At 47.5% G+C, this 142,929-nt stretch overlaps 4 protein-coding genes across 8 annotated transcripts in view; all 4 read right to left on the bottom strand.

Annotated features, from left to right (window-relative positions):
- The window catches only part of TXN2 (thioredoxin 2), a 14,451-nt gene extending 6,865 nt beyond the window's left edge, over nucleotides 1-7,586 (bottom strand). Inside the window, exons 1-3 of one of the 2 annotated variants that reach the window (XM_050927173.1) lie at nucleotides 7,260-7,586; nucleotides 6,230-6,498; nucleotides 881-1,004 (exon numbers count right to left, since the gene is read on the bottom strand). In XM_050927173.1, coding sequence (XP_050783130.1) covers nucleotides 881-1,004; nucleotides 6,230-6,498; nucleotides 7,260-7,571 — 705 coding nt within the window. In that variant the 5' untranslated portion in view covers nucleotides 7,572-7,586. Of the gene's footprint in view, nucleotides 1-880; nucleotides 1,005-6,229; nucleotides 6,499-7,207 lie in introns of both variants that reach the window. The other variant, XM_050927183.1, reaches the window with a different exon arrangement.
- A 10,929-nt stretch (nucleotides 7,587-18,515) lies between these two features.
- FOXRED2 (FAD dependent oxidoreductase domain containing 2) lies at nucleotides 18,516-29,690 on the bottom strand. The gene is made up of 8 exons (XM_050926467.1): nucleotides 28,602-29,690; nucleotides 27,304-27,555; nucleotides 24,785-25,054; nucleotides 23,976-24,142; nucleotides 23,092-23,257; nucleotides 22,313-22,554; nucleotides 20,005-20,175; nucleotides 18,516-19,239 (listed from the first exon to the last, which is right to left on the bottom strand). Exons 1-8 carry the CDS (start codon nucleotides 29,138-29,140, stop codon nucleotides 18,977-18,979), a joined length of 2,070 nt encoding a protein of 689 aa, XP_050782424.1. The 5' UTR covers nucleotides 29,141-29,690; the 3' UTR covers nucleotides 18,516-18,976.
- Nucleotides 29,691-36,246: 6,556 nt separating this feature from the next.
- EIF3D (eukaryotic translation initiation factor 3 subunit D) lies at nucleotides 36,247-46,952 on the bottom strand. 3 transcript variants are annotated; one of them, XM_050926717.1, is made up of 15 exons: nucleotides 46,835-46,952; nucleotides 45,720-45,853; nucleotides 44,703-44,748; nucleotides 44,143-44,279; nucleotides 43,966-44,051; nucleotides 43,399-43,471; nucleotides 43,087-43,202; nucleotides 42,731-42,863; nucleotides 41,844-41,991; nucleotides 41,468-41,598; nucleotides 40,442-40,527; nucleotides 39,998-40,127; nucleotides 39,408-39,550; nucleotides 37,534-37,814; nucleotides 36,247-36,399 (listed from the first exon to the last, which is right to left on the bottom strand). In XM_050926717.1, the coding sequence occupies exons 2-15, from the start codon at nucleotides 45,840-45,842 to the stop codon at nucleotides 36,386-36,388; spliced, it is 1,647 nt and encodes a 548-aa protein (XP_050782674.1). In that variant the 5' UTR covers nucleotides 45,843-45,853; nucleotides 46,835-46,952; the 3' UTR covers nucleotides 36,247-36,385. The 3 variants fall into 3 exon arrangements, with proteins under 3 accessions (XP_050782674.1, XP_050782683.1, XP_050782692.1); XM_050926726.1 differs by having other exon boundaries at nucleotides 43,087-43,199; XM_050926735.1 differs by lacking the exons at nucleotides 44,703-44,748; nucleotides 45,720-45,853; nucleotides 46,835-46,952 and adding an exon at nucleotides 44,380-44,653.
- Nucleotides 46,953-72,089: 25,137 nt separating this feature from the next.
- On the bottom strand, nucleotides 72,090-138,643 carry CACNG2 (calcium voltage-gated channel auxiliary subunit gamma 2). 2 transcript variants are annotated; one of them, XM_050927122.1, is made up of 5 exons: nucleotides 137,909-138,643; nucleotides 137,246-137,391; nucleotides 82,024-82,107; nucleotides 74,039-74,179; nucleotides 72,090-73,120 (listed from the first exon to the last, which is right to left on the bottom strand). In XM_050927122.1, exons 2-5 carry the CDS (start codon nucleotides 137,385-137,387, stop codon nucleotides 72,585-72,587), a joined length of 903 nt encoding a protein of 300 aa, XP_050783079.1. In that variant the 5' UTR covers nucleotides 137,388-137,391; nucleotides 137,909-138,643; the 3' UTR covers nucleotides 72,090-72,584. The 2 variants fall into 2 exon arrangements, with proteins under 2 accessions (XP_050783079.1, XP_050783073.1); XM_050927116.1 differs by having other exon boundaries at nucleotides 137,246-138,643.
- Nucleotides 138,644-142,929: the final 4,286 nt, after the last annotated feature.

Here is a 142,929-nt window from a genome sequence, read left to right as displayed (position 1 = left end):
CGTCCCTCTCAGATTTGGAAGGCACTTCAGACTCTTAAACCTTGGGTCGAGTGCTGTAACTATCTTTAGAAATCTTGCATTGGTACCATCTTTGTGTTTTGTCAAATCTGCGGTGAAAGTGTTCTTAAAATGAACAACATGTACTGGGTCACCATTCGAGACTGCTAGAATATGTAATATATGGCAGAATGCCAGTAAAACATAGCAAGGGACATACAATTCTCCCCCAAGGAGTTCAGTCACAAATTTAATACATTATTTTTTTAAATGAGCAGCATCAACATGGAAGCATGTCCTCTGGAATGATGGCCGAAGCATGAAGGGGAATATGAATGTTTCGCACATCTGGCACGTAAATACCTTGCAATGCTGGCTACAAACGTTTGTCTCAGTGACTGGCTGAACAGGAAGTAGAACTGAGTGGACTTGTAGGCTGTGAAGTTTTACATTTTTTCTTTTTTAGTGCAGTTATATAACAAAAAAAAAATCTACATTTGTAAAGTTGCACTTTCACAACAAAGAGATTGCACTACAATAACTGTATGAGGTGAATTGAAAAATACTCATATTTTTACAGTGCAAATATTGGTAATAAAAAATAATATACACTATGATTTCAATTACAACACAGACTACAATAGATATGAAAATGTAGAAAAACATCCAAAACATTTAATAAATTTCAATTGGTATTCTATTAACAGTGCGATTATACCTGTGATTAATGTTTTTAATTACGATTAATTCTTTTGAGTTAATTGCGTGAGGTAACTGCGATTAAGAGAGAGCCCTACTGACAAGCCTTTCATTAATATAAAGATATCCTCATGCCCCCTCCTAGCCACTGCTGAAATTAAGTCGTCCTGCTCTTGGCCCATACCTCATATTCAATGGCCAGGTCTGTGTGATCATCAATGTCCACTTTTGCCATCAGTACCTTCCCATGCTGCTTGGCCACCATCTTCTCTAACCTGGGGCCCAAGATCTTGCAGGGGCCGCACCACCTCACAGGGAAGAAAAAGAGCAGGCATTACACAAGGAACTGCCGGGCAGCCAGTTTGGTATTCATGGTATTTCACAGGCAACCTGATCACCACTTAACCCCTCCTCCCTACCTTGACCTTTACACTATGGGAAATTACCACAATTTAAACACCAAGGGTGAACATTAACCAACCACTTTTGCAATTGTTAGACTCAGATTCACACTCAAAAAGTAACAGAGTTTGAGACTGTCTACACTATGGAGCCTATGCTGGCATAGGCCCATACTGTAGAAGCAGCCTACACTGAGGGTATGTCTATACTACAGCGGCACAGGTACAGTGTTGCTGCTGCAACATAGATGCTTCCAATATGGACAGAAGGGAGTTTTCTGTCAACGCAGATAATCCATCTTTCAGAGGCAGTAGCTAGGTCGATGGATGAATTCTTCCATCAAACTAGCTATGTCTTACAGTGGGGGTTAGGGTTAACTATGCTGCACAGGGGTGACAGTTTTCACAGCCCTGAATGATGTAGCTGGGTCAACCTAAGTTTCAGGTGTAAACCAGGCCTCAGACAAGGAGTTTTTCTCCCGGTGCAGGAACATCACATCCCTGAATGACATCAGCTATGCCAACAAAATGCGTGCTTCTGCTGACATAGCTGCATCTACACTGGGGATTTTGTCAGCAAAGCAGTGCCAGTCAGGGGTGTGGGTTTTTGATACCCCTGACCAACTCAGCTATGCCAACATAACTTTTATGCATAGACCAAGTCTGGACTGCAACACAGTTTAGAGAGGCTTCCATAAGAAAGGCATTATTATATCAGGGGAGGGTGGGAAGAGGTACTATTCAGTGTTAGCCCATTACTTGTGAAACACCTCAGTCTCTAAAGTGATTGCTGTGTTTACCTAAGGGCTCTGTTCCACAGCAAAATCACTGTCACTGAGAAGCTGTATCTATTTAAAAAAAAGAAACCAACAACAGACACTACCTGTACCAAACTCTGGTATCAGCAAGAGTCTGAATGGAAGGCATTGGTGCTAGTCAAAGTGCTGAGTTCTTCCTCTAACTGCACTTGGAGGAATATTGCTCCACTTACATTGATCTCAATCCCACCTACCCCTACAAAGAAAATAATAATTCCCAAACCCTTACGTGATGTTTTATATTGAAACCACAGCTGGTTTTGCTCCCTGTGCTCCACTTAGTGCCACCAAACACAAATGAGACAGAAGATTACGATTACTATAAATTAGCAGATAAAATCTTGGAATATTTTCATTGTTATATATAATAGGTATATCTCCAATTATATACATCTCCTAGAACTGGAAGGGACCTTGAAAGGTCATCAAGTCCAGCCCCCTGCCTTCACTAGCATGACCAAGTACTGATTTTTGCCCAGATCCCTAAGTGACCCCCTCAAGAATTGAACTCACAACCCTGGGTTTAGCAGGCCAATGCTCAAACCACTGAGCTAGTCAATGGCAAAATCTTTATCAATGCCAACTGCTGATAGTATTGGCAAAGGCTTTTGCTAACAACTCATTGCTACTGGTGAAAATCTTTCCCCAGTGTAATCAGCATTCAGAAAAAAATGGGATAGACATTATCTAATTTGATTATAGATGATACTATGAACTTCTCAACAACTACTTCTGGTCACCCGGGAACTAGTAGCTGCTAAAGAAAACATGAAGGTAACAAGAGGAGTATTTAGGAATAATTTAAAAATTGCATGGAGATTAATTTGGAGGACACCGATCACTTGTAATACACAGCTTTCATGCAGCAATTTGTTCTAGTTGTCTGTTTGGACCTAAATGTCAATAAAGAAAACATAACAAGTTTGTGCAGCATATTTAATGCTAGCAAGTATCCTTATGACACAGTAAGGAGAGAACCTCATGAGCCACAATGGGAGTGAGCTGAATTGTAGGGCAGTAAAACGTAGCAATAAAATAGATTCTGGTGTTTGTCACTGTCAGACTGTGGGCTGGAAAAGATGGAAGCCAAAATAATATTAAGTAAATAAAAGGCTTACTAAGACCAGGGTTGTTATGCTTGTTCATTCTTTTACTGTGATGATGTGGGAATCTTCTGTAATATTCTTAGGAATGACATGCATGGCAGTGACTTGCTTGACTAGGGATTGCCACCTCCTAGGTGTAGAGCAGGAGATGTGAGGTGTTGGGTCACCTAACTGTCCGGGGCAGAGAGTGGAAACAGATTCCATGGCGGCTTTGCTGGCTGATTGCACTGGCTTGGCCAGTATGGATGATGTCTTAACCTTTAAGTCTCTAGGCTAACTTAAGGACTTTCCAGTGCTATGTTACAGTTGACTAATAAACCCTACTCTGTTTGGTGTCACAGCAAATACTTGCTGAGGTGTGCTGGTCCTGAAAGACAGGAAATGTCTCTGATAAGGAGTTATCTAAGTTGGATGTGCTGAGTAGAGCTCAAGAGCCCAGACACTCAGTTTTGGAGACGCTGAAGCCGTGTGGCCTACCTTTAAAGAAGAATGGGCCCCCTTAGAGATCTGGCACACTAACAAGGTTCCTGTGTGTGTGTGTGTGCACAATGCAGGGTCACGTGCCTCCCCATATTTCTGCCAATGTTTGCCAGCCCTGCTCCGTCACATGGGATGGCTAGACCCCCTCCCTGCCTGGCAACTGCTGGGGGAGCCAGTGAGCTGAGTCCTGTGGAGAGAGGCAGGAGCAACAGCTGGGAGCTGCAGGGAGGGGCTGCTGCTTTCCCTGAGGGGAGGCTGAGGGTAAGCACAGGGGGAGGGCGAGAGACATGCCTGGCGGGGTGCCATGACTCAAGCTGTTCTGGGGGCGGCCAAACTTTTAAATGGTGTCTCCTCCTCTCCTCTTCTGCCCCCCCCCAGTAGGTATATGTCATCTCTGGCTGCAAGGGATCGTTTAAAGCTGGGGCACAGCACAGATCGTATGGATCCATGACAATTACACAATCTATGTTAACATCTTCGTGAAATACCATAAGCATTACATTTTGTATACAGGTTTTGGTAGCATTCTGTATTGTTGACCAAACTTGATAAAACCTTACAATAAACTCAAGAGTATTTAGCTATGTCTGCACTACAGAGCCAATGCCAGTCCCCTAGTGCAGAGGCAGCATACATGACAGAAGATTTTCTGGTGGTGCAGGATAACAACATCCCTGCGCGACATTAGCTATGTCAACAGAAACACTTTTCCATCAATGTAGCTGCCTTTACACTGGAGGTTTTATCGGCTTATGTGTGTCAGTCAGGGGTGTGGTTTTTCCACTCCCCCAAGAGTAATGCAGTTATGCTGATATAACTTTTAGGTGTAGACAAAGTTTAGTTCTCTGTGTCATGCAATAGCTTCTGAATGCTGCATTCGATCAATTCCAAAACTCCAGGGTACGTTCTAAACATCAATGGCTAGAACCCTATTGATTTGGCGGTCAAAAAAATGAATAAATCAGAAAACCAGAAGGGGCAATGTAAGGGACACATGAAGCCCTGCCAGCTCTTTAGCCCAGTCACAACCACTTCTGCAATTGTCTACAGCTCAAAAGAACTGATTGGTGGTAGCCATTAATGTCTTCCAACATAACATACCCTGCCTCATCTCTGCTCATTCTCCCAATAGAATTTAACACATTGACATCCTGAATGACTTATCTCCCAGAAAGAAAAATAACGGTGAAGGAAATAGGGCTGTGCACACAGCCTCTGGCATGGTGGAAGAGGAGAATGGGGAACCCTGGTATGTGGAGAGGGAGAAAGGGAGACACAGAGAACCCCTAGTTTGGGAGGAAAGGTGGGAATAGGGGGCACGGGGTAATGAGGGTGCACACAGAATTCCTGCCATGGTGGGAGAATGGGATACTGCAGGATAGATGAGAGAGTGATGGTGGGCACACAAAATCCCTGCTGAGAGGGAGGCTGGAAAATGCTTTGGAATGGGTGAAGAGGATAATGGGGGAAAATGGAGAAAAGGGGCCACACAGAGTGTATGCCATGTAAGGAAATGGGAACAGAGAGCTGGGGGTGGGATGGGGTGGGGGCGGAAAATGAGAGGCACACAGTAACCTTTTGCTGGCATGGCTTATTCTGTTGTAGGAACTATACTGACAAAAGTTCTTTTGTGGAGGCAGAAGCTGTCTCTCCACTAGGAGGGTTTGCCGGTATAGCTATAACAACAAACTTGACTAAGTGTAGTGCTATATGAGGCCAGGTCTCTTCCTACATAGATCACAAAGTACTTCAGAAAGATAGGAAGGCACTCTTATCCCTATTTACCGAGGCAAAGGGAAGGTAAGTAACTTGCCCAAAGCCATGGTGGTAGAGGCTAAATAGTGAAGAATGTTACTTGTAGGATACAAGAGTGAGCGAGAGAGAAAGGAGGGCCCTCAAGAGGCACTCACTGCTTCACACCCAAAACTTCAGGGGCGGAAAAACTTTTTGGCCTGAAGGCTGCAATGGGTTCTGTAAATTTTATGGAGGGTTGGTTAGGGTAGGGGGTCGTGGCCTGGCCCCCACCTCCTATCTGCCCCCCCCCCCCCCAGGACTCCTGCCCCATCCAACTCTCCCTGTTCCCTGACAGCTCCCCCCTCCCCGAACCCCCGCTCCATCCACCCCCAGCCTCCGCTCCCTGTCCCCTGACCGCCCCAGGACCCCTGCTGCCCATCCAACCCCTCCTCTCATTCCTGATGCCCCACCCCCCCCGGGACCCTTGCTCCATCCCACCACCCCTTCTCCCTATCCCTTGACTGCGCCTGGAACCCCTGCCCCTGACTGCCCCCTGCTGCCCCATCCAACTCCCCCTCCTTCCTGACTGCACCCCTCCCAGGGACCCCGCCTCCATTCATCCCCATTCCACCCCCCGACCACTATCCACATCTCTGCCACCTGACCACCACCCCGAACTCCCCTGCCCTCTATCCAATCCCCCCTGCTCCGTGCTCCCTTACCATGCTGCCTGGGGCACCGGTGGCTGGTGGCACTGGAGCCGGGCCACACTGCTGCCACCACGCCACTGCCACCACACAGCTCGGGCTGGGCTCTGCAGCTGTGCTGCCCCAGGAACTCACAGCCCCACCGCCTAGAGCATCACACCCGGCAACGGAGCAAGTGAGCTGAAGCTGCGGGGAAGGGGCTGGGGGCTAGTCTCCTGGGCTAGGAGCTCGGAGGCTGGTCAGGATGGTCCCATAGGCCATAGTTTGCCCACCTCTGCAATACTCACTGTGCATGAAAATCTACCACCACTGGCTTCTGGCTGTTCACAACTCTGTCCTGGAAGTCAGACCCATCCTGGATGTTAAAGGTGGCCCTGTAGACAGGTGTGGTAGAAAACGTCCTAATGGAAGCAGGCACAGTGATCGGGGTAAGAGGAACAAGTGATCTAGGGTAGCATGGTACTGCCGACACCTTGGAGAGGATAGACAGAGGCAGCACAGAGAGCTTTTGGGGGGAGATGGATAGAAACCTCCTCAGTGCGAGCCTCTGCGCCATCTGTATAATGAAGGGAAAAGGCATTTTGGATCAGCCCATGCCATGGAGTAAAGGAGAGCAGAGAAGGAGCGTTCCTGGATATTATGCTTTGGAACAGCTCTCCGATCCCAGCAATTCCACTGCTGCTTCCCACAGCTCAGCCAATGCCCCCCCCATGCCACCCCTACCCACAAGTGCTCCTTCTCCATGTCCTGCCACCCCATCTGTGCCATGCCAGCCTCCCAGTGCTCCTCCCTCTTATCCAGGGCCCCTACCATCGCAGCCCTTTCCCTCCCGTGCCAGCCCTGCCCCGGTACTCCAGGCTCCCCTCCTCCCCGTGCCCCCGCGCTCCGTCCCGTGCCAGCCCTGCGCCCCGCACTCCCCCCACCCCTGCCAGCCCTGCCCCCGTGCTAAGCGCTACCCCTCCCCCCCAGTCTTGCCCCGGTGCTAAGCGCTGCCCCTCCCCCCGTGCTCCCCCCGTGCTAAGCGCTGCCCCTCCCCCTGTGCCAGCCCTGCCCCGATGCTCCACGCTCCCCTCCCCCCCTGCCAGCCCTGCGCTCCGCACTCCCCCCGTCCCTGCCAGCCCTGCCCCCGGGCTAAGCGCTGCCCCTCCCCCTGTGCCCCCGCGCTCCCCCCAGTCCTGCCCCCGGGCTAAGCGCTGCCCCTCCCCCTGTGCCAGCCCTGCACTACCCGCGGTGCCCCCCGCCCCGCACGCGGCCGGCGCAGTCACCCTGCACGCCGGGCCCGGCGGCAAAGCCCTGCCCCCAGCTTCCCCAATTCACCTTCCCGGCGGCGGAGGTGACGCAGACACTACCGGAGTCAGTCGCGCTGCCGGGGAGCTGATTGGCTGAGGTGGCGGAGGGCGACCCTGAAAAACTGATTGGCTGGGGAAATGCAATCTTTCTCAGCTCCACGCTGATTGGCCGTTGAACAGCAAATCCGGGTCGCTGTTTTCTAGTTCTGGAACATGATTGGCTGGAGAAGATGTCCTTCAGGACCTTCTGCGTAATAGTAGGCTTTAGTTGGCTACGTTCAGAATACAGGGTGGGCTCCTGGGTGTTGATTGGCTGCTGAGAAGGGCATGTCAATAGCATGACCCCTCTACCGTCCTCCACCTGCCTTGCCCATAGACTTCCGAGCTCGGCAGTGCGTCCCCTACGCCAGGAGCACAGTGCGCGCGCAGGCTGGTTCCGCTGCGCTCAGACATTGCACAGGGCGGAAGGGACGAGGCTTCACAACGCACACGTGCCCTGGGGTGGGCCTGGCCATGTGACACTGGGCTGGGGTGACCAGACAGCAAGTGTGAAAAGTCAGGGGGGCGGGAACAGACACCGACATAAGACCAAGCCCCAAATAGCAGCTATAAAATCAGGACAGCTGGTCATCTTACACCCTGCCCCCCTGGGATCACTGTAAATCAGCTCAAAGCAATAGGTCAGAGAAGCCAGGCAGCTTTTGGCAGGTGGTCCTTGGTCACAACGACTAAACAGCTTAAAGAGGGGCAGATGCATTGCTGCTGTTGCTTAATTCACCCTGCTCCTTCTTTAATATTTAGGCCTAGAAAGGTGGGCCTAGCTGCATCAATTAGGACTAGGACCCCATTGTGCTGGATGTACAAACATATACTGTCAAATTCAAGTGTTTCAAAATCATGAACAGGTCTTAAAAATAATAAAAGTTGCTTAAGCCCAAGTTTTTTTTCCCCAACATATATTGGATTCTTTTTATTTCCCTTTGTGTTTCTGAGCCTTGTTTTCAAGCTTTGCTTCGGAACTATGACTTCCACTGACTGAAAAGTATGCTGCAATTCTCATGCAGATTCTTGAGTGCAGGAGATGGAGGTTTAAGAAAAACAAGACCTCCACAGAACACCCACACTAAATGATTTTGGCAAACCAAAAGTGTCATTCCTCTTTGTGTGTCAATACAGAAACTAATACCCCACCACAGGGGTGTGCAGCATCATAAGTGCAGAATGGCCCCTGTGTTTCAGATCGGCTTTGTTGCCGGCAGATAACTGCCTGAGGCCAAGCAACAGCGGGGAGGTCCGTCGCCTGGTGTGCCGCGCCAATAAACACACCAGGGTGGAGAAGCAAACCAAGTTTATTTGAGATTTCAAAGCGGTGCAGGGAGATTGACTTAGATCAAGCACACCTAAAACAAGCAGTTTGTTTCTTTATATCCATGAGAACTTTTTTTACTGACTAGCAATTTCCCGTTTCCCCTCCCTCTTTCTCCTTTTTCCCCCTGTAGCAATTACGTAAGCGCAGGTGCATTAAGTAATTTTGGCCGCGGCAGCTCGTTAGTAAGTTTTCCTTTTGCAAGTTATTTTGTTCTTCTGCTAAAGGTGCACAGGCCTCATTATTTCTGCTTTAGACCAGTTAGAACTGTTGCAACTGATAACGGCTGTTACACCTGGCCTTTTAGGTCGATTAAAGTTCAAACATGGAGGGACTCTTGTCTGCTGAGGCCTAAAACCAGGAAGGCTCCATACTCTTGTGGCCTTCCACCCTCCTGAGTTACGTAGGGTTATGCTTAGTGACACCAACAACTCCCTCGTTTGAGAATACTCAACAAACTTTTGGCTGAGTGTTCTCACATTTAAAGGATAACATGTGATTTAGCTCTAGGGAGCTGAAGTGCTTTACAGCAAGCAAGCAAGAGAAGAGTAACAATACACAACACCACACCAGTGAGCAGGAGGTGAACAATGCCTTTCCCTATTTTTCCCAGGTTAAGTAACCAGCCCCAGAGGGAATTAGAAATAGTGGGTTTTCTTTCCTGGGCCTTCCACTGTTTAAAAGCCTGTTTGGCTGACAGGATGTACTTTTTAATATTCTGTGCGTTTTTTGGGACATAAGTACAGCATTCATTCCCTATAAGGGCGCACATTTTGCCCTGGGAAGCCACACTTCCACCCAGGAAGTGTCCAAGTATGTTTTCATGATCACAGATTAGATGGTATTTTTGATGCGTCTGTAAGGGCAGTGGGCCAAGTTTGGTACTTAAGATCACTTTAAATGGCCATCATTTGGTAATTTAGGAAATCCCGAATTTCTAAACATACTAGATCCCACTGCAATGCCTTCCCAGCCTTAGTGATATTCAATACCATTTTTCCTTGGTGTAGTACTATAATACACCTGTTATTTAACTATTTTTAGGTACTTTTAAAAGGCATCGACATTAATAGCATAGGAGGGGGGTTACATTATTAGTTACTTTCCAGGACACAGGGCGCAGCCTGTAGAATAAACCCCAAAATTCAATTAATACCACATTTTCAAACATGGGTCCCACAAATGTCCTTCCACCAGTGTATAATTTTTTGTTTTTTTACCAGGGTCAGTTTTTAATGTTTTTTCTAGTTAGGAATTTCTGGACTTTGGCAATTTCAGTGGAGCGAGTGTTTTTTTTTCTTTTCCAAAACAGTCGTGGTGCAGCATCCTTGTACTTTTTTCCTACTGTCCAGAAGGCACAGTGGAGCTAGAAGGTGAAATAGGCTAATCATCAGTAGGAGAATTTTCCCGATGTGGAGGGGTTTTTTTGCAGTGAGAATCTTGGGTTCATGCAGTTAGTTTTTGACATTTTACAGCGACGGTGGTAGTCACCGGGACTTAAGGGCCTTTCCAGGGTGGAGCCAGAGCAGACTTTTGTCGGTGGACCTTTACATCAATTCCGTCTCCTGGTTTCAAAGAGTGGTAGGGCTGCTAGGGTCTTTGGGTAGCGCTTCTTTACCTGTGAGAAAAGAAACTTAACACATTTTATTAGTGCCTGGCAATGTTTTGCAAATTTCATAGCTGCGTGGGCAAATTTAAGCCCTTTTTTTTCCTGGTTGTTAGCCAAGTCTTAACTGTGAGCAGTGTTCTTGAATGGAGTTAGTATTTTATTTATAGCCTGAGCTTGCTATTTTATTTTATTTTTTTTTTAGTTAATTTATTTTGTTTTTTGTTTTTCTTTTCTTTTTGGCTTTTTTTAACCTGCAAAGGAAACTTTTACTTTTTACTTATACACCTTTTTTTCAACAATGAAGACATAAACATTGTTATTATACAGTACATTAGTTTTATTATTTAATATATGCCACACACACCCTTTTGCTAAAATAACCTTATTACAGAGCTTTGGAGCAACAAGCCAGGACAAGCACACCCACTTTGAGGAGTTCACTCAATACAACCTTTAGTCCAATAGCCTTTCACCATCCCCAGCCCTCTGGCTAGAAATCTGAGGTAGCCAAAAAGATTCCATGTACAATATGGGGAGTGGGTTAACTTTTCATGTCTTTGCTTTCAAAGACTGTTGGTATGCAAATTTTAACAACAATTTTTGCAATTAACAGTTTGGCCAATGAAATTTTTTTTCTTTACTTAAGGAAATGCATTAGACTTTAGTATATTACATTCTCCTGATTTATCCAAACACTTTGTATTCCAAGTTGAACAAAACAAATATCTGCATTTTAATTTAATCTTTTTGTTTGATTTTAAACTAGACTATTTTATAAAAATATTAAACACAAAAATTCCGGCCACAAGACAAACACCACAGGACAGAACATAGAACACAAAACATGATTCCTATTGTGCCAGTAAATGCATGGTACGTTGAATGCTGTTCAGCTGGCATCAGTTTTCTCTGATTATTTGAAAGACAAAAAAAAGAGAGGTCTACCCACCCCTTCTGGGCAGACAATTATCGCTTGAAATATACAAATACTCTTGTTGGCTTCAGGCAAAACAGAGGAATTACCCCATAGTTTCTTGTATTTGTTTCATAGGCAGCCCAGGTTTTCAATTACATAACACTGTATACATTCTTTAGCTAATTCAACTAAATTGTTCATAGCCAAACCAAATGATTGCAATTCAATAACTTTTTTTCCTGAATTTATTTACAAACATTTCACAGACACCAAAAACTTTTTTTTTCTTTAGCATTTTTACAAAGTTCAACTGCTGTTTCGTTCAGCAACTACAGAGTTAACTTTTTACTCTTCCTTAAATTACTTGCTTGTCTCCCAACAGCCACTTTTATTAACTTAAATCACCATTCCAAGTAAGTCCTGGGTATTTGAAATTTCCATGCTTACACTTACTGACTCCTTTCTTCCACTACACCCTTAAAGTTTTCCAACCTGTTTTCCAATCTCTCTGTCTGTTGCCTGCCCGCCTGGGCCCGATCCTGCTTTTCTTGCTGAACCGTCCCTTCCATGGGCACCAACTTGTTTCACTACCAGTTTAGCTAGGAGGGTGGGCTTCTCATTTAGCCCCCACCCCTCCTGGTCTCTTTCCTTAAACATTCTTACTCACAAGACTACCCGAGTCCTCCTTCATGAGGCTTGCCACCTGGACAAAAACACATGGCCCATTGGGCAAAGGCCATTTACTTAACATATAATTTAAAGGACTATTCTTAGAGGGTTTACCCAGAGACTTATTTATCTGTTTGACACTTAAACAGAAAAGAGAATTACACAGAGAGCAGAGGGAATTACAGTCTAAGCCAGACTTTCCCACTTCTATACACTGACCGCTACAGGGGACGGGACAGAAGGATCTCAATTCAACCTTAGAACTTTCTTGCACACATGGCTTTCACTCCGAGGAATTACGAACAAGAGGTTCAGTTCTGCCCACACTCCTAACGCCCAAATGAACAGAGCAGAAAAACAACAGTAACCGGTTAAACAGAACAGAACCAGAACCAGATAGCGTTTTCTTATCCTATTAGGACTCACTTTTACTCATGCAGTTCTCAACATATAACACCAACAGTACCAAGCAAAGCAAACACAAAATAACAAGGGTAAAACAAATAGATGGTGTAAATTCTGCAGGGCTCCCCCCTTTTTAATTGCTTACCAAACTGTGACAAATTTCTGTTACAAATCTATCCCTCGTGTCAGGTGATCAGGCTGACACTACAGGATCGTTGGGGGAAGATAAAGAAAACACACCATATAACTGTATTTTAAAGCTCCATTAATAAAATAATAAAACAACAACGGAGAGTGTTGGGAACGCTCCCTCATCACTTAGGAAAACATTAATGCCCCAAGCCCCTTTTATACCCACACACGTACGTCCAGACTGGCCACTTCTGTGTATAATGTTTAGAGAAGGGGGGAGAGGTGAACTGGAGATTATCCTGTATACAGCTTGTCCAGAATTTCTAACATGCTTCTGCTCTTTGGAGGGCTGTTCTCTTGCACCCTGGAATCTTCTGCAGCATCTCTTTCAGAGATTCCAGTCCAGGTCAGCTGCCTGCGGCTTCTTCAGTGTCACCAAGCCACACCGGCTCCGGGGTCACAAAGGCACACTGTTGGATCTTACTGGACAGTTAAGCTTTGCAAATGTATTCTCAATTCTGTAACTTGTATTTTCTTTGCTTCGCCTCTGTCTATATTTTTTCCTTCACAGCCAGCTGGGGCCGAAAGCAGCCCCTCCCTGCACCAAGCACAGTCCGCGCCGATTCCTGACCCTGAACGCAGAGCAATCCCCCCCTTCCATCCCTGGGCCAAGATGATTTTTAAATTAACCCGTTCCTTTCCTCAATAGACAAATTTGCTCACCCTGTGTCAGGGCTTTTTGGTGATTAAACGCTCCTCTTAGATGTATGATCTTATCTAGATTGAAGTACCTTCTAGTGGGCATTATTTAGATGGATTTTCACGGTGTAAATATTCCAATTCTCTAAATACCTGCAGGTTGTTGAACTATAATGTACGTACATGTAATATGCTGGGGTACCCTTAGGGGGTGAGATGGAATGTTTAGACTGTCCCCCACCCATTTTTCACTTACACACACACGGAGGGTGCCCTGTCCGCGCTAGCGGCTCATAAACTAAGGATTTTTCCCTACAGGGTACTCACACAGGAGAGGCTAACGAGGATGGCCACGACCCTCCTACACCTCCCTTCAGCAAAGAGCGTCGGCTAGTCTCTGGGAGACGGCGCCGCTTACTCTGATTGCATCCAGTGAGATGATCAGACTGTCAGTAGCCCACACAGAAAGGAAAGGGGAAGGGAAGATGGGTACACACACTCCTAGACCCAGGCAGCTTCCTCACCGGACGATGCCAGGCCAAGTCAGCCCACCATGGGTTGGACCTCCTAAAGATCCACTAGTTACCGGGCTTGCGTTAGAGTAGTCCTGGTCACGAGCTTTTGCTTCACAGGGTACTCTGGGCGTCTTCCGGTAACAGTCATTCACACTGGCCCCCAGTACCATTCTGCATTTGATCTTGCTTTTTAGCTACAACAGGGAGAGAGTGCACTAGGACATGGGGTCTCCCCTTTCTAAACAGGACCCTCCTTTTTCCCTGCACTATCCCTAACCTGCTTTTGGATCCCTGCACTCTGCCAGACAGAGGGAAGAACTGGAGCTACAGTGGGGTATTTTTACAAGAGCTCTCCATACAAACAGCTTCAGAAGCTACCCATTTACTGACAAAACAGGAGTAATTGGAGGATCGTGTTATAATTAAGTGATCCTTCCGGTGGCCACCTTTCTGGTCCTCTAGTTGATATTGAGGCCAGTCTACTATACAGAACTTTTTAGTTTACTTTTAGTTAGTGGATCTGATCCAAGCACTTCCCAATTCGCTAGAATGCATTCTAAGGGTGTACACCGTGCCCTGCCTGTACTCTGTCCCTGCCCCATATCCTAGGGTGACACTGGGCATCCCCAGGTCATAACAGGCAAAAATCCAGACCACTGGACTGTTCCTACCTTATCCAAGGGACCGGTTCCTCACCGTCGCCCTCAACTGCTTCTCCACTACTCGAGCGCGTTGCACCGTTGTGCCCTCTGGGGTCAGTCGAACTGCGTCTCCGCCGAGGCCCCCGGTGAAGTCACCGGTGTGCACTGGGCGTCGGTCGTCGCCGCAATCCGTCGACCACCAGAAGGGATCCAGGCAAGGCTAATTTTAGCCTCAATGCCCCACGTTGGGCGCCAAGAACTGTTGCCGGCAGATAACTGCCTGAGGCCAAGCAACAGCGGGGGGGTCCGTCGCCTGGTGTGCCGCACCAATAAACACACCAGGGTGGAGAAGCAAACCAAGTTTATTTGAGATCTCAAAGCGGTGCAGGGAGATTGACTCAGATCAAGCACACCTAAAACAAGCAGTTTGTTTCTTTATATCCATGAGAACTTTTTTCACTGACTAGCAATCCCCCGTTTCCCCTCCCTCTTCCTCCTTCCTCCCCCTGTAGCAATTACGTAAGCGCAGGTGCATTAAGTAATCTTGGCCGCGGCAGCTCGTTAGTAAGTTTTCCTTCTGCAAGTTATCTTGTCCTTCTGCTAAAGGTGCACAGGCCTCATTATTTCTGCTTTAGACCAGTTAGAACTGTTGCAACTGATAACGGCTGTTACACCTGGCCTTTTAGGTCGATTAAAGTTCAAACATGGAGGGACTCTTGTCTGCTGAGGCCTAAAACCAGGAAGGCTCCATACTCTTGTGGCCTTCCACCCTCCTGAGTTACGTAGGGTTATGCTTAGTGACACCAACAGCTTTGTGGCAAGGCAATGATTCACAGGCACAGCACCTCCTGCTGCTTCCTGGGAATTAGCTCCATTGCCAGCTCTGGAGCACTCTTGGTAGGCTGATGTCCTGCTTGCTGCTGGCCCCTTTGTCCCTCCCAGACCCCAGTGCCCTTTTACCTGGGGCTGCCCCCTGGCAATACCCCCCATTACTCTCTATGGGTATCCCCTCTCTGGGAAACCCCCAACCCTCTAATCCCCACTTTGCCTCAGTCTGGGCTACTGCCAGTCATCACCAAGCCCCCCTCCTTGGTGCAGACTGCACTGTAAAAGCCACTCATCATAGGCAAAGGGGTTCAGACCTGCTGCCTTCCTCTGCCTCCCAGTACCTCTATAGGCCTTGGACCAGGCCCTGCAACTTGGAAAGCTGCCAGCTTGGAGCTCCTCTGCCTCTCTCCAGCCCCACTTCACTCCCAGTACCCTTTCTGCCTACCTGCATGCACACTCTCTCCCACCTGGAGACACACTCCTCTGGGGGGCTCTGGCTCACAGCCTTTTTATACAGGCCAGCTGTGGCTTGATTGGGGGATGGCCCAGATGCAGCTGCTTCCCCAGTGAGCCCAGTTTAGCTCAGCCACAACCTTCTCCCACGGCTGACGTTAACCCTTTTTCCGCTGGAGTGGGGGAGCTGGTCCACTACAGGCTCCAAAGAAAATTAAGGATGATGTAAATATCAGATGCTTATTATCCTGCCTATTGTCTTTGTGCCAAGAGAGTGATAAGCTAACCCTTAGCCTACTACCTCACTGTACACTGAGACTGCCACCTGCAGTGATTTCTGCTACAAAAAGGCAAAAAATTTCAAGCCACTGATAGTCATTACCACAAATAAAATCTTGCTAATTGTGGCACCTTCATTCTATCCCTGTTTATTCACCTGACAGATGGCAAGAACTGTCCTACCATATTGTTTTCAGGTGTTTTTGTCGCCCACTGCTTTACAGTGGGTAAAAGCTGGGGTAGTAACAAAGCAAAGGGATCCATTTTGTGCAGTGAGCCCAAATCCATAAGTAACTATCACTGCTAGTTGCAATACAGCAGCACACCACTACTTTGGAAACAACACAATCTATTCTCTGTCTTTGTTAAACTAAAATATTTAAAAACTGTCAAAGGGCAGGTGGGGTGGGAAGTGTCTTTCACAGCATGGTGGGGAAGGACTTTATAAAAACATTTAGCTTAGATGAAAGGTGTTGTTGGATCAACAGCTTTGAAGACTGAAGGCATCTCTTTAGTCTCGAGTGTGTGTGACCACTGCTCCATCTTTCTAGAGCACAGTGTTTGTGAGTGGGCCAAAAAGGTTGTGCTGGGTGAAGACTATGTGTTGTTCCTGTGTCCCAGAGGGTGAGAGCAAAGGGAGTGCTGTGATTGGGGAGGGTAAATAGCACTGGTCTGATGAGTATTAGCCTTGCAGTTCATTTGTCCTACAGGCATCTTTTGTCCAAAACCTGTTGGACTGGATTAAAGAAGGATAGAACATGGCAAGCATATAGGGGGTGGGATGTAAGAGTGGCTTGTTTTGCTGTTAATTGCTTTTCTCATACCATTGGACAGTCTATCTTTGCATACTTTGAATCCCTTACTCCCTTTATGGGCTGGATCCAAAGCTCACTGAAGTTTGTAGAAAACCTCCTATTGATTCTCATGGTTTTGGCCATACCTGCACATATACCTATCCCCTCTGAGCAAAGGGTTGAAAAGCCAACAGTGGGAGTGACGTAAACTTTTTTTTATACTGGATTGGAAGAATATAACCATACAAAACATGTACAACCAATTACAAGAGGCAGTAATCCACTTCAACAGGAGATACAATAAAATTAAATTGGGCATCAGTATTAAATGGAAATTCTGCTATGAAAGTCATTACAAAAATGGCACCATGAGAGTTTGTGTTTATTGCTCCTTTGTGACATCCAAATCCAACTTGTCTGCTTTACAATTAGAATGGTTTTCCTAACTATGATCTCTGCTTGGGATCCCAGAGGAACAATGGATTTGGATTGGTTCAAATGCCACCAAAGATGAAGTTGGAACTTAACAAATGTTATTGATTACATGTGAGTCAGAATGAGCATGATTCATTCTCTCAGCTGTTCTGGCTCTGCATGGGTGGCAGAGTAAACAGTAAAATCTTCTGACATTGAACTTAACAGATCTGATTCGGACACACAACAGGAGGGCGCACACACTGGTGGAGAAGGTGGTGCCATTTTTAGTCATTTTTCAGAGCAGAACTGCAATCTAAGGCAACCCACACACTAGCAATTTAGTCTTATGATTTTGTGTGTGGATACTACAGAGGGTGCTTTGTGTGTGTGCACGCATGCATGTGTGTGCGTACAGTGGGCCTGCTCTTGGCTCTAGTATTTCATAATTCAGTTGCATTGTCCTTTAGGTCAGACAGGCCTGTTAGCACTCTCACTGGCCCTCCTAATTCCACTCCCCTTGGATAGTCCATATGTAGGATGCCCATGGTGAGTCGTGTGGGCTGCTTGGTGAATACAGACTTTTCAGACATCTCTATCTGGGCCAGATTCACATCTAATGCAAACAGATGTAGTTCCATTAAAGGGAGTGGAGCAATACCAATTTACACCAGCTGAGATATCAACCCTGTTTCTCCCAGTAGCAGCTACTAAGAGGATCCTTTGACAGCAGCAGCATTTTCACCAGTCTGTGAGTGACACCCCTTCCAATCCCTCACTCATGTCAACTGCTTCCCAACCTCTAGCAGCAAAGAGCTAGAGGAACTGAATCTTTACAGAAAGAGCAAGAAAATTTAAGGGGTCCCTGGGAAAGGCTACTTAAGGATCAGATGGCGGGGAGGGATTATTCAGGTCCATCCTCTTCTCCACCCATCTTACTAGGAATGCAAGGTATTATCATGGATATGGGGATAGCAGGAAGCCTATTTCCGCCTGCCCCCCTCTACCTCTCAGAAATCATGGGGACATAGGAAGACTGAACTCAAAACTCCTTGCCCTGATTAGTGGTTTCCAAGAAGTGAGGTCTGTGCCTATCAGATAATGGAGCAATAAAACGCAGACAGACAATTTACCATACATCTGAAAGCTGTAAATAGGAACATCTGGGAAGAAAACGAGGAATACACATTTTAACTAGAGTGAAATGCACTGGAAGCTTTTTGGAAGGACATAGTGCAAATAGGACAGATATTTTGTTAAAAAATACAGGGACTATCCCTTCTAAATATGAGCAGCTGGCAAAGAATACCAACTCCACCAAGTAAAGGAATGGATAGGGTAGCAGGGTCTATCTAGTGACAGTTCACATTGGGTCTAAGCTTCCTAGGCTAGCTGCTCACCATTAAAGAGGGAGGTGGCTTTTGGGACCGCCGTCCAGGCAGTGACATTATATTACCCTGCACTAAAACTAAATATACTGACATGCCCCTCATTGTCTCCATCAAAGTGCATGAAAAATTTTGCTTCTGAAGGTACCGCTTCCGATTCAGTGAACATACAAATCTTCAGGTATAAACAAGAATGTACTGGACACAGCATCCAATGATCAGAGTCTCCAACCTGCCCTCAAGACATTTGACTGTGTCACATCAAAACCAAAAATATTTTATGTTAAGCCATCTGTGCATCTCTTCTCTCTCTCTCTCCCCATACCTGTGATCCCCAGATGTTGCCCCAGACATTGGTCCATAAGATAAATACAACACTGTCTTTGAGCACTGTGGGCTCTGCAGAGACAAAGGAGAAGCCTCTGCCTCACTGAATATCAGCTTCTTACTTATCCTCCAGAGCACATCGGTCCCATTAGTCACAACAGATCTGAGCAGGTCTTTGGCAATATGTGGACAGCTGGAGGGATGGGCAAGAAGCCAGCGGCACAATGAAAGAGGTTGGAATCCTGCTGCAGATGTGTGTTACAGTATTGTCACAACAGTCCCCATGAGTTTCAGTATGAATTGGGAAAGGTTAAAGTTCATCCTTGGTAGTCACAAGATAATGTAGGGGGCTACTTGGTATCACGTGATCCTTCAGCAACTGGTCACGTGAACCCCTCTGGCCACCAAGCAGTTTATCTGTAAAGTGCGTAACAGTGTGGTCCTCCAGTAGGCCGGCTTCCACTGCATGCTGCCTAAGTCTTTCGTTACCCACAAGCCCTTGCATTCGCATGTATCCCTGCTGACAAAAGGGAGGCAGCTTCTGGTGAGTCAGAGCAAACAGGAAACAGGACTCTACAAATAAAACCAAAAAAAGATTGTGTAGAGATGCTCTGTAAATGCTTAATAATTCAGGGTCTCCCAACAAGTCAATCATTCGAAACCAAACGGATAAAGGTCAGGGACAGTGACAGCACTTCTCCAGCAAGCACTCTGGCTTGATTAATCCAGAGTAATTAATTGTCTCCCACAGAATATGTAAATTCAGAGAGGGAGGAACAGAATTTAAGATTGAAACCTAGTTCTTCAATTTGGTAGCTCAGAAGTGCTTCCCTCTGTGGCCCCATGAAATTCATATATTGATTTCCTAACCCATTCTCCAGCTCAGGAGGTGAGAGACTGTAGTTTTCCAGTTTTGGTATCACGGAGTTCTTTTCTCTCATCACACAAGCTGTCCCTACTGTTTCCAACTGAAAGCAGCTGTGGTACTTGTCAGCACAAATCTCATTTCAGATGGAGGAGTGGGGAAGCTGAAGCCTGTGTGGTATTGAATCAAGACCTAGCATACACTCCCAGGAGACAGGACCTGCCAAGGGGCACCCTGCTGTCCCTCCGCCTCTTGGGGCATTTAAGATCATAGGCCATTTTGGAAAAGGTGAGCTCCTGATATGACCCAGCATTTCTTTCTGTTTCATGGAGTGCATCCAACTAGTAGTTAGATTTCCCAGCTACCCAGTAGTCAGAGGGATCTTTCATGTTAACTAAACTGTTGGCCTGTTACCGTCCTATCTCAGTCAGAGATGTCTCCCATCCCCCATTTCCAGCTAGCATCCAGGTTACCTGCAAAGAAGCTGCGCAGGTCAGTGTCCAGGCAGTTCTCCAGGAAGCGTCTAAGTGGGAGGATATGGGCGTTTGGGGCAGTCCAGTCTGTCAGGAAATCCTCCACAATATGATGGACAGCATCTGGGCGGGGGAGAGGCCAGTCCGGAGGACGGAGACTCATCTCACGCACTGTTGACAGAACAAAGGAAAAAATGTGCTTTTGTTCTCCTTTTCCAGAATCAAAATGAAGTTTGGAAGAGCTCAAGGAGATGGGAAGTTAATACTGCAGCAGCTATTCCAGCTTCCAGGCCTGGCCCCCTCACCTTGCAACAACTTGGACACTGCATTTCATTCTGATCTGCGGCACAAATCTCAGCTATTCCAGTCCTGAACTGACTCTCAGCTCTGTCAATGCCCCTTACTCCTGCCCTGCAGCACTCCCTGCTTTTCCAGTCCTGGGTGGATGGATGCACACGACACCCACCATTACTATTTTAGCTCTGATCCCTCTGAACCAGCCAGTCATGCCAAACTGTGCTTAGGCTTTATGTTATTATTAACCAAACTCACTTCCCTTGTCACCCATGCCAGAATTTGAAGTTAGGTCTCTGGAGGTGAAATGTCAACACTCTAATCTTTGGATTCTTCCAGGGAAATTTATTGTGTGTGCTTTTTTATTTGCTTTGAAGTTATGCTGCTTTTAAATCTTGCTCTTGGCTTCTTTCATCAGAGCTGGGGGTTCTCCTGTCAGTATACGATGTCTCAGAGATGGGTACACCACAGGACAGCAGTTGACTTGGGCAACGCCACTAGGCACCACAGTGCTTACACAACTCAGAAGTCACATGGTGTGACGTTGTACTCTATATGATTTTATGAAAGTATGCTGATGAGTATGAATATAATGTAACTGGAATATGCTTCATGCAAAAGGTCTCTTGTAAGGTATCATTACAAAGCTTACAATCTACTGAGTGTGGTCATCCTATTTGTCTAAATGTACCACTCTTGTATCTGAAACTAGAAATATGAAATGTAATTCTGAGGGCCTATTGTAATTATGCAAACTGTGGGCCATTAATGGTGGTTTGGAATCTTGATGGCTCCCATCAACCAGGACAACTGACTGCAGATGGCTTTGTTTTACTTGTAAGTCTTTCTGTATACCTGTGCGCTGGCAAGTGGGTAATGAAGTCTAACATGACATGTAATCATGTCACCTGAACTGGAATCCATCTTTAACCTGGTGCTTTTCCATTGAAAAGGAGAGGGTGGGAACAGGAGCGTAGCCAGGTGGAGGGAACAGGCGGAGCAGGGAAAAAAAAAAAGGTGTCACTCGCTGCGGCACTTTTACTGTTGGGGCGGCACTTCGGGTCTTCGGTGGCGGGACCTTCACTTGCTCTGCGCGTCTTTGGTGGCATTTCGGTGATGAAGCTTGTGCTGCCGAAGACACTCAGAGCGAGTGAAGGGCCCACCACCGAAGTACCGCCGAAGACCTGGAGCGCTGCCCCGTCACTAAAAGCGCCACAGCGGGTGGCGCCTTTTTTTCCCCCAGCTCCCGGGTGAGTAAAATTAAAAAGGCACCACTTGTGCTCAGTGGGGGAGCGGCCGCTGCAACTGGGTTTTTCCTATGGCTACCAGTTCATATCAGTCTTTAGACCAGAATGAAGGCCCTGAATCAGTTTAAGCTTGGACTATTTATCCATAAGTCCTTTATTTGTCTGTTGGTCAGTAGATTTGAACCAGAATATGTGAGCCTTCCCAGGAAGTGTTACTTCTCTGGAAATGTTATAATCAGTGATTTCCCTAAATCATCCTCTACTGTTTTCACTTCCTGGAGGAGCTGTTGTAGCCCAAAGATATTGCAGGAAATTGCCATATCTGACACCACTCATCAGTGATGTCTTCTGGATGACTGAAGAGCAGTGCTGATGAGTTCCAAAGGAACTTCCCTTCCCTCTTCCATTTCTTTATTTTGTATTCTTATTATTTATCCTACGGTAGGACCTAGGGGCCCCAGTCCTAGACCAGGACTTCACTGTGCCAGGTGCTGTACAAACAGATGATCCCTGACCCAAGAGGCTTCCAAAGATCAGACAAGAGAAAACAACTTAATATACACTGATGGGGTGGGTGGGTTACAAGTATACCATGAGCACCTGCAGCAGTGGCTAGTATACCACAGGAGAACAACTTCAAAGAAGCAGGGGAAGATGTCTAGGATGGGCTCAAAATTCCCTCTTGTCCTGAGCCATCCTTAACTTTCCATCTTGTACATATGGGATAATCAGGGTAGAAGGGTGAGGAGGGATGCTTGTCAGCTTACCTGTGGGGAGTTGTTTGTAGTAATAAATAACAGGATGCAGAAAGTTAGACTGCCAGGCATGTTGTGCCTCCCCCACTGCTCGGTTGTAGTAGAAGACATCCTTGTCAGCCCCAGAGAAATTCTTCCCATACTCCATGACGACAACAAAGAGCCCATTGTGGGCCTTTCTCCCTGTGTGCAATTCCAGCTCTGCCAGGATCCCGACTGGATACTCCTCCAAGTACTCAAATGCCGCGGCATTCCTAGGAGTCACAACCACATTCATGAGATCTTTCTACAAGGAACAATCTAATCAGCCAACAAGGGGTTAATGCAAATATATAGCACCCAATATATCCTCATTGGCTGAGGCCCCTGAACACCATCAGATGGTAATGATTTTCAGTCATTATTCATCTGGTTTGGCCCACACCTAGTGATGTAGGGATTTAAAAAGCTCAATATCCTATTACAAATCTCCATTATTTCCAGACCAAGGGACCCTTTTCCCCAGGGCTTAAATCCAGCCGAAGACATCCGGTGCAGAGTCCTGGTGCACCCCATGGGGCTGGAGCTCGGACCCTTGAGGCTCCAGGAAATATTTGGGAAGAATTTAAGCCCTGCTTCACTCCATCCAAAACGGAGACAGCCTATCTTGTTGAAAGCTTTTCACCAGGAGCATTCAAAGGGGAATCCAGAAATACTGTTTTGACTTCAGCAGGAGTTTTTGGTTTGTTTTAGCCCCTAAAGAGAAGGAACTCATTGATGGAGCAGAGTGCCAGGAATAATTACTCACTCACTCTCTCAGCAGAATGACGTCACCCAGGACACTGAACATCTGGTATAGTCCAGATGCCTCATTCACCCGTTTGATGATGGAATTTGTCAGCTGTGTAATGGGGTAGACTGATGATGGCCAGGGGACTCCATGATGACGATGTTCCAACAAGCGATGGACAGCACGAGCTAGGATAGCAAATCAAGAAAGAAAAAGCTCCCTTTAAAATACAGCTCACACCTTTAAGATACTGAATCACATAACAAGGAGACACATACAAGCAACATCAGGACAGACAAGATTGATACTAGACTGTAGCAAATCATGTGATCTCCACCTCAGCCAATCGGCACTAAGAATTCTCCCCAGGGTTGCTCACGCTGAGTGGACAGTCCTCAGAAAGTTGAGGTGATCCTAACCGGCTGGAAAGTAAGGGAGTTCTCTTTGTGAATCATTTCACTAGAGCAGCAGTCTCTCTCAAGTATAAGAATTTTCAAAAAATATTAACGCCTCTGCCCAAAACTCTGCTCCACAAAAGACCTCTCACAAGACAGTATACCTGTGGGAGCCCTGGGCAAGAACTTATGCATTGTGTTGTATAAATAAGAGACAGAAGGCAAGAGATAGGAAGACAAACTCGCAAACAAAGACAAAACAAAAAATGACGTAACTAAAAGACAACAGATATGGGCCAAAATCTTTTCCACAGCCTGTCCTTCACCTCATACCTTGCTATGCAATCACAAACTGGATAGATCACATTTTCACAATGAGGGCTGTGTGATATACTAAAGACTGAAGGTGATCAGGTAACATTCACTAATCCACTACTAGCCTGTGACTTGTTCCTTCCCACCTCAGCCCTTCTTTCCAAACTTTTGCCCATTCTGTACATCCAACGCTCACTTGTATATCGGAATCCATGGATAAAGCCCCCAGCAGATTTCCTGAAGTCGATAGAGTGGCTAGCAGTGCCCAGAACAAAGAGCCCCTGGGTGCCTCTTGACTCATAACTGGGTTTGATCAGAGGATACTTCTTCTTATTCCCTTTCCCTGGCATCAGTCTAAGAGATCTGGGTGCACAAAAGAGCAGATTAAACCAGTCAGGATGGGGAGGTTTGAGGGTAGGTGGCTGAGTGTGTCTGGAGGGGCATAGGTTATAGCCTGGTCATTTTCAAAAAGATTTCACTTCCTGCTCCCACTGCCCTCAGAAGGGTTCATTCCTTTCTCCAGCCAGGAGCACACAGAGGGAATTTTATTAGAAACCAAGAGTACTAATTTTAAGGTGGTTTTGTGTGGGGGTCACATTTGGGTCTGAGACACTTGACACAGTAACACTCCCAATTAAAAGAAAGCAGAGTTACTGATATCGTTTCCAGTCTGTATTAGGAGACAAGCCAAGGCAGAGAGTGACAAGAATGTGTGCTGAGGGATGACGATTAGGAAAAAAGCTTCGCTGTATGGATCAGGATCTGTATACCATTGATGCAGTCACCAGCTGACAATACCCACGGGACATCAGGGCCTTGAGTTCCAGAGACATAGGTCTCTCCCCAGGAAGTCAAGGAAGCAGGTCTGCAAATTCAAATAACTCCACTCACTTAGATCTGACATCCCATCTGGTAGAGAGCAGTGGTACACATTTTCTCACACACCCACATACATAATCTCACTTCCTCTGTTCCTTCTTCCTCCAGGCCCAGGTTCACCCTCACCTGTTGTATATGGAGAAGTCAAACTTCCAACCCAGACAGCGGATGACACGGTCGTAGGGTGCCCGGGTGGCAAAGTTGTCCAGCTCATCCTGTGGGAGAGTGATGGATTCTGCACCTGCACTGCTGTTGCTGTTTTCCAGATAGAATTTGAGAGTGATGTGCAGCTTCCCTTTCTTATCCTTGACAATAGCCAGATCTTCCAAGTCACCCTCCAGGAGCCCATCCAAAGACTTCAGCTGGTATGTATCTAGGAGCCCATTGTTAATCGCTCTGAGGAACAGGGAGAGTATAAGAAAGAAGAGGGATCTGGGGTTCAAGAACTGCTCCTGGAAACATGATGAGTGTATTACGCATCCTACGATTCTGTCCCGAAGCACACTACAGCTATCCCACAATTGGTGCCTTTTGTGTCTGTGGGAATTTGGTGCTGGTGAGATGTACCAGACTGACAGTGCTGGAGATAGGCATCCTTTATGTACCACCCAAGCAGGTACAACATACATACTGGCAATGTAAGCTTCCTTCATACTGCCTCACCAGTACACCTCACAGCAATAAAAGGAGAGCTCAGTCTCCATTCTATCTATGGCCCCCATTCCTGGAGTATCTGAGTGTTTCATGGTCATTAACGTGTTCATCTTCCCAACACCTTCTTGAAGTAGGGCAGTGCTATTATCCCCATTTTACAGGTGGGGAAGCAAGGCACAGACTAAACTTGCTCATGGTCACACAGGGCATCTGTGGCAGAGCAAGGAATTGAACCTGGGTCTCCTGAGCTGCTACCCTAACCACTGGACTATCCCTCCATGGTTCACCAAGCCTGGCAAGCAAGAGGCCAATTAGTGATTGTTATGATGACCAGGGCCGGCTTTAGGAAGTGTGGGGCCCAATTCAAACACTTTCGGCAGGGCCCTGGCAGGGATGACTTAAAAAGAAAAAAGTGTAAAAAAAAAGCCTTCCATTTCTTCCATGTATTATTTATTTTCCATAACTATATAAATAATGAAATTGTATATTATGTACATTGCATCATATATGCTGTTGACTGGTTATTAATGACTACCGTTTCACATGTGTGGGTCCCCGCCACTCCCTGGGGGTGTGCACATGTGTGGGTTCCCGCTGCCTCCTGCCCCCCTCATTGAAGCAGGTGTGCAGGTTACTGTCCTGGGAACTGCAGGGCAGCAGTGGACATGGGGCTGGTTCAAGGCAGGACAGGGGCTGACTGGAGGTAGGGTCTGGCTGCAGGCAGAGCAAGGGGTGCGGGGCTGGCTGGAGACAGGGGAGTGTGGGGCGGGCTGCCTTCAGGCAGGGCCACATGGGGGTGCAGCAGGGGTTGGCAGGGCTGGACACAGGAGTATGGGACTGGCTGGCTTCACGCAGGGGGGTGCAGCAGGGGTTGGCTGGAGACAGGGCAGGGCGGGCTGTGCAGGGCTGGTGCGGGCAGGGGTGTGTGGCAGGGGTTGGCTGGAGACAGGGCAGGGGGTTTGGTATGGGCTGGCTGTGGGCAGGGGGTGCAGAGCTGGCTGCAGGCAGCGGGGGGTGGGGCTGGTGCGGGCAGGGCAGGGGGTGCAGCAGAGGCAGCTGGAGCCCCAGCTCTTTAAAAAGCCCCCAAGCCCTCCGCTATCCCAGGGCTCTGGGGGCTATTTAAAGGGCCCGGGACTCCCCTGCTTCTACGCCGCCCCGGACCTTTTAAATAGCCGTGGGAGCCCTGGGGAAGAACTTATGCATTGTGCTACCCCAGGGCTCTGGGGGCTATTTAAAGGGCCCGGAGCTCCAGCCAGGGGCATGGGGATTGCCACGCTCCAGCCGGAGCTCCAGCCAGGAGAGCGGGGCCACGGGGCTTGTCGCGCTCCGGCCAGAGCTCCAGCCGGGGCCGCGGGGCTTGTCGCGCTCCGGCCAGAGCTCCAGCCAGGAGAGCGGGGCTTGTCGCGCTCCGGCCAGAGCTCCAGCCAGGAGAGCGGGGCCGCGGGGCTTGTCGCGCTCCGGCCAGAGCTCCAGCCAGGAGAGCGGGGCCGCGGGGCTTGCGGCGCTCTGGTCAGAGCTCCAGCTGAGAGAGAGTGGGGCTGTGGGGCAGCCGCGCTCCAGCCGGCGCTTTGGTCAGGGGAGCGGGGCCATGGAAGACCCTGGAGCAGACCGCAGCCAGGGTAAGTAAAAAAATTTAAAAGGTGCCTAAGGCGCGGGGCCCTCTTAGGCGCGGGGCCCGATTCCCAGGAATCGGGCGAATCGGCCTAAAGCCGGCCCTGATGATGACAGATTTTAGGACTGTTTCAATTAGGAACTGTCAGAGACTCCCCCTACCAACTCATTTCACAGCCATGAAATAGACAATTTTCAGTAACTGCAAACCTGGGCTGGATTAAAACATGGACCTAAAAGTGAAAGGCTCCATATCCCATTACTAATCCTCCAAGACATTAGTCTGCTGCACCAATCTGGCCAGTCTCATCAGCGAATGGCAATTTCACTTGGTTAATATTCAATTCACATTAAAACCATGAAGGAGACCAGTCTCATACCTTAAATCTCCAACGTAGTGGGTGGCCCAAGAGAGGCGAACGCGGGAGCGGCTCACCATATGTATGAAATTGGTGACCCCCAGAATGTTCTCTGCTGTCTCAAAGGCAGAGTTCCCTCGACCCAAGATCAACACACTCTGGCCAGCAAAGTCCTCTGGGTTGATGGACACAGATTCATAGCCCTCAACATATTCGGAGCCTGGGAAGTTTACCACATTGGGAACCCATGTTCCAGTGGCTACCAACAATAGGCTGCAAAGAGACATGATGAGAAAACATTGTCAACATTAGGGAACACAGGAACTGCCACATAAGATCTCATCCACCATCCCACCTCCTGTAATACAGGATTACACTACTGCTACCTTGTTCAGTGTAATGTTCTGCAGCCTGCCATACTGACCCAGCTATTTAATGCATTTTCATTCCTCAGTACTACATAACATGAGTGGAAGCGTCATCCCAACTTCAATTAGTAATCTGCTTATTCTCAATACCATGAGGGTCAATAACCCTTGTAATTTTATCCTAGCAAAGGCCATTGCAGATGTTATGCATAAATGTCTAATCTTCTCCAAGTTTCTCTAAGCTTTATGTATTTAAAAAAAACCAATGCCAGTGAGTTTCACAGGTTAACTATATGGTGCATGAAAAGTATTTCCTTCTACACATTTTAAATTGTTGCCTTTTAACACAGTATATGGAGTGCTCCCTGTCATTTTATTATGAGACAGAAAACATCTCAATTTAAAAGAATAAACTAGATGATAAAGTAAGCAGAATCATCTCACAGGCCCTCTGTTCCAACTGTTATTTAATGTTAGGGCAACATCTAAGAGTGGAAAAGAATATCAAATAATCCTGACTGGCAGCTCTGTCAACTGTTCCAGTTCTGAGCTGTCCACACAACTCTATGACAGCACCTCATTCCTAACTGGTAGCACCTCATTATTCCAGTTCTGCCCCAAATCCACCCTTCAGACAAGGCACCTCAGTCCTGACCTGCTAGTCCAGTTCTGGGCTCCTAACGAGCATCTGGAAACACAGAATAGGGTTTAGAATACAATCATCTCAGACTCAAAACTTTCATGGTTTTATGCCAAAATGGTTGTTTACTGAAACTGCTTTACCACAGGAATAGAAATAACACCTGTCAGCACTTCAAACTTCTGCAGTGTGATGTTGCTCAAGGTGGCACTTTTTCAAGAATTATGTCATGTCACCTACAACCCAACAGGTAGCTATGTACTAGGCTCGTGGAAAGCTGCATAGCCGACCAGGCCCACTTTGCTGGTTACCTGCACCTGTAGTTCTGGCTGTTATGGTCTGTAAGAATGAAGTAATGGCCATTCCATGCCTGTGAGTCCCTCTCCAGTTTCACATGGATGATGGCAGTGTTGTATTGAACCTGGAGCTCCAACATGGAAGCAAAGTCTTCAAGGTAACGCACCATGGTGTCAGCCTCAGGGAAGAAGTCATGAGAGTAGTGTCGGAAAAGCAGTCGGCTGTCATGACTGAGAAGGGAGTTCCAGTCATGGCGAAGATTGAATTCGCTGTTGGACTTGCCAGTGTGTCGTTTGTTGATGCTGATAAGCTTGCGATGGCGTGGATAAAGGGCAAAGAAGCTGCCAGGTGCATGGCTACGCTCAAAGACCACATAGTCCCGGCCTGCATGTTGGAGGAAATAGGCCATCTGCAAGCCCGAGGGGCCAGCACCAATGATGCAATAGTTGTGGTGTGGAAGGGTGGAGGCACCGTCAGTGCAGGAAAAGCCCATGTAGAAGACAAAGGTTAGGAGCAGGCCCCATGAGCATTGGGCAGCAGGCAGGGCCATCATGGGAACAGCAAGGCCAGCTCTATTCAAAACAAAACCCAGTCACAAGAAACTTGCAAGAGCCCAGTGGGGTTACAAGTAAATGACTCCACCGCTCAGCTTTGGGGTGAATCCACCTTTGCACGGGCACTGCAGACCCCCCAGGCGCTGCTATGGATGCACCTTCTCCACATCTGGCCATCTCCTTGCCCAGTCTCTGGCACTAAACCTTCACCCCCCTCTGGTACTCCTCCATCTTGGTAGACCCCCACATGACAAAATAGGGAACAGGGACACAGCCCCCTAAGGGAACTCCCCTCCACTCAAAGGGAAAGGGAGGTGTCACACACCTGCACACACACTGCCTGACTCCACCTCAGCCAATGGGGAACAGGCATGTGAAGCCTCCTGTCAATGGAGCAAACCACCTCCCCTCGCCCCAATCCATCCCAGCCAATGGGGACAGGGGATGTGAACCCTCCAGCCAATCAGGAAGTCGGGGGCCGCTGCTCCGCTCGGCTCCCTCAGTAGGGAAAGGTGAACAGACCCTCACCCCGGCCAATAGGCACAACCCCACTGACCTCCCCTCCGACCAATAAGGAAAGAGGCGTAACCAGCGTCCGTGTGGTGCGTAACATGTGACGTATTGACGCACCTGACCCGTCAGGCTGTAGCGAATCGATGCAGGCAGGTCCCGTCTGTCCGGCTGCCCCGTAAACGCCAAACTCAGACCATAGAGTCCTAGCGACTGTGGTCCTCCTGCGGCGGACAGACTATACCCCACCAGCGAGAGAAGTTGCAAGAGCGGCTATTCCTCCCGAGTGGGAGGAGGGCACTGGGTTAGGAACGCCGCTACTGGCTGCCTGGCGGAGCCGTGTCACGTGATGTAGGAGACTCACTTCCCTGTCAGAGCCGCGATGTCACACTCGTGTCACGGGTCGGGGGTGAAGCTTCCCAGCGGGAGTCTTAAAGGGGCAGGCCCAGATGAATTCCCCCGCTGGCTAGGAGGGGCGGGAGCTGGGCCGGGCCAGGCCAGGCAGAGCCCAGGGCGCCTGAGGTGGGCGATGAGCCGCAGGGCCAGGACTTGTCCGGGTGAGCTTCAGATTGGGGCACAGTAGCGTGGCCAGGAGGGGCAGCGGAGGAGCGCCTGCTCCCGAGCCCAGAATTCCCCAAGTGGTGCTGTCGTAAACAGATGGTTAAGGGTTAATGTCCCTTTTACCTGTAAAGGGTTAAGCAGCTCTGTAAACCTGGCTGACACCTGACCAGAGGACCAATAGGGGGACAAGATACTTTCAGATCTTGGTGGAGCGAAGTCTTTGTTTGTGCTCTTTGTTTGGTTCCTTGTTCGCCCTGGGGACTGAGAGGGATCAGACATCAATCCAGGCTCTCCAAATCTTTCTGAATCAGTCTCTCGTGTTTCAAACTTGTGAGTAATCAGCCAGGCAAGGCGTGTTAGTTTTATGTTTGTTTTCTCAACTTGTAAATGTTTCTTTTTGCTGAGAGGATTTTACCTCTGTTTGCTGGAACTTTGAACCTAAGGCTAGAGGGGGTTTCCTCTGGGCTATGTGAATCTGATTACCCTGTGAAGTATTTTCCATCCTGATTTTACAGAGATGATTTTTACCTTTTCTTTCTTTAATTAAAAGCCTTCTTTTTAAGAATCTGATTGATTTTTCCTTGTTTTAAGATCCAAGGGGATTGGGTCTGGACTCACCAAGGATTGGTGGGGGAAAAAGAGGGGGGATGGTTAATTTGTCCTTGTTTTAAGATCCAAGGGGTTGGATCTGTGTTCACCAGAGAATTGGTGAAGCCTCTCAAGGCAACCCAGGGAGGGGAAAGTTTGAGGGGGAGAGGGAGAGTGTCAGACACTGAATTTCTGGCTGGTGGCGATGTTACCAGATCTAAGCTAGTAATTAAGCTTAGAAGTGTTCATGCAGGTCCCCACATTTGTACTCTAAAGTTCAAAGTGGGGGAAAAAACCTTGACAGGCGCCTCTTCCACTCGTCTGTGATTTTGGTGGTGCGCCGCTCTGTCTTTTGGTGGCCTTGCGCATGCGTCGCTCCGTCTTCTGGCGGCATTTCGGCGCATGCACAGGGCCGCCGGAAAAAAAATTCTTGTTTGGCTGCCCTGCGCATGTGCCGCTCCGTCTTCCAGCAGCATTCCAGCACATGCACAGGGCCGCCCAAATGCCGCCAAAGGACATGCGCCTTTTTTCTCCGACGATCCTCCTTAGCAGTGACCCTGGCTACGGCACTGCTGGGGCGCTGACGCCCTGGGTTACTGTCAGGGGCTGAACCCTGCAGCAAGGGCCAAGCGATCCCCAGAGCAGCCAGTCCCCCTAGCCCTTTCCTCTAAACAGCTGCAGTTGTCGCTGCTAAGTGCTGTGATGGGCACCCTCCCCCCCCCCATTGGACAGGCTTCTGCCCCCTCTGCATGGTGGCATGTGGAGACCCGGCACTACCACTGCAGCCACCTGCCACAGAGGAAGGCCGGCTGCACCCACACTTGTTGCTGCAGAGTGCAGCTATACAGCGGGCGGGGAAAGGCTCCAGCAGCTGTGCGCTGTAGAGGGGAAAGGCTCTGGCAGGATAGGCAGTGGAGCACTATTGCATTGTCAACAATAGCAGTGTATACATGGGAGGCACAGCTTCGGTGTGCAGAGAGCCATTTAGGGTATATACCCTGGGTTCAGGTGTGTAGGGCACTCTACTCTCCTAAGCCATGCTTCACTGTCTGCACTGCTCTTTGTATCTGTGCAAGTACTGTACATGCCTCTGTAAGTGTGAACCTCCCACTAGCTGGCGTTAGACATGGTAATAAGTGCCCTTTTTGGGGAAATGGGAAAGAGTTGAGATGGGCTGGAGCTGTTGCTGAAGTCTGATCCTGTTTCCTTTAAGACAAAATAAGACAACCACACAAATGGGGAGAATAGCAGCAAATATAAAAGAATGCGGCTTGTGTCTCTGATGCCAGCTTTCATTTGCAACCTCACTGCTGGAGAAACAGGCACAGCAGTGTCATCAGCAATGGTGAGACAGGCTTTTAAGGCATTGCTTTTAGTTGCCTTTCTAGTCACAGGGTTGCAACAGTGTTGCAAAAGATGGAATTGCCACCGCTGCCTAAACTAGACTATCTTTAGACAGAAGGCTGAGAAAGAGGAGAAATCAAGTGGGTAAGGAATATGATACAAGGGTGGGGGCGACAGCAGGATCCTATGCCTCGTATTCAGGGCTGGCTCCAGGCCCCAGCGTGCCAAACGCATGCTTGGGGCGGCATGCTGCATGGGGCGCTCTGCCGGTTGCCGGGAGGGCAGCAGGCGGCTCCGGTGGACCTCCCACAGGCGTCCCTGCGGAGGATCCACTGGTCCCGCAGCTCTGGTGGAGCATCCGCAGGTACGCCTGTGGGAGGTCCACTGGAGCCGCGGGACGGGTGAGCGGCAGAGTGCCCCCTGTGGCGTGCCGCCGTGCTTGGGGCAGCGAAATGGCTAGAGCCGGCCCTGCTCGCATTCCAGGTGTTTGGGATTTAGCTCTAGCCAAAGTATGTGGGGCAAGGGGAGTCGTGTCGTCTAGGTCCCATTTTCTGGCCCAGTTTGGAAGTCCCTCAAGATCCAGAAAGCCCCATGGTGTGATGGTGAAGCCTAGGAGACAATGACATCTACAATCAAAAAGCTCACTTCTTCCAGTACTTGCATCTCCCCTGCTTGCTCTCATTTAGTGAACCCCAAATAAACAATGTCAAAGGAATGGCAACATCCTCCCATTACCACTAACCAGTCAAAACTCTTCAGTGATTAAACTATAAATGTTTTCTCTAATTCCTAGACTTTGCTCATTCTATTACCTCAACTTGACCCCTTATCACAGTTCTTTTAATGTAAACAAGCCAGATTGTACTAGTCTATTTGTGTCCAACTTTGCTGATTTGTAAACAATTGTATGTGACAGGGAGAACTGGACTTTTGGTACCTTGGACAATTGAGAGTACGGGCTTCTGCATAGCACTGCCCACCAACCAATAAGGCTAAGGGGGAAATGCTTCTTTCCAGGAGGAAGAGGAGTCTAGGGTAACTCATGGAGAGGGGGCACAACCTGATGCATCTGGAAGTGAGCTGAATTTCAGGCCTGTGTGAAATCTCTTTGCAGGATGCTGAGAAGTAATTCTTGCTGGAAGAGGTTGGTGCAGGGAGAGAAGAGCAGATCAGCATTCCATCTGTATGATCTAAAACAAGGGAAGTACTGTATATACACCACCTGGTAGCAAATTCAAGGGAAGTAGTTTGCCCTAGGTTCCACTATTACAACTGTAGCCACAGTGACCAAGGTAGGACTGGTAATACATTGCATGATTAAGAGGGTGGCACTGTAGAATGGCAGAGGCAGTTAGATCTCTGTGGCAGGTGAAATGAGTGCTATGTATTAAATTGAAAAGCACTTGGGGATCAAAAGTGCTAATGAAATGGTAATTAGTACCTCCTTCCAGTAATACACCAGTACATTGGGAGGCCAGGGAGTAGCAACCTATTGACAGTAGCCTGGAATTAAACTCCCCTTCATGGACCTAACCGTATCAGCCACAGTATCAGGGGCTTGTTCTCCTGCACATCTACCAATGTGATATATGCCATTATTTTAAATAATTCAAATTCTTGTAAAAAACATTGCAGCTAATTAATACTTTAATCAGAATGCCATGGCATTCAGGAAAGCTTGGTGCTTACACCCTGGTTCTATACCATTGAAAAAATGGATTTTTAACCACTGATGTCAGTGGTGCAGAATTGGGCCTTTAATAGTTACTTGTGACATACTACAACTGGACTTGTTAGATATTTAAAATGTAAAATGCCTCCTAGGAAGCACTTATGTATTAATTCTTGTAATATTTTTCTCCCGCTGTATGTGGATATAATCAGATGTGAACATGGGCATTTGTAGATAATTATCCTGAAGAACAAGGCTGAGGGGAGATATGATTGCTCTCTATAAATATATCAGAGGAATAAATACTAGGGAGGGAGAGGAATTATTTAAGCTCAGTACCAACATGGACACAAGAACAAATGGATATAAACTGACTATCAGGAACTTTAGACTTGAAATTATATGGAGGTTTCTAACCATTAGAGGAGTGAAGTTCTGGAACAGCCTTCCACGGGGAGTAGTGGGGGCAAAAGACATATCTGGCTTCAAGACCAAGTTTGATAAGTTTATGGAGGGGATGGTATGATGGGATAGCCTAATTTTGTCAATTAATTTGTCTTTGACTACTAGCAGTAAATATGCCCGATGGCTTGTGAGGGGATGGGATCTGAATTACTACAGAGAATTCTTTCCTGGGTGTCTGGCTGGTGAGTCTTGCCCACATGCCCAGGGTTTAGCTGATCGCCATATTTGGGGTCGGGAAAGAATTTTCCTCCAGGGCAGACTGGCAGAAGCCCTGGGGAGTTTTCACCTTCCTCTGCAGCATGGGGCACAGGTCACTTGCTGGAAGATTCTCTGCTCCTTGAAATCTTTAAATCATGATTTGAGGACTTCAATCGCTCAGACACAGGTTTGATACAGGAGTGGGTGGGTGATATTCTGTGGCCTGCATTGTACAGGAGGTCAGACTAGATGATCATAATTGTCCCTTCTGACCTTAGTGTCTATGATTTTACGTGCCAGCAGTGCCCCTCTGCCATGTACACTGGCCAAACTGGACAGTCTCTACGCAAAATGATAAATGGACACAAATCAGACATCAAGAATTGTACATCCAAAAACCAGTAGGAGATAGGGTGACCAGATGTCCTGATTTTATAGGGACAGTTCCAATATTTGGGGCTTTGTCTTATATAGGCATCTATTACCCCCCCTACCCCCCTCCGTCCCAATGTTTCACACTTGCTGTCTGAAGTGTTCTCCTACTAGGGTGACCAGTCTCCCTGGACACTCAACAACAGACTTCAAAGTGGCAATTCTTCAACAATAAAACTTCAAAAACAGACTTCAATGAGAAACTGCAGAACTGGAATTAATTTGCAAACTGGACACCATCAAATTAGGCCTGAATAGACTGGGAGTGGATGGGTCACTACAAAAAGTAATTTCCCCTCTGCTGATACTCTCACCTTCTTGTCAACAGTTGGGAATGGGTGATGCCCACCTTGTTGCATTGGCCCTGTTAGCACTACAAAAGTAGTTTTCCCTCTCTTGATATTCACCCCTTCTTGTCAACTACTGAGAATAGGCCACTTCCACCTTAACTGAATTGGCCTTGTTAGCACTGACCCCCCCACTTGGTAAGGCAACTTCCATCTTTTCATGTGCTGCAATATTTATACTGCTTACTGTATTTTCCATTCCATGCATCTGATGAAGTGGTTTTTAGCCCATGAAAGCTAATGCCCAAATAAATGGGTTAGCCTCTAAGGTGCCACAAGGATTACTTGTTTTTGCTGATACAGATTAACACAGCTACCTCTGAAATCACTCCCCATTTTTTACACTTACAACCTGAAGATTAGCATGTTCTTTTCCCTGCACCAGATAAGACACAAGGCCACAGGGGAACTGGTGGGACAGAGAAAACCCTGCAGTACACTCATCCAGCCAGTTCAGCCTGCCAAAACTATTAGTACCACCTGCTCTGCAGAACTGAGACATTTACATTAGCTTGATTGGGAATTCCTTCATGGGAGAAACCCTAACCGAGGGCACTTTTTGATTTGCCAAAACTACAAGCTGTCAGAGGAGCTAATACTCATAGTGGCTCTATACCAGCATGCTCTCAGTCAGAAAGGGGGACCAATAGTTACACATATTTCAGATGCTTTCAGGTCTCTGATATCACCACTTGTACCAGGGAGAAGAGCAAAAACTGTTTAATCTCTCTTTCCTTTACTGCAGTAGAGAAGAATGCTCACCTCTTCCCAACTGGGTGAAGCAGGAAAACACTAGCACAAAATGGTGGTAGAGAAGACAAAAAAGCTGGAGGCGGTAAACTTTTTGTAAAGCCGCCTACTTTATTACAACAGCTCACTTGCCATTTCAATGGCTGCTTTCGTCCCAGGATTTCTTTTCACGCCACAACTGTGCGGTAGGTTTCTGTGTACAGCATATTTATCCATAAGACAATGAACAACAAACTCATTAAACAGAACAAAACTCTTTATTCTGTTTGTTATATTTGTAAATGAGCACGGTGCAAAGGTTCAGCTAAGATTCCACCCACCAACAAGGGTGAGATGTGCCTTTGGTCACTGAAGCCCCTGCTCCCTGACCACAGGGTTTAGCTCTCTTCCTCTGAAAGAGAGAAAAGAGGTTGTTGTGGAACAATGTGCAGCAGCAGACACCCCTTCCCCCGAGAAAATGCCACAAAGATAAATAATAATCATCATCATAATAATAATAGACATGTAATATCCTTTACTCTTCATGCCACAATCTTGCCTACCCTTTTCACCCAGTACAAGACTGTTCATTAGGGCCACAGCTACAATAAAATCAGATGACCACACAAACTGCTACAGATGATTTTTGTTGCTGCATGATTCACCTGAGAATCTTAAAAACTTAAATTAAAAAAAAAGTCGCTAGCTATTATGACTGTTCCAAAAACCTTCAAAAAGTGAACAGATCCAAGTCCAACAGATCTGCCCAAGGCTACAAACAGCTTAAAATGGCGTTAAGACCTTTTTAACCATCCCATGAACATAAGCTTCAAGTCAGCTTGCCTCCCACAGTGGAGCTAGAACATGCGGGGCACGTGCCAGGGATGAGGGATTGTTTCAGGTAGTCGGGAGGCAAGCCAGCACTTGCCCCAGGCAAGGGTCTGGATCTTCCTTCCTTGTAGAAAGTCTCCCAGTCTGCATGACTAGTGCATCCGCACTCGCTTTCCAGTCGTCCACTTGAAATGGGCTGATTTGGTCTAGCCACTCATTTTTAATGTCTCGCTTTGGATTTCCTCCTATCTAAAACATCATGATAATGGCTTGATTCTCAGTGGCACTGAGCACCTGCCATTTGTGCTGAAATCAATCACTACAACCCCCTGATATCACGGTAATACTGAGCTGAGCTTTCCTTTCCAAGTGACTCCCCCTTCCACGCAGTGTTTCAGATTATGTTTTCCGCTCAGATTAATTAGTCCCTTCCCCTCTCCTCATGGTGAGATTCATATTGCAACTCTCTTTTCATGTTTTTAGATCTCTCTAGGTTTGTATTTATTTCATTATCCTTCCAGTTTCTGGGAGTAATTAACATGTTTACTCTGCTTTCATCACTGATCGAAAGACCCACAGTGACTGTACTCTCCACACACCACCTCTCACCTTGATAGGCAGTGTCGAAATTCCGAGATCTAATCCCCTAGTTACATTACCCCCTTTCTCTCAGGCCTTAGTTACTGAGCACCAGATCACTGAGCATTCTACAGACCTTCCTCCTCCTCCTCCTCCTCTTCATCATCCTCCTCCTCATCGGAGCTGAAGGTGCCATCAGGGAGACTGTAAACACGAATCACTTGCTTGTTGGGGTCTTTGAGGATGAGGTATTTGCCCTCATCCAGTTTCATGCAGACGTCAATGACACAGCGCAGGATGCCCCATGCGTTCTCCATACTCAGGTTAATCTGGCTGGCAAACTCATTAGGCTTGAACTGCTGTGTGCCCAAGATCACGTGGCGCGCAGAGTCCTTTACGTGGTAACGGGACACATACCTGGAGAGGAAAGGCAAAAAAGGTCAGGAAATTCAATGCCCCTGCCCAGACTTCACAGGAAAGTCACCAAAATGAGGCGATCATTTAGATTTTAACTTCTGGGCTAAGCTGCAAGAATCAACCCCCCAATTCAAAAGGGAAAATGGACAGGACTCCCTGGTGGGGAGCCATTCCTGTGTCTCAGATAGTAACTGAAGGCTTGTCTACACTGCCAAATTAAGTTAAGTCAATGTACAGCCACTACAGTAATTAAAGCAGTGTTTCACACCACACTATGGTCCTTCTGTCGGCGATGCATGTCCTCACCAGGAGCACTTCCATTGACGTAACTGTGTGGGGCACTGATGGCTGGAGCCCTGCTGCCCTGCGGGCTCAAAGGTTGGAGCCTCCCACCAACAGGAAATGTAAGTAACGTAGTTTCTATATGGACACTGTGTCACTCTAACTACATTGACTTAAGTACTACACCGGTCACAGAGGTAGAGTTATTAAGTAGATATAGTGGGCTATTTACATCAGTGGGAGCTACGTTGTAGTGTAGATGCTTATAGAGTTAGGTCAACACAAGATATCTTATGTAGACCCAATTCAGTAATGTAGACCAGGTCAGAGTAAAACAGATAGGGTTGCTAAACCGAAGAGATCAGGAACTACGCTTCCATCATCCAAGACAAAAGAGGTGATAAAGGAGATGATTCCCAGGTCCCACAAACAGAAAAGACTTAAGAGTTTTAACAATAAAGAGTCATTAACAGGGGAGAGTTCTGATTTGATCAACAGATTAGTCTGAGGCAGCTGCATGTCACATGGACAGAAACCAGACAGAACAAAGAAGCTAGATTTAAAATATCAAGCATCTTATTTTAAACACCCAGTCACGAGCAATTAAAAAAATGTTAGAGAAAGTGTGTCGCAGCAACAAAGTTGATTTAAAATGTTACAAACCAGCACCCACAGCTTCTGCAGTGCAGCTGACTAGGTCGACCAGCCAGCAGAGGGGGTTCTAATTAAGAGAACTGCATCAACTCTGTGCCAACAGTGTGAAGCAAACAAGGAAAAAGCCACTTGGCTAAGGTGCTTTGGGGACTGGAAGGAGAGGCTAAAATCAGAAATGGATTGCTCAGGAGATCAGTAATGGGACATAGGGCCATTCACTTAAGTTGCCAGTTTCAAGTCACAGGCCCCTGCCAATACATATCTGGAGAATGTGCCGGGGATCTCAGTCAAGATCTAAATCGGTACCACATGAACCACTATAATTATCTCTCACGTTCAGCAGAGAAGCCAAGAATTGAATGGGCCGTGGAGACTGAACTCCACTGTCACATGTACAGGTGGTCTTTCCAGGTCAATCAGCAGGCCATTGTGGGGAAGCAGCTTGCCCCAAACCAGTCTGCGTTGTACCTCATTCTGCCTCAGTCACCAATGCTAAAATATATTCAAAAGAAGTTTTTGGTTTGCCAAACAGAATAAAAATGGGAGGGAATTCTGTGATTGTACAGCTCCTAAAAACAGCTCTCACACACACCCCCCCCCCCCCCCAGCAAAAGCACTTAGAAGGTCCTTGACAGGCAAATCTTATATTGGCCTCACCCAAGTTTAAGATACTCCGATCCAGCCAGCAGCGCACAACACGTCCAGCGGGCTAATTTGTAACTGTTGTTTTTCAGCTCAGTGGCAATCACAGCTCCTCTCTGAGAATCTAGCTTTTGACGCCAGTCTACTCCATTGCAATGCTGAAAAGAGAGGTCAAACCACACTCAGCAAACCATGGGTGCAATTATCTCCGCAACTATGATGAGAACATATAGTGAGTTATCCAATGATACTATGCAAGGAAGAGATGGGAAGCTTAAAAGGACTTCTTGATTCTGGAGTATTGGCCAGTATATAGGGTGCTGGTTGGGGAAAAAAATCAAGGGAGAGCTCCATCGGACTGGTTATCATGTGGAATGCAGGAGCCTGGAAGAGGGTCCAAACAGACTACCCAGCACTTGGGAGACGTGGAGTCAGTTTAGCTGGCACTGCTGGTCCTCCACAGTCACTCTCTTCTGATGGAATTTAATGACATAACAGATACATGGAGTAACGCAAGAGGCTTGTCTCATGTCTTGCCTGCTGTACCTGGTACATCAGATAGCAATGGAGGAGCTAGAGAGGTTTGGTATCTGGTTCTCCCTCACCCTGGAATCCCATTCGTTCAGTGTTTTGATGTTGATGAATGACACTTCTCCGCCAGCTCCTGTCATCACTCCGTCGTGTTCACAGCGGACAATCAGGTCTATGTCATCTCCCAGCTTCCATCTTCGGTACCTGCAACCAAAGAATCTCTGTTATTCTCCACTCCCGGATCCACTTCAGCACTCACAAAAGCCATTCCCTTCCTCCCCTATCAGCCCACAATGAGGATTTCATCCCTCTTCCTTCAAACCCAATATGAAAGGTGAGAGATACTGGCCTGAAGCATAAGTCCCAGAATTTCTCTCATCACAGAGTGTGGCAATGCCCATGGGAAATAAAGCTTCAGTCAGACCACCACTAGCAAGCTGTTAATAGAAGTTACACTCCACCCCTTTTCTGAACCTCCCTCCCCAAACCTATGCACATGCTTGAAGCAAATACCACACCGGTATGCAACAGAGGCCACTTCGTTCTTATCCATGTCATCCTCCACAAATGGGTTTGGGTTGGGAAACTTGTATTTTTCTTTCCCCTGCAGAGAAAGCCAGGACAGATCACGAGAGAATTAAGCCCAACAACTTGAGAGAATTAAGGCAGCTGATCAGAAACACAAACATAGATATGAATAATAAAATCATAGAAATGTAGGAGCTGAAGGGACCTCAATAGGTCACCTAGTCCAGTCCCCTGCTCCGAGGCAGGACTAAGTATTATCTAGAATAGACCATTCCTGACAGGTGTTTGTCTACCCTGCTCTTAAAAACCTCCAATGACGGAGATTCCACAACCTCCCTACATAATTTGTTGCAGTGCTTAACTACCCTGGCAGGAAGTTATTTTTAATGTCTAACCTAAATCTTCCTTGCTGCAATTTAAGCCCACTACTTCTTGTCCTGTCCTCTGTGGTTAAGGAGAACAATTTATCACTCTCCTTTTTATAACAACCTTTTATGTACTTGAAAACTATGTCCCCTGTCAGTTCTCTTTTTTCCATCCATTCCTGCCCCCTGCCAATCTTTCCTCAAAGGTCACGTTTTTCAGACCATTAATCATTTTTGTGGCTCTTCTCTGCACTCTCTCCAATTTGTCTACATCACCATTAGCCACTCACCTCCCCTCTCCCCTTGGAACTAAAGACTCTTTCCCTCAGCCAATCAGCATCCAGCATTCCACAGAGCATTTTAATTTGCCTCTATACTGTCACAGTCCTGACTGGTTTAGTTCATGGAATGCTCCATGAAGAAGAGCGGTGTTCTCCCTACAACCCCGCCCCCACCACCTCCACAAAGTTAATCCACACATCCCAAATTGGAATGATTTCTGTGCAAAGTAATCTTGCCAATAAAGGTGCCTCTTGCTCTAATAAGAGACTGCTCCAGCACTGATATTCATAGTAAGTTCCAGACCTGCAGACTCAGTCTTCCACAGTACTGTCCGCGTGACAGGCTTTGCTAAGCCCACTTGCCTCTTACCATTCTCAGACACTGCTGGGAGAAGTTGTGGTTGATGTAGGTTGCTTCCATGGCCAGGTTGCGAGGTGAATTAAAGGAGTTGCCCTCGTCCTGTGGTGGCTCGTTAGCAGTTTCACTCACTGTCAGCAAGTCTGGGAAAAGAGCCAATGTCAAACGATCATCAGGAGGATAGTTACCCCCCCGAAAAGGACACTCAACCCTCATACTGTGCACCAAATCTGTTCAAAGCACATGCAGATAGTGCAGGAGCTGGGTTGCTCCAGACACAGTGTGGACATTTGAGAAGTAATATTGACTTAAAGGGGGTAAGGAACACTAAATGCAAAAAGCTGCAATTTGTTCCCTTACCCAACCTTGATCCTAGCAACCTCCTCACCAAAGTCAGAATTGTCCCTCTTGTCAAAGAAGAGCTTGGATCCAACTCTCTGGACAATGATGTCCCAGGAATACACAGACCGAGTACAGCTCATCAGTGTGGCCAGGATGGCGTCTGTGGCAAACACATTCCCCTGGGTCTTCGCCAGCTGCAGACGGAGGGAAGAGTGTGAGCGAAGACAGCATACATTCTTCTCCCCCCATCCCAAAAGTAAACTGCAGCCGTAGCAAACCAGACACTGATTCCTTTCTTCTAGACTCGGGAGGCTGGGCTGATATAAGACTCTGATGCACATCAAAGAGATTTGGACACAAACATGTCAAATGCTACTGATCCTACTGACCTCATTCAACAAGTTGGGCAGACAAATGCTGCCCAGAAAATCCAGCCCTGAAAATGCCCAAGCAAGTTGGGGAGAAAAGACAGAACTTAGAGCAGAAGGGAGACCTGCATCTGCAAGCACAAGAATAAGTTCTTCATCCTCTGTCCCTGACTTCATCAACACTCTCAGAGTTATCCTTTCCTCTCAAGACCAGCAATCTTGGGAATGAGATCTGTGATCCTGACATTTCTCTTCTCCTTCATACTTCTTGCCTGTAGGTCTGCCTATCTGCCCTTCCAGAATAGAGCTTTCCTTTGGCTGATATCTATCCATGTGTTAATGAGTTCCTGCCTTGGCCAATACCACTCCCTTTGCTATGGAGATCACAAATTTCTGCTGTCTAAAGAGCTGGATCCTGGATTATTTCTGTTAATCTCGTCTCACTCCAGAAAGCAAGACCATTTTGGACCCCTTGGCTTAGAACAGACTGGGTCCAAAGAATACCACACAATAAGATACATACTGGTGTATTTTGTGAGCCGATGGGCAGGAAGGACAATTATACCTTGCGAATGACTGGGTCATCAGTAGTGGTGACAGTGTGAAAGATGCGCTTAATGCTCCGCAGGGACTTTTCATTCCTTGTGGTAATGCGGTCAAAGGCTTTGTCATAATATTCCAAGGCGCCACAGCACTCTCTGCAGACATAATGAGAGAGCAGTCATGAGACACCAGCACAAATAACTCCATCTCAGAGTGTCAGGGGACAACAGTGACTGGCAAGAGTGTTTCTACTGACCCTGTGCACCTCCCACAAAAGGAACTTCATAAAACTGGATCACAAGCCAGTACCCATCCCTTTCCACACACAGATTACGCCAAAAGAAATACCCACAGAGGCCCTAGCTATCTTGAACTCACATATCCTGTGGCTCTGACACCTCCAGATAGCGCATCTTCATCAGCCGAGGGAAATCCATCTCCTCCTTCACCTCCCAGTCACTGCGAACTTCAACAGAAGAATCGCGAGGCTTCTGCTGTGTGGCCAGAGGAAGGGCAGATGGCCAAAGAAAGAAAGAGACACACAGCACATCAGGATTTGCGTGAGAACAGCAGGAGGAGGAGCGGGTTAGAGGAATGCTACCACAGGGAACAGGGTACACCGAGGTCTGTATAATAAGAACAGCCAGAGGAACTGATCAAACAGTATAGTTAAAAATCAGTTTACTTTACCTGTGATTTTTGGTCCCATTTCTGCCTCACCCCGAATTGCTTCTGAAATTTCTTTTGTAGACGTAGACGGTCTCTGTAAATAGAGGAATGTGACAACCTCGTAAGAAATAGTCCCAACGGCATGTCCCCAGCACTCCCACCTTCCCAAGCCACTGCTGAAACCACTGGGCTCTGAGGTCCCAAGCCACTGCCAGCATCTGTCGAAAGACTGGAGCCCCACAGCTGGCTGAAGCACTGTAACTAGGAACTCTGCTCTCAATGACTCTTTGAAAATGGCAACTTCAGTGGGACAACCCAGCCTCTGAAGATGGCACCACAGCTTTCAGAAGGTGCACATGCTACTTTTAAAACAATAATTTCTTTTCCTGAGTTTGGCTTAGAAAATCCTGTTGGTTCCACAAGCATCACATGAAACCAGCACTTCAAACCACAGCAGAGCCTAGCAAAAGACCTGTCTTGAAGTCTTGGATTTTTGTTACAACTCAATTGACAGAAGCCAATCAGCAAACCTAGACACCTGATCATAGACTCCAATACCAGCACAGAGTTCAGGTTTGGGGTCCTCACCTCTCCTTCTGTTTGGCGCTCTTAGGCAGGGTCTGCATGTTGAACTGAAGCATGTTACGGCGGTCTTTGTCTCGCCGAAGGTTCCTCTGAGAATGAGGAAGGGATGTTCAAGTTATAAATGAGATCTTTACAGCAATTCCACTGTTTCAGAAAGGTTTCAGGAAATGTGCAAGATACCTGTGCAAATCTCATACGATTCCTTTGGTATGCCGTCTTCTGTGTACGTGCTGTATCCACAAGCTGGAAGCTCGTCTCATCCTCCTCATGAAAATACGCATACTGGCTTCCCCCACCAAACTGCGATGAGTACTTATCTGAGGACACAATGACCCAAATTACCTTGCTACCCGTCTGCAAACCAAATATCATGAGAAAAGCTCAGAATTAGTGCTCCCACCCTGTCACCTGGCTCACCCGAGCTTGAAACCAGAGACAGGGCTTTTCTCTTAAAGCAGCCCATTGTGGGAGGGTCCCTCATCCTCTCAGACAAGTTCCCTTTCACAAAGAAGCTCAAAGCCAGGAGCAACACTGAAGGATGGAGACAGCCCCAAGTGCCCCTCTCCAAGGGTAGGGCACACTTCTGAGTTCAAGAAACTTCTCTCATTTGGTGGAGATCTGTAGGACACAGGTTTTGTAGACACCACTAAAGACTGTGACGAGAGGGAAGCAAGGATGATGACTGAAGAAACCTCATATGAAGTATCTCAGACAAGAGCAGCCATCAAAATAGCACTTACTCGTGTACCTCTTGTCCTGATAAGTGGCACCTGTCCAGTCTGCAACCTAATAAAAAAAGACAACAGAAAACAAAGTTGATGAGTGTGTGTCAACCAACATTTTAAACTCTCCCCATAATCTCATAATCCAGATGCCACTCAGTGAGAGCAATTAGTGCTTTATGTTCCAGAACCTACCGTACAATCTTATGACTATCAATATTCCTTAAAAAGCTCCCTGCTCTACTTACACACACTATTAAGAGGTCACGGTTCATATACCAGCAAAGAGTCCTATGGCACCTTATAGACTAACAGATGTTTTGGAGCATGAGCTTTCGTGGGTGAATACCATACCACTCCTTGTAGCAATTGCAATAGGGGATAAGGAAGCTATAAGGAGCAGAACACCAATGGCATGTGTTTCAGAGTAGCAGCCGTGTTAGTCTGTAGCCGCAAAAAGAACAGGAGTACTTGTGGTACCTTAGAGACTAACAAATTTATTTGAGCATAAGCTTTCATAAGCTACAGCCCACTTCATCGGATGCATGCAGTGGAAAATACAGTAGGAAGATATATTTACACACACACAGAACATGAAACAATGGGTGTTACCATACACACTCCAATGAAAGTGAGCTATTACCAGCAGGAGAGAGAAAAACTTTTTGTAGTGGTAATCAAAATGGTCCATTTGCAGCAGTTGACAAGAAGTTGTGAGGAACGGGGTGGTGGGGGGAGGGAACGAGGGGAATAAACATGGGGAAATAGTTTAACTTTGTGTAATGACCCATCCACTCCCAGTCTTTATTCAAGCCTAATTTAATGGTGTCCATTTTGCAAATTAATTAACAATTAACAATTCAGCAGTCTCTTGTTGGAGTCTGTGTGTGTGGCGGGGAGGGGCACTGTAAGGAACAGTACAGGACTCAGACCGCCAATATGACAAGAACAGCTAACAGGAATTGCCATGCAAATTAATACACGGGCATTAACTGATTGCTCCAGTGATTCATTTAGCAGCATTAGCACAGGTACCTTTCCCAGACGATCTCCTTTGCTGAAGGGCTGATATGGCATATCTTTGAACTGCTCTGGAACAGCACATGGACCCCAGCCTGAGGGGTTGTCCTGGATCACGGGTGTCATGAATTTAGCCATCTTCTAAACTCCTTTAAAAAAATGGGGTGGTCAAGTGTTAGGAACATTTTAACCCTACAAGACTGAAGATGAGACTGCTGGGAAACTTCATCTGACACTGACTGGGCAATGATGCCCATTCAAAAGACAAGAGTAGGTGACACCATTTTTAATGAGGTCATACACACAGAAAAGTTTCCAGGGTTAGGGTAACTGCCCAGAATTTCTGGGGTCAAGGAAAAGGTGAAGGTCTCAGGAGCTCTGACAGCACTGTCAGTATGTAATGTAATAATTACTTCCCTATGTAAGAATCTTATCACCTGACCTGTTAGACAAAACTGATAACCTGCCTCTGCCAATGGCAATATAAAAAGCCCCAGAAAAAAAGGTTTAATTTCTCTCTTTACTGCCTATAATAGCACAATTATTTCCCCTGATGGATGTTTCTTTCTGATCACAGCTGGAGATCACTTTATGCCTACGGGGATCTACTGTCCGTATAGTTATTTATTTTCCTAGCTAGTGTCATTGAAGCAGCTATCCTTATTCACAGAAACACCTAATCCTATGTCACTAAGACCCAGATCCTCAAAGGTATTTAGGTACCTAACTCTCACTCAGATCAGCGGGAGCTAAGCACCTAAGCACCTTCGAGGATCTGGGCCTACATGTTAGGTGATGGGTAGGTCCCTCAGCAGCGAGTCCCGCTGGTTAGTGACAAGGGGAGAGTCAGCAGCTCCGCCCCGCACATGGTCACTCGGCTCTGCGTGTGCGGGGGCCTTGCCGGGAACTGTCCGGCCGGGCCTCTCTCCCAGCCAGGGCAGAAGCCGCGCAGGCCGGTCCCGCCCCGCGGGCTGAGGCCGCAGCAGGCCCGACGAGGCCTGGGCTCCCGGCGGGAGTTGGCCCCTGGGCCCGGGGTCCCGTGTCCGGGGCGGATCCGGGCCCGGCAGACTCCGAGCCGCGCGTGGGGCCTCGCGCGCCTGTCCCGGCCGGAGCATGCGCGTTCCCCTCACCTGCGGGGGCCCGGCCGGGTCCCGATGGAGGCAGATGCAAGCGGGCCGGGGGTGCCGGCTGCCGGAAAGCCTGGGCTTGGGCGACGCGCACACAGTCACACACGTCATCACCCCGCGCCCGCTCCCGGACGAACTGTCGTAAAAGCAGACAGGGCAGTTCCGCATCCGCTCGGTGGGGAGACAGTGTTCGCCGTAAAGCACAAAAGCACGCCCGGGCTGTCGTAAACAGAAAGAGCACACGTCATTGTGGGACGTCAAAGAGCGCCGAGAGCTCGCTGCGAGCCAGGCTAGAAAGGGTACCCGAGTCTCGAGGCTGGCTCCTAATGGGGGAGCGCCAGCGCGGCGTCAGTCCCCCAATGTCCCACAGTGCACTGCGCGTCATCACCATCCCACAATGCACCGAGCCGTGCCCTGCCCTGCCCCCAGCATAGCCCCCAGTGTCTCACAATGCGTTGCTTCCCTTCCATCTGCCCAGGGTTGTCGTGCAGTGCGGGGAAGTAGGGGGCTTGAGGCTGCTCTGTCCCATGCTGCCTTGGAAGGCTAAACTAAGACCCAAGCTGTTGGGATGGGGGCCTAATCTAAGGCCCCATGATGGGACCTATAGGTGTGGTGCCACCGCATCCTTGTGTCTCAGAGCTATGCCTTGCCATCTGTATGCATTGTTCATCACAAAAAATATTCTTCACTCCACCTGTCTGCCCTGTACTGTGGGCTTCATAGCGGGGCAGAAGACAGTGTCATCCAAAGAAAAGAAGTGTGTGTGTGTGTGTGTTATTTATTTAAAACTCAACTCCAGCAGTTCATCTCTTCTGCTGGGACCATGCTGGGACATGATTTACCACAGGAATTAGTTCATTGGGATGGGTGATGGGTGACCTCTTTGTTTCTTGTCTATAAAGTGGAGATATTAAGACTGGCCATACTGGGTCAGACCAATGGTCCATCTAGCCCAATATCCTGTCATATGCAGTGTTCAGTGCCAGATGCTTCAGAGGGAATGAACAGGGCAATTTTGAGTGATCCATCCCTTCTCCCTCAGTCCAGTCCCACCTTCTAGCAGTTGGATGTTTAAGGATACCTGGAGCATCTTGGGTAATGCTGTTGATGGACCTATCCTCCATGAACTTATCTAATTCTTTTTTGAACCCAGTTGTACTTTTGGCATTCACAGCATCCCATGGCAATAAATTCCACAGGTTGTCTGTACCTTATGTGAAGAAGTACTTCCTTATGTTTGTTTTAAACCTGCTGTCACGGAGTGTGGGGGAGTCCAGCCCTGTACCCCTCTTCCTGGGACCCACAGTGGCTCTCGGCCAGCCAGTAAAACAGAAGGTTTATTGGACAACAGGAACACAGGTTACAGCAGAGCTTGCAGGCACAGTCAGGACCCCTCCATCGAGTCCTTCTGGGCTTTCAGGGTGCTTGGATCCTAGCTAGGATACCCTGAATTCCGCCCACACAGCCCCAAGCCCAAACTCAAACTGCTTCCCTCCTGCCACTCCCTTCCTTTGTCCCCTTCCCGGGCAAAGGTGTTGACCTTTCCCCTCCCTTACCTAGCTCAGGTTACAGGCCCTGGCATTGTCCATCCCCTAAAGTCCTCCCCTGCTCTCCCACTCCCCACACAGACAGTCCCTACTGCATCACATCTCTCCCCCCTTCGAGACTGAACTGAGCAGGGTCACTCTGCCCAGTGACCTGGGGAAGTTCAGGGTCCCCTCTCCGGGACAACGCATCCGCTGTCAGGTTGGCACTTCCCTTCATATGGACCACGTCCATGTCATAGTCCTGCAGGAGCAGGCTCCACCTCAGGAGCTTGGCGTTGGCTCCTTTCATCTGGTGCAGCCAGGTCAGGGGAGAGTGGTCGGTGTACACGGTGAAGTGTCGCCCAAAGAGATATTGCTCTAGCTTCTTAAGGGCCCATACCATGGTCAGGCATTCCTTCTCGATGGCCGCGTAGCTTTGTTCCCGGGGTAGCAGCTTCTTACTCAGGTACACGATGGGGTGTCTCTCCCCCTTTTCATCCTCCTGCATTAACACCTCCCCCAGTCCCGTGTCTGAGGCATCGGTGAACACCATAAAGGGTTTGTCAAAATCTGGGTTTGCCAGAACTGGGCCGCTAACCAGAGCCTCCTTCAGCGCCCGGAAAGCCTCCTGGCACTGCTCAGTCCAGATCACCTTGTCTGGCTTCCCCTTTTTGCACAGTTCAGTGATGGGTCCGGCTATGGCACTAAAGTGGGGCACGAACCTTCGATAGTACCCCACCATCCCAATAAAGGCCTGGACCTGCTTTTTGGTTTGGGGAGCAGGCCAATGTCTGATCACCTCCACCTTGGCTGGTTCCAGCTTCAGGCAGCCGCTCCCCACCCGATGGCCCAGGTAAGATACTTCAGCCATTCCCACCTTGCACTTCTCAGCCTTTACTGTTAACCCAGCCTTTTGGAGTCGGTCCAGGACTTGTTTAACCTGGGACATGTGGTCCTCCCAGGTCTGGCTGAAGACGCAGATGTCGTCAATATACGCCACGGCAAAACTCTCCATCCCCCTCAGTAGCTGATCCACCAGGCGCTGGAAGGTGGCCGGTGCTCCCTTGAGGCCGAAGGGCAGGGTCAGAAACTCATAGAGCCCCAGAGGGGTGATAAAGGCCGATTTCAGCCTGGCATCTGTGTCCAGCGGCATTTGCCAGTAGCCTTTGGTAAGATCCATAGTGGTGAGGTACCGAGCACCTCCCAGCTTGTCTAGGAGCTCGTCAGGCCTGGGCATAGGGTAGGCATCAGATACGGTGATGGCATTGAGCTTTCGATAGTCCACACAGAACCGGATTGACCCATCCTTCTTGGGGACCAGCACCACTGGCGAGGCCCAAGGGCTCGAAGACGGCTGGATCACCCCCAGAGCCAGCATGTCCCTGACCTCTCTTTCAAGATCCTGGGCAGTTTTACCAGTGACCCGAAAAGGGGAGCATCTTATAGGGGGATGTGACCCGGTGGACAGTCAAATTAGTGTGTCCAGGCTGGTTGGAAAATAGCTGTCGGTATAGATGCAGCACCCCCCTGATCTCAGCGTGCTGGCCCGGGGTCAGTTGATCAGAGAGGGGAATCGCCTCCAGGGGGGAACCAGCTTTTGTCCCAGGGAATAGATCTACTAAGGGGTCATCTCCCTGCCCCTCCCAATGTCCACACACAGCCAACACCACATTCCCCCTGTCATAGTATGGTTTCATCATGTTCACATGGTACACCCGATGGTGATGTGCCCGGTTTGACAGCTCCACCACATAGTTTACCTCATTCAGTTGCTTGATAACCTTGAAGGGCCCTTCCCAGGCGGCCTGGAGTTTGTTTCTCCTCACGGGGATGAGAACCATCACATGATCCCCGGTGGCGAAGGTACGGGCCCGTGCCGTGCGGTCATACCAGACCTTCTGCCTCCTCTGGGCTCGGGCCAGACTCTCCCTGGCCAGGCCCATGAGCTCGGCCAGTCTTTCCCGGAAGGTCAGGACATACTCCACCACTGACTCTCCCTCGGGAGCGGCCTTCCCCTCCCATTCGTCCCTCATCAGGTCTAGGGGCCCCCTTGCCCGCCTTCCATACAACAGTTCGAAAGGTGAAAACCCGGTAGATTCCTGGGGTACCTCCCTGTACGCGAACAGCAGGTGAGGTAAGTACTTGTCCCAATCCTGCGGGTGCTGGTTCATAAATGTTTTTAGCATCATCTTCAGCGTCCCGTTGAACCTTTCTACCAGCCCGTTGGACTGGGGGTGATACGCTGAGGCCCAGTTGTGCTGGACCCCACATTTCTGCCATAAGGACCGGAGCAGGGCCGACATGAAGTTGGACCCCTGGTCCATTAAGACCTCCTTGGGGAACCCCACCCGGCTGAAAATTGTCAGCAGCGCATCTGCCACTGTGTCTGCTTCGATAGAGGACAAGGCCACCGCCTTGGGGTAGCGAGTGGCAAAATCCACCACCACCAGGATGTATTTCTTCCCTGACCAGGTCGTCTTGCTGAGGGGTCCCACTATGTCCATGGCCACCTTCTGGAAAGGTTCTTCTATGATGGGTAAAGGCCTCAAAGCCGCTTTCCCCTTGTCCTGGGCCTTCCCCACCCTCTGGCAGGGGTCACAGGATTGGCAGTACTGTCGGACATGGGTAAAGACCCCAGGCCAGTAAAAGTTCTGTAGCAGCCTCTGCCTGATGCGTCGGATTCCCTGGTGCCCTGCGAGAGGGATGTCATGGGCCAGGTACAGCAGCTTGTGACGAAACTTCTGGGGAACCACCAGCTGCCTCCTGATCCCCCATGACTCTACTTCCCCTGGGGGAGCCCATTCTCGGTACAGGAACCCCTTCTCCCACAGGAACCTCTCCTTGCAACCTCTCCTCATGGTCTGTACCGCACTAAGGTCAGCCCGGTCCCTGTGCTTCCGCAGGGAGGGATCTTTCTGCAACTCGGCCTGGAACTCAGCAGCTGGGACAGGGATGGGGACCGGCTCTCTCTTGCTGGCTGGGTCTGAGGCCGCAGCCTCTCTGAACCGTGCCCCTGGGCGTTCCCCGCTCCCTGGGTTAGGGTCCTGCACCTCGGGTCGAGTACCTTCCCTGTTGTCGGGGTGCAGTGCCCTTTGCCGACTCTGACTATGAGTCACGACCAGGGCACTCTGGGTGTTGCTAGGCCAGTCCTCAAGGTCCCCTCCCATTGACACGTCAGTGGGCAAATATTGGTGTACCCCCACATCCTTGGGGCCCTCCTTGGCCCCCCATTTCAGGTGTACCCTTGCCACGGGCACCTTGAATGGGGTCCCGCCCACGCCCATCAGGGTCAGGTAGGTGTCGGGCACCATCCGATCTGAGGCCACCACCTCGGGCCGGGCCAGCGTCACCTCTGCGCCCGTGTCCCAGTACCCAGTGACCTTCCTCCCATCTACCTCCAGGGAAACAATGCACTCTTTCCGGAGGGGCAGCCCCGTGCCCACCCGGTAAACCAAAAACCTGGAGCCTGGAGCATCCACAGGTGGTATGTTGCCAGCCCCCCTTTCCTGGGAATGTAGCCCCTCCTCCGATTGGGTTTTTACCCAGTCCACCCTCTGCGGGTTGGGTCTGCTTGGTCTGTCCCTGAGCTTGGGGCACTGGGCCCGTATGTGACCTCGTTGGCCACAGCGATAGCAGCCCATGTCTCGTGGGTCCCCTTGAGTGGGTCGGAGGGACCTGCCGCTGGATGTTCCCCTTTTGGGGGGGTTCTCCATAGGCCCCCTTTGGGAGGTCCCATGATGACTCTCTCTCTGCGTTGAGGCAGGCTTGCTCCTTCGAGACTCCTCCCTGCCATCCCCTGCCCGACTGTCCACAAATTGGTCGGCCAGCTGGCCTGCGTGCTGTGGGTTCTCTGGCTTCTGGTCCATCAACCACAGCCTCAAGTCGGACGGGCACTGCTCGTACAGGTGCTCCAGTATGAATAGGTCAAGCAGGTCCTCTTTAGTTTGGGCCCCAGCTGTCCACTTGCGGGCATACCCCTACGCCCGGTTGACCAGTTGTAGGTATGTGACATCACGGGTTTTACGCTGGCTCCGGAACTTTTTCCGGTTCTCAGGAGTCAGCCCAAACTCGCGGAGCAGGGCCTGTTTGAACAGTTCGTAGTCCCCTGCCTCCGCCCCTTTCAGTCGGCTGTACACCTCCACGGCTGTGGAGTCCAGTAAGGGGGTGAGAACTGTGATCCTGTCTGCAGGGTCAACCCTGTGCAGCTCGCAGGCATTCTCAAAGGCCGTCAGGAAGGTATCTATGTCCTCCCCCTCCTTACGCCGGGGCAGCAAGTGCTTATCAAAGCTCTTTGTAGGCTTGGGTCCCCCCTCACTCACAGCAGCTGGGGCCTCACTTCTCCTCAGCTGGGCCAGGTCCAGCTCATGTTTATGCTGTTTCTCCTTCTCCTCCAGCTCTTGCCTCTTTAACTCGAGCTTCTCCCATTTCAGCTCCCTTTCATATTCCAGCCGCATCCGCTCCACGGATGCCGAGTGTTGCCGAGAGGATCCCCTGCTGGGGGGTGAGCTTCGCCAGGAGGATCCCCTGCTGGCCGGGGGTGTCACGGTGCCCTCGGTATACACTGGGCTCCTCCCCGCCCTTCCCCTAGGCCTAGGAAGGGGGGGTCTCGGGAAGCCCTCATCTGCCGGCTGACCACTCCCAGCGGGGACAGACACTGATGCCTGCGCTGCATCTGCCCGGCTGCTTCCCTCAGAGACAGGGCTCCGTTCATTCATGCGGTCTCCCTGCTCCAGCTGGACAATCAGCTGGTCCTTGGTGAGCCTCCCCGGGTGCAGCCCCCTCTGCTTGCACAGCTCCAGCAGGTCGCACTTGCGCCGCTTGGCATACATCTTCCTGCTGGCCACTCACAGGCCGGGGTGCTCGCCGCTCCCCACGGTTTCCAGGGGGACCCCTAGTGCACCAGCCCTTCGTGAGGTCACCATCTCTCTGCCAGGGTCGAGCTGCAGACTCCTCCGCCTCTGGGACCGCTCACTGCAATCCCCCGGGGGACCCTGTTACTGCAAAGTCCTTCTCACTGGGCACACACTCCCAGGGGTTAACCACTCCTTCGTTTTACTGCTCCCCAGTCACTTACTACAGGAAGCGTCGTCCACGGGGTGCAGTGTCTCCCGCTGCTGCCACCAGTTGTCACGGAGTGTGGGGGAGTCCAGCCCTGCACCCCTCTTCCTGGGACCCACAGTGACTCTCGGCCAGCCAGTAAAACAGAAGGTTTATTGGACAACAGGAACACAGGTTACAGCAGAGCTTGCAGGCACAGTCAGGACCCCTCCATCGAGTCCTTCTGGGCTTTCAGGGTGCTTGGATCCTAGCTAGGATACCCTGAATTCCGCCCACACAGCCCCAAGCCCAAACTCAAACTGCTTCCCTCCTGCCACTCCCTTCCTTTGTCCCCTTCCCGGGCAAAGGTGTTGACCTTTCCCCTCCCTTACCTAGCTCAGGTTACAGGCCCTGGCATTGTCCATCCCCTAAAGTCCTCCCCTGCTCTCCCACTCCCCACACAGACAGTCCCTACTGCATCACAGCTGCTACCTATTAATTTCGTACCCTAGTTGTTGTGTTCCGTGAAGGGATAAATAACACTTCGTTATTGAATTTCTCCACATCATTAATGATTTTATAGACCTCTATCATTTTCTACCTTAGTTGCCTCTTAGCTGAACAGTCCCCATCTTTTAAATCTCTCCTCATATGGAAACTGTTCCATATTTCTAATAATTTTGATGTCCCTTCTCTTTACCTTTTCCAGTTTTAATGTATCTTTTTTGAGATGTAACCAGAACTGCACACAGTATTTAAGGTGTGGGCTTATCATGGAGTTATATGGTGGTATTATAGTATCTTCTGTTTTATTTTCTATCCCTTTCGTAATGGTTCCTAACATTAACTCTTTTGACCGCCACTGCTCATTAAGCAGATATTTTCAGAGAACTATACACAATGACTTCAAGATCTCTTTCTCAAATGGTAACAGGTAATTTAGACCCCCTCATTTTGTATGTATAGTTGGGATTATTTTTTCTAATGTGCATACTTTGCATTTATCACTGAATTTCATCTGCCATTTTGTTGCCCGGTCACCCTGTTTAGTGAGATCCCTGTGTAATGCTTTGCAGTCAGCTTTGGTCTTGGCTTTCTTGAGTAATTTTGTATCATCTGCAAATTTTGGCACCTTTCTGTTCACCCTCTTTTTCAGATCATTTACAGTTACATTGAACAGCACTGGTCCCACTACAGATCCTTGGGGGACCCTACTGTTTACCTCTCTCCTTTTTGAAAACTGACCTTTTATTCCTACCCTTTGTTTCTGGTCTTTTAACCAGTTACTGATCCATGAGAGCACCTTCCCTTTTATCCCATAACTGCTTAGTTTGCTTAACAGCCTTTGGTAAGAGACCTTGTCAAAAGCTTTCTGAAAGTTCAAGTACAGTATATTCACTGGATTAGCCCTGTCCACATGCTTGTTGACACCCTCAAAAAATTCTAATAGATTGGTGAGGCATGATTTCTCTTTACAAAAGGCACGTGGATGCTTTCCCAACATATGTGTTTATCTATGTGTTTGATAATTCTGTTCTATACTATAGTTTCAACCAATTTGCTTGGTACTGAAGTTAGGTTAAACAGGATTGCCTCTGAAGTCTTATTAAAAAAGTTAATCTTCCAGTTATCTAGTACGGAGGCTGATTTAAGCAATAGGTTACATACCACAGTTAGTAGATATTTACCTCCTTTGTAAAGAGTTTTCAGATGCACTGATGAAAAGTGCTTAATAAGAGCTTATTATCAATGACCTTTCCTCCATCAACTTCCTGCAATATCTGGGTTTTCGTTAATTTTCTAATTATTCTTCCCACTACCTACACTGCTGAATTCTTCAGAGCAGTTCTTCCAGTACTTTAGAGTAGTGCTTCTCAAGCTATCTGATGTGGGGTCCGGCAATTTTTTTTTCCAATGTGCCAAGGACTGGTGCCATATTATTATCCTATTCAACGCTCTTATGAGGAAACTCGCTGCGGACTGGCAGCCGATGGCTCGCGGACCGGTACCACTTTGAGAAGCACTGTTTAAAGGACATGTGTGGATCTCCTTTCTCCTCCCAGTCTTACCTGCTGAAAGAAGGGGAGACTCTCCACATGGTATGAAAACCCATTGTTTATGTTGTGCAGGCACTTGAGATTATGCTCTATTTTATTCTGCTATTTTTGTATCCCTTGTCATAGCAATAAAATTTAATTTAAATCATTCTTTCCCTCTCCTCTTAGCTACTTGAAGGAAAATATGTGGGGGTCTGGCTTTTAACTGGTGCTCTAGTAGTAAATTAGTTCCATATATTCTTTATTATCTCTAAGGTGTTGGGCACTCTACCTGATCAGCACTCAGCTTACCCTCTGATCTCAAGAAGATTGCTTTTTGCACCAAGGCTTTTCTTGATAGTACCCAAGACACCCTTTTCTGTTTAAAATCAAACAGAACAAAGAATGCTGATACACCCTGCTTAATAAAATAAATATTCACACTTGTGTAACCCTTCTGCCCGTCCGAGTTGGCAGCAACAAGGGCTGGGTTCACTATCTAGGAGTTCAGTTTCAGTAACACTATGCAAAACCGACTCGAGCCCCCACCCAGTGACCTGGGACAATTATATACCACCCCCCTAGGTGCCTCTAAGAGGTAATACTTCCTCTCTCGCAAGCACAGAGTCTGAGTGTAGCAAAAGCTTTTTAATAAAGAAGGGAAACAATGTGATATTATGTTGGGGAAACACCACAAACAGGATTCATAACATAAACCATGAGCAAAAGACCCAGCCCCAAGTAAGTTTGTCTTCTCTCCTCAGGGTCTTAAGTCCAGCAACCCAAAAGATCACCCCAATGTCCCAAAAATCCAACACCCCATCCACAGTTTCTGACCTTGGTCAGTGCAGCCCTAGAGGGGTTCTTGAGTCCAGCAACTCAAAAGTCACCCCTCTCACAGTTTCTGTCCTTCATCAGTGCAGCCCCCAGAGTTCAGAAGTTCATCTGCAGAGTTTACCTCTCAGCCTGGGTGGAAGTATAGGGGCATCCCCTGCTCTAGTTGACAGCCAATTGCCATGCCTCTCCACTAGTCATCCTACTAGCCTCTCTCCAACTTGACTTCAGGCCCCCCCCCTACTTAACACAGCTCTCAGTGATTTCAGCTGCTAGAAGGGGGCCTCAGTGCTAGCACACTCAGAACTAGTAGCCCAAAATAGTTCTAATGCTTACATCTAGGAATCAGTGATTTCAGCTCTGCAGTACCTAACAAGATTCCTGACTGAGCCAAAAATACACTATAGAGAAGGAGGGGAAGACGCCTTTAGAAGGGCAGCAACACCACTCCTGCCACAGACACAGACACAGACACATACCTGACCCAGCATCTCTCCATTTATTAGGGTTTGGAACCCATGTCCCTTGCCTAGCAAGTGCTACTTAGTTGAGGGCAAGGCCCTCCATCATAAAATACCAAGTACAGTTCTAATAACCAGGATAACAACACTTTATTACTTCTGCCCCAATAACAAAGAGACTGGGGATCCCACAGCAGCCAAAGTTCCCCTGTTTTAGGAATTTTACAGATGACACCTTCTCTCCAATCTTTAGGACAAATCTCCTTTCCCCAAACCTTTTTGTACAATCTGCACATGTTATTCACCAGCACTTCCACTCAAGCTTTTAACACTTCAGTATCTATTTTATCATAGCCTGGTGCTTTACTACTCTTCAGTTGATATAGGGCCTCAGGTACTTCCTCAGAGCCGATTACTTCTAGTGAGAGAGGTAGGTCCACTGTCTGCAGGGTTCAACCGGAGTTGTGGGGATCTCAGTGCAGCCAAAACTGGGATTTAGGTGCCAAGTACTTAAGTGGAGCTCAGCCCAGGTACCTGCAGTGTTTTTATTGGCTAGGTGCCTCTGAGAAAATAGGAGGGATGGTGCAGTGGTTACGGCCCTAGCTTGGGACTCAGGAAACCCAGGTTTACATTCCCTGCTCTGCCACAGAGTTCTTGAGTAAGTTGATATCAATGAGTGTTAGGAGCCTAAATATCTTTGAGGATGTGGGCCATATCCTCTATATGCTTCAGTTCCTCCATCTGTGACTTGGGGATAATAGCACTCCTCTACCTCACAGAGGCTTTGGGAGGAGAACTACATCAAAACTGGTGCTGTGGTAATTGAGTGGTACATAATTACGTAAGAGGCACAAGATGGTAAGTGCTCCAACTAATGTTCTAGCCTGCACCTGTGTTTCATTAAGTGCTCTGGCGATAGAGTTTTATAGAGAGGAGAGTGGTGGAAAGGCTGGTGATATGATCCTTGCAATACTGTCTCTGTTTTAGTAGAAGTTGGTCCTTTTGCTGTGGAAATCCAACCTGGTGCTCTGTGGTTCTTCAATACACAAGTTACATCAAGTGATGTCTTGACCCTGCCTAGCCTGTGAGCGCTGATGGGATCACGGCATGATGTAATATGACTGCAGGCAATACATGTAAGACACAGACTTTCCTGACTGAAACACCACCTGTCACAAGCATTCAACTGACCACACACTTTTTTTCCCTTTATACCTCAGCATTAATTTCAATAGTATTAATGGTAGCACCTAGAGGCCCCAGTCAAAAGCCGAATCCCGTTGTGCTAGGTGCAGTACAAACACTTGCCTACGTATATATATACCTGCCCCTGGAAATTTCCACTACATGCATCTGACGAAGTGGGTATTCACCCACGAAAGCTCATGCTCCAAAACGTCTGTTAGTCTACAAGGTGCCACAGGACTGTATGCTGCTTTTACAGATCCAGACTAACACGGCTACCCCTCTGATACAAACACATGGTACAAGACAGCCCCTGCCACAAAGAGCTTACTCTTTAAATAGATGAGATAGACAAAGAGTGGTATAAAGGGAACAACATCCAAGCAGAAGATTGGAAACAGAGGCAGCGGGAGATAAAATAATTTACCTCAGGTCACAGAGGGAGTCTGTGGCAAAGCCACGGATTGAATCTATATCTCCTAAGTCCCAGACCAGTGCATGAACCTGCTTTCTGAACAGCTCTGTCTCCAGGATAATTACACAAATACAGGTGCAGGCTACAACATTAGTTGCAACACTTAGCCTCTGCTGCATATTCCCAGTTGTTTCAACAGTGGTGTGGTCCTCCTCCTCTCCCTCACCCCGTCCCACCTTCTGAATACCTTCTCTGCTGCCCAGTCTTATCATTCTCCTGAGAACACACAGCTACTGCAGCACTGGCTAAGCCAGAGGTGGGTTCAAGAGTCTGTCTGGGGGAGGGAGAGGGGCCCCCTCCATTTAACTCTAACCCTGCCCACCATTGCTGACCTCAGCTGGTGGTGCAGCAAGCTGGTTGGCCTGAGTGAGGAAAAAGTGGAAAGAGGGTGCATAGACCCATACCAGCCAATGGGGCCCAGAACCCTGCCCGGAGATGTTAGAGGAAGGAGTAGCCTGCTGCTTTGGGCCTGGGGGTGTACTAAGGCTTCAATGCATGTGGTTCTCAGGGCCTACAGCGTTCTGAGCCTCAGGGTCCCTTCTCTCCTCTTGAGCAGATTTCAGCACCATCTGCTCAGTTCCGTCTTTGGAGGAGTCACCCATGTGCTTTTGTCTCTTCTGGCAAAGCCTGACTACATATGGCCTCCATTAGGCATCACACACCCTGAGGTAGCAGGAAAAGTGGAGACGTTCTCAGCCTTGCACTGCAGCAGCCCAAGACACAGCCCCAGTCTGGACAAACGCACTTCCCAAGGTTGCAGCTGATACTAGAGGTCAGATCTGAGCTTTGCCTCTGAATTGAGGCAACCAGCTCCCTGGACTGTACGGACAGCACCACGCAGGACAGCGCAGAGGGGGTGTCGATGGGCTTTAATATAGAAGGGTAAATTAGTCTGGGATGATGGAAAGGGAAGGTTTCCTGAACTCCCTGATGACTACAGCAGAACACTGAATTGTGAAACATTGTGAGAGAACAGCAGGGGTGGGGAAAGGCACGTGACCCCACATAGCTTCTAACCAGCAGAATTGGCAAGCGGGATTTTATCAGCATACTTGAAACATCCCCAGACTGTCCTGTGCCTCCTGAAGAAACTCCTCCCTCCTAGCCACCCCCTTTGGCCTAATAAGCTCAACACCTGCTGGGGATTGGAGCAGCTACAGCCCTTAGTGGAGGGTGAGCTGGCTTGCTGTTGTGCTTGACTATGCTTCTTGGGATACACCTGCCACTCAACAATTCCCCCACTGAGTTTAGCATAACAGTTTTGTGTTGGCTGCACTGCTGGCTGGCCAAACAGCAAACTTTAATTACTCATCAGAGTGCCCCTGTTAAACACCTGGCCTCCATTGCTAAAGCTATACACGCTCACAGGCTGCCTGCATTGTGTCTTGTACAGCAGTGAGCACAACATATACGTAAATAAATAATATTAATTGTGTCCATGATGAGACCTCTTGCCAAGGGGAAGAGAGAATGCTAACAGTGAGCAGCTCCACTGGGAGAAGCTGGAAGGGAGAGCTGGGAGCCGTGCTTAACTGGAAAACATTCTTTGCAAATCTGATGGCAAATACAGGCTTCCCACCTTCATATGAGGTAGTGTGGTCTAGTCAGTGGACAGGCACTGGACTGGGAGTCAGGAGATCTTGGTTTATTCCCAGCTCTGACGCTGACCTGCATTGTGACACTGGGCAAGTGGCTTCCCCTCTCTGTGCCTCAGTTTCCCTTCCCCTTTGTCTGTCTTATGTATTTAGATTGTAAGCTGTCTGAGGCAGGGACTGATTCTGTGTTTATATAGTGCCTGGCACGATGGGAGCACTGAACTCAGTTGGTGCCTTTAGGTGCTACTGTAATAATAATTTTAATAAAATCTATTTCTTGCATTTCAGTTATTTACTTCTTCTCTTAATGACCTAAAAGTCATCTTAGATTGGAAGCTCTTCAGGGCTGTATCACTAGCACCTGGCACATGGTGGGTGCTAGTGAAATATTGGGATGGGAGTCAGGAGGCCTGGGTTCTATTCACAGCTCTGCCACAGGCCTCCTGGGTGACCTTGGGTAAGACAAATCCCTTCTCTGTGCCTCAGTTTCCCCACTTGTAAAATAGGGATGATGACTCTGCCCTCCTTGGTAAAGTGCTTTGAGATCTATTGTTGAAATGCTGTTAGAACTAGGTGTTATTCCGGTAAGAGGACTGGAGAAGGGAAGCCTCTTCCTGCTATGCTGAGCATATTTCACTGGATGGCACTGCCTCCTAAGGAATGAAAAGACCCAGTGCCCAACACTCTGTAAATCAATCGATAAATACATTTAGAGAATTGAAAAAGGATGAAGAGAATGAAATGGTGGTGAAAAGTTCCGCTTGACTGGTCCCTGGAGAGTGAAGAAATCCTGTACTTTATTTCCAAGGCCTGTACAGAAGGGGTAGGACCAGCCCCACAGCAAGCTTCCTACACACTGTCCCCCTTGCTACTGTCCTTGAGGATCCACCCCTAGGGGTGAGCTCATCTCCACAGCCACCTTAATCCTCGGCCTCTGTCCTGAAACTACTAGTGCCAGGGCTACTTAGCGCCACTGGCCGTAGAACTTGCCACACCACCAGCACCTAATCAGCACAGAGTGCAGAGACCTCCCCATCCTCATTTTCCATAACAGCTGTCACTGTCATACAACGTTGGCACTACAACCCCTGGGCCTCACTGGGGCTGGGGACCTAGATGCTGAAGGCGTGGCCACTGAAGAGAGGCCATTCCCACTCCCAGCACTGATGGGCACAGCACACGCATTAATAAAGACCAGCAGGCTCACGCAGCCTTTGGTACCCAGGAAAGAGACCAGCTCCTCCCGTTGGCCTAAGAGTGAGACCTGCCAGCAGGATGACAGATCTCTGTCAAAAAGTTAACTAGTATCAACTCTGCTAGTGTCAGGAAATAGCTGGCCTCCACCCTAAAGCACAGGCTTGGCGAGAGCACTGGCCTCATGATTAAAAGACCTCAGTTCAAGCTGATACAGGTCTAACTGCAAAGGCAGAGCTAGCCCTAATGAGCATGCAACAAAAGCCCATGCTGCAGACACACAGACATCATGATCCCCAGCAGGGTGGGGGACAGATTCCAGACCCATCATTCTACTTCAAAACCAGAGTTCGCTGTCTCTTGATGAAAGAGAATCTGCATTCACTGACAACAGTAGCAGAGCTCTTACGATGCTATGTGAGGCAGTCACTAGAGGGCAACCTGACCCCGTGTTTAGCCAGTAGATTATAAATGCACTGCCTGAAGTAGCATCAAAACAGGCTTTAGGAAGTACTGCAGCAATAGCTATGGGGTTGGCCTTTGTTGCTCACCTCTGGAAGAATGAGTTCCCTCTCTCTGTGATCCAATATCAGACATACTCAGCACAGTGGTGTTTAATGCCCTGGAATATTTTAATATCAAAGTCTCCAGGTTTCCCACACGCACGGCTGTTAGTGTAGATCACACAGAAATGAGAACAAACAGTGCTCCAGGCTAACAGGACCACACTATGGAACATTCACTTAGAGTGACATCTGAGGATGAGGAGAGTTAACATTAACATCAGACCCTTTGTAGCCAGAAGCAAACTCAGGCACCACCCAGGGGCAGGTCTACAGCTGCTCACACTAACTTGCCTTAGTTGTGCGTGCTCATATTGAAAGTGACCCTCAGTTCTCAGCTGCAGCTGCCTGGCTATTCAGGGAAGGTGATTGCTGCTGTTTCTTCCATTTGCACCCCCTACTAGAACTTGCCCTATATAACTCGGGGCATTGGAGTGGCTGCCTTTATGTCAGTCCTTCAGCTGGAAGGTCCATCCTGTTCCATGACCAGCTAGGAATGGTGCACAGCACTGGGACAAGGGCACATTCGTTTTCCATGGATTTTGTTTTCTCATGGTTTTGAGTGGGGCAGTGCCGCAGTGACGTAGTTCCAGCTCTTCTTCCCCCTCACCCCAATTCAGGAGCCCTTCCCACTTCCTCAAATCTGTCTGCCAATGTGATTGTACTGGGCAAGTGCGGCTTGGAGGCACTCAGGTAGTTCCCAGAGTTCCTCCTGTTAAAGGGCCTGTCTGGCCCATGGCACCTAAAACTGAGGAAAAGAAATCCCCCCCTGACAAACCTTTCATACTGCAGTGCTGGGGGCATGGGAGCTCCCCGTGACTGTGTCCTATTGGGGTCAGGGTTAGCATATCACAGCACCACTCCTCCTGAGTTCTGAATGGTCTGCTAGCTCTTGTGGGGGTGGGCCTTGAGACCTGCTGGGCTCACTAGCTGATACTACAGTACATTGATTGATCTCATAGTAAGGAGCCAGTCAGATTTATCCCTGCCCTGCTAGGCCAGGCATGTATCCTCAGAAGGGACTGCACCAAGCCTGCAGATGGAAGCTACCACGGGAAGAGGTAAGGAAAGCCGGGTAGATGAAGCCAATGCTTAGACAGAAAAATAAAGAGGAAGAGTAAAGCTGAGGACTTCCAGACCCACATGAGCAGCCACAAGTCGTCTCCCACAGGGCAATGCTGTCCCCTCACCCTGGGCACCATTAACCCTTTGTGAGAGGCTGCAGGATCAGGACCCTGCAGTGGCAGGATACCTGACATAGTGTGAGTCAGTGAGCAGCAGACAGGGTAAAGCACAGCTGATTGCTGCCAGCTGGCCATCTGCTGCCAGCACAGGATCTAGAGAGGACATGCATCCTAAATCCATGGTGCCCCCTCCTCCACTCCACTCCACAGATCACTTCACAACATGACCTGAGGGACAGTGGGGGAAGGCAGGCAGCAGCTGGGAAGTGTGACTCTGATTAGGGTGGCAAGGGAAGCACCCAGTGCCAATGACCCAAGAATGTGATGGTGGGGGGGCCTTGGGGAGGGTGGTTTTGAGGGATCAAGCCCAATATAGTCTTAATCCACCCCTGAAAACAGGGGAAATGTGCTCGCAGCCACTCATGAGCCATTTGCTTTCAGCTCTGCCCTTTTAAAACATTCCGTACTAGACAGATTCATTAGTTAATGTTTGAACATGAACAGTGCAGTGTAAGTGCTCAGTTATTTATGATTATATAAAGCCTGCCCCCGTCTGCACCCCTTGAGGCCTGAACTAAATTGACAATGTTTGACCCCGGAACCTTATCCCTTCCCTGTCTCTCACTCTCAATCCCCTGAACCTTAAAAACACCTCTGGGGTTTGGGCAGAATAAGCATCCCACTCCAGAGTCCTAGGAGGGAACCACTGATCCACCGACCCCAGGCACGGAGATCTCTCCCTGGCAGAGAATCACATATCCCTGCTGGACAGGCCACATCCCAAGGAGGAATCACTTTCTCCACAGTTCAGTAATGATGTGTCCCCCCTCCACCATAGCATGAGCGCATCACACGCTGGAATGGATTTTAGCCTTCCAACACCTTGGGAGGTAGGGAAAGATTATCCCCATTTTATAGATGAGGACTTGAGGCAGAGGGTAGATCGATCTGCCCAAGACCATGCAAGGAGTCTGTGGCTGAGCCAGGAACTGAACGCAGGTCTCATGGGTCCCCATCCAGAGCCCTATTCGCTGATCCATCCTTTCTTGCCATGATTGTCCCCTCTGGGAGCTGGTCCAGGGGCTTTTTCACTCCTGACTCTACTTTCATATGACACTATTATTAATACCTAGCTCCTACCTGCTAGTGCTTTGCATAATTGCCTCTTTCTATTCTCTTGCTCCAGGAGCATTGCAAGGTGCTCGGCTACTCCGGTGAGGGGGATCTTATAAGTCCCTAGCTCAGATGATGGCTTTTCTAGCCAGGAAGAATTCACCCCCAGCCTTCTCCCAGTCTGTCTCAGGCCTCACCATGCACAGCCATGAAGGAGAGGCCAGCAACTTCCAAGAGCCGCCCAGGGACGCCCAGGGCAACAATGCAGTGGGGATGGAGAGGCCACTGGCTCTTTCGGCACCTCCCAGTCCCATTCTTCAGTACTGGGCTGCTCAGGCCTCTCTGTCCTGGTGAGGCTGGCAGGAACCAGGAGGGGGAGGGGAACCATGTCTCACTCTAGAGGAGAAGCAGGTGGAGGGGAGAGTAGAATGGGAGGATGGTTATGCCCCAGAAGAGTAGGCCCACGTTCCTGGTGCATGTGTGTGTGATGCCTATTGTAGTAACAGGGCCTTCAGCTCTGAGCCTGTTCTCTGCTGAACGGGCTCCTGGCCTGCTCTGGAGCTCCATCCCTTCCTCGTGCCCTCGTTCTCCAGGCAGGCCCATTGCCGCTGCTTGTGGAAGGGGTCCCTGGAGGATGAGTGGAAATGGAACACCAGGCGTCTGTAATTATCTCTGCGATGAGGCGTCCCACTGGCTTGTTCTGGCAGCTTGAAACATGCAGATCAAAGGGCCGGTTCAGGCTTCCTCTGAGCTTTGATACCAGCCTGCAGGAGGCAGCAGTGCCTGCTGTGCACCACGTCAGCACGGAGCAAAAAAGGGAGAAGAGCAGCGGCAGAGAGGGAAAGGAAGAAAAAGGGGAAAGAGGAAGGATGAGGTCCTGGTGCCCTGCAATCAGCTCACTGCGCTGCCAGGCCATGTCAGATCCCTGGCCCCATCCCGCTGCCAGGGTCCAACACAAGCTGAATGAGCTGGGAGATTGTTCCTGCCCTGCCATGTAGGACTTCGGAGATCTAGGTTTAGAACTCCAGACCCAGCCTCCTGTCCTCTGGGCTGCTGGGGGCCGGGAGTGTTATGAAGACAGCAGAGGGCACAGAAGGAAGTGAGCACCTGTCTCCCATTGCTGACTAAGGAGTAGGCAGCCTTGGCTCCCCCAGACAGCTGAATCTGCTGGCTCTGTCCCCCACACTGGGAACCCAGGGGAAAGCTCTCTGCTATTCCAGCAGTGTCCTCTGCTCAGGGCATGGGATGAGGAGCAGCACTCGGTCATACTCCGAGGCTCCAGGAACCTGCTTCTTCAAGCTACGGGCTGCCATTTCCACCTGTCGCTAGGGGAATCCCATTTGGACTTGGCAGCGCCTTACACAGGGCAATGGATAGGCAGGCCCTGGAAATCTAGAGGATAGTTATTCAGCAGAAGGATCCTTGCTGGGATGAAAGGACAGGGCAAGTGGAAGGAGGTAGGTGGACAACATTGATGGGCTGCTGGGTGTCTGTTGAGAAGCAGATGTGAGGAGGTGGAAAGATGGGAGGAGGAATGGGACAGGCATGGATTGAGTGACGTCCAGAGCAGGAGGGAAAGCCAAAAGAGTTAAAGGAAAAAGATTAAGGGAGAGGGGACAGATCTCACTGCCCTGGGGGTGAACCCAGAGAGGGTAAACTAGAGAAATGGCAACGGAAGCTCAGCAACCCCAGGAGCTCTAGCTTGATACAACAGCTGTGACTCAGTGTTGAATGAAGGGCCATATTCTATAGCTTGGTCATGTTCAGACTCCCAGCATCTCAATGCAGCAATGGGGGAAGGAAGGGGGTTCCGGTGCTGTATCCTTTCTAACACAGCCATGCTGCATCATACCGTGGCTTTGTGTGTGCGGTGCTCCCTGAGGAGATACAGGCCATGCCCTTTGTACTTAATGGGAGTAAGGGACTTATATGCAGCAGGTTGGGGGAAAGCTTGGCCCCAGGAATGGGAAGTGGATGCTAATTAGGAAGACTGTGGAGGAGGGAAGAAAAGGAGTGTAAGAGAACTGGGGAGAGGGAGACAGATAGCTAGCGAATGGGAGGAGAGAAGAGAGCGCTGGGGCAGAGAGGGTGTTTACAAGTGACCAGAGGAGATAGCTGTGGAATTTTAATGCAAGGCCCCAGTATTGATCAGTGTAAGATGCAGCAGGCGGGTGCGAGAGTCAGAGGAGAGACCTGCAGTGCTATTAATACAGAGGACATATTGTAATCCATCAGTGTCAGCCCAGGGACAGCCAACCTGCTGCTTCAACCCCTTCATTCCCAGAGAGTTGTTCTGCCTTTGGCCCAGTCGTACAGCAGAATTAACTCTGCTACTCCCACACATCAGTTCAAAGTGTCTCCGTCTGCAGAGGAGGGGTGGGATTCTAGCCTATCTGGAGTGGAAGGTTCCAAGCTGGCCTTCTGGGGAACGTTGCCACACAAGCTAGTCAGGTTTTCCTGCCCGGACTGCTGTCCTGTGGGAGCAGGTGGGTTAGGAGTGCCAGTGGTTAGTGCCCTGCGCTGCCAATGCAGGAGACCCAGGAATTGTCACAATCTGTCTCCTCCATGCTGGGTTAGCTGCTGAGGCTGTTCACTCAGGCTGAGGAGGAGCAGTGGCTTTTGCTGTGATCTTTCCAACAGATTCAAAGACAGTTGGTTACCAGCTCCCCCTTCAATCCAGAACATGGCAGCTACAAAATAGAAGCACTGCAGTAGCAAGTGTCTGTCTTTTTGGTGGGGCTGCAACAAGGAGATTGGGGCTGGGGGGAAGTGTAATATTCCCTGCAGAAACCAGGAATTAGTCACCCTAGTGGCACCCGCACTGTCAGGCACAGTGCACTGGTGACTCCAGCATGGACTCCTGTGTCGCCAGGTTGTGGGCACCGAAGCTCTGCAGTGTCCTGACCATCCAGCCCCGAATCCATGAGCCTCCAGGGGTATGAGCCATGACAAGTCCCCTCCGCCCCCCCAACGTCAAGGCTAGGACGAAGAGCAAATCTAATATCCCCCTCCCCTATGAGCTCGTCTCTGGGTTTTTCTTACTGTCATTTTCTCTGCCATTTCCCCTGCCTGCCTTGCCACCCTTCCCCCCACAGCTCACCCATGCTGCTGTCAGGATCTGTGCCTCCCAGAGTACTGTTCCTCACCTCTCCCTCCACAAGCATCTGCAGCTCCCCCATCCCTCACTTGCTCTGGCTCCTCCTTGCAAGAACATTTCCTCCCCCCTCCCTGTGGGATTCTGAACTCCCTGCAAAGGCTTCCCCTTTGTTCATATGCTGCCATCCTGTGTCTGTGAGTCAGGGGTTCAGTTCCGCTCCTCCTAGTTGGGCTCTTCCACACAGTATGGCCTAGTGGTTAGAAGAGGGGCCTGGGAAGTGGTTAGAAGAGGGGAGAGCTGGGCTCTATTTCAGGGTCTGCCACTACTTCATTGCATGACCTTGAGCAAGTCACTTTCCTCATGTGCCTCTGGTTTCTTCTCTGATAAGGATCCTGACCTAGGCAGACGGTGGCTCTGGGAGTCTGTAGGTGTTACTGTTTGCAAAGTGTTTTCATGTCTTCAGATCGAAGGGGCCTGAGAAATGCAAAGTCTTCATAACCAGCATCATCAGTTTAATATTAGCAGGGCTCTGGATGCAGACTCCCTCCCCTCCCCACTGGCGCTATTCACATACCTGAGGGGTTTTCACTGCTGCTCCTTCTGAGCCACCAGCACCATCATTATCCCTTGAACAGCAAACAGCAGGGATGCGGACTTGCCCCTGCCTGCATGGCCTCTCAAACCTGCCCTAATCCAGCATATCCTTCACACCACTGTGCCTTTTTCATGCCGATGGACATGCTGGATCTGCCCTCCGCTGACTTTGCTTTATTCACTCTGCCCTTTGTGTCGGAAGGGACAGGAACCCTGTGTCTCCTCCTCACACTTCTCATCACTGTCTGGTTAATTTCTCTGGCTGGATTCTGCCCTTTACTGGGTTTTCTTCCCAGCTCTGATATAACCTGATATATCTCCCCTCTATCTTTTGCCTCCATCCAGCTGCTCTCTATTTGCTTAATGCAGAGATTCTTCCTTCCTGTTCAGCTGTGTGTCACCTTGTTCCCTGGCAGCCCCTACTCAGCATCAGGCAAAGCTCCAGAAGGCTTGGTGGTAGTTCAGTCACTCCTACTCTCCTGGCTGTGTCAAGTCTGGAGCCCTCTTGTCAGGCCATTTCCCCTCTCCATTACTTCCTAGTTCCAGCCAGGCCCCCGTTCCACAGACAACAACCTTTCCTTGCAGGGTTTAAGCAGTGTTGCTTTTGGCTGGAACCAGGAAGCAAACAGCCTGCAAAAGTGAAATTGGAAACAAAATGACAATTAACTAGCCTCATCAAAGGGGTGTGTGTGCGTGTGTGTGTGTGTGTCAGAGGGAGGGAGATGTTGATGATATTGGGTTCCTTTGAGCTTAGGACAAAATTTTGAGGATCCGGTTTGAGTTCTGGCTGCATGTCAGGGAGCGGGGATGGGCTGAGTTTGAATTTTGGGCAAAGACTTGGTAACTTGGTTAAATTTCTGGTGAGCCAGTTCACCCCATCCTTGTTCCTCTACCTCGCTCCCCTCCAGTGTGGAGTTTCTTCTCTATAGACACTGACTGCCAAGGGCAGCTGATTCCACTCACACAGGCTTCCTCTCTCCTCCCAGATTGCCCACAAATAACTGTCCCCATATTTTCCAGTCATGCTTTGGACATCCGAAGGTGCTAGGATGTAACAGACCCAGACAATTAATACAAAGGGTGTGTATCTGAGGAGGCTCCCCTTGGGGTCTGGTCCCAGCCCCATTTCCTAATTCCTTGAGCCTGCTTGCAGCTGCTTGAACCCTACTGCCTCTCTGCCAGCCTAGTATTGCCAGCTTCAAACATTCAAAGATTGAGTCAAGCACCCTAAAAATAATGAATGGCTTAAAATACATGAGATTTTAAAAAAAAGTTGTTGTTTTTTAAATTTGCCTTCTGGTTTTGGGGCTGCATTAGTTTCATATTTGCAGACTTTTCTCCATAGCTACAAGGGCTAGAAACTTTTTATTTTGAAACGAACCTGAGATTCTCAGATAATCCCTGGACTTCAGGAGCTGGGGCTTTAAAATACATTACTAACATTGCGGGAGTTGGCAACACTGCCAGATAACTGGCCTGTCATTGGGATGCTTCAGAAGAAGGGGGGAAAAGCCCACAATGCACCTTGTCTCATGTCTGCTGTTCCAGAAAACAAACACACCAACAACTCCAGTTTAATTGCATTTGGTTCAAACATAAGGATGGCAAAACCTATTCCTCCCTCAGGCCCCCACGTCATCCTTACTTCCTGGGCTGCAAACATGTGGGATGACCAGACAAAGTGGCAACATCAGCCAGAACTCCTAACCGGAACAACACTTCTCTCCAAACTACTCTGTGTCACTGTTCCCCCATGAGACTCCTCTGGCAGGCCAAGAATTCTTTTCTTCAAGACTTCCCAATAAAGCCACATAAGCGAAGACCAAGTTATAAAAAAAAAAAAATCTTTATTTCATGTACCAGGATTTTTTTTTTGTAATTTTCTGTTTTTAAATTTTTTTTCTTTTTAACAGTCTGAAAAAAACCCCACAAAATAAAGAAAATAGAGGTTGGTTTCTTGAACTGGTTTGAGCTGGACATGAGCAATATCCTTAGAAAAAGCTTCCCCGCCAGTCCTAGTCCTCCCCCTTCTTACACTCAGGTGCTCACTCATCTTCTTGTTCCTCTCTGTGAATGCTCAAGAACTTTGTGGGCATCAAGTTCTCAAAAGCAGCTTTGGATTTAAACCAAACAACCATACTCTGTCTACGCCGGAGTTTGGGAAACCCATTTTAATTCAGTGCTTGGAGGTGGAGGGAGGGGGTTATTTTTCATCTATTCTTTTATATTTTAAAAGGCCTGGGGACCAGGTGGGGATGACAGGCTGGGAGGTGACTGGAATTCAGCAAGAATCTCAGACACCCTGTACAGACTGAGGCATGCCACCTAGATGATCAGTTTCATCTAAGCTTTCTCTGTGCTTCTCCATCAGCGCCAGACCTTCCCCTCAAGACCTAGAGAGAATTCGTTTAACCTTGGACTTAAATTTCCCACATGTTGCTCCCCAACCCTGCCCTGGAAGGAACCCCACTTTCCTGTGCTGAGAGGGAAAGTAGGATAAAGCAGCAATATCTGGGGCCAGGAATCGTTTTAGGAACAGTGTCTATACTCCAGTAGGAGCTGAACCATGGGACTTAACAACTTTTAAAACTGGAGCAGCAGGAATTGGAACAGAGTCAAGGGTGGGGCTGAGCAGCTGAAAGGGTCAACTGACCCACTCAATAAACCCGCAGCCCTGGACCTGCCCCTGGATGCAACAGAAGGGATTCTGTTGTCCGTACGTCCCTGGAGAATTCTCTCAATCTGTGCTGGCCCTGGGCTGGTCTGTAGCTGACTGAGTGACACACAGCAGCATATTGCTTTGCCCACTGTCCCCGCCATCCCTCTCTGTGTACTGGTAGCAGCATTATAAAGGGAGCTGAATTACAAGTGGTTTCTAGGACCTCCTTGGCACATTGAGTCTCCTCAGCACAAAGCCTTGGTGCTAAATGTCAGGCCAAGTCCCAGGTGCATGTGATAATTCCTGGGATGGATGGGTGCTGCAGGCACGGTGAGGAGGTTTGCAGGATTTACATTCTCGAAGGAAGCAGGGAGGGGAAAGCAGATGTCTGCAATGATGTGGTGGGACGAGTGTGCGTATGAGTGGGAGACTGTAGGCCTGATTCTCCTCTCATGCTCACTAGTGAAAACCAGGAGTAACTGAACTGGAAGCAGTGGAGTTATCTGGGGTCAAACCAGTGGGAGAGGAGAATCAGGCCCAGTGTGTGTATGAGCAGGAAGAGGGGAGCATGTATATGGGAGTTCAAGGGCCTCACGGCCTTGCGCCTGTGTTAAGTCACTGCCCCGGGACAGAATGAGGGTAAAATGCTACCACTGGGGCAAGCAAATGGGGACCTCCGATCTGGTAGCACTTTGCACCCACCCTGCTGGGTGTAAATGACTACGCAGGGGCAGGGCAGTAGGGAATCAGGCCTTGTACGCGACGAAGTCTGTCCAAGACTTGGGGCCCAATCCAATGCCCACTGAGGTCAATGGACAGACTCTCGTTGGTTTTAGCAGGAGTGGGGGTTAGGCTCCTGGTGACTAGGGAAAACTGACATTTGAAGGTATATACAGCAGTAGCCATTCCATGTCTGCCTACCTCGGGGAGCATCCACTGCATGCATGATGGGAGTGCGCATGTGAGTGCTAGTCTCCTTATTAGCATATAGTCCTTATGCTGTCTGTCACCCATGCCCCCAATAGCAGCATCTTCCTCTCCTCAGGGAGAGATGTGTGTCTAGCACAAAGCCCTGTGGCTGGCGGGGAGCCTCTCCCCTCCTGCCAGCCGGTGAGCTCTGGCCTCTCAGTGATTTTCATTTTGTTAAAGGGATTTAATTTCCTTTTTCTCTTTACAAGCCCCCCCTGCTAATTTGCATTTCCCTCCCTCCCTCCCCCCAACTCCCACGTTTTCACAGTTTAAAGCTGGAGAAAACAAAAAGAAAAATACTATCTGGTTTTCTTGCAAGTAAATCCACTTACTGTATTTACATTTATTTATAGTTGGTTTTGTTTTATTAAAAAATTGCCACTTATTTTTTAGAAACTTTTTTCTTTTTTTTGCAATGTTGCTGTTAACCACAGGATCCCCAGGGACTAGTGAGTCCAGGTTGGTCACCATTAACTCCCTGGGAGCCCTGGGGACCAGGGAATCAGCATTAACCCCTGGAATTCCCAAGGACAGGAAAGTCAGTGTTAACCCTTCACGGGCCCACAAGAGGCACATGAGTCACCTTTGATCCCAGGGTCTTGGCAAGTCTGAGTAGGTCACAAGTAACCCCAAGATCTCCAGGGTCATCATGAACCCCTAGAACTCCCGCAGATACACTCATCACTGCTAACCCACCCCCCCACACTTCCTGGGGACCTCCCCACCCCCAGAGTCTGTGAGTCCACGTCGGGTTAAAACTGAACAGAAAACAAACCAAAAAACCGAAAGAATGAAACCTGAAAAAATCCAGAGAGCTGCCTCCTCCTCCTCCTCCCACTTAATTTTTTGTTGTTTTTTTTGTTGTTTCTTGGTTCCCTTTTTTCAATTTGTTTTTATTAAATGTTAAAATAATGGTACATGGGAAATCATGCATTTTCTTTTGAATTTATTTTCTATTTTTTTTAAATCTCTCTTGGTTTTTAAAGTTTTTTCTTTTTTTTCCTTTTTCTTTTTTTTTATACTTTTTTGTCATTGTCGTTTCTTTTCTTTTGTTTCTTTTCTTGTTGTTGTTGTTGTTGTTTTGTTTTTGTTTTTTGCTTTTGGAAGGTTTCCCCCATGGATGCTTTCTCTTCTCCCTCCCCTGCCCGCCCTGGTGCCCCTGTTCCTCCTCTTCTGTTTCCTCCCCACTTCCCACCTGCTCCTTCCCCATTTTCAGCTCCTGGCGGCGGCTTCATACCGGGGTGGTCCGGCGGTTGGCTGTGTTAGTGTGGATAGAGTCCTTGTTCTCTTTCTGGATACAGTTGTGAACCTGGAGGAAACTGTTATCCCTGTCGGAATTGTAGGTGGCGGTGGGGGTGGTAGCAGCCTTCAGGGGGTCCCTGGTCAGGGTATACATCGAGATCTCCGTTGATGGGAGGGTATTGAACCCTTTGATCCCGACGGGCGAGGCATCCCTGGAGTGTGAAGGCTCAGTGGAACGGGAGCTGGAGCGACTGCGTCTCTGATAGCGGTAGCGGTAGCTGGGGATGCGGGTGATGGCGGAGGACTGGAGGTAGTCCGTGGCACGAGCATTGGCACGCAGCTGTTTGTGCCGGTCAATAAACATGTGGACGGCCAGCACTCCCACCATCTCTGCTATAATGAAGGACAGGGCCCCAAAGTAGAAGGACCAACCATAGGAGTAACTGTTCTTCTTGGAGTCGCTCTTGGAGGGGTCTCCAGCATTGGCTGATATGTACACAATGATGCCAATTATATTACTCAGACCTGTGGGCAAGGGTAAGAGAGAGAGGAAAACATTAGAGTTGCCTAGAGGGAAAGGACAGCAGGCGGTGCAAAGTTAAAGCCACCGGTCTTCCCAAGAGTAGTCCAGTGCTGGTGAGGGCCCAGCTGCCTGTCTGCTCACAGCTCCCCAAACTAGCCTCCAACCCTGCCCTGCTTGGAGCCCTCTCTGGGGATTCTCAGGTGAGAGAGCAATTCATTCCACATGTTCACTGAACCCTAAACTTCACCCTGCTGCTGGCACCCCAGTCAGTCCTGCCTACCTCCGTGAGACCCGCTCCCTCAGCAGATGCAGAGAGGAGCTCAGTCTCCATGTACATCCAATTCTGAGATCCTGCCTTCCCAGTCCTGCACCCCAACACCGCTCTAACCCTGGCCTGGAGAAATTGATTTCCTATATTTCCTCTACCCAAGATGGTTGCACCCTGTTGAGAAGTAGTCAGGGACTCCATGGCTCCATCTGTCTGATGTCAGAGTCTGTCCAGTGGTGGACGTAGCCATGTAACTGAAGGGAGCTGGGATTCTCTTTTCTGTTTACTGCGTTTGTACATGTAGAGGAATCTCTCTGCAGGGAGCAGCTGCCATTTTGTGTATCAGTTCAGATACAGAATGTCAGAGTGAGTCACTGAGTGCTCTCTCTCTGTCTCTCTCTCTCACACACAGAGAGACTTTATATTTACTGTTTCTGGTTGAATGTTTTCATTCATCTGAAATAAAGCTCATCTAGACTGAAAAATATATGTTGCCCTTTTTGCCTGTGCAAACATACCACCTCCTTTCCCTTCTGCCTCTGCTGCTCCATCACCTGGACAGCCTGTCACTCTTTCTTTCTCCGATGGTATCTTCCTCGCTATTGCTCTTAGTCTTCCATCCTCCCAGCCCATTTGTCCCTCATCCCTTTACCTGCAGACACGAAGAAGATGCCGGCACTAAGGATGATGTTGTGTCGGGTTTTGTAGAACTCGCTGGCTGCAATGCAGAGTCCACCCATGAAAAGCAGAATCACACTCAGGATCGGGAAAATACTAGAGGCCCTTACAGCCCCTGTGAAAAAGAGAGGGAGAGGGGGAGAAATAACAGCACAGGTAGGAGACAGAGGAAAGGGAGAAGAGAAAACAATACAGGAGACAAAGAAATGGGGAGGGGAGGGAACAGATACAGAAGGGAAACAATAACATGTATTGTGTGGGGGAGAAGGAGAGGAAACAGAAGGGAGAGAAACATGGAGAGGGCAGAGTGATTCAGAGAGGAATAAAGAGAAAGAAGGGGAGAGCGAGAGGAGACAGAAGGAGAGAGTGGTCACAAATGGATCACCCATGTGTTGGATTGTCTTTGAGACTATCAGAAGCCAGTGGCATACTCAGGGGGCCTGGTGGCATAAGTTTACCTGGGACTCTTTCATAACCTGGCTGAACCCCCTGCAAACCTCTCACTCCTGCTTTTGTTCACACCGTTTGCCTGAGTAGGGCCCTTCAGCTATTATTCCCCTCTATAATGCGATGCAGTTTGGTTTTTAAAGAACAATGCCAGCGTCACAAACGTTTCACCCAAAGAGTCAGTCAATTGCACATCATTTGGAAAGTGAACTCACTTCCTAAGGAGAGATTTGTAGAGAGTTAGAAAGCAGCTACCGAGGCAGGGTGACAGTCTGTGGCTATAGGCTGAGGCTGCAGCCCTCACTGGCATTGGGAAATAAAACTCACCACCTAATCCTCCAGAAGCACAGGACTCCCAATGGCGAGCTAAAGGTGCAACTTGAGAACCTCATGCATATTCCATCCAGCAGAGAGCAGTGCACTTGCGTGTGCAAACACACACACACACACACACACACACACACACACACACACACACACACACACACACACACACACTGGGAGGACCTCTCATTTATTTCAGCCAACAGACTGTGGTGGTGTGCGTTTGTGCACCCCTCAACCCGCCGCTCCATATTCTGTCTAGCAGAGAGCAGTGTTGTGGACTGGCACTTGCTGCACAATACATCACAGCAGGTACAGTCAGTATTTTTATGAGAGGCCTCTCCTCTCTTCCCAGCAGAAAGAAGATGCTACAGTGTGAAACAAACACATGACTGAGAAAGAACATGCCTCAGTGCTAGAACTGCCCAATGCAAATCTTCTTTCAGTGCAAAGGTGGGAGAATCAACCTGAATAAAGCAGACAAAGGGGGTTTCCCTAGACAGCAGGGACAGTCGGTTCACAGGCCCTGGGGGAGAATCTATCCCTCGTATCAGGCACAGGCACTGAATTCTTGCTGGTACCGACTCTAGCACAATCCCTGCTTGCTATAAACCCAAAGGGGTGTGAGAAACCTCTTGCCTGTTCTCCAGTCCTATGTAGCTCTACTTCAGGGAATGGGATGGGAATAACCGTGCTAATGGTTTGGGGAAAGTAGGGGAAGATTGAACAGTGGGGAGCCAAGTGACAGCAAGCAAATGCCAAGTGGATGCCCGCTGTATGGAGGGGCCCTGTGGAAATTGTTAGCATCACATGCTGGGGAGAACACAAGGTCACAGTGTGAAATTGGGAGCAGAGGGGTGAAACCAGGATTCTCTGCCCTTAATCTCTGCTGAACCCACCGTACCGTTCCATAGTCCAGTGCAGACCCAGGGCTGGCCTTACCATGAGGCAAACTGAGGCGGCCGCCTCAGGTGCCAGAGGTGGGAGTGGGGTGCAACTAGGACCCAGAGTGTAGAAAATTGTGTCTGCTGCTGGTGCATATGTATTCTCTCTGCTCCAGATGCACAGAGATGGTGGAGTGCTGTGCTGGAGGAAGGAGGGCACAAGAGATATAATGGGCAGGCAGGAGAAAAGGTGAGAGGGAATAACAAAAAGCAGCAGGAGCTGCAGGGAGAGAGAGGAGGAGGAGAAGCCTCTTATGTTGTGGGGGAGGGGTAGCTCAGTGGTTTGAGTATTGGCCTGCTAAACACAAAGTTGTGAGTTCAGTCCTTGAGGGGACCATTTAGGGAACTGGGGTAAAGATTTGTCAGGGAATTAGTCCTGCTTTGAGCAGGGGGTTGGACTAGATGACCTCCTGAGGTCTCTTCCAACTCTGAAATTCTATGTACCTCTCTAGCACCCCCAGGAGCCTGGACTGATTAATACCAGCTTCTCAGGGAGCTTCCTGTTTCCTGCTGCTTCCGTGAACCCACTTGAGGAGAACAGGCAGTCAACTGAAGTAGTAGGAGCCAGTTAGGCCCTTAGGACACTGATATCTTCCCTCACTCAGGCCCTGCTACTAGCCTGCTTATTAGTCCCCTTCAACTGAGTGTTGAGAGCCACTATAGCTGGCACAGAACAGCAGTCCTGAGTGAAAGAAGAAAACACCTCTCTGAGGCAGCATTCAGAAAAAGAAAGGAAGCTTTTCTATCTAAGCAGGAAGGAGGTCTCCTGAGATATATAGACATAAACATTCATGGTGAGCCTTCGAGCCCCAGTGAGGAAGTGAGTGGTGAGGAGATGCCAAATCTTCTAGTTAGTCAGAGTGCAGGTGACCTGGCAGCTACTGCAGCATCCATATCTCCATCTCAATGGATGTAACCATGCACATTCCTGAAGAAAAGTGTAGATCAGAGAAGAGTGTGGTGGAGGCGCAAGAAACAGCTGCTGCTGAGTTTAGTTCCTTAAGTCTGGATGATCCAGGACTGTGGACCCACTTGAGCAGTAGCCTGAGGGACTTCCTTGTACTGCACGGGCCACAGCAAGTGAAAAACGTCAGGTTCCCCAAAGACAATGGAAATATAAGTTTCCATCCAACACATTACTGGTGTGAAATCCCCAATGGTGACGAAGTGGGGAGGCCATGGCTTATGTACTCAAAAACTCAGAATGCTGCATACTGTTTTTGTTGCAGACTCTTCCAGTCTAATGTTCCAGCCACATTGGGTTCTACAGGAACAAAGGACTGGAAAAATCTGGCTAGAAATCTGGCATGCCATGAGAAGGCAGCAAATCGCCAGAGAGCATTCCATAGGTGGAAAGAGCTTGAGATAAGACTAAGGTTGAAGGCCATCATAGATGATCAGCATCAAGAGAACATTGCATCAGAGTCTCTTTACTAGAAAAATGTTCTGAAAAGGCTCATTGCCATTGTGAGAATGCTTGCTACCCAAAACCTAGCACTGCGTGGCACTTCAGATCATTTGTATGTGCCAAACAATGGAAACTTCCTTAAAATTGTGGAGCTGATGGCTGAGTTTGATGCTGTTCTCCAGGAGCATCTAAGAAGAGTCACCACCCAAGAAATGTACACACACCACTACCTTGGAAAAACAATTCAAAATGAGATCATACAGTTACTGGCAACAAAAGTCATACAGAAGATTGTGGCAGATCTGAAGTCAGCAAGATATTACTCTATTATTCTGGACTGCACACCTGACATCAGCCATATGGAACAAATGACTTTAATGGTGCGTTTTGTAACAACAACAGAACCTAGTGAAAATGTCCCTGCAAAGGTGACTGTCAGAGAGCATTTTCTAGAATTTATTGACACTGATGATACTGCAGGAGCTGATATGACAAATGTGCTTCCTAAAAAGATGGAAGATACGGGAATTGCGATAGCTGACATGAGAGGTCAGGGCTACGATAATGGTGCCAACATGAGAGGAAAGAACAGAGAATTGCAGACACGGATCAGAGAGTTAAACCCTCGAGCTTTTTTTGTAGCATGCAGTTCTCATTCATTGAACTTGGTGGTCAGTAATGCAGCATCAGCTTCTAGTGAGGCTGCTGAATTTTTTAATGTAATTCAGAGCATCTATGTATTTTTCTCTGCATCAGCTCATCACTGGCAAATTTTGAAGCAATATCTGGGAACATCCTCTCTGACACTGAAACCACTGAGTGCCACACTATGGGAAAATCGAGTGGAGGCGATAAAGCCTATCAAACGCCAAGTTGGGAAGATAGAGGATGCCATAGTTGCCATTATGGAGGATAATGCTATGATAGGAACTGTTCATGGGAGAACAGTGGCAGAGGGAAATGGAATCACCAGAAACATACATAACTTCAAATTTCTGTGAGGCTGAGTGTTGTGGCATGACATACTGTTTGAAATAAATGTTGTAAGCAAAAGACTCCAAGGTGTTGACCTTGATACATCTGGAGCAATGGAACAACTGGACAAAGCGAAGACATACCTACAGCCTTACCGGCCAGATGAGGGATTTCAAAATGTTCTGAAGGGTGCACAGAAGTTGGCAGAGGAACTTCACACTGAAGCTAGTTTCCCACCCATTCAAGAATACAAGAGTCACCGAAGAAGAAGACATTTTGATTACAAGGCACAGGATAATCCCATAAGAGACCCCAAACAACAATTTAAAAGTTGAATTCTTTAACCAGTTGCTAGATTGTGCAATACGATCGGTTGAAGAACATTTCATGCAGCTCAAGGAACACAACAATATATTTGGGACGTTGTGTGATATTCTAAAACTCCTCACTATACCTGAAGAAGACCTGCACCAGTGATGCAGGGCACTAGAGACAGTGTTGACACATGACGACGTGCAATATTGATACAAGTGATTTAGGTGATGAACTGAAAGCCCTTTCAAGATACATTTCAGCAGAATCAACTCCAAAGGCTGTTCTGGAATATATGTGCACAAATAAAGTGACCACCCTCTTTCCAAATGCTTTTGTTGCTCTGCACATACTTCTAACACTTCCTGTCACAGTTGCCAGTGGAGAACGCAGCTTCTCCAAGCTGGAGTTAATAAAAACACATCTACGCTCCACAATGACACAGGAGAGGCTGGTCAGCCTTGCAACCATCTCCATAGACTATGAGCCCAGACTGTGGACCTTCAGGAAGCAATTCAAATCTTTGCACCCAAGAAGGCACGGAAAGCACCACTTTGATTATTCAAACAGATAAAAATGCCAGTGTTTACTGTGCAGACAAGAAAAGTTACATTTGCTGTTCAGGCGTTTGAAAGTTAAGTGTTACTTAAAATTTTTGAACAAGGCATTTTAAGTTGTTAGTTCTCCTTTATTGGGGTAGTTGGCAGAGCAGTACCATGAGAGAAGTAGAACAGGAAGAAGGCAGAATTGAGACCTTTCAAAGTTTTGGCCCAAGCGAGGGGATATGGGGGCATCATTTGAGCTCCCTGCCTCAGGTCCCAAAATGTTGTTGGCTGTCCCTGTGCAGACCATGCCGTCTGAAGGGAAGGAGTGCTGGCAATGTGTTCTGAATGGCTTCTACCCAGCCTCAGAGTCTTGTGGCAAAGAAACACACTGACATTCCCCCCCTTCCTCCTGACACCGGCCATTTGATTGCAAGGAACCCGAGCCATCTTATCTGAATGGTCAGCAAAACCAAAATGAGTCCTAATCAGGCTCCTTGCCATCCCAATCTCCTGCCCACTCTGATTCAGGCAACAATCTAATCTGAAGATCAGAAACAACCTCCTAGACAGTCATGCCAACACTACCACCCCCAGCTCAGGTGAAGCCTCAACAAGCTTCAATTTGGCAGGAGTCCTGGGAGAACCTGTCCAAGTCAGGCCATCTCCAGTCAGGCCTAGCTCAGCATGAGGCTCCTTCTACCAGACATGACCCAGCAAATACCTCATTAAGTCTGCCCAAACCCCAATATCCCGCTTCAGTTAATTGAACACTGCTCTTTCCTAAGGTATTCCACCTTGGGGATTTGCTTTGAAGGGAACATTGTCAAGGATAATAGACCTACCATTTGACCTACACTTGTCTGCTTTTGGAGGAGACAGTGATCTGGAGCCCTCTGTGGGCTCTTCCCCAAAACAAATGCTCCAAAGCTCTGTTTGCTAAAAAGAGACCAATGCCAGCAAACAATTCTTCACTAGCAAATCTGTGCTCAGAGGTAACTGTACATCAACAAAACAGCGTGCCCATCCCTCTGCTGATGAGTGTCACCCGCGTTTGCAGCCCTGGCCCTCAATCTGTCTGGCAAGCAATGCAATAGAAATACATTTTAAGGAAACCTTCTCCAGGGGATTATTTAAAACCACAGCAGGTGAGCAAATATTTTAGAATTGATGATTAAATCCTATCACAGTCTCTCTCTTTCATCCACATAAATGATCTTGAAAGAATCCCAAATCTTTCTAACTCCATGGTGCTGCTGGGCCTCCAGCATGCTCCAAACACACACGAGTCGTAGTTGGTGACTCCTAGAGATCCCCAGCCCTAGCCGATCCCTAATGCTTAGCCCACACAATTAAAAGCCACTTCTTTTGGGCTCCTTTATAGCAAAGATCTCCTCTCATGATGTCAACAAGAACTGTGCTCATGGAGGGACAACAGGAGAGGTAGAGATTAGCTGCTGGGACCTGTGCATCTATTGTAAAGGAAGACCGAGCCTCTGCTTTTGCACTGAACAAAAGTGGTCTCTTTTCATCAACAAAGGTTTTACGGGACCACACAGAACTGCACAGTTTTCCAGGCTGGCTCCACCTACCCGTACATGGGAGTTGTGAACTCTGCCCTCATGTCCCAAGTTGGGCTCTGATCTCTGCTGTCTCTGCTTTCCACTTGTGTGCCCCTTCCAGAGACACACCATGCTCTAAGTGCAGCAAGTGGCCCTGATACATGCTCTTCAGTCTTTTATGTGCTCCAAAGAGAAGTGTTAGCAGCTCCAACAGGCTCTGTTCTTACCATGCACTTCCCTGTACCACCCGCTCTCCGTCTCTTATCCACAGCCCAGTTAAGTGAATGTTCTGTCAGCAAAAGATGTCTGATCAACAGCTCTGGTGACAGAAGCAGGAGTTCCTCAGAGCTTGCCCATCTAAGCACTGACCAGCTCAAACCTACTCAGTTTTTGAAATCAGATATGATCACAGTATAAGAATTCAATATATGAATCCCAACAGGGACAGCAGAAGCAGAAGTGGTGTAAGCTTTTGTGCCCCTCTCCCCCAAGTGCACACACACACGTGCACTATCCCAGCCTCCCCACTAGTGTGCCTTCCGCCCCTCATGGAGGGGCTACTGCATCTAAGGAAGGTCAGTCTTTATGACCCATTCAATCCTTGGTTGCTCTGCTGAGACTGCTACCAAGGCTGCTAATTAGTGTCTCTCATGGTGATAGTTACTGTGAGGTGACTACTTGCTCCAGAAATAGACTAAGACCACTGACTCATTTTATGTGGATTGACAATTATCAGAGGGTAGTGACTCCTGGTCACAAATGACCTGGCATGCATTAGATTCAGTGACTCAGAAATGAGAGGCTCGTGACCCCATACCCAAACCCTCTAATCTTCTTGCCTGGGGATCAGATGGAACAAGTGACCTGCAGTTTCTGTGCAAGTCTCTATAACCTACCCTCAATCCACAGGGTTACTCAGTCCCTCCCACCTGAGAAATGATTGCAACTGGTGACACAGTCAGTGCTTCTGTCATTTCCCCTTCTCCTTCGAGTAATTTTCACTGGAAGCCTCTTATCTGTTTTGCATTATCTGAGAGCTAACGGGACACACTCTTTGCATCTTGGAAAAGCTTCCTTCTTGTCAATATTTTTCCAATGTATTTAGAGCTGGGGGTGAGGCTGAGGGGCTACAGAATTTTATCATAATTAAATACCTTTAATTAAAAAACCCTTTATTGCCAGTGCAAGTTTGACTCTAGCAGGATCCGGTAGATTTGGTCTTGTGGAGGTGGGAGTGGATTCATTAGTGGAAGGCAGGGGACCCACTGAGACAGATATTCAGAAGGTCTTAGGGATGCCCCCAGTCAATTCTTCCAGATTTTGCCTCATCTGGCATGTTAATCCTCAAGGGAACCAGACTTTGAACAGTGTCATCTACAGGAAGCAAAGGGCACCCAGCGCTCGCACCCATAATCAGTTCCAAGGAAAAGAGCCTGCAGACTTACGGAGGAAATATTCTGCTGTGTCAGCTTCATAATCTGTATCCTCAGGGAAGTGATCGATTTGCTTACACAGACCTTTAAAATTCCCTGCAAAACAAGAGAAGAAAGAACAAATGAGAACATCAGAAACCAGTTGAGGCAAACAACTCCTCTCTGGGTCATTCTTTCTGCCCTCTCTGCCTCCTTCGCAGGCAACACATACCCTCACATTAACTTCTCAGGCATTCTCTTCTGTCCTACATACACACCCTTTCACATCCCCACATGCACATGGGAACATAGGAATTGCTGTGTCAGACCTAAGATCCATCTAGCTCAGGGTATGTCTACACTATGGGATTATTCCGATTTTTCATAAACCGTTTTTTAAAAACAGATTGTATAAAGTTGAGTGCATGCGGCCACACTAAGCACATTAATTCGGCAGTGTGCATCCATGTACCGAGGCTAGCGTCGATTTCCAGAGCATTGAATTGTGGGTAGCTATCCCATAGCTGTCCCATAGTTCTTGCAGTCTCCCCTGCCCATTGGAATTCTGGGTTGAGATCCCAATGCATGATGGTGCAAAAACAGTGTTGCGGGTGATTCTGGGTAAATGTCGTCACTCAATCCTTCCTCTGTGAAAGCAACGGCAGACAATCATTTTGCGCCCTTTTTCTCTGGATTGCCCTGGCAGACGCCATAGCATGGTAATCATGGAGCCCGTTTAGCCTTTTTTCACTGTCACCGTATGTGTACTGGATGCTGATGACAGATGCGGTACTGCAGTGCTACACAGCAGCACTCATTTGGCTTTCCAAGGTAGCAGAGACAGTTACCAGCCCTACTGCACCGTCTGCTGCTTTGGAAATTGGTGATGATGGTAACCAGTCATATTGTACCGTCCACTGCTGTCATGGGTGCTCTTGGCTGGCCTCGCTGAGGTTGGCTGGGGGCGCATGGACAAAAATGGGAATGACTTTCCAGGTCATTCCCTTCTTTATGTTTTGTCTAAAAATAGAGTTAGTCTTGCCTAGAATATGGGGCAAGTGTACTAGAGAACCAGAGAGCACAGCCGCTCTGGGTCAGAGCCCCAGATATCCTGCAGAAATGATGAGCTGCATGCCATTCTAGGGGGTGCCCCTGCAACAACCCCACTCGTTGCTTCCCTCCTCCCACACTCCTCCTGGGCTACCGTGGCAGTTATCCCACCATTTGTGTGATGAAGTAATAAAGAATGCAGGAATAAGAAACACTGACTTTTTAGTGAGATAAAATGAGGGGGAGGCAGCCTCCAACTGCTATGATATTCCAGGCAGGACATCTCCATTACTCATTAAAGGGTTGTGGGGGAGAGGAGCACAGCCTCCCGCTGTTATGATAGTCTAGAATCTCCATTAGACATGAAAGGGCGGGGGTGGGGGAGGAAGAGGAGCTCAGCCTCCAGCTGCTATGATGAGGACGGTTACCTGCCCCATCTGCCAGGACTGAATCTTCAGGATACAAAGCTTAAAGAAGGGAATGACCGGGAGTCATTCTCATTTTTGCCCAGGCACCCCCGGCCGACCTCACCAAGACCAGGTAGGAGCACTCACAGGATGATGATGAGGATGACTAGCAGTCATTTTGTACCATACCGACTGCCACCGGGGAGGGGAGGGGAGGGGAGGGGAGAGGATGCTGCTGTTTAGTGCTGCTGCACCGCGTCTACCAGCAGCATCCAGTAGACATACGGTGACATTGAAAAGAGGTGAGAAACTATTTTTTCCCCTTTTCTGTGGGGGAGGGGAGGGGGAGGTAAATTGATGACATATTCCTTGAACCACTGGCGACAATGTTTTTGACCCTTCAGGCATTGGGAGCTCAGCCAAGAATGCAAATGCTTTTCAGAGACTGCAGGAACTGTGGGATAGCTCGAGTCCTCAGTCCCCCTTCCCTCCCTCTATAGGCGTCCATTTGATTCTTTGGCTTTCCGTTACGGTTGTCACACAGCACTGTGTTGAGTCCCTGCTGTGGCCTCTGTCTATCATAGCCTGGAGATTTTTTCAAATGCTATGGCATTTTGTCTTCTGGAACGAAGCTCTGATAGAACAGATTTGTCTCCCCATACAGCGATCAGATCTAGTATCTCCCGTGTAATCCATGCTGGAGCTCTTTTTGGATTTGGGACTGCATGGCCACCCGTGCTGATCAGCGCTCCACACTGGGCAAGCAGGAAATGAAATTCAAAAGTTCGCGGGGCTTTTCCTGTCTACCTGGCCAGTGCATCCGAGTTCAGATTGCTTTCCAGAGCGGTCACAATGGTGCACTGTGGGATACCGCCCAGAGGCCAATACTGTCGAATTGTGGCCACTCTAATCCTAATCCAACATGGCAATACCGATTTCAGTGCTACTCCCCTCGTTGGGGAGGAGTACAGAAATTGGTTTTAAGAGCCCTTTATATCGCTATAAAGGGCTTTGTTGTGTGGACAGGTGCAGGGTTAAATCGGTTTAACGCTGCTAAATTCGGTATAAACGCGTAATGTAGACCAGGCCTCAGTATCCTGTCTCAGGTAGTGGCCAGCACCAGATGCGTCAGAGGAAAGAGTCAGAACTACAAAGTAGACAGGTGTGGGATAATCTTCTCCCCACATTAGCTCTCATCCTGGTCCCTTACAGAGACTGGCTGAAACCCTGAAGCATGAGGTTTTAGACCCCTTCAAATTTTTTTGTTAGCATTAACTCTGGATATTCTTGGTATCATATAAATCTCCACTCCTTTTCTGAATCTTGCTAAATTCTGGCTTCAATGACTTCCTGTGGCAGTGAGTTCCAGAGTCTATGTACACATTGTGTGATAAAGTATTTCCTGTTATCAGTTTTGAGTTTGCCATTTCATATCCCCTTGTTCTTGTGTTACAAGACAGGGAGAATGGACGTTCTGAATCCACCTTCTCTAGATCATACATTATTTAATGTATTTCTATCATGTCTGCTCCCATTTGTCCCTTTCTAAGCTGAACGATCCCAGTCTTTTCAATCTTTCATCATAGGAGAGTTTTTCCAAGCCTTTAGTCATTCTTGTCAATCTTCTCTGACCCCCCTCTAATTCTTCAATAGCACCTAATTACACATAAATGATAAGGAATCTGGGAGCTACATCCAGATCTAATGGGCATTGGTTAAACTGCACAAATGCAGCTTTGGGGTGTACAGCATGTGACCTGCAGCTTCAAAAATCTCAGGATTTTAGCACTTGAGCTAAAGGAGAACCATCCTTAACTGTCAATAATACTAGGGCTCTTACCCTCGCCAGACCAGCCATGAAGCAGCAGTAGTACAAGTAAGCCCTGGCCAATACTTTGCAATATGCACATGCACACCCAGCTATCAGCATGTCCTCATACTTCCAACCACACCCTCTACATTTTGGTGGGTGGCAGAGGTAGTCCAGCTCCCTGACCCCTGCTGACACCTTGGAACAGAGTGAAATCTGGGGCAGACCAGAAGAACCATGGTTACAACACAGAAGTGGGATCACTCAGCCCCTTCCTCCTGGTATCAGGAAATTCACCCGATTGCAAAACAAGACCACGCAGAAAACAATCTCATAGACTCGTAGACTTTAATGTCAGAAGGGACCATTAAGATCATCTAGTCTGACCTCCTGCACAATGCAGGCCACAGAATCTCATCCATCCACTTCAATAACAAACCCCTAACCTATGTCTGAGTTACTGAAGTCCTCAAATTGTGGTTTGAAGACCTCATGCTGCAGAGAATCCTCCAGCAAGTGACCCGTGCCCCATGCTGCAGAGGAAGGCGAAAAACCTCCAGGGCCTCTGCCAATCTGCCCTGGAGGAAAATTCCTTCCCTACCCCAAATATGGCGATCAGTTAAACCCTGAGCATGTGGGCAAGACTCACCAGCCAGCACCCAGGAAAGAATTCTCTGTAGTAACTCAGATCCCATCCCATCTAACATCCCATCACAGACCACTGGGCATACTTACCTGCGCATTAATCTCCATGGGTTCCCCACCCCCCCAATGCAGTGTCCCTCTCTTTTCCTGGGATTTACCCTTACAGTGGTATCATCCATCTAAAACTAACTGCCCTTGACTAGCCCAGAAGGAAAGTTGCTCTGTCTGCACAGAGACTGAGGCAATTGGGCTTGGGAGCATCTGTCCCTTGGGCTCCAGAGCAGGAGTTCAGCCAGTGCAGAGGCATTTGTGCAGGAGACCTGGGCCCAGATTCTTTGACCCTATGGATTAGATGCTCTTGGGGGTTATGCTCCTGGCATTGGCACCCCCAAATTGGGATAGGCTGAAGGGAGGAGAGCTTTCACAGTGATTGTGGAGAGTGAGGAATCCTGGGAGAAGCTGCGGAACTACACTGCCTTACAAGGAACAATCCTAACAATGCCCAGAACACAGCGTCAGGAATGGAGGATGTGGGATCCCTACAGCCACCGCAGTCCTAGCTGTTGCACAGAGGGAACGGTGTTGGTTGTGAGGAGCACTCAGCATATTTCAGCCCCAGCCTTTTCCATCAGGAGGCCATGCAAGGAATAATTCAGGTATCCTGGTTAGAGGAATGCCCTGGGAAGATTCTCTCATATTTCTGGACAGGACTTCGGGACATTTGAAGAAGAGACCAAGCACAAAGAATCCATCTCAGGTTTTACTCTGAGCCCAGACTTTGCCTGAGCAGAACTTAGGGCATTTAATGCAAGTCATTACCTTGTAACTGTCCATGCAGTACTGATAGTTATACTCCTCACTATCGATTCTCCCTGCTTTGACCCTATCTATCTGATCTGCTGATCTTTGGTATTTTTTAAGGCACCATGGTATCTAACAACCAATTCAGGAAGCTTCCATTAAGGAGCTGGGACACAGCAGAGGTGAGTCTAAGACCTGAGTATATTAGGAAGTAGGAACAAATTATCTTTGGGTACCTCCAAAGTTTTCAAGCCTTACGAATCCATATTCAGAGCAGTTGATTCCCTTCTGCCCCATCTCTTCCTGTGGGCTGCAGGGGGGAGCCACTAAGCCCCTCTTACCACACCAAGCCCCACATTCAGGAGGTACCTGCTTTGCAGCCACAGTTCTCCTAGAAAGAATGCCTCACAGCCAAGAAAATCCACTGTATCTCCCTCCCCACGCAACTACCTGCACACACATCATCTGTATGGAAGGCAGATAAAATTTGAGGCACTTGAGATGCCTTTACCCAGGTGTGGCACAAACCCTTCCCTCTTGTTTTTGTCGGTGCCTGGACATAGTTCGTGAATGGCCAGGTTCCGCTGACTCACCCTTTACTTCTCTCCATGCGATGTGCTCCCGTTTGCCATGAGAGGGGCTCCTTGCTCCTGACTGCTTGTGATAGCCAGCAGTCTGTGAAAGAGGAGCACCTCTGGCCTAGAACCTGTTTGCTGGGCCCCTGGCTGGGGCTGGCTGCTTTACAGCCACAATCTCCCCTGTTTCCCCAAACTCCAGAAAAGCAACTCTCACCCACCACAAGTGACATCATTTTGCCCACAGAATTGCAGAGGACCAAGGCTATGTTGTCCCCACTATAGTTATGTTTCTACCCCTTTCCATTTCCCTTGGTCTTAAATTGCCCATCTTCCACCTCGTTAGCCTGCAGCTCTAAACCCTTTAACATGGACATGCTCAGTGGCACCTCGGTTGGCCGTCCGCTTTCACTTGGTGGGACCAGAAAAGCCTCCAGATGTAGCTTTCACATTTCCCACCTGGAATGGAACCTCCTCCTCGACAGGGAATGCCCCCTCCCACCACATGCGGTGGGGAAAGCAGACAGAGTCAGTGCCCCAGCAAATGAGGAATAACAGATGGCCAGGAATGAGCCCAAGACCCTGTGTGCTTGTGTGTGGAGTGTGTGTGTGTGTGTGTCTGTGTGTGCAGAGAGACTCCTATTCTTCCTGGCACATACAGGCAATTATGATTCCCTGCCCCTCCTCCGCACCTCATAACTCCTTCCTGTCTTAGCTTGGTTAATCCCTGTGTGAAAATCAGGCTGCTTATGACTGATGCTGCATCTTGTGCATGACAGTTTTCATATGGCCTCCTTTGGGTACCCTACAGAGATTCTGGGCACTCAGAGTTTGTCTACACACTACAATTAGACACCTGCAGCTGGCCCATGCCAGCTGACTTGGGCTCACAGGGCTCGGGCTAAGGGGCTGTTTAATTGTAGTGTAGATGTTCCGGCTCCAGCTGCAGCCTGAGCTCTGGGACCCTCCCATCTTGCAGGGTCCTAGAGCTTGGGCTCCAGCACAAGCCTGAACGTCTACATCTCAGTTAAAGATGCCCTTAGCCTGAGCCCCACGAGCCTGAGTCAGCCATAGGTTTTTAATTGCAGTGTAGACATACCCTCAGACAACAAGGGCAAACTTCAGTGCACCGGATGGGGCAATGCTTATTCTTTGAAAATCCCCTTCCAGTAATGGGTGCCCAAGGTGTCTGGGTGCTCAGGGTCAGCAGGTGCCCAGCCACTGGGATTTTCAAACTCTCTCTGCTGAATGACACTATGCCCCCTCCAGGCACTGCTGTTCACGCTGTGTCTGCACCAGGCTTTAGTCTGAAAAATGCCTATGACTGCTGCCGTTGGTCTAGCTCCACCACTGGCAGCAAAGCTGGGAGTGCTGGTGTACACAGGTCTCCAGGTGTCTGCTGCCATTTTAACCACTGTGCTATCTAACCCTGCTCAGAGCATATTGACATGCCAAAGTGGTAAGAATGCTGCTGGCCATCAGAGCTTTGTCTTCCCTAGCACCCCAGCTGCTAAAACATCTGGAGCCCAGCCAGATGAGAGGAAGGATTCTGCCATGGGCAGGGCACAAACCTGGAGTCAGGAGACCCCGGTTCAATTTCCTGCTCTGCTACAGACTTCCTGAGTCACTTAGGGTTTGCCTACACTGCAATAAAACACCTGCGGCTGGCCCGGGTCAGCTGGCTTGGGCTGCGGGGCTGTAAAATTTAAGTGTAGACATTCAGACTTGGGCTGGAGCCTGGGCTCTGGGACCCTCACCCTTTGCGGAGGGCCATACTCCTAGGGTACATCTATAATGCAATGTAAACCCAGAATTTGAACTCAGGCTCAAGCCTAATCCCCCTTCTATCTACACACAAATTGTGCTAATCTAGAGCTTGAACCCAGGGTCTCAGAACCCCACAAGGGTGGAGGGGCCACGCCTGAGTCAAACTAGAATCCAGGGTTCATGCCGTATTGCTTTGCAGTATAGATGCAGCCTTACTGGACTCATGCTCCAGGAGTCCACCAGAAGTATTCCAACAATCCCATGGGCTGATTTTCTTAGTTCTCTGGACAGTCAAGTTTTTCCACACTGTACCACAAAGGGCTAAAGCAGCTACATTTTGGGAGGGTGCTAGGAAGTGTGGGCTACGGGTGGTTGGACTCAGGCCTGCATAGTGCAGTATAGATATTGAATCCCCAGGCTGGGACCCAGGGTTCAATAATGTCTAACATGAGGTTACGAATGAGTGTAGATCAGGGATCGGCAACCTTTGGCATGCGGTCTGCCGGGGTAAGCCCCCTGCCGGGACGGTTTGTTTACCTCACAGCTCCCACTGGCCGCAGCTCGCAGCTCCCAGGCCAGTGGAGGCTGTGGGAAGCGGCGGCGAGCACATCCCTCAGCCCACGCTGCTTCCCGTAGCCCCCATTGGCCTGGAGCAGCGAACTAAGGCCAGTGGTAGCTGCAATTGGCTGAACCTGCAGACACGGCAGGTAAACAAACCAGCCTGGCCCGCCAGGGGACTTACCCTGGCAGGCCACGTGCCAAAGGTTGTCGATCCCTGGTGTAGATGCTCAAGCCCTAGGTAACAAACCCAGGGTTTGCTAACTCGAGTTCTACTAACTCTGTGCTTATATTGCAGTCTACATTGCCTACTAAGCCCAGCTCTGACTCAGGTTTGAGTCCAAGCTCCCCTTCTGTCCATACACAAATTAGTCTGACTTGGGTCAGCAAGCACTCAGGTCCGGAGTCCTAGGACCCTGCTAGAGGGTTGATCAGAGGCCAGTCCTGCTGTGACTCAGGTCCAAGCCCTGTCACTTTGCAGTGTGGATACACACAGCTCAAGCCACAGACCTGAGTCAGAAGATCTGCGTAGCGCAGTATGGACGTGTTAGCACAGCTGTGAGACCTGGATCCAGCAAGTAAGCCCAGGTTTACAATGCAGTTCGGATGCTCAAGCATGGGCTTGGAAACAGCCATGACACAAGCCAGGTCCCGCAGACCTGGGTTTACAACACAGTACAGACACACCCTTGGAGTGCGATTCATAAAGACACGTAGGTACCTAACTCCCATTGGTTTACCTCAGAGCGAGGTGCCGACATACCTGTGCAAATCCCACCCTTACTCCCTCTGTGCCTCCAGTCCCATCGGTAAAACGTGCTCTGCCTTCTCTGACAGGGGCATTGCAAGAATCAACACATTGCAGACTGTGAGGTGCTCAGAACGATTGGAATGGGGGCCAGATTGGTGCTTGAGAAGGACTAGCAATGGTAGAAAATCTTTCAGAAAAAGCCTGGTGCCGGGAAGGCCTATATGTCCCGTCCATTGCTCCAAGGTCACTCAGCGATTCTCTAATGGGGCACCTGTGGCCTGCTGAGACAGGAGAATGACTTACTCTGCACCTGCATTGATAGCAAAGCCTCCAGTACATGTGGGGTTGGGGAGGGAATTGGCACCAGTCTTCCTGAGTGCTGTTCAAACAGCCTTCTCCATTCTGCACTCAGGGGCTGCAGGAGTGGGATGCGAAGCAGTGAAGGGGCCATTTCTATACCCTGTGGCCAAAACTTTCTGAAGGTTCAAATAGCCATTTGGGTGCCTATCTATGGGCCCAAGACCCTGTTAGAAGGACAAGGGCAACTTCTCCTCTGAGCCTGGCATTCCCTTGCCTACCACCTCCCTTCCCTGGGTTGTTGCATGAGAAGCAACCCTAAAGTGGGCCGCTTCTGTACTGCCTCCTGTCTTCAGTGCTGTCTCCCTGTTCCCCAACCCCCTAGTCACCTGCCCCTTCTGAAGCTCTGCTGTGTGAGCCTCAACACTTTCCACGCCTCCCCCCTGCCACATTTCCTATTGGTCCTGTCCCAATCCTGCCTCTCCTCTTCCATTCTAATGTGAATCCTGTACACCGTCAATATATCTGTCTGTTTCCCTTCTCCAGCAAAGGTCTTGCCCCTAAGAAGTCAGTGTCCCTAAGAAGTAAGATCTTTACTCTGCACTGCCTGCCTTCAGGTGCGCAGGCTGTGGCACAGCCAATGAGGGGCTCCTTCAACACCTAAACCCATGAATCCTGGGCTAGTCATACTTCTGATTTGACTTACTCTGGAGCCCCTGGAGCAGGCCTTGGTTGCTCCTGGGCCCTTCTGGAAACGATCCTTGGCCCAGACCATGCCCCCACCCCTGTCCCCACTCTGCCCCCTTACAGGGTTCAAGCGACTGGGCTCTCATACAGCTTGGGCACAACCAAACACCAGCTTGGAATATCCCCTGGGTTCCCACAGCTGCGCAAATGGCTACTTTGCACCTGCTCAAGCTGCTGAAAATGGCAGCCTGAAGAACTAAGACTAGCACTCCAGGGCACCCCGAAAACGCACGGACCAAAGGGATAGTATTTTCCAGTTGGGACAGGCAGGGTGGAGATACTACGTGAGGCTGAGATTTGCAATACTGCCTAAGGGTTTTGGATGGCCAGTTCACACTGAAATTCATAGGAACTGGGCGGCCAACCCCTCCACCCCTGATGGTTTGAAATAGCCTACCCTTAGTATATGGTATGAAATCAGCGGAGCTACACTGGTTTAAACCAACTGAGAAGTTGGCCCTATGTTATTAGTAACACAGTTTACTTCTGTACCACTTTGTATGGCCATGTCTGTTTAAAAGTCCTCCTTGGCTGCAGGAGATCCATTGAATAACAGTGAGTTCCTGGGAAAGAGACACCCCTTTCCTGCAGGGGAGGAGGAATTTTGAGTGGCCAGGAGTGTACATCTGGAGATAGAGAGCCTGAGGTAGAGGGAAAGACATCCGAGAGCAACAAGCAGACAGAGGTGGAGCCAGGGATGAAAAGCCTCCTTTCCCAGAATGCTTTTGGATATTTCCTTCTCAGCACAGGTTTTGGGGAAGAGGGCTTCTGGGGAGATGTACAAAGGGAGCTGGATGAGACTGCTTTCTTCACCAGAGAGGAAGGATGGATGCAGTGGTTAGGGTGCCAGTCACGGTTCACTTCCCTGTTCTGCAACAGATGCTCTGTGTGATGTTGGGCAAGTAATTTATTCTCTGTGCCTCAGTGCCTTATCTGTAAAATGGAGATAACAGTCCTGTCCTACCTCACCGGGGTGTTGTGAGGATAAATACACCGTGAGAATCTCAGATACTATGGTAGCAGAGGATATAGAAGCAAAATAAATAAAAGCAACCAGGTTTAGACTTCCTGTTTTATTAGTAATCTCGATCTCTGATGAAACTGGTATTTAATATTTACCCACGAGAAAGCTGCCAGAAACAAAGTGTGAAAGGGGTAGGTAAATCATGTTGTGAGAGAGAGAGACATACACATTTCTGTCTGTTCCAAGTCCCCATCTCAGAGCTGAGTCTGTTTGGGACCAGCTGGCGAAACAAGGCTCAGAGCCAAAGTCTGTGCACAGATGAAAAATAGCAGAGAGCACCATGGGAAACTAAGTGTGGAGTTCATATTTACACATATTGGTAGAGACCTTCAAAAATTGGAGATGTCCATTAGCCATCATTGACAACAGGGACTCGTGAGTTTGGGTGTCCCCTTTTATACTGCCTAGCCCGAGACCTCTGATTGTCAGGAAGTGCTAAGCACCCTGCTTTCTGAAAATCAGGCCCCTTTAAGGCATCTCAAATTGGGCAGCCCAGAATGAGGCACTCCAAGCCGCTAGTAGCTTTTGAAAATCTTGGCTTCAGTTCCTAAATTAATATTCAGTCACCTAAATGAGTGGCTGGATTTTCAAGTGCTGACTGTCCATTAGCTCTGATTGACCTTTATGGGAGCTGTTGGGTGCTGTGCACTTTTGAAAATTAAACCACTTATTTAGCTGTTTCAATATGGATTTAAAAGCCTAACTTTAGGGTCTTATTTTGGAAGGTCTTGGCCACGGTGCAAGAGGGGGCTGAGCTGCAAGACGTAATGTTGGGGATTCAGCGGTTGCAGCTCGAACATCTGAGTGAGAACCAATGTCCCAGCACAGTGCAAAGGGTTGCTATAATAGCAGAGGTACCACCTTTTAGGTGAAAGGTAGGTGAGGTGCTGCCCATGTACTCCACAACTCTGCTCCTCAGCCACAGTCTTTCTGTCATAAGGGAAAGCTCATCTGGACAGGAAACAAAGCTTGGGGGCGGGTAGGGGGATGAGCCAAGACTGAGAAACAAGATCCAACAGGAATCAAGGCCTGTGACAAATCTCACTGCCTTCCACTTCCAGTGCAAGGTGCATTTCTTCAACCTGGCCTTCTCTAACATAAACATACAGCAGTGTAGACATTCAAAACAAAACTAAACCCTACCAAACCAGGCAATACACTGCACACACAATTCTCCCTCCAGGGATAGGGTGAAAGAAGGAATGAACCAAATGTGACAGATATTAGTCACATCGCTAAATGCCATACTGGAAGGAGTTCAGATACAATGGTTAGTGCAATATAAAAACCTATATAGGATAGAAATAGAACTTGTGATTATTAAGTGCACCCCATCCCTGGTAGGACCATTAGCTTGATTCTCCTTGTCACATTACAGCTGGAACAGTGTTTCTGAAACTGGTGTCGCCTCTTGTGTAGGGAAAGCCCCTGGCGGGCCGGGCCGGTTTGTTTACCTGCTCCGTCCGCAGGTCTGGCTGATCGCAGCTCCCACTGGCCACGGTTCGCCGCTGCAGGCCAATGCGAACTGCTGGAAGAGGTGGCCAGTATGTTCCTCGGCCCGCATTGCTTCCAGCAGCTCCTATTGGCCCGGAGCAGCGAACCACAGTCAGTGGGAGCCACGATCGACCAAACCTGCCGACGCAGCAGGTAAACAAACCGGCTCAACCTGCCAGGGGCTTTCCCTACACAAGTGGCGACCCCAGTTTGAGAAACACTGTGCTGGACTAATAACATTCCACCAGCCTAAAATTCAGTCATTCATTGGATATAGTATTCTTCGTTACTTCCTATCCTAAACTGTACAGTAATGTTGCTATGAGTTGTTAAATAGGTGATGCATTCTACCTCAGAACTGGCTACAGTTATTTCTGTATGTACAAGTATAGTATCCCTGGTAGCAAAACCTATCATTAACATATAGATGGAAATTTTCATATAAAAACACTCTCTTTCATAGGGTCATAACTTTCTAAAACAAAAACGTCTTTGCTTGAAATTTCCCATCATTTGTCTCAGCCAACAGCTAGATTTGTCTAGAAAAGTTGAGCAAAATCTGTACACCCATTTCTGACGTTTTAACTATAAAAATAATTTAACTCAGAAATGTTTGAACTTTACAATTAATAGTCCTCAGTCTGATTTAAAATGTTAACAAGTAGCATGACAATAGAAGCAATGGAAAAATCCATGTTACACATGAACAGGACAAACTTTCGGCTCTGTGTAGGGTTGTGACACTCTTTTCTGAACTGGAGCACTATGCATCAAGCCTGGAGATGAATCTCATTGGAAAAAGCAGTGTAGAACCAAAAGATTAGTAGGTTCACCAAAAGTCATGTAAGATGGTTGCCCTTCATTCTGTATATGGTGCATTGACACAACGGTGATGGGCATACTGGAATTGGAGCTAGATTTCAAAGGAGAGAAGAGATATTAGTTAGGTAGGTCTGGTTTTCTGCTGCTATTTCACTATGGAATTCCAAAGTTGTGACTATGTAATTGTGGAGGTACTCAGAGAAAAATCAGCAGAGAATTTAGCTATTATTTCTACAGCATTATAATGTTCTCGGCTTTTTACAGACATAAAAAGGAAGGTCCTGGAGTAGTCTGTGAGAAGACGAGAGAAGCAGACATCAAGGTATGTTTTGAAAAGATAGGGTACATGGGAGAAAACATGGGCAACTAAAGAGGAGATGTAAGCAGGGGCAAAGCTATGCAAGGCCTTGAAGGTGAGACTGGAACTAGGCCAAGTATTCAAGCAGTGAGGTGGCATAGCTAGATGGAGTGTAAGGAGGATGATTTTAACAGCAGCATGTTGAATAGGTTCCAGGGAAACAACGTGGGAGCTGGAGAGGCCAGGGAGCAGCTTGCAGTAGTTAAGGCAAGAGATGACCAGGGCATGGAGAAAAGTTTCAGCAGTATAGATAGAGTAAATGAAGAATTTCAGAGATATTACAGAGGAAGTACATGCAGGATTTAGCAACAGCCTTCGTATGTGTGGGAGGGGAATCAAATGTGACACCAAAACTGTGAGGCTAGTAACTGGAAGGGTGGTGTAATTATCTGTAGTGAGAGAAATGAAGCAGGTAGGGTGTGGGAAGGAGATAAGCAGTGCTATTTCCACCATGTGTAGTTTCAGTTGGTGGCTGGACTTCCAGGAACAGATATCTGGGGGGCGGGGAGATGCAGATGGCAGACTGGAGGGCAAGAGTTAGTATTTAAATGCTTTTCTTTTTCTTATTTTTTAATTTAAAATAATAATACAATCAAGGAAATCATATTCATGTAACCATGTTAAGGTTACAATATTCAACCCTCAAAAGTTAGGAAATGCAAAAATTCTCATATGGTTATTATTAAGGCTCTGTGACTTCTGCAGCGGCTGGTGCTGGCTCAGGGCTGCCAGAGCCGGGCATCCCATGGGCCAACAGCAGCAGCAGCAGCAGTTTGGGTAGGTGGGAGGGGGCTCAGGGCTAGGGGTAGGGGGTTGGGGTGCAAGGCGGCACTTATCTCAGGTTGGGAGGTTTCCTGGCTCCCACCGGCATGTCCCTGAAGCTCCTAGGTGGAGGGGCCAGGTGGATCCACCTGCTGCCCATGCCCACAGGCCCCACCCCTGCAGCGCCCATTGGCTGCGGTTCCTGGCCAATGGGAGCTGTGGAGCCAGTGCTTGTGGTGGGAGCAGCGCATGGAGACCCCCATGGTGCCTCTCCCCCAGGAGCTGCAGGGACATGTGGAGCCAGGTAGGGAGCTTGTCCGGCCTGCCAAGCCTTCCCCCGCAGCACCAGTGGGTATCCTGGGCTGCGCATCACCACCCACCCCAGCAACAGTGGGGATCCCAGGCTGCGCACCACCCACCTCTCCTCCAGCACCTGCAAGGTCTCTGGCCATCCCCCAGCACCCGTGGTGCCCTACACTGCCCCCTCCCCGAACACCACGGCCCCCCCACCCAAGTTTTTAGTTAGGGGTATATAGTAAAAGTCATGGATAGGTCACGGGTGGTGAATTTTTGTTTACTGCCCAAGACCTGTCCATGACTTTTACTAAAAATACCTGTGACGAAAACCTAGACCTAGTTATTATTCATCCATATTATGATAGTTCTCAAAAGCCCCAATGAATAGAGCTGTGCTAGGCTCTGAAAAATGCGAGTTAGAGACCCCCAAAGAGTTTATACCTTAACTCACCATACTGGACTAATTTTTCTCCTTAGATCTATCTGTGCAACTCATCTGGGGTTGTAGATGTATATATGCGGACAGAATTGGACCCACTCTATATAACAGGGAGTATTTGGAGGACTTTATGTCACTACAGGTGACTGATGGTTGCTTTGAGAACTTTAGCTTTTCTGTTTCCCAACTTTTGAGGGTTTAAATTTGCAACCCTAACATTATGTTTTTGTCACTTTTCATGTGAAATCTCCTTGATTGTTTTTTAAATTAGACAGGGAAAAGGAGATTAAAATGCTCATCTCCTCCATCCAGTCCCACATTTGCATCTCTCTCTCTCTCTTTCTCTCTCTTCCTGACATATCCTTTTGGATCTAGAGAGAGAGATTCTGGCCTTAGTTATACTGGCACCATTCTGGTGTACCTTTGTCTGTGGAATTCCTTTACATTTACATCGGGGTAACCCAGAGCAGAATTGGGCCCATAGTAATTAGTTTATAAATTATGTAAAGTGCTTTGGGGTCCTTTAGGATGGAAGGTGCTATATTAGTTATTTGTTATTAATAATGAAAAAAAAATACCCCAGAGCCCATGGGAAATAATCCAGAGAGTGGAGCAAGCCAATTATACAAGCATTGTTCAATCCAGTCCTCCCGTCCTCTTCTGAGCCAACCGTACCGCTCCTCCCTCCATCCAGTCACAGCACGAAGAGATCCTGCTCAGTGGCGTCTACTGATCTTGGGTGCGCTATCTATGATTACGCAGGACTGTCAGCATGATGGTGGGGTCGACACAATTTGGGCACATCAGGGCATTTGAAATCCTAATTTCCTCTCCCCTCCACCCCAAGATGACCCTTCCCACAGTAGATGCCTGCCCCGTTCATCTCATTGCCCTCACGTCCAGGGGAAAAGGACAAAGCAGCTGGGATTGCCTGGCTGCTCTAATGTTTTCTGGGTGGGTGTCGTGGGAGTGGATGCAGGTAAGGAGCAGAGGGAGATGAGGTGACTCTCCTCACAGAGACGCTGAAGCTGGTCTTGCTATTCTATACAGCACATCTGTGTCTGGACTTTATTTTGGGAAGAATCAGAGTTGGGATTCCTTGAGCACTTTTCATACTCCAGGGAACTCAAGGCCCTTCATGCTACGCTAAGAAAGGTCCCCTGGTGCAGCAACTCCACAGAAGAACATGGCAGCCATTATGTGCTCAGTGATCACTCACGCACACCCCCTCTGAGAACAGACCCAGGTTTATTGAGACAGGGAATATTGGTTATTTCTTACTCTGTTCCAAAACACTCTGGGAGCTTTAACACCACCCTTGGCAGCCCACCAGAGATGGCCAGAGGGGAACTTGGTTTAGTATTTCTTTGACAGGATGCTCCGCCAACAGTGCAGCATTGCAGATGAGCACAACTCCTCAGGTTGAACTTTAATCCACAGTGCACTGGCCCAGAGACAAGAATGTTGCTTGCTAAACTGCTGTCTCTTAGTGCCCACTGAATACCCGAGTTGGACCACACGGAGTGGAATATACACAATAATATTTTTTAAAATGCAATGGTATGGATTTATTTCTTTAATTTTGCAGTTACGTCTAGCAACTCCTGACACATCTCATTCTGTGCCATCGCCAATACTCAGCAAGAACTCTACCCCAAACCAGCACTCCAGAACTAGATTACATTAATACACTAAACAAGCCCAGGACTCCTGAATGTCCCTACACTAATGTCAGTATGCAACACTGGTCCTCAGGAGAGACCCTAGAATAACAAACTGCAGGTACAGACCCAGTGTTCAGCAAATCAGTGTATGCAGCCCCAGTGCTCACAAGCAATTGGACTTCAGTAAGCTTTTGCCCACAGCCCAGGACCAAAGGATAATTACCAGTGTACTCCCTGGATGGAATAGTATTGCTAAGGTAACAGCTGTTCCAGATGGGAGCATTTGGGTTTCTGGATGGTGCCTACGAGAAAAGGTCGAGGTCAGTGACGGAAGGCTGGACAAAGGGAATGAGATTTGGAGGACAGAGTTGAAGATGAGGTCTGAGTTTCCTGGTGCACAGGAGGAGGAAGGCTATTCCTTGGAACAGAGGGGAGGCTGATTACTGCATTGGGTAATAATAACCCCTTGGAAGTTTGGTTCTAAAATATTTTATCTTTTCAGTATTTTTCCCATCCATTAAGCACATTGGTTTGATATTGGTTTGAGTTGTACAGAGCCTTGGACTATGCGGAAAAGCTAATCACAACAGGGTTGTTTGCTGCTCTGTGCACTGGTTTGTTACTGTGGAGTCACTCATGGGTATAAGGCTGCACATACTGGGGTGAAGTTGACATGAGACACTAGACTAGGGCATAGCTTTCCTCACGTGGCTTGATCCATCGTCTTCTAGGCCTGCCAGCACAGCTGCGGCTGCTAAGTACACAGCTGGCCAGCTGCTCCTCAGGGACTTCTTCGCACAGCTTTCTCAGCTGTTGCTGCTCCTCTGTCTATCTGTTTCTTCAAAATGGAACTTACAGAATCACTGCACCCTTAAGTCTGGACCTCAGGGGCCTCTTGGTTAACATAGCCTTGACCACTGCTGGGTTTGATTTTGGAAAGCCAAAATGAGACAGTCTCTAACCAAACCTCCAGATTCAATCATCCCTATCTTTGGGGAGATTTGAATCCAGCACCAAACTTTGCATCTTGGGTCAATCTCTAGTGAAAACCCCATGTGAAGTTTGGCCAAACTAGAATGAAAACCACCCTTGGCTTTGTTCACCTCTCCTCCCACCTGCCAGATACATAGTGCAAATGAAACTTCAGGGCTCGCTCCTGTCTCTACTGAAGTGCTCCTGTTTCAGTGAAATGGCATAACAGTCTGCAGCAGCACAGAGGCAGTTAAACACCTCAGCTGAACAATGAGAGATTTGGCTTAAGCCACAGGGATTCTATAACAAACCCAGCATTGGAAGCTCTCCTGCAGAGGGCAGAGGAGAGCGCGTTGGTTGCTTTTCCAGGAGTGCTATGTGTAGAATACCTGCCAAGACAGGCAGAGAGAGACAGAGAGCAGAGACTAGATACAGTCCAAAATGTCAAAGCAAAACTGAGCCGTACTGTGGAGGATGCTAAATTTTGACAATGGGAGAGAGGCAGATACACAAAGGGAGAGTAGGAGGGGAGAGTAGGAGAGACTTTCCCTGCTAATGCTGTATCCTCAGAAAGTGAATCATTATTATGCATTTCTACAATGACAGGTGTATGCATGGCACTTTAAAGGCAGTTACAAAGACAGGAGCTTGCCACAGGGCTCTTAAAATATTAGGAACCCAAACTGTGAGGTGCTGAGTACCTGAAACTCAGTAGGATTTGAGGGTGTTTTGCATTTCGCATGAGGCACTCAGCCTCTTGCAGAATCAGGCCCTTAGTTAGTCACAGAATAGCAAATGATGAGAAATAGAAGTTTGGATCTTGCTGCTATTAAAGTCAGTGGGAAAACACCAATTAACTTTAAGAGAAGTAGAACTGGGACCAAGAGAATGGAGGCTAAGGTAAGGAATGGATAGAGGTTGTGACGGTAAGTATCTTGAGATGAGCTATTGTATGTTCACATCTTGTTTGTTCCTGGTTTGAGTTGTGTAGCTTTTCTGGCATTGTTTCTCATTCTAAAAATACAGTATACTAACTTCACTGAAGGGCAAAATCTGTCAAGAGCAGAGGCGTGGTGGAGGGACATTAGGATAGGAAAGCCAGCTGAAATAAGTGAGTGCACAAGTGCACAAGGAGGCCATTCCAGAGAGAGAGGGTGGCATGGGAGATGGTGCAGAGTCATAGCTGGAGAAAGAAGGAGCTCAGGGACGTGCTGAGACATGCTAAGTTAGCACAGTAAAGGATTGGAGCCGAGAGAGGAGCTGTAGGGACTAACAGAGCAGTGCAAGGCCTTGAAGATAAAAATGAGGAGTTGGGTGTTGATGTGGAAAGAGATCGGAAGCCAGTGAAGGGATTCAAGGAGAGATGATGACACAAGGGGAACATTAGGCATGGAAGATAATTTAGCTGCAGTGTGTTGGATATATTCATGCGAGCATTAAGCATACTCCATAGTCCCACAGGGCTTCTCTATTCCTGAGCATTGCTTGTGTGATCTAGTCTATATTGCAAGAAATCAATAACACACGAGGAGACTTAATTTTATACAACATGGCCCTGCCCCAGGGAGCAGCCCACCTTACCAGTCAGTGACTGTAGTACAGGTTCCACTGGTACAGGAATGCCACACTGAGAGGGTGATGGCTTCTTACTGTCCCAGACACAGGTGCTCTGTCACAGATCCTCCCTATAGGAGCAGCAAACGGTGGTGGAGCCCCTGCTGTCCCAGCGCCTCCACACAAAGGCAGTAAGGAAGGGTTCTCATTATCACAGACACAGGCTGTCCTCCACACACTGCTGATTCCTGAGCAGATTATGCTACTATCTGTAGTGTTACTGGGGCTATGTCCTTCCAAAGGAATCCTCCGTCAGCCTGGGGCTAGTGCTGGCTGCCAAGCTGGGAAAGAAACCCAGCTAGCTTGGTGATCTATTCCCCACAAGGAGTCCCTTCATCCTTCCTCACCCTCTGCCACTGGGAGAAAACTCTAGATCTGCTGCATGGATTAGCAGCACTGAACAATTCACAGCTGTTTTTTAGATATGGAAAGAGACGAAATTACAGATCTAATGCCTGAACCAACAGAGAGCCTCTCCCTGGTGCAGAGAAGGTGACAGCCAGCTGCAGGAGTGGCTCCAGGGAAGACAGGAATGGAGATTATAGTCACATGAAATCAATGCAAGGGAAGAGCCTGACTCGGACATTTACGTTTTAAATTTATTTCTATGCACAATTATCTCATTGTGCGAGGGAGGTCATTTTCTCAAGATGGCATCAGAACTCTTAGGATATGAAACAAGATGGACCCAGATACTGGAATTGTGACTGAATCCTTCTTTCAAATTATCTTCTCTCTCCTGAGAGTACATCTGAATCTCTCCTCCTTCACCTCCTGTATTCTGTCAGTCTTTTATGGTCTGTGTTTTTTTTTCCACTTCTCCACTTCAAGTGTGACTCTCCCCTGATTAGTCTCCTTTCCTTTGACTTCACTGTGCACCTTGATGTCCTCCTTAATTTTGTCTCCTTTAACTTCCTTGACTCCTCTAGTGCTGTCTAATGTTCCCCCTTTCTCATCCATACCCATGGCTACACCACTTGATTTTATAATCCCCCTTTCCTGTTTCCAGTTCTTCTCATGATCTCACCTCCACTGACCATTCTTTGGTTGTATGAACATTCTCTCTATTGCCCCATCTATGATACCCACAATACTGTCTTATTCCCCACTCTTAGCCAACTCCCTATATTCTCCCACATGAAAATCTACCCTATTTCCATCATTTCAAGATTTTCTTATATACAGACCAGCTACAGATCCTCAATCACACAGGTCAGCGTTTCATCGGCACTTCAAAAAACAGTGGTGCATGTCCCATTTCCATGTCGACTATGAGGATCTGGGAAGCTATTCAGATACTCTAACAGAGATAATCTTATTTCTACTCCTTCCTCATTTCGAAAGGTCCTAGTAATCTTTGCTTCCTCTTTCTATACCATTAATTCTCTTCCAGCACACTCAGATTGTCTTTGCCTTCTGGTCTTTCTCCAGACAAGCATGAGAAACTTGCTTCCTTTTTTCAACATAAAATGGACCCAATATATGATAATAGTTTGTGTAGGCTCAACACCTCCCTCCACTGATCCTTCCTCATATCTCTCCTCCCACTCACTTTAAGACCTTTGAAAGCTTCTGACATAAGTCTCTTCACAAGACTTCTCTCTCACGCACCAGGTGGATTGATTTAAATTAAAGCTATTTAAATCACTGATTTAAATCATCAGACACAGAAACTCTTGATTTAAATAATAGATTCTGATCAAGTTTTGTATTTGTACTTTTTAGTTATTTTTCTAAAAAGAACTTGATTCTCATTGGTTGGTAATCATTAAAACATATTGATTTGCAACTAAATACAGCCTTTACACTAAATTTAATGCTTCTTTGTGCTAACCAAGAGGATACACTATATCTATACCCATTTATTTAAGCAATTATACAGCTTAACTTACATTTGTTCAGATTCTTAATTTTTACATTTTTAAAATATTTTAGAAAATGGTAACTGATGCATTTATTTACTAAATGATTCATTTTTTTACTTGTGATTTCTATCCAATTCCATTTGGATAGAAATTCAAATTCAATTTAAAATGCACAAATCCAGCATTTTTTAAATTAAGCAAAACTACCTTAAATGTAAACTAGTAGATCTCATCCTCTCACACCTAGTTTTTATTCAGAGATTGGAAGAGGAAAACAAGCTATCCTGCTTCTTCAGTTTCCAGTTATTTTTAAACTTTCAATGAAGTATTGATTGAACTGTACTAGTTGAATAAACTGAATTGAAAAAAATAATTTCCCCACCTGTAGAAGAGGCTACTGTTATCGAAAACTGGTTTAGCACATCAACCAACTTTGGTTCCAGGTGCTTAGCCAGTGACTTTCACTAGTTCTGTTGTCTGACTTTCTTTAAAATTTTGGTAGCAAATATGTACTACTTAATATTTATTTTGTATTTAACTGAAATGACTTTGATAGCTTATAATAAGTTTAGGCCTTAACATAGGTTGTCAATTTAAAATTTAATTTTAAATGGGTTTATTTTTAAAAACAAACTTGTATTTAATTTATATTAAAAAACTACAATTTCAATAAAAAACAAATTTTAAAGTCACCCATTTTTATCTAGCCTGCTCACAAATGTTATCTTTGCCCCTTTTGAGTCTGGGTTAACCCTGACCATAGCACTGAAATCTCATAATCTCCTTCTATGAAGCCTCCCTACATTCTCCTGGGCTTCATGATGGAAGCCTTTGACACAGTGGATGTGGACCATTCCATCCTTTTGGGGTGTATCAATAGTTATGAAGGTATCTCTGGTTTCTTAACAACCTTTCACCTGTCTAACAGTTCTCATGGTGGAGACTCCTCCTTTGTGCCAAGAGCCCACCTCCATGGAGTAAAGGTCTTTTTGTTTTTTTTCTAATAAACATAATAATCACACATAGCACTTGTATGGTACTTTTCATCCACAGAGTTCAGAATATCTTACAGGAGTGGGTAAGTATTAAATATTATTATCCCCGTTGTATGGATGGGAAAACTGAGTCACAGGGAAAGTAAGGTCAGCATTTTCAGAATGTTCACTAATTTTGTGTGTCTCCATTTTTGGGTGCCGAACCTGAGGGGCTTGATTTTCAGTGTGACTTCAGTTGGGTCTTCAGCACCCTTGCAAGTCAGATATAAGGTACCTCAAGTTGGGCACCCAACAATGAAGCCGCACAAAGTTAGAGAGCACTTCTGAAAATTTGGCTTTATGTGACTTGCCCAAGGCCAGGCATAGTGACTCAGTACCATAACTGGGAACAGAGTCAAGGCCTGCTCATGCTTAGTCCACTAAACCACAGGTGTCCCCTCATCCACATCTTCTTCCTACCTTAAACCTTAGCTACCACCTTTATGCTGATAATCCTCAGTTGTAAATATTTTTAACACCTTTATTGGTTCTTCCCTGTTCACCTTCTGTCTCTTTTGCCCATGTAAATTTGTGGCTTTGTCACAACTTTATTCAGTTGGATGCTTCAAAGGCATTCTTAATCAAATATATCTCTATCCCTTCCGTGTCCATCCCTGACAAACACCTCTTTTGCCTCCTCTATCTGTAACCTGAGCCTCATCCTTGACTGTACATTTTCCTTCTCCTCCCTCATCTCCCGTGACTCCAAATCTGCCTATCACCGCTTCTTCACAACTGCCTATGAATGCAGCTGTTTTGATGTTCCCTCTGCTGGACTCCTCATCTCTCTCTTTCTTTCCTCTTACCTTGACCTTTGCCACTTCCTTTTATAGCCTCCCAAATCCCAGCTCTCCAGACTCACATGATGTCCATCTTCTCACACATACAACAAAACATGACAATGTCACCCACTCCACCTCCATTCTCAGACACCTCTCCTGGCTTCCCATGCATTTCAAGGCCAAGTTTCAAATCCCCCTCTTTCATTTTTAAAACCTTACATGAACCTGTTCCAGCCTGCACTACAGACCTTACTTCAGCTCATAATTCAGATAGTTCAACTTGGATGGGTCTCCTTACTATCCCTTCTCTTAACATTGCCATAGGTGGCAGGAGACCCTTCTCCAGGCAGCTTCCCAGGCTCAGAATAATTTCCCTGTAACTCTCTGCTTCGTTGACTCTCCATATCTTTTCAAATCTTATTTGAAAACATCAGTTTTGCCAATCAATGCCCCTTAATTTATCTCAACTGTTATCTTTTTATTTAAAATTTTCACTTTGTTCCTGCCTTGTTTTCTTTGTTGTGTTTTGAGCTACAGGTTTCTTTAAAGCTTCTGTACTAAATACAGTTGTATTGTATTTTCTGTCAGTCCAACCTGGAATCTTCAGTTAGAGATGCATCAAATACCCCAGGCAAGAGATTACAGGAATTAAAATGTTGAGCAACACATAAACACACTATTGTGTAAGATCAACAGAAAATAAACTTTCTGGATACTTTCAGCTAGAGATGAGGGAATTGTCCACCTCAAGGAATTTATTCTCCATATTTAACCCTTATTCCCTTCTGTTTTCAAATTGTCTACAAAGAAAAATCGCAGTCTCCTCAAATTGGTCGAAAGTGTTCTAAGAATGTTTTATGCAAACATAGTTGAGCATATGAATTGTTTTCAACCCATTTGCTGATAGTATTGTTTTAAGCGTTTGAGACTTGAAATTCAGTTCTGATTTGATAGGACACATAGGCCAAATGGTACTGGAACTGGTCAGAAAAATGTTTATTTTACATGGAAAATGTTGACATTTTGTTGAAAAAAAATTCTGAAAACCATTTTTTTTCTATTTTCAACAACCAAAAACTGAAAATGTTTAGTTTCCTGAAACATTTTGATCTTCCAATGTAATTCTAAAAATATTTGAGGAAAACTTTCCACAAAAATTTTAAAAACCTAATTTTTCATCGAGAAAAAAAGTTTTGAGTGAAAATTTTCAATCCGCTCTAATCATAACTGTTAGTATCAGGTTTCCCAAGGAAATATCTGTGATTATTAATTCAGCCTTAGCTCTCTGCAAATATATACACTGTAAATCTTCTGTTTCAGTAAAAATTCCTGCCAGTAAGTTTGTTTGCTAGAATATTCACAAAAAGCAAACAGAAAGGGGATGTGAACACAACTGAAGTAAATTTGTTGAAAAGTTAGACTGAATGCTTATGAATATTTGATGTTATATTTTCTGGATTTTACCCCATTGCACATTCAGTAACAACAACTCACTTTTCCCACACAGCCTGATACCGCATACTGACACCTACCCATCTCGCTGGGATCCCACTCTTCAAATGGTAGAACGAGAAGGATGGGGTTTAACATGTCAAGTATGCAGGGTTACTGGCCTAGTGGATGCGGGGAGGCAGTAGATGTGCTATATCTTGATTTTCATAAGGCTTTTGACACAGTCCCACATGACCCTCTCATCAGCAAACTGGGTAAATGTGGTCTAAATGAAATCACTATAAAGTGGTTGAAAAACCATACTCAAAGAGTAGTGATCAGTGATTCGCTGTCAAACTGGGAGGATGTTTCTAGTGGGGTCCTGCAGGGGTCATTCCTGGGTCTGCTACTATTCAATATTTTCATTAATTACATGGATAATGAGGTGGAGAGTAGACATAAAATTTGCAGATGACACCAACTGAGAGGGGTTGCAAATACTTTAGAGGACAGGATTAGAATTCAAAGGGATCATGATAAATTGGAGAACTGGTCTGAAATTCACGAGATGAAATTAAATGAAGACAAGTGCAAAGTACTTCACGTAGGAAGGGAAAAAAAATCAAATGCACATATATGAAGTGGAGAATAACTGGCTAGGTGGTATTACTGCTGAAAAGAAGTTGAAGCTATAGTGGGGCACAAATTGAATATGAGTCAACAATATCATCCAGTTGCTAAAAAGGCAAATGTTATTCTGGGGTGTATTGTCAGGAGTGTCATAGGTAAGATGTTGGAGGTAATTGTCACACTCTGCTCAGCGCTGGTGAGGCCTCAGCTGGGGTACTGTGTCCAGTTTTGTGCAGCACACTTTGAGAAAGATGTGGATGAGTTGTAGAGAATCCAGAGGGGAGCAACAAAAATGATAAAAGGTTTAAAAACCTTGACCTAAGAGTAATAAAGATCTCTGGATCTAGAACCTGAGGTGAGGAGGGTCCTGGGCTACCAATGCCTCTATATCACCACTGGGGAACCAGCACCCAACAACTACTGAAGTATTCGGCCTCACAGGAAGTATCACCTGAAGAGGCCAGAGTGGATCCTACACAGATGCCAACCATTTAAACCAGGAACTTACTCCAGGGAGCCTCTGAGCAACAATGCTGACTCTGTCTTGCATCCTGTTTTGCTCCTGATTCTTGCCTTTGACCTGGCCTGGCTTGACCTTGGTACCTGTTTTCTGACTCCACTTGCTAACTAGTGCCTTTGACCCCCGGCCCAGCAGATTCTACTGATTTGGCTGCTTATGCCCTGGCCAATACAGGAAGAAAGATTTTCTTTAAAATGGGCATGTTTAGTTTTGAGAAAAAAAAAAGACTGAGGGGGCCCTAATAGTCTTCAAATATCATAGAATCAGAGGACTGGAAGGGACCTTGAAAGGTCATCTACTCCAGGCCCCTGCTAAGGGCTGTAATAAAGAGAATGGTGATCAATTGTTCTCCATGGCCACTAAAGGTAGGACAAGAAATAATTAGATTAATCTTCAGCAAGGAAGATTTAGGTTAGATATCAGAAAAAAACTTTGACTATAAGGGAGATTGTGAAATCCCCATCACGTGAGGTATTTAAAAACAGGCTGGACAAACACCTATCAGGGGTGGTCTAGGTTTAGTTGGTCCTGCCACACCGCAGGGGGCTGAACTATATGACCTCTTCCATCCCTACGTTTCTATGATGCTATGATTAAAGAAGTTGTCTTCACTCTTCAGAACTACTCCAAAATTCAACCCTGACACATTTCACTCCAAAATAAGGTGCAGAAATTCTGCCCTAGTTTGATCGCAACCACACAATGTTCACCTGATGAAGCAACCCTTTCAAACTAGAAAATTAGTGTCTGGAGAATCATTTCATCAGGATAATGAGGCTACCAATCGCTGCCCTCTACTGAAGAGAATATATCAGCTCTGGCTCACTTCTCAGTTTGTGTATGACTTTCCCCTCCTGACTCATCTAGGCATGCTACACTTTTGCGTATGGGTTAGTCTTGTGTGTGTGTGTGTGTGTGTGTGTGTGTGTGTGTGTGTGTGTGTGTGTGTGTGTGTGTGTATCTGAGCATGTGCACCACTATCCTCTACAGGGTAACATGGACCAAATTCAGATGGGAGTTTAAGTGCACCTCTGATGTGAATTGCATGCTGACAGAATAGAGAAAGGTGCAAATGACACCTACTCAGATTGCCTTTAGTTCACTTGGACTCACCTCCTAATTCAGCCTGATATGTAAGATCTATTGGTATTAACATCAAATATAAAGTTCCCTCTCTCCTGTCAGAGACAGTGAAGCTGCTCTTTTATCTCCTCAGCTAAAGGACCTGGGTTTCTAGAGGAGAAAATGCTGAAGTTTGATTCCTCGATGACATGTGTGTGATGAACATGACCACTGTGTAGAGATTTGACCGGGGATTATTGCAATGGTAATGAAGCCTATCTAGCAAACTTCTGGGAGAACCCTTTAACAGAAAAAGAAGACATTGTCATCACAACTAGCTACAGATCAATCAAACTACCATATGCAATGAAATAATTAGTACACAGATCAGAAACTAGCCATGAAATGGGGAAAACCCTGAGAACCAATAATGGACCTCCTAGAATCCTACACACACTTAAAATCATATTAAATCCATAAATGTTACATAATCTGCCATATGTAACAAAGCAGCTATGTTCTGCCAGAGGGCTTAATAGAGAATATGAGAGTACTGCTTAGTCTGCTCAGTGTGCATTGCACTGGGTCTGGTTCAGGCAACTTTGGGGCCATCTGCAAAGCCATTTGACTGGGCTCCCAGCTGCAAAGCTCAAGCTTCAGAATACAGTATTATCCTCCTTCATCATGCCAGAAATTCCTATGCCATGCCAGCTGGAGCGGGTACTCAGCTCCATCAGAGTGGAACAAGTTAACAGAGAACTGGTGTATGTTTGTGAAGGGAGTATAGACAACAGTGATGTGCCTAGGCAGGGCTGCAAAGGGGGAGAAATCTTGAGCCTACAGGAAGCCCTAGCTACCACCAGAGAACTCGGTTAGCATGAAGCCATTTGCACTCCACAACACATGGCTCTGGAGCAGGGCCACCCAGAGGATTCAGGGGGCCTGGGGCAAAGCAATTTTGGGGGCCCCTTCCATAAAAAAGTTGCAATATTATAGAATACTATATTCGTGTGGGGGCCCCTGTGGGGCCTGGGGCAAATTGCCCCACTTGCACCCCCCCCCCCGGGTGGCCCTGCTCTGGAGCATCAGCTGTAAACTCTCATCAGACGTTCAGCCTGTCCCTGGAGAAGGTGGGAACCAATGACCCAGAGGTGAACTGCAGCAGCAGATTTTGGCAGCACTATCTGAACTGGCCCTAAGAGGCTGGCCTGAGCTGTGTTTATCTAATACAAGCCCCAATGGGAGATATTCATTTATGAAATATTTATTGTATATAATTACACCCTTAGATAACCCAACACAATCCAATTGGCTGAACCAGGGTCATGTGACCTCAAATCATTTAGTACTATTGCTATTGCCGCCCTAGCAGGCCAACGGGACTATTGACCTGCATTGGCTGAGCCCGTCACATGTCCCTGGGACATACAACAACAGATCCTTAGTATATGGTAACTCTGATGCCATAGCACAGTTAGGGCAAAAAGACCCTTTTATCTGAGATATCTAAGCATGTTGCTGTTGTTAACCCTTTCCAGCTAGGTAACAGTTAACATTTACATTTATACTTTTTTATCGCTTTTCCCCATCCTCCCCGCCTGCACAACCTAAGTATTGCTACTATTATGCCTACACTCTCTTGGTTTGGTAACTGGGTGCAGACATGTATTGCATGAGGGGACTAACAATTTCCAATCCCCGTTGTCCAATGGGAGCCAATCAGATCTGACAGCATAGATCTCTCCCTCTCTCTGAAATCCCCATGAAACTATATGCTGATGCAGGAATTCCAAACCAATATCTGAGTTGACTTGAGACCAGGTGTTGTCCTTTCCATTCCAACTCTTCCTAGGTGTTTTTAGGGCATGGTGATCCCTCCAACCTAACCATGAAGAATCTATCCTACAGGAAGACATGGATTTCCTGCATGCTCCCAAGAGGTTACTCACAAACAACAGATTTACTCATCCTCTGTGGAAGAGGGATACCCCATGTACACTTGGTGGCAGGAACCAGAGGCAGGCTGGCTAGCGTTGTTGCACAAGTAGCTGAGAGCAGCATGCAAGAGGCGGTTCCCCTGGGAAAATGCTTTGTACATACATTGCAGCCCCAAACACCCTGCTGCTTCAACTCATGCCACCTCCCCCCATTTTCCTATGTTCCAGCCCCGCTGGCTGCTCTCTGCCACATGTAATAAGGCTGCTGAGCTGCCTCTCTGACCTTACTCCTGACGCCCAGAACTGACAGGTCATCTCTCGAGCTCTGTACACACCCCAGGGCTCTCTCTGGACTCAGCCTCTCCCCTTTCTCTTTGTTCCATTATGCTGCTTTCAGTAAAGTAGCTTACTGTGGCTTGCTTGTTACATATACACAGCCTGTGCAGTGTTTGAAAATTATAGTCATCTGAGATCTAGGACTTGCTAGCTTCAGTCATGGATCAGTACCTGCAAAACATTGCTAATATGAGGAACCAGAGGCAGTTTTAAAGGCCTGATGCTCAAACCACCAAAACTAAAAAGCGAATTTTGTGTAAGTTGTAGAAATTTGGGAATCTTTGCTCTCCAGTGACATAAAGCATTCATTTATGGTTCTGAAGGGACATATCAGGCCTTACTAGCACAACATTCTGTTGTTCCTCTTGTTTCTTTCCCAACATCAACTTCTCTGTTTCAGTTTGAGCACAGCTGGAGATAGAAGTCAATACTCTGACCTCAGAAAGCTTAGAAAGCAAACTTGAAAAGTATATACCATGATGAGCAGACCATAAATACCACCACCGATAGTTATAAAACAAGCAACTTTACACATTCAGGATACATCAGCTGCTAAATTCATGTTGCAGCTAAAATGAAAAAAGGAAAGATAGTAATCAGAATGAGATAAAACTAGGGGCAAATATCTCGTGACTTTCCACAGCTAGAGATTGGTTGTTGGAGCATTACAAATGCTTTCCTTACCGATAAAGAAAATCATCCAGATTAGTCCAAATGCTCATGTAATAGGGTGACGTAACTCTGGTGTTGATCCACCCCAGAGGCAGAGGATAGAGCCTTGCATAAAGCTGCAGAGGTCTTGCTGCCATGCTATGGCAGCAGTAGCACATTATAATGGAGGGGAGGTGGTTTTCTGGGGAGAGAGGACCGGGGAGCCAAGACAGAAGCTCTTGGAGGGAAATCCAAAGCACGGCCAAGCTTGGACTGAGGTTTATGAAGTGTTACTGTTTTTGAGTTACCAACACAGGAAGGGGGTGAGTCTGAAGACAGGGTGGGGACTCCAGCTGGTGCCAGAAGCCAGATTTTTCAGGAACCCTGTGACAAAGGAGGAAAACGGAATTGCTGAAAAGGCTAGTGGAACAATATTTACAGCAGAGCAGACTGCCATTCTCTAGCAGCAGCAAGCAGGCAAGGCTATAACCCACTAGGACTTGTGGCAATTTATAAAGGAGAAGCAAGCACTTCCTAGGCTGCCAGTAAGTCCCAGCCCTTCCCTGTCCATGCTGTGATCAGAAACTGTCCCACAAGCAGGTAGCTGCTGCAGATCAGTGGGCTTGGCTTATTGGTTTAGTACCTTTTCTGATGGCAGAGGCACAAACTCATTCCAGTCCCTCAGTGAAGATACTGCTACAGGCCATGAAAGCAGCTATCTTGGAGCAGCTGAGGGTGTTGGGAGAAGTATTCTAGTGATGGTTTGGAGGTCATCCCTTGGCTTCCAGGTTTGTGGCTGCACACCTTCACCTTGATTTACTAGATAACTTGTCTCAAATCCAAGACCTTCACGGGAGGGGAACTAATGGCCTTCATAATATTGGAGTAGTACACAGAAATTCTCCCTGGGAGGGTGCAGACTGGGGTGCACTGGCATTGTCCTGCCACACTAGTGAAGGCTGTACAGCAAAAGGAGGAATATCTGGTGATGGAGCCACTGACAATGTCATCATGGCCATAGCTGCATTCTAAATCAGAGGGACACTCCATTAGACAGGCACAGGAGTGATCAAAAAACATTAAAGACAAGAGAAGAAGCCAAAAATAGACCCTGGTCCCAAATTCATGGGGAAATCACCAGCTCTTCCTTTTGTGTCTTTCTTGTGTGGAAAAACTGAGGTGCAAGAAGAAATTTTGCTCCAATAATAATTGTAACTAAGGAGAGATATGGGTCTGGTTGAAGACTCAGAGACCAAGAAGTGTACTGTGCTCAGGCAGCTAGAAAGTGGAGACTGTGTCCAGCCTAGTAGACTTGGAACACACCTGCATACAGAGCTCTGGTGAGGATGCAGTAGGGACCCAGCTTATTTATATAATTGAAAGGTTAAATTAAATCAAATGGATTCACTTGGTTTCCCCCCTACCCCCACCCCATGTAAGGTCTCTAAATCAACCACCTCTGAAGCCAGCCTCCCTCGTCCATGCAGTCTGTCATGAGGAGAAGCTGTGCCCTACATAATCATCAGGAAATGTCACAAATGGAGCTGGCGGGGAGAACACAAAGGAGCAGTGGCAGCCTTTCATCCAAACCAGAGCGGTGAAGAAAGCTAATCCCTGTTCAAGACACAGCGACAGCTTCAGAATTAGACAGACAGAAGAAGATGGGATGGACTGAGTGATTGCTCATTTGCCCACTGCAACTGAAAGGGACTGATCCTGGGGAATATACCCTCCTGAACCACAATTACAGTCCCTGCTCTGTGCTTGATGGGAAAGTAAAAGACCCCAAGGTCCTTGTCCAAATGTCTCAGGGTGAACAGATTCCTTCCCAAACTTAAACCTGGGGGTCAGTTCCACCCCATGCCTGTGAGCGAGCATCGAAGTGATGAAGTAAAGCTGTCATCAGAAGGAGTTAGAAAAGACTCGGGGACTGACCTTCTCATCAAATCTCTCAGGGAGATAAAACCAGCTGGAGCCTGATAGGAAAGTAACTCTTCTCTCTTCATCATGGTTTGGAAGGCAGGGACTTATGGAAATACTCCATCTGCATAAGCACGTCTAGGGGCATTGGGCTCCCTTCTATGAGCTGTGACATGCACACACCTTCTGAGGGTTCACACTTCTCTCAGGGCTCAGCATGCACTTGGCTTCTCAGATTGCTGAAGGCTGTTATTGGAAGACCAGCAAGCCCATGTTACTGGAATCTACTGTGTACTGGACAAAAACAAAAGAACATTGACACAGATCTTGTCCTCGGGCAGCAAGGGAGCCAGAGGAGTGGAAGGGAAACTCAGGTCACCAGCCCTAATCACATGCACCTGTTCTAACCAAGTCACCAGTGTGCTACAGAGAGTGGGGGAGGATTGACGTGGAGATTCTCACAATGAGATAAACTGCCTATTCCAGAGGATGGCATCAAGAAAATCCTGGGGAAATTCCTTCCCAAATCATTAAAACAGGTCGCATTAAATAAACAGCACCCTAGAGTATAATAATCTCCATTACACACGGCGTACTCCTCTACCCTGGGGCACAGCAGTCTAACACTCTTTATTAATTGTACATCGTATGCCCATTGTTCCCTTGCAGAGCATAAAAGAGGTGCATTGTCAGAGCTGGGTAGGTGCTCTGGAACTGGGATAGTAGGGGGTGCTATGCCTACCCAACATTTTTTCATCTGAAACTTTTTTTCCATCAAAAAATGAAGATTTGGGTTGACTGAAACATTTTGTGCATTGCTGATGATTTGGGCAAATTGTTTCAGTGTAAAAAAAATAAAGAAAGTGGAAAAGTGGAATCAAACCTTTTCAATATTTCCAAAATGTCTCCTGTTTGCTTTTAAGGATAAATTCACACCCCAAAACAGGGAGGAGGTGGCTGTGCCCCCCTCATAACATTTAATCGCTTGGTTAGTGCACTCACATGGGATGTGGGAGACCCAAGTTTGAATCCCTGCCCCAGGACTATCCAAGCATTTCACACAAAGTGGAACAATTTCAATGGAAGAGACTGAGAGAGGCTCATCCTGGAATACCTAATAGCCTTGAGGTTAGGCCATTTGCCTTGAAGGAGGAAGTGGGGAGAGACCTGCATTCAAGTGCCTGCTCTAGACCAGCGATATGAACTGGTAGGTCTCTCACATCACAGGGGAGTGCCCAACCACTGGGCCAAAGGGCAAACAGGCAGCTTCTCTTCCTCCTCCATTTTGTCACTCTAGCCCTTCATTCCATTCGCTTTTATTAAAAAATAGCCAAAACAAAATGTTTTCAACTTTTCCAACTGAATGAACAGTAGGAAAAAAGTGGGTTTCTGTATTTAAAAGCAAAAAGAGGGCAAAGCTCAGCAGTGGAGGAGAATACAGGAATCAGAAACTAAGCAAATGAGGAAAGAGCTGAGGAAAGAGCAGCTACAGCATGTGGGTGTCCATCTGTTCCTCATTAGCCAGATGTCTTCCACCCACCCCAGGAAGTTCCATTGACTGGGCACTGTCCTGACAAGAAAGGGGGGCAGGGGGAATGCCACCATGGAGCAGACATTTATCTAGCAATAGAAGTCCTGCCACACAGCCTTCCCTCCATTTTCCTTCCAAACGGAACCACACTCCCTTCTCCTAAGCAGATTTTAAATAGTTACATCTTCACAGAGTTTCTTGCTTTGTAATCACCGTGTGATTGACTCAACTGTGTAAATGACATGTCATTACAGCCTTATATACCACACTGCAGTGTTTACTTCCTGTTAGAGTGCAATCACTTCCTGCAACAACCCAATGTTTAACTAGGGGAGCTTGAATTTTTGGTTCAGAGTTATTCTTCACTTGCTAAATTTCACCATATTAAGAGCCAGAGTGTTCTTGGATTCACACCACCACCCCAAGAGCAGAGAGGAGAACTTTACAGAGGATTCAATCCACAAAAGTTTAACCAGAAGGGCAGAAAAAATTACAAAAACTTTGCTCGTCATTGCAAACCAAGGATTGTTTATAATAAAACCACACCCAAACTGTCCACCTTCCAAGAGTGTATTTCATGTGCGTGTTTGTGAGGTGGAGTTTTGTCTTGTAGCTTAAACTTGACACCAGAAGCCTCCCCCTGCCTCCTATGTCTCCGATAGACCCCCAGCCCTCTATTCTCCAGCACCTAAGTCAAGCTTTCACAGTGCCTCAGAAACTGGAGTAAGCAAATGGAACATTAACTAAGTCACAGCATCTGCTGACAGTATAGTTTCATATTTCCTTTCTTTAAATGTGTGTGTTTCACTGTCCTCCAGGATCCTATACCCTCCTTGTTTCCTTGCCTCTTTGCCAGAATAGAATCCAGTCTGTGTCTTCACCTTGCCCTTCCCCATTCCCAACGTCACTCAGAAAGAGTTGGAGCTGGTAGAAGAATTTCAGGCAGACAAGTGCTGGCCTCTAAAAGTAGCATAAGGTCCAGTGGGCAATGCTAGCCAAGTAGCCAACAACTACTAGTGTAGTAATAGGGCTACAGGTTGCTTCCCGGGGCACTATAGCTGTTAGATCTACATTATGACTAAAATAGTGTTTGGACTGGCATGGTGCCATAGGCCAGTCCTATATGGCTCTTTTCCAGATGTGGAGCTTTTGATCACTTGGTCCTGATGCTGCTCAGTCATATTCTGTTCAGTTATATTTAGTAGGTGCCTTTTTAGCTCTACAGCTAACAATGGAAATTATCTGGGATATGCTTGAGAACTAAAGGCACCCACAGGGCATGAATGAGTAGAATGAGAAGACATGGAGATACAGAGAGAAATTACATAGACAAGGGACCAAGTGGGTTGTTGGTTCAGTGTGTGGGAGAAAGAGAGCGGTGATTGGATATGCCAAATCCTGTCTTCATCTAAGCTGTGCAATGCACCTAAAGCCAGACCTTTGTGGCAGGATAATCTTGATGCCCTTTTGTGTCTTGCTGGTGCAGTGAAAGATCATATATGGAAGCCTCGTTATGAAGTTCACTACTCCTGTGGGAAGAGCGAGGTGGAAAATTGGGCCTAACATTTCATGCAGAGGAACACCTCTGGTAACTCTTCTTACCAGACACTGCAGAAAAGACAAGCTGAATGACCAAACAGTGGTATAGTTTTGTGTTGCCAAGTCAAGCCAATCCCTCTAATTCACCTTGGCACTGTCACCTATCTATCCTGCAAGCCAAATCCTGCTCACATCACAAAGGCCAAATGAGAGCTACTGGGTCAGATCCTTAACTGCTGTAAACAGGAGTAGCTCCAGTAAAGTCCCCAGCATTACACTTGTGACGTGTTGGGTCACAGAGACTCTCTCAGAACTGTCACTAGACGTGATGGGATACCACTGAGAACAAACCCCTCCCATCAGAAAAGGCTTCCCTCCACTTCTGTATTGCTAAGCTAGACATACCAGTCGGCTCCAGCACAGACAAAGAGGTTGGGCCATACCCCCCCGCAGTTCACAGAAACTAAGATTCACTTAGCTCAGGGGCTTCTCAGTTAACAGAGACTTTCCCAGAACCCAGTAGTCAGTCTTTCTGGGAACCTAAATCCCGAATAAATCCGTTTTACTCTGTATAAAGCTTATACAGGGTAAACTCATAAACTGTCCTCCCTCTATAACATTGATAGAGACATATGCACAGCTGTTTCTCCCCAAGGTATTAAATACTTACTCTGGGTTAATTAATAAGCAAAAGTGATTTTATTAAGCATAGGATTTAAGTGGTTTTAAGTAATAACAGACAGAACAAAGTAAGTTACCAAGTGAAATAAAACAAAATACGCAAGTCTAAGCCTAATACATTAAAGAAACTGAATACAGGTAAATATCACCCTCAGAGATGGGCCAATAAGCTTCTTTCACAGACTAGACTCCTTTCTAGTCTGGGCCCAATCCTTTCCCCTGGTACAGTCCTTGTTCCAGCTCAAGTGATAACTAGGGGATTTCTTATGACTGCAACCTCTTTGTTCTGTTCCACTCCCTTTTAAAGCTTTGGCCCAGGGTGGGAAGCTTTTGTCTCTCTGGGTTCCCATCCCTCCTTCTAAATGGAAAAGCACCAAGCTTAAGATGGATTCCAGTCTTAGGTGACATGGTCACGGGTCATTGTAAGACCTCCTTCTTCATTACCCACAGATTGGCCCCCACGTCCACAAGAAGGCTTGCAGGTAAATAAACCATCTACAGCCACTTGTCCTAGTCAGTGGGTGCCATCAAGATTCTAAACCACCATTAATGGCCCACACTTTGCACAATTACAATAGGACCTCAGAGTTAACTTCATATTTCTAGTTTTAGATACAAGACAGGATGACCACACTCCGTAGATTATAAGCTTTGTAATGATACCTTACAAGAGACCTTTTGCATAAAGCATATTCCAGTTACATTATATTTACACTTCTAAGCATATTTCCATAAACATATGGAGTGCAATGTCACAACACACATTTATGCTATCTGAGGATCTGAACCATTCTGTCAATTGCAGGCTTAACTTCTCTGCTAGTGCTAGAAAACCCCACTACCATAGACTTCAAGGGGAAGGATTCTCTCCCTCTCTTTCTCTCTTTTCTTTTTGGCTTCTTCTAATGTGAAGTGTTTGGTGTTTTTATTACAAGACATAAAATCTTTTCCCAGCCCCAAATATGTCTGAATTTGCAGGAAGAACAATACCCCAGGGTCCTCTCTTCCCTCTTTGGTTCTAGCAACCTCTGAGTATCAAACAGTCTTTGCTTTGGAGAGCAAAAAGATAATGAATGACTTAAAATAGCTCTGCTGAAGAAAATGTGGGTTTGATATGAATCGTAGAGGGAATAAATTCTTTCTGGCTATTTCCTAGAGAAGGCCAGCAGTACCTGCTGTGGCTATTACAAAGTCCTTCGATGTTCAGACAATCTGGACGATTGCAAGAAGTACTGTAAAACCCAAATGAGATCTAATATGCAAATGACTGTGATCCATGACATTCCTGTAGCACTTTATAGACTATCTACATACATCTCATATATCGTGTTGATTGGCAGGCAATACATTGATAAACTGCAGAACCAGGTGACTTAATGCTGCATAGCGCGTTAGGAAGGCTGGTGCACTGATCAGGGTGTTAGCTTGAGACTTGGGCAACCTGGATTCAAGTCCTTGTTCCATCACCGGTTTCCTGTGTGCCTCTGTGCAAGTCACTTAGTCTCTCTGTGACAGGTCTCTAAGACAAGGCAGATAAAACTTCCCTATCTCAGAGAGATAAATAACTAAAAATGGTGAGGTGCACAGATACTATTGTAAAGAGGGTCATATAAGAAGATGGCTTTGTGAGCATGAGTGGCAGGTAGCTGCAGTATTCACAGAGATAATTAGCTAAAACATTTTCAATGAAATTTTGTGATGACAAATGGGCCATTTATTTCAGAAAATCATATTTCAGTCTTTGTTTTTCCTTGTTCTGACCAGGTGTACTAGAGGGATCATCTTGACTGGTGCCAGTGAAACCTTTATATCCCCTCTTGTAATTCTCTATTCATGTGTTCTGCAGAAAAAAAACGAACCTGTTTTATCAGAGTTTTAAGAATATTATTGGAACTCTTTTTGTATTCCTTCAACAGTAAAACTAGGTATCTTAGTTCCTCTGAATCCAACCATACAGGCTTCAGAGGAAGCCATAAATAGCTCTAAAAGTGACATAACCTCACTTTCATATACATATAAATGTCTTAATTCTAAATTCCATCATCTTAAGTGGGTGTTGGGTCCTATAAGGAAACTAGGAACCTCCAAACTTTCAATGGTATAAAGCACCTGGCCCTAATTGTCAGGTGTGGCTGAGCTGCATTTGGAACAGGGCTGATGGTGTGGTGGTTTAAAGGTAGCTTTCTGCTGCCTTTGTGTTTTTATGATCATTGGAAAAGCAGGGGCTGGTTTGGTCTGTAGTGCAACTTAGAGTAATCACAGGGCTGCTCTAAATTGTGCCAGGTTACTCATGGCCCAAACAAGCTGTTGCAGCTGCTGGGGATCGTTGTAGAACTATGGCAGACAACACGCTTCCCTTGCTCACGTCTCCTAAATGACGGGAAGCCAAATGGGTGAGGTTATGCAGCTCTATGCCACCCAGGAATTCCCCTACACCATGGCAATCTCCAGGTAGCCAGTTAAACTAGCAGTGTAGAACAGCCTTATCAGGGGACAGATTCTGGGCCTCTGTTTTTAACTCTGGGGAGTCACATGGCAATGTAATGAACTTTAAACTCATACCCTTTTAAGTTATAAGAAGGTCACTGGCCCAGGACTGTATTTTACCCATCCTGGGCCTTGGGCAAGTTTAATTTGCAGGGTGGGGAGCGGGAAGGGACAAATTTACTCTTTGAAGAGGAAGAAGAAAATATCTCCTTGGCTGGTTAAGGTTTTTTTTTTTAAATGGCAGCTATCTGACGTTGCCCAAGGATTTAGAGCTTTCAAATGAGAGATGCAGTGAGTGAGCGGGCAGAGGCCAGATGAAACAGTCAAAGGTGCATGATAACTTCATTTATCACATTGCTGTTCAGTCAGCACACGGCTACACAATTTATCAGATGGATATCATCTTCATGTGTATGATGCACACGCAGTGGATGCCCTGAGGACCACGCTGTTTCCTACATTTATCATTATTTAGAGTACTGATAGGATTCGCTAGATGTAGAATGGAGAATTACCACAAAAACTGCAGAAGCTATTTAAACTATTAAATGAGGTAAATGCACATTTGTAAGGGCACACAACAGACATAGAGCCACACATCCCTGAAAAGCTACCGCATCCAGGGTAGGAAGCAGCAACCGGTTTGAGCTAGACCTGCTATACAACATACCATTATCATTATCCCCTTGAGATGGTCCAGCAAAATTCCTGACATTTTCAGTTCAATCCTGAAGAAGTAGTATCTCGGGGGAATATGAATAGACCATCTAGATAACCAAGCATGACCAAGTGACCCAGCATAAACCAAGACATGACACAACAGTACCTGATATAATCGGTGCAAAATTACCAGTATAACCCAGCGTGACCCATTAGAATGACCCCGTGACAACGATTATTGCCTATGATACAGAGTTAATCATTCTCACCAGAGGATGCCGAATGACGCAGCAGAGTGTTGCTCACTATAGCTTTATTGAACTACCCCTTACTTTGTGATTGGCTTCTAGAAGACACCCATTAAGTGATTCAGCCAATTAGAGAGCAGCTAATCCACCAAAGTGTAATTCAATAATCTCTATTTTATTGTAGCATTTTTTGTCAACCCATTTACATTTTTCCGCTGCACTCATCACCCTGGTGTATGAGCACATCATTCTTGATAGATTGGCTGCTCTTTGGTGGACTACAGTTTTATTAGAAAACAGCTTTTTCCTAGTTTCCTTGATTTTTTTTTTATATCAGGCTATAAATGTTCTATCATACAGTAACTGGACTGGCTGAGTACAGGTTGGGTGTTCTCAGTTATAATTGACACTTTTAAAAGAACTGTCTGATAAGACAACAATTGTAACAGTGTAGTGTGAGTTATAGGGACCTTCTATATAATGTTCTGCAGAACGTAGGGCAGACTCTCAAAAAATGTCATGAGACAATTTGGCAACAACCCCTCCCATTAGAATCCCACAGATATTAACATAAACCAGCTGATACTCAAATTTAGGGCCAAATCCTCTGGTTCACTCCAGTTGCTCTGGGCCACTTGGTGGCACAAAGCAGCCATAAAACTGATATAACTGGCCACCTGAGGATTCCTCCAGTATGGGGGAATCCCTAAAGGGCATAAGCCATCCTAGCAGCAACCCTTACTGCAGAGGAGGTGGTCAAGGAAAAGGGAAAAACAATGATCCCTTGGCCACCAGAATGGTTCCTTGGTGCCCATAGGCAGCTAGGTTACCCCCCAGCCAACTTCAGGATCAGAGGAATGTAAAGGTAGCTTAAAGCCATTTCTGCTCCCCGTTTTTGATCCTGGATCAAGTTCAACTCTGCTAGGCCAGAGTCCATACAGTGAAGGGACTGAGCAAACTAAAGGGATCAGTTGTGAACAAACCTATCTCAATCCCACAATTCCAACCTGTACACCTGATCTAGTTACTCCTTCTCCAGCCGCTCCCGACACTCCCTTCCCATATTCTGCTACCTTTCCTTCCATGCCTCACTACTCTGCTCATCCATCCTCTTACATATAACCTAAACCTCCCTGTATCCCCATGGCCTTTCCCATTTTCTGCCCTTGTGCTTTCTTTAACCCAATCCGAATCCCCCATCATTCCTGTTCCTATGTGCTCTAATCTTAATTTCCCCATCATTCTCTCCCTGCCACACACCTGAACTCCCTCCCTCATTCTCATGCACCCTCATACATATCTGAACCAACTCCTCTTTGATCTCGCCCTCTTCTCCTATATATACCCAACCCAGTTCCTAAGACCTAGGTTAGTGTGGCCTCAGCCAGTAACTCATGAAAAGTTGATGAGTGACCGAGGCACCGCAAATCAGTAGTCTGGGAAAAAGAGATATTACAATATTCTTAAATTAGGTTCTGAAAAGAACAGGCGGTCCCATCCTGTTAACAAGTGGAAGATCAAGGGTCACTCCAGGGAGTGCTGGCAGATAGAAAAAGTCACAATATTGAAAGCAAAGTTCCCTGTTGATCACCTATCAAGTGTTTATCACTATCCCAATGATTACCAACCAAGACATTATCACTTTATGGTTCAGTTCATAAAACACAAGCAGTGCCTTTTGCTATTCCTTCCAAATGGCTGACCCGATGCTCCATTGCGGCCTACTTTTAGTATTTCTGATGAGTACATTCTTTGGGAAAAGCTACTGCAGGGGAGGCCCAGTTCCTCATGCCGAGTCCAGAGGAAGAGCAGGGCTGGAACCCATGGCCCATTCTATGGGTGAATGCAGCTCCCTCCCTGATGGAATGATGTGGTGGAATCTCTATGAGGGGTTTGCCCTGGGGATTTCCTCTCCTTGAGCCCTTTCCCATGGATTTATCACTAGAGAGGGGCCAACTGGCTCATGAATCTAATTCCACCCTTTCCTGAAGGAAACAATGATCTCAGTGCTGCGGCATCAAGAGCCACAACAGATCCAGCATGCTCAATGAGAATGAGCGAGGAGACTTAGAATAACTGACATCGTGACCAGCGGAATAGGCGGCTATGTCCAGCTCAGAGTGTTGTTTCTTTTCACAGAAAAGCATTTCTTCATTAGTAACTCCTGCACTGTTTAGTTTTCATAAACTGAATGAGTTTACACTGGTCAATTCTGCTGTACTGACAGCCCTAGAGACAGCAGTTCTCTATTTAGCCCCAGAGCAGCAACAGCCTGGGCAGCAGCACTGCAGCGCTGACTCTCCAATGAGCCTTGGCCCTGACCTGGAGGGACAATGTCTAGAGGTGATATGGGAGCCTGGGCTCTATGGTTCATTCCGTTCTTGGCCTCTCTCTGCTGAGACGGCAAATGAGAGATCCAGTTGTGATGGTGGATTAACATCCCATGGGGCCCAATTTTCCAAGTGCTCAGCACTCACAAGTGGAGACAGATTTTCAAAAGCACTCGGCTTCCTTTTAGGCTCCTAACTAAGAGACCTGTCCATTAGGAACTAAAATGAGATCAGTCAATTCATTTCACACAGGGCACCAAACAGCTGTCAAATGGGAACAACTTGAAACACAATCAATCTTGGGAAAGGGATCAGAGAGTAACTAGTGACCTTTGATTATTTTCTCAGATTTAAGGTAGGAAAAGACTCTGCATCCCACTCTCCACTACCCCACAGGAGGAGGAGGAGTCAGTTGTAGTTGAAATACTCTTTTTATTGATGTAGAAAACAACAGTGTATATAAATATGTGTATGGTGTCTATCAGAGTTGTACATATGTTGGTTGTATCCTGCTTTGACACCTGTGGTATGGTGCTTGTCATCTTAGACTGTAACCTCTTTGGGGTAGGGTTCATGTCTCTCTGCATGTTTGTACAACACCTAGCATAAAGGTGTGCTGACCGCGTCTGGGGCATGATGGCATTGCTGCAATAGAGATAAAAGTAGCAATAATAATGATACTATAATCATAACAATGAGCCCTCTGGTCCTTAAGGAGCAGCACAGGAAGGGGAGCATCAAGCTTTGCTTCCCCTGTTTAATTGACACTGCATGATCAAAGTCCTAAGTAGCTGGCACTGAAGTTACATCCCAGTCTCCCAGCACAAAACTATACAGAATTATGCCAGAATGAATCGGGGAGAGCCCAGGCAAGAGGTGGCTATGTTTGTATGAAGTTTGCTTACATGGACATGTATGCAAAAGGAATGATTTGGGGGCAGTTCTATGGCCTGCATTATGCAGGAAGTCAGACTAAATGATCTAAGGGGTCTCTTCTGGCCTTTGAATATATGGATCCTGCAAATGTCCTTGTCCCCCATTTCCCTGTCTGCTCCACTCCGATCTCCTCTTTTTCCTCTCCCTTCATACTCTCCCTCCTCACTTGGAATATTTCTCCTTTACAAAAGGGAAGGGAGGAGAAATAAAGAATTTGCCGCTTTATACTCCAGGTTCTGAGGCTGGGGATGTGTCTGGTAAATGTCCTCTAGGAAAAAGGTAGAACCTAAATATTTTAACTTCAACTCCTGTGATTTACTTCCCTCCCCGCCCCCACTCTCTCCCTCTTCTTTCCTGTTCTTGTAACAGGCACCTAGGGGCAATGACAGCCCCACCCACTAGAGCGCAGTCTCCAAGATCCCCTTGCCCATGGCAGACTCCAGGAAGAGGGTAGATCCTGCTGCCTTGGGCATGTTTTATGTGTCTTTATGAGGTGCCTCTCCTTTCCCCTACAGTGAACTGGACCTGGGGCACAGCCCCCTTCCCATTGTTTCTCTCTGATCACAGTGTCTTCCTGTCCCATTATGCCACCTGCCTCCTAAAAGGACCGTCACTCTGCCAAGGTTTCCCTCCTGCTGTTTCAGCCAATCCAGCTCTAGAAAAGTCTGATCTACTCAATGGGTAGGGGGTGGGGAAAACTGTCTCTATCTCTGGGCTTGCTCCTCCATACACACAGTGTTCTTGGAAGTTTTTGGTTCTCTCGTAACTTTCTCCACTTGCTGTTCTTGTCATGTGCACCTACTTATAATCTCGCTGCACAAAGAAACACACCTGTCCTGTGATCTCACACCAGTCCCTGAGATTAATTCCTGGAAAATCATGTCTGTCCTTCCACAATCACATATTTCTGTAGCTACAGGAACAAAGTGGCAGTTCATACAGTAGAATGGAGAGGGTGCAACCATCAGGGTATGAGGCTATGACTTAGAAGCACTGAGTTTAAGTCCCTGCTCCACCACAGACTTCCTGGGTGACCTTGGACTTGTCATTCAGTCTCTCTGTGCCTCAGTTCTCCATCTGTAAAATGGGGCTAATAGCATTGCCCTACTTCACAGGGCTGTTGAGAGGAGAACTCCATTAAGAACTGTGAGGTGGTCAGATACTACAGAAATGGAGGCCATAGCAATACCCCAGGTAGATAGAACAAATGGCCCTTCTTTCAGCTTCTCTAATCTTCAAATCCCACATGGCTCTATTACATGATCCTGGGCCCTTGATCTCCCAGACACACACTCTCGCTGTCTTTGCCTTCCCTCAATTTAATCACAGTCTCTACTCTGAACTCTCACTGATCCGGCTTGTGAAATTCATCTTCATTTAAAGGGATAAATGCTTCCCTCTCCGGAAGACACTGACAGAGCAAGAGGGGGACTTGGGGGACCGGAATGCTGTTAAACCCTGTCATGTCTGGCAGACATGCAAGTGACTGGCTCTAGTAGGTTGTTGGGGGAAGAGATACATCTCTCCATCTCTGACAGTTTGGGGCCAATGTCACAAGTGCCCTATGCCTGGCTCCCTTGGGCTAATTGTGCAGATACAGCAGGGCCACTGGACAGGCACTTCTGTGCCAAGCTGCGCTGTCTCCTCAGAAGCACTAGGGTCTTCTGCAGCTGGCTAGAATAGGCTGGGATGCTTCAAAGATAGGAGGAGACATGTCTGGGATGGTTCTGTGGCCAGAGCCCTTGCTCTCTCCTGAATTTCCCCCTTTCTCAGGCTGTGTTTCCAGAACAGTTTTTTTTTGTTGGGGCGGTGCGGGGGGAGCTTTCCCTCACTCAGCTGCCTCCTCGCCACATCCCTGTGGGCTGAGCCTCAGGTACAATCCTTGCCCCACGCCCCCCACTTAGCTGTTTCTGCTGAGAGCCAAAGTCACTTCCCAAAGGCAAGTGAACCTTCCAGTCCCACCATTGCGTCTGCCTTTTAAGGGGGCTGTCACCTAATGAGGCGTTGCCAGGCTGTTTTAGCCACTTCCTGTTACAATATATCCTCTTTCTAAACCATTCCTCCCATCCCTAGCTTCTTCCAGTTCTGCCGCCCCTTCTTCTTTGCCCAGGGGGACTGTTATTTATACATTCTTTTTGCCGAGATCCCCTGACCTCCAGCATCGCCATTCCAACACCAGTCTTTGTGGTGGCGTTGGTGACACCTTAAGGGCCGGAGGCAGCTGCCTGTAGAAGATGACTGCCTCTCTTTTCCCTGCCCCCTTCCCATGCAGCTCTGGTGATGTACAGAACCCAGCTGAACATTTATCACAGTTCATTCACTCTCCTGCTCAGAAATAAGCATAGAGAAAACGTCTCCCACTCTCTCTCTGCTATTGACCTTCAAAAAGCCATGATGGTACTAATGCCCAAACTGTTTCCCCTTGGACTAAGGGGAAAAGGTAATGCTCGAGATTTAAATGAAGCAGCGGTGATTATTTCTGACTAACTTCTTAGAAACCACCCATGCTGGGGGCAGTTCTTGGGGGGCCTGGGCACTAGGAAATGAAGGCAATCCTCAGCCCCCAAACCCTCCACCTTAATAGCAGGGCAGTCAGCTCATTGGCATTTTGGAAGAGGACACCCCCCTCCCAAATACACGCTGTCACCCACTCATTCTAATCAGCTACATTTGGAGGGTGAACAGGACCCTAGCTCTGACCCCCATCCTAAGCAGACCAAAGGGTTAGAAATGTGTCAAGAAGACCAAAGTTTTGTGTGTGTGTGTGTGTGTGTGTGTGCGTGCGTGCGTGTGTGTGTGTGTGGTAGGAGTGTATATATCAGAGATAGGGGAGAGAGAGTTGGACAGAGAGAACAGTTACATTTAAATTAGATGTGGACTGGTGGTTGTGGTGGTGGGAGTAGAGAAAAGTTGATTCAGAAAAGAAAAAGTTGTAGGCACTGTCTTCAGTCGGAAATAGCCCTGTTTCAACAGCTGGTTCTCAGCAATTGATTTAGCTGCACTAGGCTCAGCTAGCTGTGTTTTACCTCTGGTTTAGCTGAACTGGTGCTGCCCAGGGTGTGTCCTTGTCTACATTCACAGCTAAACTGTGATCAATCCCCGTGCGGCTAAACTGCTAGCGTAAACAAGGCTTAGAAAGACAGAGGGTCTCAGAGAAAGAGCAAGTTTAGGAAGAATGAAAATGTGGAGACAAATTGGAGGAAAGGAAACACAGATACTGAAAAAAGGCACATGGGTACGGAGAAGAGAAAGTGAGGAATGGGAAGAGAAAAATGAAAGGACAAAAATCATCCAGAGGAGGTAGCTGGCTAGTGTTATTTTTTTATTTGACAGAGTGTTTGCTTTATACATCGTTTTGACTCTTTGATATATTGGTGGTTTGGCTGCTTCTAGCAAAAACAAACACATCCCTAGCTTTGGACACGAAAGAGGTGACACTGGGGGCCCAAATCTGACCCTTTTTGGATACCACAGTCTACAGATCACCTTCATTTTGTGTTTTGAAAAGCTGGCAGGTATCAGTATACGGCCTCTGGGTTGTGAGATTCAGGATAAAGCCCATAATGCTTCTGAAGGGTGTTTGCTTACAGATTTGGTGAGGGGCTGAGGTATGAACTTCAGACAGCATATTCTACTGAAATGGATTCTGACTCCTGCCTCTCCTAAGTCAGGCAGTGTAGTGAAAACCTGACGTGTGAGAGCTCTGCCTGCATGAGGTGGCAAATGAGGGGAGACTGTGCTCTTAAGAGAAAGAGTGTAACTGGAGATGGGGAGGGATGGCAGTGAAGAGGGGAGAATGAAAGACAGAAGGCTCCCAAGGAAGGAAGGAAGGAAGGAGACAGACAGAATGGTGGAGCGTTCGTGGTCAGAGACTCAAAGCCAGACTGTCCCATCTACCATTTTGCATATTCTCAAAATCAGGCTGCTGATCTATAAAGGACTCTGCACCTGAGAGAGTTCTAGTCTTCTTCCGAATTCTCTAAACAGGGTGATGGGCATAAAAATAGAAATAGCTCCCAGAAAATGGTACCGGGAGTACAATTTACTGCTGGTATAAGGGGCTGTGCAACTCCATTGACTTTACTGGTGTTGCAGCCACCTACACCCACACCAAGTTTAGCTCTGGGTCTCTAAGGTGTGCTGGAAAGAGAAAAGCACAGAAAGACAGTGGTGGAGATCTCTGTTTCACTCACTCAACACAAGTACTGCATTGTATGAACTTGATTCTCCTGCCACTTGCATCTGGTCTAAAAAGCAATACAATTCCACTAACTTCAGTGGAGTTACTCCAGAGTTACATCAGGGTAAGTGAGAGGAGAATCAGGCCCTTTGCTGTTGGGTGTGAAAACAGTACGACATTGTACAGCATCGAATGCCAGTTCAGAAATCATTCCCACAGAGACAAGAGAAAGGAGACAACCTCATTTCTAGTTCAGTCATCATGGCATCAAAGAGGCCAAAGCCTATTGCTTTCTCTTTCAGCTAGGAGCCTGACAGGAATAATTCTTTGCACATATCTAGCATCTTCATTGCTGACTACTCATTTTATTCAATAGGGTACAAAGGAAAAGACTCGCTTTAATTCCATATTCTCTCAATTGCCCTCAATCCCTGGATCCTACCCAGGGAAATATGATAAAAATGACCTAGTCTCACTATCAGTTTGTGAAATTAGGGCAATCATTGGCAGTAGCAGAAACACAGGCTACTTCAAAGCCTATGGGTGCAATTGAGCAGGGCTAGCATTTAGAAACAGGAATTTCCAGACTGGAATAACCCTGTGGCCCACCTAGTCTAGTATCCTGTCTCTGACAGCGAGCAGCACCAATGCCTTAGAGGAAGGTGTAAGAACACCATGGCAGGAAAATGTGGCATAATCTCTCCCCATAAAGGCCTCGTTCTAGTTTCTAACAGTCAGAGATGGGCTTAAGACTTGAAGCAAGAGGTTTTAGATCTCGTGCAAAATGGTTATCATAATAAATTATGACAAGTCTGGATATTCCTGTTATCTGCATAAATGTGCATTCACTCACTGAATCTTACAAGGTTCTTGGCCTCAACACAAGGTTCTTGGCCTCAACAACTTCCTGTGGCAGTGAGTTCTACAGTCTAGTTACACATTGAGTGAAAAAGTATTTCCTGTTATCTGTTTTCATGTTGCTACCTTTCCATTTCATTGCATGGCCCCTCGTTATGTCACAACAGGGAGAACAGACACTCCTGACCTACCTCATCTAGACAAATCATTATTTCATGTACTTTAATCATGTCCCCTCTCATCCATCTCCTTTCTAAAGTGAACAGTCCCAATCTTTTCAAACTCTCTTCATCTGGGAGGTTTTTTTTCATGCCCCTAATAATTTTTGTCACCCTTTTCTAAATCTTGTCTAGTTCTGCAATAACCTTAGTGAGATGAGGTGACCAGCACTGCACAGTATTCCAGAGACGGCTGCCCCATTGATTTATATAAAAGCATTATCATTTCCACATTATTCTCCATCCTGTACTTTATGCATCCTAACATCTTGTTTGCTTTTTTTGCCTGCAACTGCACACTGAGCAGAGGTTTTCACTGAGCTATCTACCATGACTATCCAGTCCCTTTCCTGAGCTGATGCTGTTAATTTAGAACCTTGTAAAGGTGTATGAGTGGTCCTGTTTCTTTTCCCCCAAAATGTGCATTACATAGCATTTATCCTCATTGAACTTCATTTGTCATTACGTTGTCCTTTCATCGAGCTATTCATTTGGGGCTCAAGCACAGCCTGCAGGCAGGGCCCCCACCCCCAAATCCTTTAAATGTCAGTGCTAATCTCAGCTTTCATTTCTTTTATTGCAAAGAAAACCTCCCCAGTATAAACAGATTGCTGGGAATGAATGTTTGCTATGGCACTTCTCCCTGACAGTCACAGATTAGTTACAGTACAACAGTCACCCAGGGCTGTGGCCACGGCACCCTTTATTTTTTGGTAGGACCCTGGAATGACTCATGTCTGAAGGCTGCCGCGAGCTCCTTCTGACCCTCTGGCTGGCTGCCTGCAGCTGAGCCTGAGCCTCTGCCGAGCTGCCAATGAGGCCTCCAATCACAAAGGGCTGGAGGCAGCAAAGTGAAGGAACTGGCTGAACTGCAGGCAACTATCAGAAGAGAGCAGAAGAAGGGGGGGAACCCACGTCTCAGACAGCCCCAGTGACAGCAGCATTCCCCCTGAGGGAAGAAGAGGAGGCAATGAGGGAAGGAGGGCAGGAAAGTGTGGACTCTGGCTTCCCCTTCACAACTGCAACAGCTGTCAAATTCCTTAGTGGAGGAAGGGAGGATAGTAAGAGCTGATGAGGGTGAAAGGAAGAGGGAGGGGAGAGGGGAAAAAGAGACATTTTATGGAACTGGGACAATTCAGAAGTGGAAAAGAAGGAACAGATTTCAAAAGGGTTCGGATCCTTCAATGAGGAGAGAGAGAGAGAAGAGCCAGAGATGGGGGATAATGGAATAGAGGAGAGGAGAGAGGACAGAAAGAGGAGAATGCAGGAGCAAAGGGGATGAAGAACAGAGCAAGGAAAGCAAGAGGACAAGATCAGGTAACAAGAGAGGGGGCAAGAGGGATAGACAACAGAGAACTGGGAGTGAAGATGAGAGAAGCAACGAAGGGAAAGGAGAGCTGCTTTTGAAAGAAAGAACAGAAGGGAAATGAAAGAAAATAAAAAGGGAAAACAATGGAGAGAAACGAGAACAAAATAAAATGGAGATGGCTAGAATGAATCAAAGATGGAGGGAAAGGAAAAAGCTGGGAACAGAGATATAGAGGTAAGGTCACATACGCAAGGCAAAACCTCTAACTTTGAGGTGAATTTTCTGTAATGTCAGTTCTACGATCCCTGACACACCCTCAATCGCTGAACGTTTGGGGGAAGGAAGGGGGTGGGCAGCAGCTGAATTCTCTAGTGAGACACAGTTTCTTCTGTGACCCCTTTGGAATGGGCAGGACCTCATGTGTGATGTGCAGAAGCACAGGTCCTGTCAATTAGTGCAATCTGGAGGGCAGAAATGGCACAGAATGGAGGAGTGATGACTTCCCCAGGGGATGAAAAGGGCATGTTCAGTGGGGAATCTGTTCTTAAATTAGGGGCAGTGATCGGAGACTCTGAGGGGTTCCCTGCTCCTAGGCTTACCATTGCTTTTGGGTTCTGTTTTAGAATGGGGTGGTGCTGATGTAAAATCTCACCAACACCCTGCCTACTGTTCCCCCTCCCCACTAAAGCACTCTGGATTTGACTATACCAAAGTGGAATGGGTAAAGGGGTGCACGGAGAAATGCATGGGTTAAAATGGAATCATCAAACAGGAATAGCTCTCTGTATCCTTGGAAAAGAGAACAGTTATCGTATCCCCCATGTAATTTCTTTATGCGTTACCGCTGCTATACTACATCTTTGTGTCCCTCCCACTACATTTCCCACGCACTCCCTTCAACAAGGTAATTCCTGGTGCATTTCAGGACAATATTAACTCATTGCTCTCCCTCTGTCTCTGTAGGAGGATTCAGTTGCTCTTTTAGAGCTATTTAGAAGTCAGTTCCCAGCCGTTCACCATTATAGATGAGCACTAACCTGTCATAGCTCACAAATGAAATGAGTTTGCTGGTCTCAGCCTGTTGGATATTCATGCACATCATAAAAGCTCTGCCAACTTGCCATGATTTACAGACAGCTATGAATTAAGTCTAGAGGAGGATCAAACCCACCAAAACTTCCGGGCTCCATAAGCAAACTTCCTGTGCGCTGTCCCTCACACTAATGAAATGTGATCTTTCCCTCTCTTTTGAGTCCTTGATCTTTTTCACAATGAAGAAGCAGCCAACCAGTCCAGACCCTCCCTCCCCTTAGCAGGTGGAAAGCCAGCAGCAATCAGCTATGCGCTGGGCCATCACCTGCTGCTCTGACTCAGGCTCAGGACTGCATCTAGGCCTCCTGTGATCCTGTCCCTTGAAGGTACAAGGACCCTGGGTTAATTTGTTGCTGTTTACATCATGTGCTCAGAGGAGGTCCAGGAGTAGAACAGCAAGGGGCACTACTAGTCGGGACTGGGGGCACTGGCAAAGCTGTGTGAGCCAAGGACTAGAGTAACTGGCAGTTCTGCAGGGCTGAACTGAGGTGCATTGGCAGAGCTGTGGGGGGTGGTTCTGGGATGGGGCCGATCATGATCAAGGTACAATGACAAAGCTGTGGGGTGGCACAGGACTGAAACAACAGGGAGTCTACGCAGGTCAAGGATGAGGTACGTTGCCAGAACTGTGTGGAGAAAGCTTACCCAATGTCTCCCTGCACCCTGCTTTATTTTGCTGTCAACCCTTCCTTTTCACGAACGCTGAAATTGCACTAAACTCCTATGCACTGTTCAGATATAACAAGCTGGAAAAAGAAACAGATCAGCTCATTAATTTTCCTTAGGAAGGGTCTGTAGGCAGGAATTGTTTTCTGCACCAACATCCATTCAATTACTTGTCTTCACACCAGTGAGATCTACAGGGATGTCTAACCCTGCACGCATCACTCATACCTTCTCTTACCAGACTATTTTCTCTCTCCTCTCCAGTATAAAAAGCCTCTTAGAGCTGTCCCTTTTCTAATAATAATGACATGACAGAGCCAATAACAATACAGAAATACAAAATACAGTTTGTTTCTATTTAGGAACATAAGAGCTGTCAGACTGGGTCAGATCAGGATCCATCTTACCCAGTATCTGTACTAGAGCTTCAGGGGGACTGCATAGAACAGGGCAATTATGATCCATCCGTCTTCCACGTCTGGCTTCTGATAATCAGAGGCTTAGGGTTGGTCCGAGCATGGGATTACACTGCTGGCCATTCCCCAAGATGGTCAGCAATTGATGAACCTATTTTCCATGTATTTAGCTTGTTCTTTTGTGAATCCAGTTATACTTTTAGCTATCACAACAGCCCATGGTGATGAGTTCCACAGGTGAGTTGTGAGTTGTGTGAAAAAGTACTTCCTCTGCTTTGTATTAAACCTGCTACCTGTTAATTTCAGCAGGTGACCCGTTTTTTGTATTGTGTGAAAGGGTAAATAACACTTCTCAATTCACTTTTTCCACACCATTCAGGATTTTGTAGGTCTCTATCATATCCCCCCATCCCCCAGTTCTCTCTTTTCTAAGATGAACAACCCTAATTTTATTTTAAGTCTCTCCTGATATGGAAGCCATTCCACAGCCCTTATCTGAACCTTTTCCAGTTCCACTATATCCTTTTTGAGATGGGGCGACCAGACCTGCACACAGTATTCAAGGTGTGGGTACGGTCTGGATTTATACAGTGGCATTGTGATATTTCTGTCTTATTTTCTAGCTCTTTCCTAATAGTTCTTAACATACTGTTAGCTTTCATAAGGCCCCAATAAACTACTGTCTTTCAGTTTTTAAGATTCTACATGAGGAGATTCAAATTAGTCCCTAGTAATGGGACTACAGTTAGATCAGAAGTATCATTCATAATAATAAATATACAAAAGGTTCCATGCAAGGAGGTAAATGGTTTGGAGGATCAGCAACTTTCTTAAAGGCAGAAAAGGCATAAAGTAGCAGATCCATGGGTGCAGTGAGTTTGCAGATCTGAGCTGTTTGGTGGGTGGGTGAGCAATTAAAAAAAGAGTGCCGGTTTTTATATTAAAAGAGCCAGTCTCTGCCCTTTGAAGAAAAACGGCACAAAGATTCTTGAGTGGCATGAGAAATTGCTCAGACAGCGCAGCTTGATGAGAGAGTGGTACCTGGAGGCAGATCAAAAAACATCGCTAGTTTGGTACTTAACATGAGCAGAGACTACATTGCTCCTCTTATGCTAGTGTAGCACTGGTGCTCATTGGTGGGCTGGAAGAAGAGGGGAAAGGACCCTCTGCCATGAAAGAGCGTTGAGATTGGAATCCTTATTCACCTCAGCACAAAAGGTCCTCCAGTAAAAGGTTGGAAGTCCACTGTGGGGAACCAAGCTACCGTCTGAAAGAAGTGGAGCCCTCACAAAGAAGGAACAGGGGGCCCAGATTTCCAAAAGGGACTAGTGACTTTGAGTGCTTGAATGCATTGGTGCCTAAACTGAGACACCTTAAAGGGACCTGATTTTCAGAAAGTGCCCCTGAAAAACATGCTCCCCCTTCCCCCCAATAACTAATCACTTTTGGAAATCTTGGCTGAGATACTAAATTTCCCTCTCACCGCAGGATGAGGATTGAGGAGGTGGATCACTGCAGGGAACAGAATGGGTGGAGAGAGACAAAAGCAGGATGAACATGGAGGCTGACAGGATGGTAACTGGGGCCAGAAAAGTACCTGAGAGATAGATGGGGCCAGGGAAGGAGAGAGCTCTAGGTGATAACTGAGACTGATTGGTGAGGCAGAAGGAACCCTGAATAGAGGCATCTATCAGGGTGCCCAGCCACACCTGGCCTATATAAAGGTAAATAACTACAAGAATATTTCTAAAAGAAAAACCCAATTTCAAATGATTACTACACTACTTATCCACCACTCTCCAGCATCAGCCCAGATTTCATGGAGTCCTTGGAGGACCAAGGCAACCCCCCATGCTAGTGGCCTGACAGTGTCTTCCTACCAATAGGCCGAGGACAAACACTGACTACTTCCTCAGTTCTTTTCCAGCAGTATAAAGCTTCTCACACACCAGTGGCCCCTCCTCACCTCACAGCCTGACCCAAAGCCCACTGAAGTTGATGGAAAAACTCCAACCTATGGCCACCCTGTAGATGTGAGGGATTCCAGGTGGAGGGCCCTCTTTGCCATTTCCACTCATGCAGTTCATTGAAGTATGAGGTTAGAAGGGACTGCAAGGGGGTCATCTCGCCGAACCCCCAGGTGAGATCTCAGCCATCTGTCCTCCCAGGTGCCAGGCCACTGGTGACCTCTGTGGGGAAGGGAGGAACAGGTCCTCGCCCCTGAAGCAGCCAGCTTTCAAACATGGTGCCTGAGAGAAGTGTTTCTGATTCTCTCTCCAGAAAGGACTAGGGGGAGGAGGGAAGCCAACCGCACTAATAAAAACCTCAGAGAGATGAGAAGCAAACACAAAGTTGCTTTTCATTTGCAACCGTTAGACAGCAGCTTGACAAAGAGATTTGAAATATGGTCAGCTAGGGAAGGAGAATGAAAATAAATCCAACCTCACAGAAATCCCTGCTGGGAAGGTCCCTGCCAGGGAAGCATGGGGCACTGCTAACTTGTCCCAGCGACAAAGGCCAGCGTGAATGCCCTGACTCCCCCTTGCACACACTCTTGGCCAGCAAGCTGTGCTGTCTCGCGAAAACTCCTTCACCAGCCCCCCGTCAAAGTTTTAGTGCAAACTCTACCTGGCCCTGCCGCTCGGGAGAGGCCGATTTTAGCAGCTGAGCTAGTTAATTAGCAGCAGAGCAGTAGCTGTGCCTTCCCCCCCTCCCCCTCTTCGCCTCCGCATTCCCTCGTAGTGGGAATGGGAAGCCTCATCTACTGCGGAAGGTTCACAGGGCTTGGCGGCAGAGCAATTAAATAAACAGGGGTGCGGAGAAGGGAACTGGGTATTGCCAGGAGGCGGGGCGCTGAGCCCTACCAGCGCAGGCTGAGGGGGAGAGGGTCCTGCAGGGGCAAGCCAGCTGTCTGTCTGTCTGCATCTCAGGGCTGCTGTTCCCAACCCTCAGAGCTCATTCCCGGAGCGAAGGGGAGAGCCCCGGAGCGCGTTAGCGAGGGAGTGCAAGGGGCTGAGTGCTCCTTGGGGGAGCAAGTGTGAAAAATCGAGACACTTTTTCGGGTGGGGGGTAGTTGCCTATCCAAGACAAAGTCCCTAATAACCGCAGCTCTAGTCCCCCCAGAAAGGGGCAATTATGACATTTTAATGTAAATATTCCAGCGCTTGGAATCTAGGGGTGGTCCCAGCTGAGGTCATGGCAGTCCCTGTGCCTTTAGGGGCCGGTCCAATGTGGGGGAGAAGGAATGCAACTTCTCCGATCCCCCCCCCTTGTAGCCATAGCTACGTGCCTGTGGGTAGACACACAATCGGAATGCACAATATTCCCTACATCAGTGTCCTTCCCCCCCTCTTATCTCTCGCCTTCATCTCCCCGCTAGGTCTCAAGCCCAGGGACACAGCTCACCGAGAGGCTGTTTGTCCCCTTCTCATTTCGCTTTGCGCTTCTTTTTCCGCGAGAGGCTATTATCAATGTTTAATGAAGTAGCTGTCCTGTTCCCCGATTGGGCTGAAAGCTGGCGGAGAGGCTCTTAATAATGGGGTGGTGGGGTTGGTTTCTGCGTGTGGAAGGTGTGTGTTTAAAACCTCCCCGCTTAATTTCCTGATATTGATTTTCTGGCTTGGAGCTAGCATCGAGTATTCAGCAGAGAGCTCCTCTGCAGAATATGTGAAAAGGCAGCGGTTTGGATAGAGAAAGGGCACCAAATGCAGTATGCGTCAAACAGACCATCGCTCAATGAAGTCACTTAGCTATTCAAAACATGTTCAGCCATCATTCAACCGTTTGCACCAAGAACTGGGGTGGGGTGGGGGGGACAATTCGCGCTTCTTCCCGGACCACAACCATTTCCAAACAGCCTGCTTTGGTGAGAGACGTTAGGACAGAACACAGTTTATTCCCTCCTCGCCTCCACCCCACTCCCAATCCTCCAGGTCTGGTTTTAGAAAACCAATTCTGCGGTATCCGCTTCCCGTTCCTCCTCATCAGAGCGATCAAGGCTAATTCGTTTAAGGTGGACCCATGGAGACATGGACATACATGCACATTATCTGTGGATGTCCCCACCCCACCCCCAATCGACTCTCCTGCTTAGAGTCTCGTCTTGAACACCGATTTTACGATCCGCGGAAATGCTCTCTCTGTGTGTATGTGTGTCTCCATAAACCAGACATTTGCATCCGTGCCCTTCTCCTTCCAGGACGTGATTTGAAGACCCCCCACCCTATGCACACATGCACCAACCGCAATACTAAACAACACAGATTTAAAAGCAAATTGCCGGCCTCCCCCCCGCCCCACGTCTGAGTCCAGGGGCTGGCTGCATTGCTGGTTCTCCAGTGGCCAACAGACATGTCACTGTATGTGGGAGCTGAGTTGCTGCCCAGTTTCACCACATTATACTTAGGCTAGTTTTCTGTTCAAAGACTTATTTATTTTTAGACTTTGCAGTAACGCTTTCAAGAGAACAAACACTCAGAAGGGGGGGAAACACCCGCAAAAACAAAACCCACCCCAGCAGCGTGTGGCTGCTCAGAGACATTACGAAATGCTCTTGAACTCTGCTTGAGCTGACTGGAATCATTCGGATTTTCCAAATAAGGCTCCTTAGACAGAACAAGATTAGGGGTTAGCTGCCCCCCTCATAAAGGGAACTTGATATTTACATATGAGGTGTTTTGCCGTTTTTTCTCAGTTCCCAGACTTATGATTATCAAAGCAATTTGCAAAGGAGAGCAATTATTTTAGTCTGTTGTTACAGCCAACAGTGCACCAGTTATGTAGCATTTCGCTTGCTTTCCCAGGCAATAATGATCCGGAAAGAGGCGGATCACCCAATTGCTTTTAACAGGGTCTCTGGATGTTTACACAATGTATAGATTACTCCAGTTAGGAGGGGTTTTTGGAAGGGGGGAAGAGGAAAGGATAAAGGAACAGAGTAGAGAGCATATTTTCCCCCTCTTATTGCCTTTTCTTTCCTCAGCAACTAACCCAACCACCCCTTGTTCCATGGTGGAAGTGAGAAAATGGTGGAATGTGGAGAGATTTATTTGGGGAGGGGTAAGGAGATCCCGAATCAAATACCTTCCAGGCAGCAGGTTCTCCATAATCCAGAATGGGTCATGACTTCCTCGTTCTTTTTGCTGGTTTCGTTCTCACTGACACTTTTAGTCTTGCAAACCCCTCTGGAGTAAAGCCAGTAGTCGGTCCCCACAGCTATGGTCATCAGGCTGAAGGCAGCGAAAGCACCAACGGTGGTTAAAAGCATCTGAACACCTCTGTCAAAGAGCCCCATAATTCTTCATTATACAAATACCCAACCGCCTTCTGATTCTTGGGGTGTGTGTGTTAATAAAATAATAATTCCACTACTAATATAATGGGTATATATATATAGAGAGAGATATCAAAAAGGGAGGTAAGAAAGCCCACGGAAAACAGTGTAAATTATAAAGACCACACGGGAAGAGGCTTGCCTTTTAAATCAGAAACGTTCCGGTTGTAATATAAAAAAGAAAGTCAAAGAAAAAAAAAAGAAAAGAACAAAAAAGACTAAAGCGAGAACCCCCCCAAAATGAGATGCCTTAATCCCTTTTTCTAAAATTCTGGTCTCCAGTTTCCATATGTAATGGCTAATTTGGAGATGGCTTCCACAGTGAACAGGGGAGCAGCAGCAGCAGCATCCTCAACACAATCTCTCATTATCTGGACCTAGACAGTTAGAGATTGTAAGAGCAGAGATGCAACCTTCAGGCTTCTTGCTTAGCTCTGCAGCCTGCGCCATGAAAATCCTTTTTCTTCTCAGTTATCTTCCTGGGATTTGTGCGGTTGGCTTTTTGGGAGGTTCAAATTCTTCCTTCCTTTTCGTCCTTTCTTTTTTCCTACCACCAAACCAGACTTCCCAGTATACTGTGAGCCCTTGATTTCAGCGGTACAGGTGCTGAGGTCTTGCCTTCCATGGCTTTCCCCACAGCAGCAGCAGCAGTTGTTGTTGTTGGTAAAGTGGGCAAGGGAGGGGGGGTTTCTCCCAGAGAATCGAGACGGATTTCCCTCCTCCTCTTGGCAAAGCTTCTGAAAATAAGGGAACCGGTGCCTTGCTGCAGGATTTGCTGCCTCTGCCTCTCTTCCCTTGTTAGTTCCTTTCCCACCTACTACATTAACGTGGTGGTGCTGATCTGGACAGCTCCCCTGCACCGATTTCTCCGCGGTGCTGAAGAACAGCTCCTGTGAGTCTGGACCGGGATGCTGGTGGGAAACTGGGGAGCAAGAGCTTCCTCTTCCTATATCCTCTTTCCTTCAGCGTCTACAAATGCGAGTGACCCTGCTCTGCTCGGAGGAGCAGGGAGGGATGGGGAGGGGGTTGATTAGCCTTCCCACTTGTCCTTTCCTGTTTTTACCCCTCTTCTTCCAAACCCTGAAATAACTCCCCTAGGCTTCAGGAGCTGAGAGAAAGGCGTAGCTGGATCTCGCTCGCTCGCTCGCTCTCAGCCCAGCCTCCTTCGCATTCCAGCTATACGTGCCCAGAGCTCCAAATACAACCGTCACATCACAATTAGACCAGCACAAAACTTCAATCAGCCGTTTCTCTTCCCGGGAGACGGGGGAAATGTAACGTGGAAGGGTAATTAAAAATTAAATAAAATTTGTTTGTTTTAAAGCACTTAGTCTTCATTATTCTCGCGCTGGCTACAAGTTACATAGTGGGGTTTTCCCCCTCTCTCCTCTCATTTCTTTGTCTCTTCCTATCCAATCGTGTATGAATCTCTGGGTGTCTCTCTCTCTCCCTATTGTAGCTTTCCTTGAAATCCCAAATGCTGCTCCAACAAGCAGACATTTTGAAAAGATTAGTAATTGAAAATGTTTTTTTTTTTTTAAAAGAGTTGCTGCAAACTGAATTCTCTCCACTCAAAAAATAATACTCCTTTCATGTCTACATTTGAAACCGAAAGGAGCGTTGACTGAATCCATTCGAATCAAAGTCGGAATAGTTAATTGTGTGTAAGTGTCCTGTGTCAGACATAACTCGTTAGTACCGAATCCGAAATCCTGAATATAACATTGTACATTGCTGACATCAAAGCATGTCATAATCCTCTCCTTCTTCCCGAGCAGTATCATTACACTCGGTTAATTAAATTATTCACCTCGCTCATCATTCTACATGTGTTGCTGTTCTTTAATCTAACACCAGTAAAGAGAAAAATGACTTCATCTAAATCCTGATGCTACAGATTTAATTTCTCTCTAATCAGCTTCATAGTTCAGAGAACAAGAGACCAGAAGGGCTGCTTTGGGTTCACTGTTTTTCTGCTAGAGGGGGGTGCAGGGAAGTTGAATCAGTTGGAGCGTTTGAAACACGTTGCAATTTAATAACTCACTCCTTCCCCCTCCCCGCCGCTGAGCTCATGCTTAGAAGAAAAACGCTCAGAGGTCTGCTGAACGCTAAAGAGTTTGTAAAAAAAAAAAGTGAATTACAAACCACTTTGCACCAGGTATAAATTCATCTCTAAAGGTTGCCTTCTGCTATCAAATTGACTGACCTAGAATAAAACACCCTTCTCAGCTTTACAAGTAAATTACCAGACTACCTGGTTTTTAGCCTAATTTTCTAGACTAACCATTTCTGCCCACACAGACAATGACAGGTTTGCTGTAGTGTGAAGATCACACATTCTCTCTTCGTCTTCTGCTTTTTTTCTTTTTCTTCTGTCCCCCTTAACAGCGTGGCTTCATTGTCCACGACCTCTAATTTCTTCTTTGTCCCAATAAACACATTTAAACCCAGGAAAGTCTACAAATGACTTTCAGGGCATTAAACAGCCTGGCCAAGCAGGGAAACAAAGTTTATTGACGGGGCAACCACGTGGCTACATTGGGGTATGGGTGGGACCAGGAAACTCCCCTTTTCCCTACCAAAAAGCTGGTGTCCCGCAGCACAACAAAACCTGTGCAGGGCAAGCTCCTTGGGGCTGGGCAGGAGAACGCCCAAACCCCAGCTCTTCCCAGCCTAGGGTGACCAGACAGCACGTGTGAGAAATCGGGACAGGGGGTAATAGGAACCCATATAAGAAAAAGCCCCAAATGTTGGGACTGTCCCTAGAAAATCGGGACATCTGGTCACCCTATCCCAGCCCTACTCCAAGAGTCTTTATGATCCCAGCCCGCCCCAGTCCTGTATTCCTGTAAATTGCTAACCCAGCCACAGCAGAGCAGCCCTCGCTGTCTTGCCCCCTAATTCCCACCTCGCCCTGCCCCTCAGAGCACAGAACTGTAACCCAAGACGGAGTAAAATGGCAAACACCCTCAGAAGGTTTTGTCTGTCAACAATTGAATGCTGATGTCTGACACCGTCGGTAACAGGAGCCATAGCAGCAGCAGCTGCTCTGTTCCGCAGCAGCCGCCGTTCCTCCTGGCGGGGACGAGAGGGAGGATCGGAGGACTGAGTGTGGTTTCATGACTACGTTTTGGCCCCCTTCGCCTGTCCAGCGAGACCCCCCCTCCACAGCCTGCCCGGATCAGTCCCGTGCCTGACACGCGGCACGCGCTGCAGCAGTTCCACGCACAGCTGGACGCAGCGGGCATCTGTCTGGAACACAAGTGCTTGATGTGGGATGTGTTAACCAGGGCGTGTTGGGTTTGTTTGCTAGAGGCTGGGAAGGACACCGTAAAGCGAAGGAGGCGAGCCAGAGAGTATTCTCTGCTCAGTCCTTAGACTCAGCGAGGGAACAGGTGACCCTGCCCTCTCCCTACTGGGGGGAGGGAAATTGGGGGTTTCTTTCTGCACAAAAGAGGGTTCCTCTGAGCAAAGAGAGTGTTTTGCTGGCTACAGGTGGGATCAACCCCCAGCTGCTTTTTCTGCACTGTTTTCAGTAGGGGATGGATGAGGCTGTTCCCCTCCCCAGTGGTGTTCTCTTGTTCTGTTACTAGATAGATACTGGAAAGGCCAATAGCCTCAGAGACCCCTTTCTCCAACCTCGAGTCCAGGGGAGTGACTAGAATCATACAGGAGAGGGACTCCTCCAGAGATGCTGCATCTGCCAGAAAGGGATCTTTGGAGAGGGTCTATAACTGTGAGGAAAGTCCTGGGTGGAGCTTGAAGCTCCGAGACTAAGACTACTTAGGAGCTAGTGGGATTATCAAAGAGGTTTTTTTCCTCTCCCCCAAGGTGGTTCCATTCCTGTGACAGGGAAAGGTTTTAGGAGAGGGAGGATGGTGGTGGCTCTGACCCATTTCCTCTCTGTCCATGCATTCATTTTTCATTCCTTTCTCCTCCAGGGATCTCAGCTCATCATGGACTGTTCAGTTCCACCCAGATTCCACAATTGCTCTGTACAAGAGGTAGGAGAGAACAGAGCAGCTGGCTGTATAAAGGGCTCTGAGGCAGGAGCTCTGGTGAAGAAAGATTACTAAAGTTAAAGGTGTAGTTTAACATATAATCCCTGGAGCACTCAGATACCACAGAACATGCTCAGAGGAGAAAGTCCTATCAGGGCAGCCCAGAGGATTCAGGGGGCCTAGGGTCTTCGGCGGCAGAGGGCCCCTGCTTCAGTGGTAATTTGGTGGCAGGAGGTCCTTCCACTCTGGGACCTGCTGCCAAAGTGCCCCGAAGACCTGCGGTGGGGTCCCCCCACCACCAAATTACCGCCGAACACCAGGTACTTCGGCGGCGGGGGAGGGGGTGGGATTTGGTGGCAGGGGTTCCTTCTGCCCCAGGGTGGAAGGACTCCCCGCCGCCAAAGACTTGGAGCAGAAGCAGCTCCGGGGGTCTGAGCCCTGTGAGAGTTTTCTGGGGCCCCTGGAGTGAGTTAAGGATCCCACTCCAGGGGCCCTGAAAAACTCTCATGGGGACCCCTGCGGGGCCTGGGGCAAATTGCCCCACTTGCCCCCCACTATGGGCGACCCTGAGTCCTACACACTTAATCACACTTACACCTGCCTTCACCAAACAAGGACACTCCATCAGAGCAGATTGTGTAATGGACCAGGCCATGCAGATACTCTGAGAGAACCTGCTTCAATATGGGGGAAAACCCCACTGATCACACCCCCTCTGTGTCACTACCATCCCACACTGGAACCTATACAGGGCATCATCAAAAACAGTTACAACTCATGCTTGATGGGGACCACATCCTGAAAGAAATCTTTACTGAACCCTCTCTTCTGACCTTCAAACAACCCCCCAGCCTCTCCAAGCTCATAATCAGAAGTAAGCTACCCCTAGGCTAGGACACACTAACTCAAAGCAGCACCAGACCCTGCCAGAACAACAGATGCAAACGGCGGATATAACTCTACTGATACAATGATCAATACCCTCCACAACACACCTTTCAAGATCCATGGATCCTATTCATGCCTATCACAACATGTGCTGTATCTCGTCCTGTGCATCAAATGCCCCAACAACAGCTATGTGGGTAAAGCCAGCCAATCACTATGCTCTCAAATGAACTCACACAGAAATATGATAAAAGACAAAAAACACCCTATCACCTGTGGAAGAACACTTTTCACGAAGCTATCACTCTATATCTGATGTATCAGTCCTTGTCCTCAAAGGAAACCCACATGCCTTTAAAAAATGAGCTAGGGAACTTAAATTTATAACTCTGCTAGGCACTAAAAATCATGGTTAAACACAGATGCTGGTTTTATGACTCATTACAACATTTTGTAACCCAGTAAACCTTCTTTGTCCTATAATTGCAGGTGTGTTAATTGTCTACTTCATTTGAAGTGGTTTCTTGCAACCCCTTATGCTTAAC

This window comes from Gopherus flavomarginatus, chromosome 1 (genome assembly GCF_025201925.1).
Source record: "Gopherus flavomarginatus isolate rGopFla2 chromosome 1, rGopFla2.mat.asm, whole genome shotgun sequence".
NCBI classification, from domain to species: Eukaryota; Metazoa; Chordata; order Testudines; family Testudinidae; genus Gopherus; species Gopherus flavomarginatus.
The sequence above is the reverse complement of the archived record's forward strand: the minus strand, read 5'-3'. Positions and strand labels throughout refer to the sequence as shown.

Coding starts and splice junctions, on each gene's coding strand:
- CACNG2 (XM_050927116.1), bottom strand. CDS start 137,456: ATGGGGCTCTTTGACAGAGGTGTTCAGATGCTTTTAACCACCGTTGGT. Junction 82,108..137,245: donor GAGAACCTGCTGCCTGGAAG/GTATTTGATTCG, acceptor CTTGTTTTGCAG/GGAATTTTAAAGGTCTGTGT. Junction 74,180..82,023: donor CACAGCAGAATATTTCCTCC/GTAAGTCTGCAG, acceptor TCTTTTTCACAG/GGGCTGTAAGGGCCTCTAGT.
- EIF3D (XM_050926717.1), bottom strand. CDS start 45,842: ATGGCTAAATTCATGACACCCGTGATCCAGGACAACCCCTCAGGCTGG. Junction 44,749..45,719: donor AAGGAGATCGTCTGGGAAAG/GTACCTGTGCTA, acceptor TTTTTTTATTAG/GTTGCAGACTGGACAGGTGC. Junction 44,052..44,142: donor ATCGTATGAGATTTGCACAG/GTATCTTGCACA, acceptor CCTCATTCTCAG/AGGAACCTTCGGCGAGACAA.
- FOXRED2 (XM_050926467.1), bottom strand. CDS start 29,140: ATGATGGCCCTGCCTGCTGCCCAATGCTCATGGGGCCTGCTCCTAACC. Junction 27,556..28,601: donor AGCCAGAACTACAGGTGCAG/GTAACCAGCAAA, acceptor GTCTCTTTGCAG/CCTATTGTTGGTAGCCACTG. Junction 24,143..24,784: donor GACTTCTCCATATACAACAG/GTGAGGGTGAAC, acceptor TTGTGCACCCAG/ATCTCTTAGACTGATGCCAG.